This window comes from Balaenoptera musculus, chromosome 6, assembly GCF_009873245.2.
Source record: "Balaenoptera musculus isolate JJ_BM4_2016_0621 chromosome 6, mBalMus1.pri.v3, whole genome shotgun sequence".
Taxonomy (NCBI): Eukaryota; Metazoa; Chordata; class Mammalia; order Artiodactyla; family Balaenopteridae; genus Balaenoptera; species Balaenoptera musculus.
In genome coordinates this window covers 83,351,106-83,495,284 of record NC_045790.1, presented here as the reverse complement: position 1 = coordinate 83,495,284, position 144,179 = coordinate 83,351,106, and the positions used below count along the sequence as shown (strand labels likewise).

General features: G+C 47.7%; 1 protein-coding gene across 9 annotated transcripts; it reads right to left on the bottom strand.

Annotated features, from left to right (window-relative positions):
* Nucleotides 1–28,862: 28,862 nt before the first annotated feature.
* Nucleotides 28,863–128,029, bottom strand: COL15A1 (collagen type XV alpha 1 chain). Of its 9 annotated transcripts, none has more exons than XM_036856132.1 (42): nucleotides 127,916–128,016; nucleotides 127,438–127,517; nucleotides 127,270–127,355; nucleotides 93,852–94,399; nucleotides 92,619–92,693; nucleotides 91,076–91,156; nucleotides 85,986–86,133; nucleotides 82,374–82,483; nucleotides 79,774–79,929; nucleotides 78,434–78,586; nucleotides 76,280–76,429; nucleotides 75,623–75,763; nucleotides 73,079–73,129; nucleotides 71,819–71,905; nucleotides 70,526–70,651; nucleotides 69,580–69,642; nucleotides 64,422–64,457; nucleotides 63,864–64,004; nucleotides 63,614–63,682; nucleotides 62,759–62,794; nucleotides 62,570–62,653; nucleotides 61,178–61,243; nucleotides 58,705–58,740; nucleotides 56,766–56,828; nucleotides 54,298–54,366; nucleotides 54,155–54,190; nucleotides 51,066–51,119; nucleotides 50,906–50,965; nucleotides 49,349–49,417; nucleotides 49,190–49,231; nucleotides 46,658–46,703; nucleotides 44,769–44,849; nucleotides 44,300–44,349; nucleotides 44,101–44,202; nucleotides 43,048–43,192; nucleotides 39,182–39,246; nucleotides 37,711–37,839; nucleotides 37,514–37,573; nucleotides 36,718–36,777; nucleotides 32,299–32,484; nucleotides 30,960–31,075; nucleotides 29,484–29,949 (listed from the first exon to the last, which is right to left on the bottom strand). In XM_036856132.1, the coding sequence occupies exons 2-42, from the start codon at nucleotides 127,446–127,448 to the stop codon at nucleotides 29,736–29,738; spliced, it is 4,101 nt and encodes a 1,366-aa protein (XP_036712027.1). In that variant the 5' UTR covers nucleotides 127,449–127,517; nucleotides 127,916–128,016; the 3' UTR covers nucleotides 29,484–29,735. The 9 variants fall into 9 exon arrangements, with proteins under 9 accessions (XP_036712026.1, XP_036712027.1, XP_036712035.1 ...); XM_036856133.1 differs by lacking the exon at nucleotides 127,916–128,016 and adding an exon at nucleotides 127,731–127,866 and having other exon boundaries at nucleotides 29,736–29,949; XM_036856134.1 differs by lacking the exon at nucleotides 127,916–128,016 and adding an exon at nucleotides 127,656–127,674 and having other exon boundaries at nucleotides 29,736–29,949.
* Between the last annotated feature and the right edge of the window lie 16,150 nt (nucleotides 128,030–144,179).

Sequence of the window (144,179 nt, the reverse complement as noted above, 5' to 3'; positions counted from 1 at the left end):
GGATAATGACACTGACTCATATATTTGTTGTAAGGTCTAAGTGTGCTCTTGCACATGAAGAATCTATCATAAACGTTAATTCCCTTCACAGTCTCTATAGGCCCTCAAAAATGTATAGTTTACTCCAACGTCGTGATTTAAAGGGGAAGAAAATGAGGACCAGTCCCCCAGCAAGTCAGCTTCTGAGCCAGGACTAGGAGACTCTCACTCTAGCGCCCTGTCCCCTGCACAATGCTACCTCTCCATCTCCATGCTAAGTACATTGTTTGCTTTGCTTTTCATTTTGCATTATTCTCTCAAGGAAGATGTTTTCTCTTAAGTAGAGAGCAGAGACTGCTAGTTGCCTAATCTACATCCACTGCTACATTCACTTTATAACAGAATCCTCATTTTCTTTGGCAAAGCAGTTCACCTAACTAAAGTTTCCCAGGCTCTGGCACCTCGATATCGCCATGTGGCAGATTTCTGGCCAATGAAATATAATCAGAAGTCTACCAGGTAGAGCTTCTGGGAAAGATATTGTTTTCCTCATAAAGAAGAGACAGACGTATCACATTCTCACCCTCTTTCTGCCTGGAACACAGTTGCAATGACTGGAGGTGCAGCAGCCATCTTGTGAACATAAGGATGATGGCCATAGCTAGGAATAACAGAGAGAAAAATGGAGACAGTCTGGGTCCTTGATAAATTCCTTAAGCAACTGAACCAGCTCTGAAATGCTTATCGCTGGAGTTCTTATTATATGAGAAAAATAAACATCTTTTCTTTTAACCCTAGAACACTTCAACTCTAGTCATATGCTATCTATCTATTGCTGTATATTTTATTTCTATCTTATTTTTTAACCCACAAGACATTATTAATTTATACCATTATTATCTATTGCTAACTCTTAGTGCTCCTAACTGAATAACAAATCACCTCAAAACTTAGTGGCTTAGAATAGTAGCCATGTATTATTTCTCACAAGACTTTGGGTAAGCTGGGCAGTTTTTCTGGTCTAGGCAAATTTAAGCTGATCTCAGCTGAGCTCCCATATGAATCTGCTGTCGGGTGGCAGGTCAACTTGATGCTGAACAGATCTATAATAGTCTCGGTCAGCTTTTCTACGTGGTTTTTAATCCTAGCAAGCTAGTCTGAGCTTGTTAACATGACAGTTCAGGCGTCCAAAATAGTGAATGGAAGTTTACAACTGGCACAACATAATTTCTGCCACATCCCATTGGTTTGGCATGAATTGAGCTGAGCCCAGATTCAAAGGGTGGGGAAATAGACTCCATCTCTTGATAAAAGGATCTGCAAAATCACATTGCAAAAGGGCGTGGAGACCAAGAGGGGAATAAGTGTGGCCATTTTTGAAAACACTTTTTACCACTTTTTCTGATCTTCATTCATTTTACCTCTAGACTTTCCATCTCAAATCACCTTCATTCTGCCTGAAGTATATCCTTTTGAATTCCCTTTAGTGAGAGTTGACTAGTGGCAAACAATTTTAGTTTTTGTTTGACTGAAATGTTTATATTTAATCCTTATTATGGGACAGTGTTTTCACTGGATATAGAATTCTAGGGTGATAATTGTTTTCTCTCAACAATTGAAGACATCATCCCACTGTCTCTGGCTTCCACTGTTGCTTTTATGAAATCAGATATTAGTTGATTTCTCCTTTGTAGGTAATCTATCTTTTCTCTCTGCTTTTTTAATAGACTTTATATTTTATAAATAAAGTATAAATAATAAATAAGAATACTTATTTTCTAGGTTCACAGCAAAACTGAGCAAAAATTACATAGAGTTCCCATGTATTTTCTGCCCTCTCCATGCACAACCTTCTCCACTATCAATATCCCCCATCAGAGTGGTACATTAGTTACAATCAATGAACCTACATTAACACATCATTATCACCCAGAGTCCATAGTTTACATTAGAATTCACTCTTGGGATTGAACATTTTATAAGTTTTGACAAATGTATACTGACATGTATCCACCATTGTAGTATCATACAGAGTATTGCTATAGTGTCAATCCTCTGTGCTTGGCCTACTCCTCCCTCTCTCCCCCTATCACTTGGCAACTACTGATTTTTTACTGTCTCCATAGTTTTGCCTTTTCCAGAATGTCATATAGTCAGAATCATACAGTATGGAGTCTTTTAAGGTCTGCTTCCTCCACTTAGTAATATGCATTTAAGTTTCCCCAATATCTTTTCATAGCTTGATAGTTAATTTCTTTCTGGCACTGAATAATATTCCACTGTATAGGCTTACTACAGTTTATTTATGCATTCACCTACTGAAGGATGTCTTGGTTACTTCCAAGTTTTGGCAACTATGGATAAAACTGCTATAAACATCTGTGTGCAGGTTTTTGTGTGGACATAAGTTTTCAACTCATTTGGATAAATACCAAGGAGCATGATTGTTGGATCATATGATGAAAGTATGTTTAGTTTTGTAAGCAATTGCCAAACTATCTTCCAAAGTGGCTATACCATTCTTGAACTTTTTCTGACAGTGAGCTAGGTTACTTGCAGATTAATTTGATTCTTTTGAGGCTTATTTTAAAACCCCTTTAGGACAAGTCCAAAGTAGCCATTAATCTAAGACTAATTTTTCCTCACTTGTAATGTACGGTCTTTCTGGGATCTCTGTTAAATGCTCTATATATTCAACGAAGTGTCTCTACTCTGGCTGGAGAGAACTCAAATGATTCCTGACCTGGTCGGAGCTCAGAATTATCTGAGAACATTATAGCATCTCAGTAATTTTTCTTTCCTCTAAAGTTGTTATTGCTGGCTTTGTGGGGTTTCCTTCCCTGTGTGCGTAGATGAATATTCAACCAAAGACTCAAACAGATCCCCTATGCAGATTTCTAAACATTCTACATAGCTCCTTTCTCTCCTGAACTCTTGCCTTGCAAATTCTAGCAGCTGCAGGCTCGCTGAGCACTGGTCTCTATCTCCTCAATTCAGAAGAAATGTTGAGCAACTGTGTTTGTTACTCATTTGCATATCATCTTTTATGATGTGTCTGTCCAAGTCTTTCACCCAAGTCTTTTATTAATAATTTATAGGCGTTATCTATATAATCTGGATATGAGTCCTTTGTCAGATGTGTGTATGGTAAATAGTTTCACTCTGACTGTTATTTTATTGTTATCCTCAAAGAGCAGTAATTTTAAACTTTTTCTTTTATAGTTAGTTCTTTTTGTGTTCTGTCCAGAAAATATTTGCCTACATTCAATCACAAAGATATTCTCCTATACGTTCTTCTAGATGCTTTATAGTTTTAGCTTTTACATTTAAGTCCTTGAGCCATCTTGAATTAACTCTTGTGTAAGATGTGAGGTATGAATCAAGGTTCAATATTTTCCATACTGACATTCGGTTGATGCATGACTTGAAAAAAATGTTCTTTCCTCATAAAACTACACTGGTACCTTCGTTAAAAATCATTTGATTGTGGGTTTGTTTCTGGACCCTCTTTTCTTTTACATTGGTTTATTTGTCTATCTTAATGCCAATATCACTGTTTTGATTACTATACTTTAAGGTAAGTCTTAAAATCATGTAGAGTTAGCCCCCCAACTTTGTTCTTCTTCAATGTCATTTTGCCCATTCTAAGACCTTTACAGTTCCAGGTAAATTTTAATGATAGTTTGTCAATATCTACAAAAAAGCCTGCTAGAATTTTTATTGGAATTGCATTGAATCTATAAATCAATTTTGGGAGAATGTACATCTTTATAATATTGATTATTCTAATTTGTGAGCATGGTATATTTCTCCATCTATTCAAGTCTTTAATTTCTCTCAACAATGTTTTGTAGTTTTTATTGGTAGGAGCCTTTTGTAACATTTGTTAAATTTATTTCTAGGTAAATTTTTACATTATTGTAAGTGGAATTAATTAATTTTTTTTTTTTTTTGGGCCACAGCTTGTGGGATCTTATTTCCCGGACCAGGGATTGAACCCTGGCCTTAGGCAGTGAAAGCACAGAGCTCTAAACACCGGACCACTAGGGAATTCCCTGTAATTAATTTTTAAATTTCATTTTCTAATCGTTTGTCATTTCCATTAAGTTTTCACTTTAATTATTTTATTTTTCATTTGTAAAAGTCATATTTGGACCTTTTCCAACAATATAGCAATCATAGTTATTTCCTACTTTTGTTTGTGTATGATATTTCCAGTATTTGAATTCTTGTGGATCTATTTCTTCTGTCTGTTGTGTCTCATTTACAGTGCCTCTGTGTAAGGATAGTTCCTTTTTATTGAAAGCTGTGCATTTCCTTGAGATTTTATTTGTGGAAATTCTTTAAGGTCTGAGATAAAGGTAGGTTCCTCTATCGAGGATTTGCACTAGTTCTTGCCACCTGTACCGCTACCAGTCTCAGATTAAGCTAACAAATTATTGGCTTGAGTTTGGGGGGGCGGGGGTTGTTTGCTGTTTACTGTTTAGAACACACAGGTAATATGAACTTGGGCCTCAAACTACATGAGGGGCAGATTGTGGTCCCACGTGCTCTGTAATGACATTAATTTCCCTTTTTTTGCTTAGCACCTAGGGTCTTGCAACCCCCTGGTGGTTGATGGGGTTAGTAGCTATTTCCGGTTTACACAAACCGGGAGTGTAGACATTTGGGGGTCTCACCTTTACAGACGAGGTGTCTAGGGGCCTTGGATGGCCCTGGTCTCTGTACTTCATGATTCCCTGTCCTCTGTGAGGCCCGATAACAGAAGCTCAAGTCCACCAGGTTCAATCAATGTCCTCAGAGCCACAGCCAGCACAGTCCTTCTTTCACTTAGTACTCACTTAGGATTTTTGCCTGAGACTCTCTTACTTTCTTGCCAGCTCATAAATGCATTTAGGAAGATATATTGCCTCTGCATTTAAAATTTTTTCCTTGGAAGGGTCAATCCACCAGTTATCAGGAATGGAACTCCTACTACCTAACATCATGCAGACATCTTAAAAATCGCTATCCAGTTATCTGTTAGAGCAGAATACAGTCGTAACTGTTATAGGTCTCACAGGGGTTCAGACCAAAGCTGTTTTGCAATACAGTATGAGAAAAACCCTGCTTCTGGCAGCGTCTCTACCGCTTCTCAAACATTAAAAGCATGCTCACAGTCTGTCTCTCCCCACTCGCCTCTGTCAAGCTGGTTTCCCCAAATGCTTGGGTTACTTTTAAGAAAATGTTTTGTTTTCTGTTTTTTATTGTTTTGTTTTCACTTGGACTTTTGTTATGAAAGTCTAATTTTAAACACACTACCGACAAAGGATTGCCCTGTGGAAAGTTTCTCTGCTTTGAAGAATTTATTTATTTATTTAGATTAATTCAGTAAAAGTCCCACAGATACTGGAAAACAGAAGTGGACTCTTTTTGCTCACGTGAGTTTGTGAGTGTGTATGTGTGTGTGTATTTAATCCTGGTAGTTAACCTTTGCTCATTTTTGACTGCTTGATCTGCAAAGACAGATACAGGTATATTAAGCTCTCCTTCCTGCTTTCCTCTTTCCCCAGAGACACATCTTCTGGGCCTGACCACCCTCCTTACCCCATGAGAGAACCAAAAAGTAATGCCAATCTCCTGGCCCCTGTGAGTTAGGGCTGGGGGCTAGCAGGCTGGAGCCGTCTTCTCTCTGGCCCCGAGAAACAGTCCCAAGCTGCAGACTGTGGCTCTGTTTGCACCAGTCCTGCCCTCAGACAGCTGGACGTTAAGCAGTCCCGGCCTCCCTCTCCGGGGCTCGGCCTCCAGTGGGCTGATATCTAGGTTCTGCCTTGTTCCCAAGTCTAGGCTGCTGCACTGGTCACCTGTGTTGCCTACATCCTCCGTCTGGCCCAGACTCCTTTTTATCACCCCCCCTTCCAAGACTGGAATCTCTGGCCAAAACCGAGCTCAGTGGATGAGTGTTTGCTCCATGCAGACGGACCTCCTAATGTGGTTGCCTCCGCTTTTCAAGTACCCATTGCTGCTCTCGCTTCGTCTGTGGAAACATCTTGCTCCTTGTCAGCATCTCCAGAGCGGACTGTCTGCACATGGTCACGTGTCACTCTTCCCTTGGTTGCCGCCTGCCCTGACTAGACTCGGTGCCTCACTAAGGCCGCTTACCCTTCCTCTGGGTTGGTCTGCCCTATCCAGTTGCATTGTCTCAGGGAGAGCCCAGCTTTTCCCCCTGGTCAGCCAGGAAGATTCCCTGTGGGCAAGACAAATTGAGGGTTTTCAATAGGTTGCCCCTACCCCTTCCCCTTGGATCAAATTTCCCTTTAATCACACGTTCTTAAAAAGTACAAAGAGAAAAAAAAGCCAGACGATGTGGAGCACGTAGCCACGTGGCCTCTTTGTAGGAAATCTGCACAAGTTTAATTTTACACACACACATGCACACAGACACACACACAGACACACACACACAAATTCACTTGCACATTTAGAACTGTACATCCAAAAAACAGCACCCACATTTCATGAGAGAATTCAACAGAAACACAGCAGCACTGGGGAGAGCTTAATACAACTCTAAGTGGCAGATCAAGCAGTCAGAAAACAATCAAGGATAAATACCAAGGCTGAGTATGTGCTCACACTCCCCCGCCCCGCCACACACACGCACACACACACGGTCACTTGTGCAAAATGCGGAGTACTTCTGTTTTTCAGTATCGATGGGACATTTACAAAACTGATCATACATGAAGAAACCTCAACAAATTCCTCCACAGCAGCAACAGTAGAGGATAAATCCTTGTTTCTGGTGTGTTTAAAGTTGGGCATTTGTAACAAAAGTTCAAGTGAAAACAAATTCAAAAAACACTTACAAAAACTTCCTAAAGTAACCCAAGCATTTGGAGACATCAGCTTGAAAGAGGGAGGAGGAGCGACAGCCTGTGAGCATGTTCCTGCAGTTGGAGAAGGGGAGGTAACGCCAGAAGCTGAATTTCTCTTGTACTGTATTGCCAATAGCTTTTGTTTGAATTCCCTTCGATACCAATAGCAATGAAGACTATTTTAGTGCCAGAAAAAACTGACGGTGACTTTTAAGTTTGTGCAATGGGTGGGGAGGTGGGGAGTGGGAAGGTGGGGGGCAGAGTGGAGAGTGGACATTCCAACGGATCAGGTCTCCCAACAGGTCGGGATGGAAGTTTGCACTTACAGGCAAGCAGGTGGCCCACAGCCCCCAGAGCAGCCTCCACCCACCTAAGTCAGCAAGCACCAGCCCTACATAACTCCTTCCTACCTACAGGGCAAGGGCAAAGGATCCCATTCATCTAATTATAGTGTCTTGGCCACGAGCAACCTCTAAAAATTCTCTGGGCCCGAGAGGGATGCCGACTCTCTCCTGAAGGTCTTGTGCAAAGGAAATGGCAGAACCTACAGACCTGTTAAGTTACCTGAACTGGAAAAACTAGGATGAAGGAGGGTGAGCCTTAGTGGGCTTGAAATTCGCTGCCCTTTAGTTTGGGTGCCCTGTGTTTCCAGTTCCATCTGAATATGCCACTTTTTAAGCCAGACCAACTGGATCCAAGCAGCCACGCTGGCCCCAACCAGGTTGAAATTTCCTGGTGAATCTCCCCTTGGTGTCTCTCAGCATTCCCCTGAATGCCAAATGGAACGTTAAAGACATAATCGCACCCCCAACTCAATAGCCGGAGCTTAGATTTGATCTCATTAAACAAGAGTAGGCTGTTCTGTTCTTTTCCGAGCTCTGAGGCAGAAGACTTGACGTATTGCTTTTTGACCCTTCTCTGGATCTGTTTCCTTATCTGTGGAAAGTATGGAGGGGTGTCTGGGAAGACTAGAGAGAGAGTTAAAGCTGCTTTCTAAAATCTGGATCCCCTACACCTGTGGCCAGGGAGGAGCAACGTTGCCTCCTAAAGCCTCTGGTAGTGGAGATTCTTTGGGTTACAAGAGAAAGCCAACTCAAAAGCATTAAGCAAAAAACAAAAGAAGAAAAAACTGGCTGAAATACCAGAAAAGAGCAAGGGCAGATGATGTCATTAGCTCTCAAGCTCTCTTTTTCTCCATCTCTCATCTCAGCCTTTTCTCTGTCTAGTCCTCATTCTCTCCTCCAGACATACTCTTGCATGTATCAGGGTAGAGGGGATGACCACCATCTTCTCCTGCCAGACGTTCTGAAACAAAATCCCAGGGATAGACTCTGAATGGCCCAACTGGGGTCAGGTGCCCATCATTTGGGTCAGGGTTTCTCAACAGAGAGGCTACTAGCCTTTCGAGTACGACAATTCTTCGTTATGGAGCACTGTCCCGGGAGTTTCTGATGTTTAGGACCCCTGGTCACTAAATGCCAAAGTGCTCCCCAGTCACTGTGACAACAACAACCAAACTGCACGCCCCTCCCTTTCCAAGGCCAGGGCTGTGGGGTGCAATACTGCCTTATGTGGAGAACCACTGCCTTGTGCCAAACACTGAAGCCAGGGTCTCAGGGCATGGTGATTGGTGCCCTTACCACCTGCCCTTTCCTGTGGTGGAGATCAGGATGGATGGGCCATTGGGTTTGGCAACCCTGCCAGACACATAAGGCACCGGTGGTTGGGCAGGAGTCATTTCCCAAAGGAATTCTCACCGGGTTCCTATTACCAGAAGGGATGCTGTGCAGACAAGGCCCCACGGCTGTTGGTTGCAGGCCTCTGCCCCCATCTTTCGGGGGAAACGCGAGCGCTCCCAAGGTGAAGCATTACCATCCTCCTTCCACCAACCAGTCCCCAGGCCTCAGTCACTCCACATCCTAAATCTCAGGACTCCAGCTCAAAACCGATCCCCCTTCACCTGGCATGGAGGCCCTCCTGGTCCCTTGTGTTTTTGACTCCTCTACATGCTCCCTGGACTTTGTCCCCAAGAGGCTGAGGGTCCCTACGTCCCCAGTCAGCACCAACAGTCAGCTGGACCTAACTTGCTGGACCAAACAAGAGCCACGAGGGAGGTTCTGCGGACTAATCACACCAGGGCAAGTGCTGTTTCTCTTGTGTGAGCCCATCAGAACCGGACCATGTGGCGTTCCCAGGGCCCTGGCCACCTTCAGAGTTCTGAGAAAGAGGGAAGGAGGGGCTGTTTCTTGAGGAGCCCCAGTGTCTTCATGGCTCCACAGCTGAGCTGAGGGATGAGGCACATGGCTGCAGGAACCAGGTTCTGGGAAGCATCTCGTGTGAGTCAAAAGCAAAGGCTAGGACATATTTTTCGAAGAGATTTCAGAGAGCTGAGCATCGGATGAGCGCTGCTCAGGTGGGGACAGAGCATGCTGGCATGGCTAAGTCTGCCCCCGGGGCCTCACACCCAGCGCCCCAGAGGACCGCTCTTGACTCCTCCTTCAGACTCCTGAATGTAACTCAAACTCCTTCCTCATTTCCATTAAGATAGTTGAGACAGTGTGGTACTTTCCAAAGGAATTTAACTGTGAAGCTAAAGGAAATGAAAGAAGAAAATGCTGTAAATCCACCAAGCTTATAGAATCTTTGTCTCAGCTTCTGGAAGGTTCTATTCCACACTCTGAGAGTTCCTTTTAAATAGAGGTTTCTCTATTTAATTGGGAGGAGGTTTCTTCCTCCCATTTCCAACCAAAAGCCAGTATGGGGTCAGGTCTCCTGGACGCACTGCTTTCTCTCTCCTAGTCCTCATGGGTAGAGTTGAGTGGGGGAAGGGCAGGTATCCCTGAAGGGGTGAGACTTCAGCGTAAGATCTTTCCACTCAACTGTTCTTTCCTTCTCAAACATAGGTAGGTCACCTCCTCTTAGCCTAGCTCTTTTTTCCTTCTAGGAGCTCATAGTATAGGGAGGGAGATGGCTACACATGATTAATACCTATTGTAGTGTCATAACTCCAGCAGAGCTGGACCACCTCCTAGCCCCCTTATCATAATGTTTCATCAAAAGAAACAATGGTCTGACTTCCCCACACACGCAAAAAAGTCATATAAGTTTTTACTGAAAAGAAAAAATGTTAATGGTGCCAGAAGGATTACATTAAAATCTCACAGTGTATCCTGTGCCACCCCATGCTCTTCCTTCCTTCCGAGAGGCCCTCTATCCATTCTAACGTATATCCAGTAGCCTCCTCCTTCCACTTCTCCCACTACCCAGATCTCTATCCCAAAAGCCTTGGGAATCTGGCAGGCAAATGTGGACCAGGTCTTGGCAGTGCCAGAGATGGCAGGAGGGACAATTTGCTCCTGTTTGTGTCACCACGATGCAACAGTACAAGTGTGGTGGTGGCGGCCTTCTCTCTTACCACTCTTCTCTCTGTCCATCCCCAAGCATTATTGCTCTCCCTGGGGTCTGTCCCACATCTTCTCACTTTGACTCAACTTACAGTTCTTCCTGGACAACCTCAAATGCTCCCCTGCCTGCCACCCACCCCTGGCATGGACATGCAGCTGATTCCCAAACCCCTGTTTCCCTAGGAATTCAGCCTCCTAAGTGTCCAGGTTCTTCCAGTATGTAAACTACTCCTTAGGGTTACCTGGAGCTTGAGACGGACCTGTGGCTGCCTACAAAGCTCTCTTTAGGGCAGCAAAACCATGACTTTTATAAGTAGGTTATTGATGATGTAACTTGGAAATTACCCTGTGTCTTATTTGTTTGCTCTTGGTCTCTCCTCCCTCCCCAGCAAATTTTGACCTGGGATGGAGGTGGGGTGAACAGTGAATAGCCCTTTTGTGTTTCAGACCAGATTGGCATCTCCAAAGTATTTATCTGTGAAATTTCCAGGCCCGTCAAAGGATTTGGTTGGATTCCCTAAGAGACAGATCCTTGGATTAATTGGGACGTGTGTCCCCCCACTGTGGCCAGGGAGTGACACATCCTAATTGGCTGAGGCCAAGGATTACTGTCCATCCCTGAACCAATCATATGGCAACTGGCTGGGATTATGGTAATTGTTAAGGTCAGTCATGGACGCTCAAACACCTAGAGCCCATCCAAACCACAAGGTGATCCCTCTGTGAACTTTCACAAGATAATATTTACCCCTTGCTACCGGGATCACATGCTGATATTTTGTAATCCTAGCTTCTTGACCAGGTAATGCTCAATTCTATTTCAATTTTTAAAAATCCTGGTCTGAGCCCAGTAGATTGACTTCACAACTCGCTAATGGTTCATGGCCCACAGTTTGAAAAATGCCACTCTTAAGGTTTGCAGAAACTGCTTGCATTGTTTAAATGGTTGTTAAAATGTGTCATAAATTCTCCAGGAATTTAAGAGGGAAATGTGTAAGGAAGTGGAAGTTGGGTTAATAGAGGGTACAAGGTCATTAAGGGGTGGTACTTGCCCCTTGTGACTCAGAAAAAGCCTTGAGAGAAGACACTTTTGAGCTCCAAAGTGGGACTCCAGCTTCAAGTAATGAGACAGTCTACTGGGACTATCCCCCTGAATAGATCAGATTTGGGACCACAAGGCACTCCCCTGGAGTGGCAGTATGGGCATGCAACACAGCTGGATGCCCTGAGATGTTTTGTTCTACGATTTTTCTCAGCCAGAACCCAACTCCAACCCCTGACCAGACTTCTTCAATTCTTTGGAGAGCATGGTGAGCAGACAGATGCTGTTTTGGTCACGCTAGGGCCAGGCTAGTCCAAGCACCGACTGTGAGCAGGGCAGTGTCTGTGTATGTGGAGGACGTGCAGGAGGAGTGAGGATAAACAGGCCATGCACCCATTTATATAAAGTTAAATGACATACACAAGTAAATAATATATTTTTCAGGATACATTCATATGATAAAGACAAAATTCAGAATAGTGGTTGAGATTGAGAGAGAAAGATACAGGGAAGGGACATAGAGGGTCGTTCAACAGTTATGGCAACGTTTCATTTCCTAATCTGGTAGATACATGGCTGGTTGTTTTATTATTTATTAAACATTAACAATGCAATGTAGACACGTGTATATACATATACACACACCTATTAGGTATGTATGACAAAAAATATAATAAGCCATGAACCCTATGCTTAATGAGCTCACAGACTTAAGTGGAAGACAGCCATAATCACAATGAATATATTACACAATGAGATCATAAGAAATATAAAGAAGCAATTCATTCTGGCTAGACTTATGACTTTGGGTAAGTTATTTTATTTCTTGAAGCCTCAAGCTTTTCAGATACATTTTACAGATAGATAGATGTTAGATAGATAGATAGTAGAGAGATGATAGATAGATGACAGATATATACATATACACATATATAATAGGTTTATTGTGAGAATCAATTGATACGTGATGCATGAGATAATCTTTGACAAACTGTGAAACACTGTAAAAAATGTGAGGTAATATTATCACTTTGGGCATATTTTCAACTGTGTATTTCTTCTGTGAAAGCGCTACCCCGCACAGTTTTGGGCTCAAGTGGCAGTCTAAAGGAAACAGGTTGTAAGTAACTGTAAATTATTCTCAGTCTAACAAATTTTGTGTCTAGCACGATAAAGATGCAAATAAAGACGACATCGGCTACCACTGAATAGCTTGTGATTGTCAGAACAGGGACTTGGAGCTTAAGGGCTCCACTGGGACCCAGGACTTGGACTAGCGTGCTACTGGGGGTGGGGGGAGGGTGTCAGAGCTGAGAGGAGAGTGCTGTGCTTCACCTTCCCTGGGGGCTCTTTCGGTCACGTCAGCAGACCCCTGCTGCCGTGATCACACTGGGCCCTGGCAGGTGCTGCTTCTCCCCAGTGCTCTGGCCTGAACGTGGACACAAATGTCTCCCCCCAGCTCTTCTCAGCCTCTGAAAGCACAGGAACACTCTGGCTTCGGATGCTGCCAGAGTAGGCTCTCTTTCAGGATTGCTGGACCCCGTCCTCTATTACATGACACACCTAACATCAGCCAGATGCCCAGCCCAGCTCTGCAGCCTCCTCCTCCAGGTCCTGATTTCTGGCTCCTTGCCATCTCCTTTCCACCTTAAGGTCTCGGAGGCTTGTTCTCCAGAAGAAGGTTAGAATTTGTTGTTAAGACCTAAGAGTTCAGGCTCAAGGACCCTACAGACAAACTGACGCCTAAACTGAGGCTCCGAAGATTCTCTCTCCTGGGATAGAATGTGTCCCAAAGCTTGGGGGAGACTGAGACCCCAGGTTAGAATCAGGTAGTTTATCAGTCAGAGTCCCAGCTGCACAGGTGGCACACTCAAATGGGGTCATTGGCGGGGAGTTTAATAAAAGGATTATTTTCAAAGAGATGGCCAGGAATGGAGAAACCACAAGGGAGAGTGCAGAACCCCAAGGGCTCATGGAGGCACTGGTAACAGAAGGTGCTCTTACCAGCACAGGCCTGAAAAGGGGAGGAAGAGCTACTGGTGCCTGGAGACAGAGTCGTGTGCAGGGAGCTGCTTGATGGGAGCTGAGCTTTTCAGTGGGGGAATGCAGCCAGACCTAGAGATCCCATAGACAGGGAACCCGGCAAATAAGTACCCTGAGCTCACACTTCTCCCTCCCTCCCATCTCCAGCCAACTGGCCTAACCTAACTGGACACCAAGGGCAAGAGAACCCACTGCTGTATTCCAGATGGATCAGGTTGCAGGGCACAGAGCCAGGTGGGTCTGGAGGAGTAACTGGCTCACACAGCCTCACTGTGAAAGTGGGGGCAGCTCGACAGGCCTGCAGAGCCCAACAGTCAAGATGGGGAACCCAGAGGGTACCAGATAACAAAAACACAGTCAAACAGTAGATTTGGGAAGACTACCTTCAGACCACAGGAATTCAGAGACAAAAAGGCCATTGGGAGGTGAGGGCACATCCTTGATGGCTGAGTTCAAGTGTCCCGTGTTTAAACCAGGACAAAGTCACATCTTTGCAGAGATATTTTTGGCATGCAAGAATCGAATTCATTTAGCAATTTCACTTGAAGCAGCAGGCTGAAATTTTCCATCAACTGCTTTCAAGGACATTTAGAAGCAAATTTGTAGCAGACACTCCCTTATAAGCATCCTTGAGTGACTTAATGGAAAGATCTTTGTGCAATGATTCAGAAGACCTCAGTGATAGACTTCACTCTGCCTCTAACTCATTGGGTCCTTTAAATCACCCCCCTTCCCCTCTCTGGGCCTCAGTTTCCTTCTCTGTAATGTGAGAGGGTTGGCTATGATCTCTAAGATCGCTTCTGATTCTGGCATGCTAAGATTTTAATAGAAACTATACAATCAGGACAAGTCTTGACACGTTGGTCTTGGGAGCAATTTTTTTTTTGGATAGGAAACCAAAAGCTCAAGTAACAAGAACAAAAATAAACAAGTGGGGGCAACATCAAACTATCAATAAAAAGCTTCTGCACAGCAAAGGAAACAATCAACAAAATGAAAAGGCAACCTATGTAATAGAAGAAAATATTTGCAAACTATGTATCCGGTAAGGGGTTAATATCCACAATATATAAGGAACTCATACAACTCAATAGCAAAAAAAAAAATACAAACCCCAATTTTAAAAATGGGCAAAGAACATGAATAGAAATTTTTCCAAAGAAGATATACAAATGGCCAACAGGTACATGAAAAGATGTTCAACATCACTAATCATCAGGGAAATGCAAATCAAAACCACAGTGAGATACCACCTCACACCTGTTAGAATGGCAATTATCAAAAAGACAAGAGATAACTAGTATCAGAGAGGATGTAAAGAAAATGGAATCCTTGTACACCATTGGTAGGAATGTAAATTGGTGCAGTTGTGGAAAACAGTATGGAGATTCCTCAAAAAATTAAAAATAGAACTACCATATGATTTAGTGATCCCTCTTATGGGTATATATCCGAAGGAAATGAAATCAGTACCTTGAAGAGATGTCTACATTTCCATGTTCATTGCAGCATTATTCACAATAGCCAAGATATGGAAACAACGTCAGCATCTTCCAACAAATGAATGGATAAAGAAATTATATATATATATATAATTCAGTCTTTAAAAAGTAGGAGATCTGCCATGTACAACAACATAGATGGACTTGGATGACATTATGCTAAGTGAAATAAGCCAGACGCAGAAAGACAAATGCTGTATGGTCTCACTCATATGTGGAATCCAAAAATGTCAAATTCATAGAGGCAGAAAGTAGAATGTGGTTACCAGGGGTGGGAAGGTGGGGGAATGTTGGTCAAGGGGTACAAAGTTGCAGTTATATATAATGAATATGTTCTACAAATCTAATGTACAGCATGATGACTATAGTTAATAATACTGTATTGTATACTGGAAACTTGCTAAAAGAATAGATCTCGGGTGCTCTCATCTTACACACACACACACACACACACACACACACACACACACAAATGGTAACAATATGGAGAGATGGATATGTTAACTAGCCTGACTACAGTAATCATTTCACTATGTATATGTACATCAAAACATGTACTTTTTTTTTTTTTGGCCGCACCACTTGGCTTGTGGGATCTTAGTTGCCTGACCAGGGATTGAACCCGGGCCACAGCAGTGAAAGCGCTGAGTCCTAACCACTGGACCACCAGGGAACTCCCAAAACATGTACATTTTAAATACATACAATTTTTATTTTTATTTTTTGTGAAAAGGAGAACCAGTCATGATGTATCAGCAGAGCCAACTTGGCAGTTACTATGTGATTCCATTTTGCAAGTTACAAAATTGTTTCTTTGAATTTGTTTCTTTCAATTTCTTTAAAATTGCTCCATTTCTCTAACGCAGCAAAGAGGCAAGAGAAAATAATTGCTTTCCAGTGGACTCATGCCCATGAAAACAAACCCGAGTGTACTGCTGCTAAAAAGAATCCAGTCTACCACACTTCCTATTTATTTGGCTTTGGAGAATTGGGCAGAGCAGAACCGAGGGAGGCGTGATACACCGCACTGAGTCATCACCTGAAAAGGCTTCTACCTCCAAGAGCCTCCCGCAGGCCAGGCTGCAGGGTAGGCCTCCTCTCACAACTTCCCCCTTAGTGCTATTTCTCCACAGAAGAAGACCCCTGCGCTCACTTCCTCATTACAATTCCTGCCCACAAAGTTCATTTCTCTCGTCTCACCTAGAAAACAAAACCAGCGTCTGAATGTGTACTCTTTCTTTGGTTCCTGGCATTAAATCTGACTTCCTGTGAGAGGGATTTGTTGTGTTTCCCTGTCCACCTCCTCCTTTCTTAAGGGAGAGCACTCACCTTCTTCCTTTAAAGATTTGCTCCACCCCTGCAGCAGCCAGGCACTAGATTTTACTGAGGCTGCCAATCACTGATTCTTGACCCCTGGCCACAAAGATGATGATGCAACCTGAGCCTGACCAATCACAGAACCCCATCCCCCCCCCCCCCCCCCCCCCGCCTCCAGGACTGAATGAGGAGACTGATAAAAGCTGGGGCGATCAGCTGGGACTTATAGCCAGTAAAGCATGGGGAGGAAAGAGACACCTTCTCATTGCCTAGGCATAAATGAGCTAAATAATATAAGCCAGGAGCTTCCGGTGGTCGTGCCTTCTGTGCCCTGTCCTTGCCAGGATGAAGCCAACTCAAGTAAGAGAAAATGAGGCCCGAGCACAGAGAAAAGTCAAGACGAGTGATGGAGGCAAAAGGATGGGAGCAGGAGGGAGAGGACTTGACAATATTATTTGTTTATTAGACACAGTGATCTCAGTGCCAGGCCCACCTTTTACAGGAGCCAATAACTCTTCTTTTTTTAAATTAAGCTAGGTATAGCTTGATTTCTGTCCCATAACCAAAGAAGTCTGAATAATACAGAAATTGGTACCTGCAAAGGGGGACTTGTAAGTAATAATAGACTCTAAAAGGTGGAACTGGCCGAGGCAAGGTGGCGAGGAGCCAGGAGGATGGGGAGAGGCTGGCCTTCCAGGCCACGGGCTGGTAAGCAGCCTGGCAAATCTTTGCCAGCTGTCAGGAAAGGTCTAGGTCAAAAGATGTCAGGATGTCAGAGTGGGTTGGCTTTGCGCTACCCAAAAGGATGCTTCCGTCAAAGCTGGGCTGTTTGAAAGCAGCAGGGAACAGCAGGCAGATAAAAGAGAGGCCCTTCTCCTTACAGCAAGATTTCCAAGGTGCAGAGATTTTGATGATTTTTCCTTAAAGTATTTCAACAGCAGAAATCTGTGGTTGGGAAGAGGGATACCCTGGGGGAGCTGGAGTAAGAAGGAGAATCTCATCCTGAAATCCCACTGAGTGAAACACAGCCCAAGGCCTGTGGGGACCTTCATCACCTTGTGGAGCTTCAAGTCAGCTCAGGCGAGGAGGAAGAGTCCCCAGAAAATGGACCCTGTGGTGAAGAGCAAAGATCCCTCCACTCTGGGGTCCAGATTGCCACTGCTCAGTGGAATTCTCCCAAGTCCCCCAAGAGGTAGCACCAATAGAAGGACAGAAGGAATTTGCTCCTCTGCCAGAAAAATGAGTTTTTGCTGTCCCTGTGCAGAAGGATGGGATGTAGCTACTCGGCAAATGACAACTAACTGGAATTGTTTCCCCTTCCCCCTTTTAAATAGAATTTCACAAATATATATGGAGTGGTTCAATGTACCATTTAATCACAGGTGGCAAGAGCATGAGTATGGCCAATTGGCCTCTCAACTAGAACCTGATCAAACTATTGCTTTTTCAATTATTCAACACATAGTTACTGAGCACCTACTCAGATACTCTTCTAGACCCTGGAGATATGATAATAAAGAAAAACAGCCAACCGAAACCAAATCTTGCCCTTCTCTTCCTTCCCATACCAAGAATAGTACCACCATCCAGGCAATGGGCCAGGCTCAAATCCCAGGAATCATTCTCTCATAACTGAGACATTTCAGCAAGACTCCTCCTAAATTCATCCCAAATCTGCCCACTTCTCACCATCTCTACTGCTTCAGCCATAGCCCAGGACATCATCACCAATCAGCTAAATCATGGCAACAGTTTATTAACTGGTCCATCTGCCTCCACAGTCCACTCAGCACACATAAGTCACAGTGGTCTTTTCAAACAAAAATCAGTTCATATAGTTTTAAACCTAATAGATCTGGTGAAATCAAAAATCTAGATAGTTGTATCTATCTCAATAATAAAATGAATGCTAGCTTCAGGAGGTATGTGTTTGTGAGACTCTCTTTGTGTACTTAAGGAGTCCATGCTGGTTTTCTATTTTCTGATGGTGGATAATGTCAAGATGATACTACTGCCTCAAAAAATTAAAATAAAACCAGTTCATGTCCCTCTCTCGCTTAAAATCCTCCAGTAGCTTCTCAGAGCAACCAGACATAAAGTCCAAACCGTTTACCTTAGCCTACAAGAGCCTAGGTGATCTGCAGCTGCCTACCTAGACTCCCTTGTCTTGCTCTGTCTTCTCTCCCATTTACTCTCCCTCCAGCTCCTTCCAGCTTCTTTCTGTCCCTTAGACACACCAAGTGAGCTTGCATCTCAAGACCTTTACAAAATGTGCTGTTTCTCCTTCCTGGGACACTATTCCCCCAGGTCTCTGCCTTCCTTCCATTGTTCAAAGGTAACAGGATGGGGACTTCCCTGGTGGCGCAATGGTTGGGAGTCCGCCTGCCAATGTAGGGGACGCGGGTTCAGTCGCTGGTCCGGGAAGATCCCACGTGCCGCAGAGCAACTGAGCCTGCGCACCACAGCTGCTGAGCCTGCGCTCTAGAGCCCGTGAGCCACAACTGCTGAGCCCACGTGCCAGGACTGCTGAAGCCCGCGCACCTGGAGCCCAGGCTCTGCAATGGGAGAGGCCACCACAGTGAGAGGCCTGCGTGCAGCAACGAGGACCCAACGCAGCCAAAAATAAAAATAAATAAATTTATGAAAAAAAAAACAAAACAAAGGTAACAGGATGTTCACTGGGACTTTTCCTGTCGTCCGGGAATTCCAGCTAAAGCCCAGAGATGAGAACTGGAGCATGGCCCTTTCTCAAGACAGCGGCCCACCATGACACCAGGTTCCTTTCCCAGAGCTCATGGAAAGGTGTCAAACAGTCCCTACCACCCATCCCTCCTTTCTAATCTTCATGAGATGATGGGGAAGGACAGAAGGAGGGGAGTTAGAGTAAGAATCATCTGCCTTGTGGGGAGTGCAGTGTTTGTGATGAGAGGTGACCTCCCCCTAAGCCAAGTATTGGGGAGGCTCCAAAGAATCAGCAATAGAGAGGGGTCCCTGAGAGAAGGGGAAATTTGCATGCTGTTCCCAAGTCAGTTATCCTTTTCTAATTTGCCCTTGGACTTAGCTGAGTAAGGTAGAGGAAGATTGACTTTGTTTCAAGATGGGAATTGGGGCAAAAGGGGAGCTACCTATACTCTACAGTTGCCCTGGTGAGATTCCCAGTTGGGCTAAGTGGACATTACAGAAGGCAGTTGGTCCCACCTCCTGTAGGAAGGTGCTCCAGAGGATTCACCAGCTTTTGAGTGCCTGCCACAGAGAGGGTGTCAATGGCCTCTGTAAGCTAGGGAAGTAGGAGCAGCCAACCTGGAAAGGACGACAGCCCTGGCCAGGTAAGTCAAGAAACCCTTGTCCTGTTTCCTCTCCTCCCTCCCACCACAAACACGCCTGAAGGGCTGAGCCTTGAAGAAGGAAGGCGAGAATATACCTCAGAACTTGATCAGACTCCTTCCCCATCTTCATTCCTAGAGGTCAGGATCTCAGCTCAAGAATGCTCTGCGTGAGGGCAGGGGAAAGGGAAAAGAGATTGAAATAGAGTTTGTGACTGAAGTCTTTTTTTTTTTTTTTAATATATTTTTCTATTTATTTATTTATTTTTGGCTGCGTTGGGCCTTCAGTTGCTGCGCGTGGGCTTTCTCTAGTTGCGGCGAACAGGGGCTGCTCTTCGTTGTGGTGCACGGGCTTCTCATGGCGGTGGCTTCTCTTGCTGTGGAGCGTGGGCTCTAGGCACGCGGGCTCAGTAGTTGTGGCGCACGGGCTTAGTTGCTCCGCGGCATGTGGGATCTTCCTGGACCAGGGCTCGAACCCATGTTCCCTGCATTGGCAGGTGGATTCTAAACCACTGTGCCACCAGGGAAGTCCCGTGACTGAAGTCTTAAAGTAGACTTTTAATACCCAAGGAGTCATGGAATCTTCCTGTGTCTGTCCCGGGCCTGTTTGCCCTCAAGGTGCATTTCTCACTCCTTCCCAATTCTGCCCTGTGTTGGGGTGGGAGCCTGATCCCTGCAGGCCATGCTGCCCAAGCTACTGGCTCAGATGACTTCAGACCACCTTTGGTAGGTGAGGGATTGGAAAGCAGCAGGAAGGAATGAATCAAGCCATTTTTCTTCTACCCTGTCTGCCTCTAGTGCAGTTTCTGGCTGTGGGCTCTTCTTCCTTTATGACTCCAGGCTCAGCCCGGTCCAACTTCTGCTGCCTGATGCTCATTTCTAAGCTCTGGTAACACACTCTCCTCCCTTTGTTCCTCTTTTGATAATTTCTGGTTAGTCTTACTGTGTCCTATTCTGTTCCTCAGCTTTCCCAACACTCACGTAACTAATTGTCTGCATCAGATTCCCTCTGTTTCAAATACTGAGAGTGCTTTTCGTCTTTTGGATGGACCTTAACTCATATACTTCCCCAGAGTTCTATACTACAAAGGACTGTGCCCCAAATATAGCATGGCCAGGGATAGCATATGTAGGAAGTCAAATAGTTCTATGTTTATACCTTAATCAAGACATCTCAATACACCAGTTGCTAACATCTCAACTCAAATGTCATCTCTTCAGAAAGTTATCTCAGCATCCCCCTCCCCAAATCACACCTCATTATTTTGTCTTCTTTTAGATATTTTCAGTACCCGATTTCATCTTATCTATTTATTTGTTTGCATGCTTATGATCTATTTCCCCTCCCACTGGAATATAAGATCTTCAAGGGCAATTACTCTTCTTCTATACCCCAATTTGCTCAATAAATAATTAATAATTTAATGACCAGCATCAGGACCTGGTGGAATGGAATGTACATCATCCAGAGACCCTCAATTTGCAGCAGCTAGCTGAATGTCACTTTGGTTGTCAAATCTTAAGGAGGGGGTGAGTGCATTTTTATTGTATGTGAGTTAATTGTATTGTACATATGGGGGGGAGAGAGAGAGAGAGAGAGAGAGAGAGAGAGAGAGAGAGAGAGGGAGAGAGATGGAGAGAGAGAGAGAAACCCAAGAGGGCGAATGTAATAGGCATCTTTCATTTTCATTTGCCAGTTTACTTTTTGTCTGTAGCATCATCCTTTCTTTGAGGAATTGCTCCTATCCCGGCCATAAAACTATCTAAGAATACAGAATTTGGGGAGATGAGATTTTTTAAAATAATCTTTTACATTTCATTTGTGGTTAGAATATTCAGATTTTCTATGTATTTTTGCATCAGTTTTGATCATTACATTTTCATAGCACATCATTGATTATGATACATCCATAGATGGACTTATCCCCCTTCTCTGTCTCACTCTCCCCATTCCCTCTCTTCTGCTTCCTGGGATCCCCTGCATCAAGTCTTGTCTTAGGCTGTGCATCTGGGGACACCAAAACACTCATCATCACAGTCTGGGAAATATTTGATGTGGACACAGAGTAGGATTAATGGTGGAACTTCTAAGTCAGCCTCCCTCCTGCTTGTGGGGATGCCTTGAAGAAGACTGCAGTATGGATGAACACAAAATGCCATACTATTTAAGAGCTGTGACACTGGGGACACCCTAAATATGAGAATATTGTGAGAAGAAGCATCCTTGCCTGAGTTCTGAGAAAGCACCATGGCATGGATTGGCAGAGATCTGTATCGGTGGCAGTGGACGGGGGAGGTGGTCTAGGTGACAAGACACCAGAACAGGGTGGTCATGTCAGAGCCCATCTCTTCAAGACCAGCATGACTTCAGCACAGTTCTCAGCATCATAAGCTCCCTGCTAACTGCCGGTGGAGCACGGACACCGGGGAAGTGAGTCTGGCACAAGGGACATCTCTGAGTTCCCCTCTCCCAGCAGGTACCCACAGGTAAAAAATGAGTAGACCTGATTCCTGGGAAAAATATAAGCAAACCTGGACTATTTGAAGGGTAGAATTATTGAAGAATATTTGGGGAAGAAAAGGACTTTGTGTTAATTTCCCACCTAGGAGATCAGACTTATAATTTGGGTTTTAAAGGAAACATGAACCTATTTTATCATCACAAGTTGGTAAAGTCTGGAACATATTTTACAACCACACTATCAACAATTATTTAGTCCAACCTTTCCCCAAACTCACTCATTTGCCTACTGTCTTAACAATATACCGTTTGTACTGCTAGTTACCTAATATTTTTCTTTAAACCAACATATTTTTAAAAACTTAAATACCCACTTAAGCTTCATATTGAATAAAAACAAACATGAAATTATTGATTTGGTGCTCCCTATATATTTCTAACACATATGAAAATAAGTATATAACCATTAAAGGAAAAATCACCTCAATCTAGATGTGGTACACATATTACAAATTGGGAAACACTGATTAGACACAACTATAAATTACCCTGACTTTGTTTCTTATTAGATTTCTAGTGTATTACAATGCCCTCTACTTTGTGAGAGCCTAATTCTCTGTTCATTTATATTGGGTTATAATTGTTCCACTAAGTTTGTTTCTCACAAAGGGTACTTGGGTGTTATAATTTCGAGTCTTGACATTTCTGGAAGTCTCTCTCCTTTGTTCCCAGTTTGGCTGCAAAATTTTAATGTCATAATTCTTAATCCACAGGATTATTTACACATTGCTCCACTGTTTTCTAGTTTTTAATATTGCAAACGAGAACTCCAACGCCAGTCTGAATTTCCTTCTGTAATGAAAGTTTATAGGATTTTTACACTATACTTGAAATTCAGAAATTTTACGAGATGTGCCCTTGGGTGAATTTTTTTGCAACACTTCTGCCCAGGACTAGTGATTCACTTTAATCCATAGCTAAAACTCTTTCAGCTCAGGAAATCTCATTATTTTGTTAATTGATATTTCACTTCTTATCCATTCTTCTCTCTTATGCTATGACTCCTCCTGCTATATGAACACTGGGACATCATATCTATCACTCTCTTATTTTAATTAATTAATTTATTTTTGGCTGCATTGGGTCTTTGTTGCTGCGCGCGGGCTTTCTCTAATTGCGGCGAGCGGGGGCTACTCTTCATTGTGGTGCGCGGGCTTCTCGTTGCAGTGGCTTCTCTTGTTGCAGAGCACAGGCTCTAGGCGCATGGGCTTCAGTAGCTGTGGCACGCGGGCTTCAGTAGTTGTGGCACGTGGGCTCTAGAGTGCAGGCTCAGCAGCTGTGGCGCACAGGCTTAGCTGCTCCACGGCATGTGGGATCTTCCTGGACCAGGGCTCGAACCTGTGTCCCCTGCATTGGCAGGCGGATTCTTAAGCACTGTGCCACCAGGGAAGCCCTCTCTCTTATTTTTTTATCTCATGAATTTATCTTTTTGTCTGTGTTCTGAGAGGATTGTATTAATTCTTATGAGTTTACTGATAATTCACTAAATCAGTTTTCAATAGTATATATGCTGCAGTCCTATTTTATTTGGGGGCTCATACAATCATGTATTCTATTTTCAAGTAGTGTTCCTTGTTCTCCTAGTATCCCATCTGATGCTTCTTTTACCCTCTGACATTTCACTGAAACACAAATTTGAATTTTTCAAGTTGGCTCTTGTTTTCTGTAATAATTCTTTTTGATAAAAGCCATGGGCTCTGATAGATCTGCTGGTTCCCTTTCTGAGACTGTTTAATCTCCTCAGATGACTGAGGAGATTTGTCAAATTAAATATATGTTGCTATTTATAAATATGAAAGCCTGTATTGAAAAGGATTGATAGCTCTTCTGAGTGCTGGCAGCAATCGCCGCAGGTCCCCATAAGCTTTCCCTCACAGGTCCCAGAGTATCTTTGCCTCCAGTCCTGGCTGGCATAGTGCTGTGGGCACCAGCGTCTGGACAGACTCACAAGCAGGCCCTGCCTTTGTAAGATATCCAATCACACTAGGTTCACTTCTTCCAGAAATTCTCAAGACTCCTGCCTGGCTGATGTTTTTCTTCCTTTATGACAGTGGTGTTTCAGAGATTTCTCCTCCTCTTATTTTTATTACTTTCATCATTTCAATGAGATTTGGGGAAGTTACTGTAAGCTCAAATTATTATCTTGAAATAAAACCTGTGTGGCTTCCCATTAGACTGAGCCTGATGTAACTGGCTCTGTGGTGCCGGCCCGAAGACCTCCAACTTCCGATGGCCAGCGTGTACATCGCTTTGCCTGAGAACTTTCTCTGGCAGCCCGAGCCCACTGCGGCTGAGCATGGCAGGTCAGAGGTACTGGAATGTAACGCCCCTCTGCCTTTCAGTGACTGGTGGATGTTGGTGTATAAATACCACAGTTCCTTGTTCCTTAGGTGGGAAACTCTGAGGTGCCGCCTGTTCTACGCTGGATCCCAGAGTTCCTAAAAGGAGAGGATGATCTGGTCGCCCACAGTGGTGACTAGATGCCCCCTTTAAAGCCTGCCTTCCCTTCCTTATCTCACTTCCCCATTCCCCTACTGGTGTATCCCGGGATCACCTCCCACGTAAACTACTGGCAAATGAATCCTCATCTAAGGAGGACACCAAATCAAAACACTGACAATGTTTAAGTGTTTTTTAGAAAGTTTTCTCTCCTGGTGTAGAGAATGAACTGGAAGGGAGAAGCTGTGGGCCAGGAGATCAGCATGGAGATGTGAGATGCGGTCCTACAGAGGTAAGACAGGAGCCCGCTCTTTGTCTCAAAGGAGGACCAACACATGCAGCAAAGCAAGAGTGCCCCGAGATATTTTAAAATACACTTTGACATTTGGAAGAACAGAAGTAGCCACCATGGAAATATCCAGACTTTGCTGAACTTCCTCATACCTACTTTACATCTCATTATTATTGTTGCTGTTATTACTAAGAAAGCACTCAGAAAATAATTGTTGAATGAGTGAGTAAGTAAATGACTCCTAGGCTACTGGTTGGCTGGTGGCACCATTCCCTGAGAGAAGGATCGGAGCAGAAGGAGCAAGTCTGGAGGGAGGGGTGGGGTAGGCAATCTCCTCTACGAACATATTAGATAACAGGGCATTCTGGGTCCTGCTTGGAACGCAGGGTGCTGGGCAGGCTTAGGCAGGGGAATAATCAGATTATTTCACTGTCATTGTGGCACATGCTCCTGTCAATCAGAAGGAATATAGCCCCAGTGCCAGAGCGGAATCATGGAGCCCCTACTGGGCCAGATGATAACATTTTAGTTGTAGGGTTATGGGGAGGATGAGCAGACGGGCAGGGGAGCCAGGACACCCAGGGGCTTGGGACAGTGGATATTCACCAACAGGTACAGCTGCACTAGTGTGTACAGGTTGAGCCAGAGCTCTGGGCTTGAAGGCAGACAGAGAAACCAGGCAGATTGGAAGACGCCATCCAGCAAGACTAGAGAAAGGGCCCCCAGCTCATCTTGAGAGACATCTAGGGCAGGCCAAGGATAGTGAGCACTTACTCAGGATGCTTACTCAGGGTCACAACCCCACTCCCAGAGCTTCTAACAACTTAACTCAGTGGAGAGTAATTTCCTTTACTACCTCTATTTTACAGATGAAGAAACTGAGCTGCAGGGAAGTGTTGAGTGTAGGGTATGATTTTCAGTAACTTGCAGGTGTCTACACGGCTAGTGGGTGGCAGAGCCCAAATTCAAACCCAGACAAAGGCCTGTCTACACTCGACTGCTCTGTAAGTTGGAGTACAAGATGGAAGGCAAAGGGAAAATCAGCCAGTGGTGATCAAAGAAATTTGAGGTTGCTCAGCGGTATCTTGGTGACTCATGAGCTCAAGGAACAACCAGAGAGGTACTCCCCCAGCACTGGGTTAGGCAGGGATTGCACACATACACTTGCCCCAACTGGTAAGGTCTTTGAGGAGTTGGAGGAAGAGGAGATACACATGGGATTTGAAACAATCCGTGGCAGGAGAATAGGCTTGGTGGATTTGAAAAGTGGGGACACCATTTCTCCAAGTTCAAACATGGTGCTGGGTACAAAAGCATTATTGAAGAAGTATCTCTCAATGGATGAATGAATAAACAAAAGACCTGCTTGATCTTTCTCAAACACAGAACTGATCCCCATCCCATATCTCAGCTTCTTAAAATCTTCCCAAGCTGCTCCACCAGTAGCAGGATGAAGTCCACATACCTCATCTTAGAATTCAGGGCCAGCATCTACCATCACATCCCCTACACTCAGCCCTTCCCTGCTGCTAGGTGCTGGGATCGCTCTCTCTCTCTTTGGTCTTTTTCTCAACCTCTTGAGCCCTATTTTATGGTCATTGCAAACCTCCTCACATTATGGGTGGAGGAATTATTTCTTTTGCATAACTCATCTTGGATGGAGCTGCCACTCAAAGTCATAGACACACAACACAAGTGGGACCAACCAGAATCCTTTTCAGGAATTAATATAATCCCAGAGGGGAGAGGGAGTCTTCTCTTTCCTCTGAGGCCACCCTCTGGGGTCTGGAGTAACGTTAAGCCTGGAGCTATGAACAACCCCTGGCACACGAAGGAATCTTGTTCTCGCTGAAGGGAAGGAAGACACATACAGAGAAAAGCAGAAGCAAGACAGACAGATACACACACACACACAGAGAAAAAGAGAAACAGACTAAGTGACGATGTTGCTTGAATCTCTTGGATTCCCCTGTCCTTCTTCCTGGTTTCATGAGCTAATACATTCCTTTTTGTTGTAGGTTGTTTGTTTTTTGGCTTATGAATTTGCCTTGTGTTTCCCTCACTGATCGCTATTCAGCTGGACGGGACTGCTGCCACTCCCTGAGGTCCATGCGGTCTCCTACTTGCACTCCCTACAGGTTCAAGCAACATGGTCCAAGCCATCTAAATGCAGAGGGTACAGGAAATTTGAGACTGGCTCTTATGATTCATTCTCCTCGTTCCCTCGCTTCTTCTGAGGCACCACCACGCAGCCACGTTGACTTTGGCAGAGAGCTTGCCCTGGACTTCCCCCTTCATTCTGTGTCTCCCCCAACTCCCCTTCCTTCCCAGTTTCTAGGCTCCTTCGTGCCCTCCAGAGTCTGCCTCCCCCATGGAACCTGGCCCCTGATGTGGGTAGATATGGGACAGCCGCTTCTGTCTTTCTGCTTCTGGACAGGGGACCTTGGATGCTGCCGGCTCCAGACCTTGAGAGTCCACAGTATGGACTCAGCAAGTACCCCAAGACCTCTTGCACTGTAAGGACTACTGTGGCCTCTCTTCCCTCCCCTATTATGCCTGAGAGCGCTAGCCTGCTCCCCAGCCTTGAAGGACATTCAGGGATAAAGTGAAGGCTGGAGACCTTTCAATCATTGCATTTCACTTGTGTGACAAGATCTAGGTGTGAAATACACCAGGTGTTCAGAGGAGGAAGCATGACAAAAGGTAGGCAGGTTCAGAGCACTGGGGGATGTCACAGAGGAAGCAGAGTCTGCACTGGCTGTTGGCAAGAGGGCCAGGCTAGACCTAGAGTGGCTAAGGCTTTCCCAAGACGGGGCAGGGCCCGGACAGCAGCCTGGTAGAGGGGCCTATGTGGCTCACTTAAGTATTCACGAGGCCCTCAGGCTAGTGGCCTTTGGCAAATGACAGGAAAACTGATGTTCAGTGAAGGGCCTTGAATGCCAGGCCCAAGATTTTGACCGTCATTCTCAGAGTCTAACCAGGACTGGGGTTGATGCAAGGCCTCTTCTGGGAGGGCCGGTTGGTCATACCCTCCTTCGGTGCACAAAGAGGACGGAGAAGCCAGGGCATGAATGTCAACCGCCTTCCTGGGGTCAGCAAAAGGGGTCTCCCCTCCTTTTGGCTCCCCCAAACCCCGACACCACCCTGCGCCTTCTGTGGCCCAGGGCCGCAGCGGGCTCTGGCTAAAACGGAAGGTACCTTCTTTTCACGACCGCAGCACCTCCTGCCCCCCTCCCCCCTCAGTTCCTGTCCATGCCAGGCACCCCCCACCCCCCCAGCCACTGGGTGGGTGAGCGAGTCCTCAACAATCCCTTCTGGGGCTTTCCAACCTATAACTGTCTTCATCCCGTGACTCAGATTTTCACTGCTCTTCCATTTAGGAAGCCCCTAAGTGGAGGTTCTGGGCTGTCTGCCTTTTTTTGGTCCTCCATTTCCTTCCTACCTCAAGGACTATTAGGGTGGATTCACTTTGCTGAGTTTCTGGGCCAGCCCAGCTGAATGGGAGGAAATATCCCAGCATGCCACTTGCCTGGTGATTCTGTTTCTCCTGCAGCATCAAGCCAAGAGCCAGAGAGTCACAGCCTGGGAGCTGGGAGGGAGCGAATAGGCAGCCTTGTGCAGTTGCTCCTTGAAACGATCCTGGGCACTGGAGTGAGATGGACCCTGGGCCTGAAACCAGCCCCACCACTCAGCAGCCTTGTGACCTGGAACAAGTGACTTCCTGAGCCTCAACTTTTTTTTTTTTTTTTTCATTTGTAAAGTAAAGATAAAACTACTTACCTTGCAGGGTTATGAGGAAAGATAAATAGGACTTATGTTAAGTCTGATATTTAGGAACTGAGAGCTGATATTACTTATTTTATCCCAACCTCCTTGAGAGAAAAAGGCAGATTTGCCCAAAGTCATGTGTTGAGACACAGTTGATCCTGTTTGTCACACTGGGGCTCTTCTGCCCCCACTGAGTGGAAGACAACAGGCAGGAGCAGAGGAGCATGATGGGAAAATCTTCCTGTTCTCTGATCATCTCCCGAGGGGTAGCACAAGTGGCAGTGACAGGGTTAGCAAACCGCCCCCCAGGGCCGCTTCCACATCACTGGTGAAGAATAAAGGAACTGGGGGAAAAAAGTCAAACAGAAGAAAGCGCCTGGAAAAGATGTTTTTATGTTCACTTACATGGAAAAAAAAGAATCAAAGTGTACAGCATGAAGGTATATGTGTCTCAGAAAATTCATCCTCATGAACCTGTTTGTTGAATCGCAGTTATAATTCAAGCATTGCCAAATGGAAGTTATAAAATCAGGGTGGGGTGTGGGGAAAGGGCCACCACAGGAAAGGTAGTAATTATGTGCTATTTCTTCTCTAGTTTCAGATCATTGGGAGTTTAAACTTTTCCAGCAAGTCATTTATATAAACAGATGCCACACTAAAATATGTTGTGTCGAAATATAAAACTCCTAAAGCAAGATGGCGATAATATTTTAGGAAAAAACATTAAAGTCTGGTAATATCAGAAAATACAAATAGGATCATTTTGAGCAGTTCTGTTTCTCTGTATGAACAGCAGTTGCAAACAATGGATGTATATTAAAGAACAAAACATTTGGTCTGCACATAACTTAGAAAGGGGTACGTTTCTAAACACTGACTTTGTAAGAAAACATGAAGGACATCTTACACTCAACAACAGTTAAAAGAAGGAAATCACTTTCTGAAGGATGCAGTGGGCAGAGTGCCAAGGCCTTTGTTTTCAACTTGCTCTTAACCGTGTTGGGATGTGTTTACACTGCATGGGTTTCCTGCAGAATCTAGCACCAATAGATGGATCAGATTTTATCTTTGATCTGAGTCCTTTATGTCTTCAGTTTTGAGTGTATTGAGGTATGTTTTCTTTGGTTGCTGTTGTGATGAATGTGTAATAAAAAACTAATATTTACAACATTTAAACATTTTAGATTTCAGTGTCAACTCTTCACATAAAAAAAAATTGGAAAACTCTTAAGAATCATGGGAAGGTCATTACTTCCTCACATCTGTCATGAAACTGTTTTCGATACACAGAACAATTAGCCTATTAGCACAGCTGTATGCTTTCTGGTCCAGAATCTTCCCCGTGCTCAGCGGGGAGGCCAAGCCCATGACTGCCATGTCGGCGGTTCGCCATGCTTCACAGTACTGATCCACAAGACGGACTCCGTGGGTGCTGGAGCCGTGCCAAACGACCTTTTGGGGCCTGAAAGGGAATTTTGTTGTGTTACTTTTTGAAATGACCCTTCTTTGTGGCATATCTTGGTGAGCAAATTGGCATAAGTCTAGTGAGTCAAGTCAAACTCCTGAACCCTCCAGGGTCTGACTGCACATCACCTCTCTGTCTTTATCACTGTTTCCAACTTTCTGAACACACTGCATTCCAACCATATCCAGCTTGTACTTGCTCTGAAATCATACTCTCTGCTTTCGTGAATCTGAACCTTTGCTCATGAAGCCCCTTAGTCTGGAATGGCCTCGCTTTCATTTTCAGTGATTCCTTCTCATCTTTCCCAAGTCCATTAAACGCCCCCTCTTACAGGAAGGCTTCCTGATTCTTACCACCAAGGAATAATGATTCTTTCCTCTGTGCTCCTACCATCTTATCTGTTTCTCCATTTTCCAATGACAATATTACGTCTAGAATTGTAGCTAGTCTGTGTCTATCTTCCCACAGACTATGAGCTTTGAAAGGAGAGGGGCTGTGTAGGTTTATTACTGTGCCTTCCAGGCCTGGCATTAGGCCTGGCATAGAGTAGACACTGAGGAAAAGTTTACTGAGTTGTTCTATTCTTAAAAGCATACATAATTTTCAAAGAATTAGAGTGCAACTCACAGTATAGGGTTAAAGAATCACCAAGAATAGCATTACTTACCACTTATTAAGTGCCTACTGTATGCTAGATGTTCTCACACTTACCTTTTTATTCTCACAACAATCTTATCCGTATGGATATGATTATCCTGCCCATTTGACAGGTGAGGCAACTGAGGCTCAAAGAGTGGAAGTGCCTTGCTCAAGGTCCCATATTAAGTTACTGGACCCAGGTCTCCTGGTTCCATGGCCAGGCTCTCTCCATGGCCCCTGGCTGCCTCACTGAGGCTTTACGTTGGCAGCACCCCAGAGGAGCAGCTGATAAGGGCATCCCATTGTTAGACTGTCTCCTAAAACTGTCTATTATATGATATACTTCAAGGGCTTCAACCTCTACTTACCAAGAAGGATCTGTCATTACGTCTCGGCCATCAAAGGAATATATTGGAACATGTGTATTGAACTGACCTCCATGGCCAGAAAAAATTGAGTCCCAATTATTAAAAAGTACTTGGCCCTATGGAGACAAAATGCCATGTTAGAATCATTATACAAACAGCCTGCAAATATTTATCCATTCTTCAAGGCCCAGAAGTCCCTAACCCCAATCCCAGATCCTAGACAGAGTGAGAACTCAGGAAGTACTTGTGGTTTGATTTTATAATCTTTCCTTGAACCCTTTTGGCTTTATGGTCTTATTTCTTGAGGTAATTTCTTTTACTATATGTGTATAAAGTCTCCTCCCTATCAAAAGTGTGTTTTAGGTCTTTATCATTGCTATTTTAAACGTATACAAAGCTCAGCTTCAAATTTGTGCTAAGCCTTGTGCCAGCCTACAAGCGGATCATGTGGAGGTGAATTTCTTACTCCTTTTCCTTCGGTGATTTGTATTCCAAGAATACAATCTGAGTGGGTGAATGTGGTAGAACAGAACCTTGGAAGACGGGATGGGAAGTGCTGGGTGTGGGGGGTCAGGATGGACTTGCCAGCCTCAAGGTTCCAAACTGGAGTACTGGGGTCACAGGGACCAAAGGGTCTCGAAGCACCTTTGAGGTCTGGTTAGGGGTCAGGACCCAGGATGTGTGTGAGAAGCAACAGAGCTGCCCCTCTGTAGCCTTAAAGGAGTAGGCTATTTCCATGGTATAACTGAGGGATGATGCGAGGCCCTGCCTTGCCAGTGAATGAGGGCAGAGAAATATCTGAGGGTACCAAACCAGGGTGCAGGACAGAGTGGCTCTGCTTTGGGACCAGTGCTCCCCAGCTGTTCTCTGGTGCCACTCAGCCAGTGCTCTACAGAAGGCATCCTCAGGTGGAACCAAGAGGGGGTCAAGGAAACTAATTCCAGTTTGTAGTGACTTTGAGTAAACTGCTTTCTCCCTGTGAGCCTCAGTTTCCTCGCCTGACAAACTGAGAAAAGAATAACTCCCGTTTTTATTGGGAGTATCTATTAAGATAATGGCTATGAAGTGCATTGTAAACAAACACAAAAGCTATATAAATGAAAGAGGTCATTACTATCCCTCCTGTCTGCTCCAAGGGTCATAAACCCTCCAAACAGGAAGGGCCATTGTAAATATAAGGCAACTGAGGTCCAGAGAGGGAAAGTAACCATCCAAAGTCACGCAGCTAATCAGGGCCTTGAAACGGCATACTTCTGATGATGTCAGGAGTGGCAACTGCCTCTAGTCCCTGTGGAGAACAGTCCATCCAGGAGGCAATGGGAACGATATTTATTTTTACCTTAAGGTTCACTATTGGAAGGTTATATCTCTCTTCTTTCCTCACAACTGTAGAGAGATCTTGCAAGTGGGAGGATAAGAATGCTTCGTAGGTGGACAACAGTCCTGCTGCCCTGGCCTGCTGGAAGCACTGAAAATCAGCTCGAATGGCCCCAGAAAATGGCGTGTTCAGAGCGACCAAGTGTAGCTGAAAAAAGTGAGAGAAAAGACAGTGCAGTTGAAGAATTCAAGCAAACTCCAACCCCCATAGCCATCACATGTTCCTAATAAGATCCCACACTTGCTGTAATGGAAGGCACGCTAGAGGTCACCTTACTCAACCTCTACCTGACATTGGAATTCTAGCCCTTGCTGGACCATCTGCAGGGAGGGAGAGCTCAGGTCTCCCAAAGCAGCCTGTGTCAGCAATCTGAACAGCTCTAAATAGTAGAAATTTCTTCCATATATGAGAAAAACAAAACAAAATAAAGCATTTCAGAGATCTGAATCCAGCCTGCAGGCAGGCCATCTGTGGGTCTGCCCCTCATTGAGTTTCTAGGAGGTTTTTAAGCTGGCTTTGGTCCTAGATCTCAGAGCTACATCAAGCTATCTGCCTCCTGCCCTTTCTTCTACCTCCTGAGTAGGCCTGGGGCTGATCATGAGGGACCAGAGGGAAAAGGCATTGAAACGAGAAGGTCATGACATTTATTACTAAGACTTCTGGAATAGACCCTTTTGGAAACTAGGGGTCATACAGGTCATACATACTGACCTGCCACCTTGGTAAGTTGCCCAAATAAAAGGCATTCCATAATCTGCTTTCTCCCACTCTTTCTCTCCCCAAACCCAGCCTTCTTTTGCGGCCCTCTCTCCCAGCCCTTTCTGCTGTACCCTCTGAATTATACTCCATAATGAAGGAGTAGTAATCTCCCTCCTCAATCTCATGTCAGGAATAACTTTTATCTCATTAGCATAGAGCTGGTGCAGGACCCGGGCCCAAGTCGCCAGAAAAGGAAAATATTGTTAAATATCTTAAACCCATCTTCCTCCCTCTTATGTGTCTGAAGACCGTGGCACCCGAGGGAAGAGGCCTTATGGTCTCATCACCTTTCTGCTGCTGTATTTCTCGGGGCTACACCCAGGGGTGGTCGCAAGAGGCCCTGATGGACTGCGCTTCCCTGATACCAGGGGACACCTAGGAAAGGGGCAGCGGTGAGTGCAGGTCTCCCTGCCACACCTCCAACCCCACCACCTCCACCTCTCCTTCTTTAAGGAGATGCACAGAGAAATGTCTGCAACGATGGCTGCTTCTGAATGGTGAGATTGGGGACTTTTATGTTCTCATGTTTCTATACCTTTAACCGCTGGAACATTTCTATCATGAATAGATATCATTTTTATGAAGACAGAGACATTTCCACAATCAAACGTTAAAATGGCTTTTTGAAGATGGTTGTAGTTGTGTAAAATTATAAGTGATTTACTATTTTCTTTCCCATTCTTTTTTTTTTTTTTTTTTTTTTTGGCTACGTTGGGTCTTCGTTGCTGCACACGGGCTTTCTCTAGTTGCGGCGAGCTGGGGCTGCTCTTCATTGCGGTGCGTGGGCTTCTCTTTGTGGTGGCTTCTCTTGTTGTGGAGCGTGGGCTCTAGGTGCATAGGCTTCAGTAGTTGCAGCACATGGGCTCCGTAGTTGCAGCACGTGGGCTTAGTTGCTCTGCGACATGTGGGATCTTCCTGGACCAGGGATCCAACCCGGGTCCCCTGCATTAGGTGGATTCTTAACCACTGCACCACCAGGAAAGTCCCCTTTCCCATTCTTTTTATTCATTGTCCAAATTTTCTACAATGAATATGTATTACCTTAGAATTTATAAAAAAATTTTGTAGCTACTGCCCTAATGTCTCCCCTCATAACTAAGCTTTTTGAAGGGTTACCTATACTTGCTTCTCTATTTCCTCACCTCCCATCTACTCTGCAACCAACTAGAATCTTGTTGGCGTCCCTCCATGCTACAGAAATGCTTTTCTCTAGTTTCTCAATTTGAACAACACCTTTTAGTTCTTTCAATGGGCCTCTTGGCAGCATTTGACACTGTTGGCTTCTATCTTGTTTGGCATTCTTTCTTCCTCTCTGGCGATGGCTTCTCAGTTTCCTTCTCGTATGTCTTCCATCAGTTCCTTTTTGTTTTTGCTCGTCACAATCCAATCTCTTCTCACCATATAGATTCTCTTTTGGGAATCCTACCATCACCAAGACAATTTCCATAGCTCTGCTGAAAACTCCCAGGTCTGTATCTCCAGACCAGACCCACTGCAGGGTTGCAGACTTTCTGATCCTGCTTCCTCCTGGCGGTCTCCACTCAGATATCCTACAGGTACCGCAGACTCACCATGCCCTACGTTAGTTCCTGCTCGGTGAATGGCAGCACTAAACGAAACGTGTTTCTGGTGTCCGCCAAGTCCATGCCTTCTTCTTTGAAAGTGTCCCCACAATACTTGCTAAAAAGAGTGGCCTCAGGCCATTCAATTTCATTCTCTTGGCTGCTCTTTTTTTTTTACATTAAAAAAAAATTGGGGTACAGTTGCTCCACAGTGCTGTGCTAGCCTCTGCTGCACAACGAAGTGAACCAGCCATGTATACACATATCCCCTCCCTCCTGTACCCCACTCCCACCCGCCTCCCATCCCACCTATCTAGGTCACCACAGAGCACTGAGCCGAGCTCCCCTCACTACACAGCAGGCTCCTGCCAGCCATCTATTTTACACATGGTAGTGCACATACATCAATCCCAATCTCCCAATTCATCCCCTCCACCCCTCGTGTCTACACATCCACTCTCCACATCTGCATCTCCATTCCTCTCTTGGCTACTCTTTTTTTTTTAAAATAAATTTATTTATTTTTGGCTGCGTTGGGTCTTTGCTGCTACGCGAGGGCTTTCTCTAGTTGTGGCGAGCAGGGGCTACTCTTCGTTGTGGTGTGCGGGCTTCTCATTGTGGTGGCTCCTCTTGTTGCAGAGCATGGGCTCTAGGCATGTGGCTTCAGTAGTTGCAGCACACGGGCTCAGTAGTTGTGGCACGCAGGCTCTAGAGCGCAGGCTCAGTAGTTGTGACGCACGGGCTTAGTTGCTCCGCGGCATGTGGGATCTTCCCGGACCAGGGCTCAAACCCGTGTCTCCTGCATTGGCAGGCGGATTCTTAACCACTGCGCCCCAGGGAAGTCCCTTGGCTACTCTTGATTTGACTGGGAGTAGGCAACTGACCCATGTAGACTACCTCTCCCAAGACTCTGAATTGAGTCAGGTAGTATTGAGCTCTGCAGCTGTAAGATCACATAGAGTTGAGGCCAGGATCAGTGCCATGGCAACCCAAGGCTGTGCACAAGCTTTGCAGATGTAACCTATGTCTGTGTGCTGGGGTGGGGGTGGAGGGGAAGCAGGAGGAAAGACTTTTGCAGAGGCTGGTCTGTAGAGATACTAATAGCAGGAACAAGAGTCCACAGGCCCTGTTGTACTTCCTGCAATTGAGTTCCATGAGGTTCCTGCAATTATCTGAATAAAATCTTCATTTAAGCTAGTGAAGAAATGGAGTGAGAGTTTCAGGTCTAAGCAACAAAATGATCCCTGGGAAAAAAAAATCTATCACCACTCAGTTACCCAAGCAGAAACCTGGGCATCATTCCTGATCACCCTCATCCTCACTGCCCCATACCCAACCAATGACCAAATTGTCACTCCTGCCTCCTTAATTTCTCTCCCATCTGCCCACTTTTCTACATGTTCACTGCTGTGATCCTAGTTCAGATAATACAGTAACTACTTAACTGTCTTTGGGTCCCCGGTCCTGTGCCCTCTAATCCATTTGTACATTATAAGCAAGGTAATTTCTCTGATGCCAATCTTATTTACCCTTGTCTTCCTTAAAATCCTTCATTGTTCCCCCACTGCCCAGTGGAAAAGGCCAAAGCCCTTGGCTTGGCTTTCAGGTCCTTGATGACTGACCTTGCCCTATGCAGACTATACTTTTCCCTTCCCTGCCTTGAACTCTACTCCTTCAGCAAGACTGAAATACTTGGAATTAGAGAAATGTACAGCGCTTGCCCTTGCCTCCCTCTGTTCCATACTCCCTCTGCCTGGAACTCCCATTCCCCTCCCCTTACCTGGCTCTCCCCTGTTCTCAACTGTCCTTCAGGTCGTGATTTAAAGGTCACCTCCTCCAAAGAAGGCAGACTTCTTTGACCTTCCTAACACTCCCAGTACCCTGCGTTTGCCTCGCCCAAACGACTTCTCACACTGTATTGGAATTACCTATTTTTTATTTGCCTCTCTGGCTAGTCTATACGCATCTTGAGGGTAGGAACTGTGTGCCAAGCATGGGGCCTGGCACATGACAGACACACTTTCGGCATCTGTACAGTAAATGCATGAATTGTACTTACTGCAGGGCTGTCATAATTAACACTTGAAACAGACGTCAGTGGAAGCTGAAGCTGATGAGACTGTCAGGTAAAAAAGGAAAAAAAAAACCAGTCCTGAATATGCATTCAATCTGTTCTTTACCGTACATTAAGGTACAAGTGCAATGTTTCTTGAAAAGCTGCTTCAAACAGTTTGTCATGGTCTTTGGACCACTCTTAACTGTGAAGAGTTTCACACATGAACGAAAAATTATCCTCGGAAAGGGAGTGGATATTCTCAAGACATTTAGAAAGAGCGCTGAATCAAGGAAGAAGTCCATGTTTTACAACCAACTCATTCACTTAATAGAGCAAGGCACCTCTTCAGAGCCTCAGCTTCCTCACCTGCAAAGTGGGAATGCTATCACCTGCCTCAAAGGGTAGCCGTAAGGTTAAAATAGTGGACAACGCAAGCTGCTGTTGTTCTTATCAGGCAAGCAAGTCTCAGTGTCAAATATTAAAGGGCTCTTCTAGATTGCTTATGCCAACCGTGTTTTCACAGATCAGTAAACTGAGGCCAAGAGAAGGGAAGTCCCTTGCCCAAGAGGATTCAGCTACGACATGGGAATGGCCTGTCTCCAGAGTCTGGGTCCAGCTCTCCCTCCAGCTGTTGTGAGAACGTTCTGTTGGCACTTGGTAATTTTTGGGCTTCTGCCAGATAGTGAACCATGCAGAGCTGGCTGTCCAGAGTCTGGAGAGCTTGATACTGGATGCCAAGGGGATTCAGCCAAGTGCTGATGAATGAAGGAGCTAGAGGTAAGGCAGGGAAACGACTCACATTGCTGGAAAGCGCAGGGGGTGGTGGGCTGTCATCCGGAATGGGGATCAGTTCTCCCAGCTTTAAGGAAAAGAGTACGTTGAAAATGAAACATCAACTAGGAACTGTTCGCCTATTTTCAAATCAGAAAAATGGCATTTACAGGAGTAGATTGTTATTTTTAGAGGGTACTTGGAGGCAGTTTGTCAAAGAATTACCTGCAATTTTTTCCAACCATCTCTGACACGAATGAAAAACTCGGTGCTGTCCCTCAGGTAGATGAATGTCCCTTCTATGACCAAATGGGCTTTCTGCAACATGTCAGCCATGCTGCTAAATGCTGTAACCTGTCAGATAATTTTAAATTCCAAACATCGCGGTTATCATCACAGCGATGGCACAATTTGAAAAGCTGGCCTCTGCGTAAAGTCAAATATGAGCCATCCCCTCACAGTCAGTGAAAAGGCTTATTGTGCCATAGAGAGATATATAACTTCATTAATAGCCAAAGGACTTTCTTTCCGATAAAACAAAGACACGCATTACCTTGAAACACGAATCTCAATTACAATAAACAAATTAAAACAAAGAAGATAGTATCCTGAGAGTTCAAAGACATTTAAAAACTGTTAACAGAGTTGGCTCTGTTGGATGTTGGTATTGGCAAAATCATTGGTAAGTTTTGCCACTTCCATTTGTGTGAGCTGCACAGTGGCACCAACATTGTTACACGTGTTTTGTTAGTTCATGCTGCTCCTTACAGGGTTTCAAATTTCTTTTCATTTGGAGAAAGAAATGTAAGCAAGTGAGTTACTCTACCTACGTCTTGAATCTTTTTTGCCTGGCTGGGTAGTTCCAGTATTAAATACACAGCAGAAAATGGGGGTCTGTAATTTCTCTGTCTAGAAAATTGCCAAAGATCAGACAGCCATCTTGGCCTATCCAGGCACAGGCATAAAAGCTGGAAAAATCTATTGAGAAGTATCAAGCCTCAAAGAAAATATCAACCAAGGAAGCTGTTATTTTTCTTTTCAACTGAGAAAGATTATAAAAACTTAATTTTCACCTAGCTTTGAAGATGACTTTGTGATTAAAATGACTTAGGCATCCCCCAAAGGTACCAAATATCGAAATTCCATCTACTGTTGGACAGTTCTTCATCTGGCAGCCCAAATTTCCAAATAAAATCTATCAAAGACCAAAGAGCATTCCTAAGACTCCTGACATCCTATGAGGTATTTGTCCCTCTTTCTGTGCATCACAATAGTCTCTGTGTGCCATATCCTGCTCCAGTGATCTGCAGGGTAACAAGGTACAAGAGACATCCTTTGGTAGAATGGAGAAGGCTGCATTACCCAGGGGAAATGTAACCAGCACAGGGACTCCTGTGATGTTGTTTAGTCTTGTGCCTGTGTTTTTTGATGTAATATGATTGGCTCTTGTTAGTTTAGTCAATTAAGGATTGGAAAGGTGGAACTTAAATCATAAATGATTTTGTAGTCTGTATCTTTTTACTTAATAAGTCATCCAAAGAGATAATAAATACCCTGTTTGTGAAATTATACCATTTCTATTGTCATGGAGGCCTAACTCCAACAGAGAAGGTGTGCCAGTCCCTAAACACTGCAGCCAAAGTTCTAAGGAAACCCATCCAAAGCAGGATGAAGACACACTGATGATAATACTGACCAGGTTCCTGGATCCGGGAAGCCCTGGCTGTCCTGGAGGGCCGGGTGGGCCTGGAATGGCCACAGCTAAGACAAAGCAGAGAAGAGAAGTTACAAAAAAGCATACTCTCTGCAAAATGCCTCCGAGGTTCAGCTGGTCACTGAGAGGAGCGTTCACCACCCCACTCACGGTGCTTCAAAGTATTGCACCTCGTAACCGAATCTTAGGAACTCTGTGCCCAGCATATGACTCAGCCACATTGACTGGTTTGGGGGAGAACTGAGATTCTCGACTGTAGCCCTGGATGAAGTCATGCCTAAGACTTTCCAGTTTTATAAGTGAATAAATTCCTGTTGTTTCAATTGTTTGTATAAGTCAGTCTGAGTTGAATTTTCTGTCACTTGCATCCAAAAATGCTCTGACTCATACAACTTATTTCTCCCAAGAGACAAACAGGTAATTACTGAACAGAGGAAGCAGGCTCAGAAAGAAGAAGAGAAGGTGCTAGGCTACAGGGGGGCAGGGTAGGGCAGTGACAGGGGCCCTGGCCGTCCAGCCAGGAGACTCAAGTTCCTGATTTGTCAGTTCTCAGCTGTGTGATCTTGGGGAAACAAGCTCTCTGAACCCCAGCTTCTTCATCGGTGAAATGTAAACAGATATTTCTTCACTAGCCTGTGTTGAGAACTGAGAAGAACACAAACTAGGAATATGCTTTGCAAATTGTACAGCATCCAACCAGAGATTCTTACCTTTTGAAGAATCAAAATGAAATGCCCTTAAAAATCAAATCAAGGCTATTGCCCTCTCCCCTAGAAAAATGCATATATGCATATCTGCAAGTGCACACACACACACACACACACACACACACACACACTTCTACTTAGAATGTTAGTGGGATGATAGCTCCCTGAGGCACATCTTTGAATTTTCTAGGAGTTTATGGTTCCCAAATGAAGAGTCCTTACTTTAGGCAAACATAAAGAAACGTTATTATAGCAATTCCGCTGCTCTCCTTCTACCTCTCTAATCTCCAGTTCCCCCAAGAATCTGCAAAACTCTTGGCAGAGTTAAGGATGTTTGTACAAGTCCCAGTAAAATTACTGTATGAGATTTTTGAGGTCACTGCAAATAAGCCTGCAGTCTGACACAGGACCTGAAAATTCTTACACAGGTGGTGAATGTCTAGTGGAGACAAGGTCTGAGGACTTGGATTTGGACCCCAGCCATGCCTCTTCCTAGGATTTGTGACCTTGAGTCAGACTCTTAACCTCTCTGAGCTTTGGTGCCTTCATCCATAAAATGAGTTTTATAATCTTACGCATTTCATCTTCCTCCTGGGGTTGCTGTTAAGATGAAATGGGATAATGGATATGGGAGTGTTTTGTAAACTGTGAATTGCTATATATTATGTGAAAGGTAATCCTTTTCAATGGAGCAAGGAGTCCTAGGGCCCCCTAGTTTAGGGCTACTATGGACAACAGAGTCTCTGAATCCTGTACTCACCCTGCAATGCCCCTCCACCTCTTGCAATTCCTATGTATCCCTCAAGGTTGTATGGGCACCTATGGTTTTATCCACCCAGCACCTTCTCTCTTTACAGGACCAGCATCCTCACTTGCTCCTGAGATCTTCCCCTTCACCTCTATGACCATTCAGGTCCAGAAGGAGCTGTCATGGTCTCATGTGATCCCACCTCCTGGCCACAGATGACTGGTCCAAGGTTGGGCATCTGGCCCAAGACAGGTCAGTCAGAGTCCTTCCCCAGAACATCCCCACCCCAGGGCTTTTCAAACTAAAACTGAGAAACAAGGCCAAGATTTCTAGATGACGGTGGAAGCTGTAGGTTGTCGGTATTTCTCGCCATGCAGAGGATATGGTCTATGGCGAAGAAGCGTGATGCTGCAGTCGGAGAGCAGCTGAGCAAGACATGGCCAGAGAATCCTCGCAGGGACTGAATCCCTGGTTCCGGCTGCACCTGAAGTCTCACTGCATGCCTGCCCCTCTTACAAATTGATTGTTCACACCCTCCTGCACATCCAGTAAGTTTCCCTATGCACTTGAGCTAGTTTGAGTTCCATTTCTGTCACTTGCCCCAAAGTCACCTCCTGTGTAAAGTTCTCCCGGATGCCCCAGACATTGTAGGTCTCCTCCCAGGTGTGCTTCCACCACACCTGGCTCATGCCAACCCAAAGAACAAAAATGATGCATTCATGCTATTATCGCTGCTGCTGTTATTTTCCACCATGGGCACAGTGGAAAGAACACAGGCTTTGGGGCTACTCTGATCTGGGTCCTAATCCCATTCATGCCACTTATTAGCTGTGTGACCTTGGAAAGGTTCCTAAACATCTCTGGGTCTCACTTTCCTCCTCTGTAAATTGGGGATGCTAATACTTTCCTTGAAAGGCTTTCTGAGAATCCAGTAAGATAATGTAGTAGAGTGACCAGCAGAGTGCCTGGCACTTGGTAAGTACTTGATAAATGGAGATTTTCTTCTATTTCACCTATTTTTCATTTGAGGAAGTGAGGTACCAAGGGGTAAAGAGATTTTTACATAAAAGGTTAGAATCAGTGCTGGTCCCCAAGTCCCTTAAGGCCCAGGCATTGACAAAGCAGCCAGGAAGTTTCCACCCACACATGAAAAGATGTTCATCATTATTAGTCTTTAGGGAAATGCAAACCAAAACCACAATGAGATATCACTTCACATGAATGAATGATGACTAGAATAAAAAAGATATGATAGGGCTTCCCTGGTGGTGCAGTGGTTGAGAGTCTGCCTGCCAATGCAGGGGACACGGGTTCGAGCCCTGGTCTGGGAAGATCCCACATGCCGTGGAGCAGCTGAGCCCGGGAGCCACAACTACTGAGCCTGCGCGTCTGGAGCCTGTGCTCCGCAACAAGAGAGGCCGCGACAGTGAGAGGCCCGCGCACCGCGATGAAGAGTGGCCCCCACTTGCCGCAACTAGAGAAAGCCCTTGCACAGAAACGAAGACCCAACACAGCCAAATAAATAAATAAAATAAAAAGAACTGTCTAAAAAAAAAAAAAATAGTAAGGATGTAAAATGATTAATTAAAAAAAAAAAAGATATGATAATAACAAATGTTGTTGACAATGAGGGGAAATTGGAACCTTTGTACACTGCTAGTGGGAATGCAAAATGTTGCAGTCACTTTGGAAAACAGTCTGGCGGTTCCTCCAAAAGTAGAGCAACCATGTATATGACTCAGCGATTCCACTCCTAGACATTATACCCAAGAGAACTGAAAACATATGTTCACACAAAAACTTGTACACAAATGTTCACAGCAGCACTATTCATAGTAGCCAAAAAGTGGGAACTCAAATGTTCATCAGCTGATGAATAAACAAAATGTAGTATATCCATACAATGGAATATTATTCAGCCATAAGAAGGAATGAAGTACTGATACATGCTACAACATGGGGGAACTTTGAAAACATTATGCTAAGGGAAAGAAACCAGTCACAAAAGGTCACATATTTTGTGATTCCATTGATATGAAATGTCCAGAATAGGCAAATCCATAGAGACAGAAAGTAGATTCATGGTTTCCAAGATCAGGGAAAGATCAGGAAAAAGAGGAGTGACTGCTAATTGATACAGGGTTCCTATTTAAGGTGATGATAATGTTCTGGAATTAGAGCGAGGTGATGGCTGCCCAACCTTGTGAATATATTAAAAACCATTAAATTGTGCACTTTAAATGGGTGAATTTTATGGCACGCAAATTATATCTCAATTTAAAAAAAAAAAAGAAAAGAAGAGGCTCCATCCAGGAAACAGCCTTCTGTCGGACAGTGTGGCTCTGACGTGCCACCCAGATGTGGTGACGCTGGGCACCACTCACAGTACTGACCTGCTCCTAGGATAGCCGGAGGTCCTGGTGGCCCTGGGGGTCCCGGTGGCCCAGGGGAACCAGGTCTCCCAAAGCCAGGTGGCCCAGGCATGCCAGGAGCACCTGGGGGTCCCTGGGGCCCGACGATGGTCTCCCCTTTCTGGCCCTGTCAAGTGCACAGTAACAGAAGAGAGAAAGCACCATTAGTCACTAGAAGTCCCATCTGTTCTTTTTGTCAGGACATTGATAAGAAGTCAGTAGACACCCTCTATTGTTATCGTCATCCTCAACCCTGGCGCAAGCCAGGAGGTGGGAGACCTGAAGAGCGGTGGCCCAGTCGTTATGCTGAAAGACAGCAGAGAAGCCTAGGGAGCCCTGGACTCAGAAGGGCCCCTGGAGCTCATCTAGTCCAGCCTCAGCATTTCACAGATGGAGAAACAGAGGCCTAGAGAGAGGCAGGGCTTGCCCGAGGTCCCAAAGCAAATCAGCAGCAGAGCTGGAAGGAGAGCCCTGGTCTCCTGGCTTTGCTCGGTCTATGCTCATGGCGAGTTCCAGGGCCAGAATTTGCTCCTGGTCCCTGAGGGTCAATGATCTGGTCATAATCTCAGTGGAGGCATAATCTGAACTTCTCTTTTGTGACCTGGAGAAACTTCTCATCCTAAGAAGACCAAGCCCATCTACGGGCTCCTCCTTTGATGAAATTTCAGAAGAATCAAATAGCCCCCGAAAAACATCTCCCTCACCTTCCCTTCTGCCTCTGTTATCTGATGTGTTTACCATTAACAACTCTTTGTGTTGAGTGAGTTTTCCACCGCTGATGTGAATAAGGCACGGTGGTGGGTTACCTGGAAGCTACCTGCGTGCATGTGGCCTTGGCTAGCTCCCTTTCCTCTGTGGCCTCTGCCAGGCTCCCCACCCGTTAGCAAGTATGGGGGAGAGAGGCCAATGCCCAAGGCCTGCCTGCAGCCTGTGGTGCTGTGACTGGCCCTTGCTCCCAGCTGCCTCGTCACACTGGGGGGCTTCAGGGAGCGCCGTGACTCCCCGAGGAAGGGGTGTGGAGGGGTCACTACTCACCGCCAGGCCTGGACTTCCCGGCAGGCCCGGGGGCCCTGACTCAGAGAAGCCGCTGTCAGAGTCTCCTTTTTCTCCTTTGATCCCCCTGTCTCTGTTCTCCCCCTGGAAGCAGAGAACATCCAGTAAGAGTCAGATGAACCAGTCTCTGACATAAGCCTGAGAACTTGGAAACACAGGCCAGATGTTGAGAAATGCTCACCTTCAAGCTGTTCAGAAAATGTCTCAGGTAAGTTGGATCCACAGGAGGGCCTGAAAAAGAAACGCTTTTTAAAAATCCACACTCAAACTCAGAAATTCAAATACCAAAGCCTCCAAGTTGGCAACCATGATGAGTTCCTAGCAGAAGTGACCCCACATTGGTTTAGCTGACAGAGGGGGCACTGGGCTAGGAAACAAGCACTAGTCCAGATCCCGTGACCCTGTGGCATCCTAGGCTTGTCCCTGGTCCTCTCCAGGCCTCGTTCTGCAGATGAAGCTGGAAGGATCAGAACTTCTGGTCTCTCTTGACAATGTTCTATCTTGTACATGTGTTGCCCATGACTGGGTCTCTCAGGAATTCCACGGAGCTTGTGGACAGGGTGCTAATGTAATTAGCCTTACTTACTGGCTCAATTGGATTTCTCAGAAACAAAAACCAAGGGCAAGATCCAGAACAAGAGTTGGGATACCTGGTGGTCCCTGGGCCCCCTGGTCGCCTTTTTCTCCTTTTGAGCCGGGAAGACCCCAGGATCCTTTCTCTCCTTTAACACCTGCCACCAAATACACACATATTAAAAAAAAAAAAAAAAAAGATAGTGGAAAATCACCTTCATTCTATATAAAACATTTTTGAGACAAGTTTTGAAACTGAGCCCCTTGAGCTAAGTCTACTCAACAACAAAGGCCTATTGAGGGTATAAAATCCTTTGCTATAGGATGGAGAGGCAGAGGTAGATGCAGCAGACACAATTCCTGACCTCGGAAAGCTCTCAAGGAGACAGACACAGTGAGGGTAGCGTGAGGCAGGATGGAATAAGTACCATCCTCAAGGTGCCAGCAGTGCATTATGGGAGCCCAGCAGAGGCTACAATTAACTCCCTTGGACGGCTTCATGCACGTGGCCTGAGACTCAACACCAAGTCAAGCTCCTGGTCCCATCTCACCTAAGCCTGGGCAGCACGGTGGTGTAAGGGGAAGGGAGGACTCTCCGGGAGTGCCGCAGAGGACAGCTAACGGCGCTAAGTATTCCACTCGCAAAGTTGGAAGAGTGCCAACAATATGGTACGCCACTCCCCACAGGACTTGTGAGAAGCACTGCTTCTGCAGAACCGGCCTTACAGCCTTCCCTCCTCCCCCAACTCTTTATCTGGGAGAGGGGCTCAGAGAAAGCCTCCTGGGAGTACAGAGTTTGGGAAGGGAAGCAGTCCCATTTCCCCACCTAGATGGGTGGGTGGACACTAGATCTTTGAGTTCCTGGTTCCCGAGAGAGATCAACTGACCAATGTGTGCCTACACACTGGGGATCCAGGAAAGCAAATCCAGCTCCACCCCCTCCTCCCCAAGGTCCACCTTGCACCAGGGGAAGGGAGAGCCTTGAATTGGGTCTGAACAAGCAGTTTGAGAACAGCCTGGACTTTGTAACCAAAAGTGATCAAAAACCCATGAAGCCAGATACCAGCAGGGACACCACCACCCAAGCAGGCCAGGAGTGACAGAGCCGAGCCAGAGGTCAGTAGTGGGGAAAAAAAAAAAAAAAAAAGGCCTTTCCGTGTTTAAACTGCAAGTGTTCAGACTTCTCAATCAAAAGGGGCACACATGGTGTGACAGTGTGTGTGGGGACAGGGAACCAGAGTCACTGCTTGCCTGCAGGCTCCCACCTCCTGGCCTATCCCCCCTCTAATGTGTGGTAGGTAAGCTCCTACAGGCCACGAACATGCTGATGTTTACTAATCACTAAGAGGCAGTGCGTCTCACACTGCACTGTGTATACACCTCAGAGGGAGCTTGTGCAAATGCAGCTCCTGATCTAGCAGGTCTGCGATGAGGCCTGAGACTCTGCATTTCTAACAAGCTTCCAGGAGGTGCTGACGCTGCTGGTCCAGGAACACTCTGAAGCAAAGGCCTTCTGAGCTCCCACGGCCTCCGCTGCATTAGCTCTTGGCATATTGCATCGTAACGACTTTTTAAATAGTTTCACCCAGCAGAGTCTAAGGGCCTGGGCGACAGCAGGAGCATGGGATCCATCTGTCTCAGCCCAGTGCATAGGATAGCACCAGGCAAGGAGAAGCTATCAGTGGATGTGTTATGAACAAACTAACACATGAATGGAAAAATGGAGTGCAGTCTGCTAGCTAGGAGGCACAGCCAAGATGCACAGAATAGGCAGATGGGTGACACAAGCAAACAGAGGTGCCCAGTCCCACAGCTTTTGTCCAGCTATCACCCTTCCCATGACACCCAGACAGATCTTCCTGACCACCAAGTCTACGCCCAGCACTGGGCAATTGGAAACACCTCTGCAGAGATAGGAGGGCCAGGAAATGTCCCAGAAAAACAAGGTGAAGACAGGAGTGTGTACCATGAAAAGTGATGAGTTCTGAATTTCCAGGATACGTGGTACCAACCTAGAGAGAGAGAGAAAGCCAAGATCATACACTGCAACCCTGTTCTGGTGTTTGCATGCACAGGGAGCCACAGTCCCCTGTCCTGGGGGCGAGGGGTGAGGTCATGGAGTCAGGCCTGCCTTGGGTGCTGTAACCCCCAAAGGCCCTGAGTTTCCTGGCATCCCTCAATGCAAGGCATCCCAGGTCTTCAACTGGGGCAGGTCGGGGGGTGGGGGCAGGGAGGGCATCATGTAGCTGAGCTGGGCTGAGACCTACTGGCCGAACAACTCTGCAGAGGGAAAGCCCAAAGCTTTAAGACAAAAAGTCATGGCAATTTTGGTCTGGTCAACTGTGAGTGTTCTTGCCCTCCCTTCTGATCTATCAGGATGGATTCATGTGAGAGGTCAAGCACTCGGGCAAGTGATGTACTCAAACCATGAAGCTGGGCCAGCCATTGGCTTTGCTGCCATGTGTAATCAAAGATGAGTACACTGAACAGGAGTTGATGGTGGTGATAATTAATAAAGGGGAGTTATCATTAGATTGGGGGTCCAAGCTATTCAAGATAATATTCCTTTACAGTTCATCCCCAGATTCCTGCATTTCTTTGTCTATTAAAACAGAGCCACCTGCCACCCTGCTTTTAATAGTCCACCTTCACCTTTTTCCCAGTTAATATGCAGAATCAAAATGATCCCTCTCACACCAGATCCTCCCATGCTTTTGGGTGCAGGGTCACAAGATGCTCAGGGGTCACCAAGAGAAGATGAGGGGAGGGGACAGGAATCTTCCAGGAAGAATATTTCTAAGTTAACGATAAAGGCAGCAGTACCCAGCTGATATCTTACAGCTATGCTGATAAAGTTGCTCCACTCCAGGGGTGGATAGTTAAGGGTAAATTGTTAAGGTATTAGAAAGGGCTGAAATGAGAAGGGGCTTGTGAAATGCTGGATGTGAGAGGAAGCACTTCTTTTTCAAATGTCCATTTTGAGAGCTGGTCAAGAAACATCCATGCCCCAGCCTGCGTGGAGTCCAGCCAGGCAACATGAAATCAAAACCCAAAATGCTCTGAGTTCATCTTTGGCTTATTTTAAGGAACGTCATGACCCCCAAAGGCCATGGTCACAGCAAAGGGTCCTAGCACAGGTCACGGTAATTGCAGTAGCATTTTTACAACGCTCTTGAGTTTTTCAAGTACTGTCCCGTGGCCGGTTCATTTGAAGCCTGATATCGTGTTTGCTGGGAGGGGCTTCGGGCACTAACTCACGGTGGGACCTTGCCTCTCTGGGCTGAGGTCTCCCCTTCTCTATGGCTGGGAGGCCGCCATCTCTCAGGAGGGTCTCTCCAGCCCTGACGTTTTAGGATTCCTTTCAGGCCACTGATATAAACGTGACCTGGGTAGCTGTTGTCCTCACGTAGTTCTGGGAGCCAGCAGGCCCCTTGGTCACCTTACACAGGTGGGTCCTATCCTCTGCCTTCCATGCCAGAGTTCCCAGGCCCTGGGCTCCAGACTTGGGTGTCTCAAAGTTTAGACATGGACAGATGTCTGGGCAAACACTCAGCCAAACTGCGTCATTTTAAAGCCTCTGATCCAAGTCTCATCACCACCTCCAACAGGCATCAATTAAGAACCCGCTTCAAGGAATCTTCTAAACTGTAATTTGCAAGCTCCCGAGAACAGAGGCCACGCCTGTCTAGTTCACCCCTGTGGTCCCAGGGCCTCACTTGTACTTGACACTTGGTAAGTCCTTGATAAATATTTGGTGAATGAATGAGAGAATAGTTATGCACAGTTCCATGACTAATGCCTGTGCATGGGGAGAGGCCCACCCTCTCTGGGTTTCCCCACACCTAATACAGGTGACACCCCGGGGACACTGCACTGACCAGCTGGGCGACCAGGCACGTGTCTGACCCCTTGGGGTGCCTGTACCTGCTGCCTGGTGGTCAGGGGACCTGCATGATAGCCCCAGCTCTGTCCGTCCTGTGACCTTAGACAAGTCAGTGAGCTTGTCTGAGTCACAGTTTGTTTCCTCATTACAAAGGGGGAGAGAAAGTCCCTCCTCTCAGGGTTGTGTGCTGTGCAGTAATATGACAGTTGAGAAAGGACAGTTATAGATTTTAGCCCAAAGCTCCCAATGCAAAGAGCACTGGTTAGAATTGCCTTTTTATTCTCATCTGTATTTTAAGGGGTCTATTTCCCCCTTTCTTATACTGCTCCAAGCATGAAGCTAACATTCTAACATGAAGCTAACAAAAGACACTGCTTTTTGACTGCATTAAAAGACACACTCTGTCCACATGTGTGCCCTTAGAAGACCCAGTACGTTTCAGTGTCACAATCTATTATTTACAAACCTCAAGTCACTCAAGGGTCTATATGCAGGTGATAGAAGACATCAAAGAGGACTGACAGACAGAAGGGGCTCAAGACAAAAACTTATCTTCTCTGAGTTGCTTTCTATGCCAAAGCCTGCTCTATAAGGCAGCGACTATACGCTACTTACTGGCGTTTTGCAGTGTGGCCGGACTGGAACTGGGAAGACGGCCTGTGGGAAGTGAGAATGAGAGGAGGGAATCAGGACACCCGACTCCAGCTTAGGCTGGTCTGGGGCCGTTCCCTGCTCCTCCTTCAGGTCTCCCCCACCTCCCCACTGCCAACTTACTCCTTTGATGTTAATCACAGCTCCAGGTGGTCCTGGGGGGCCTGGAGGACCAGGTAGGCCAGGTGGGCCCTAAAGGGAGGAAAGAAAGGTCATTCCTGAGTTCAGGTTGTTATGAATTCAGAGGCAGCTGCAGGACACTTCCCCAGGGTTTGGAGACACAATGAGGAAAGGAGGGTCCTCTAAAGCCAACTAACTCTTCCCATGGGTAGGCCAGTCTCTTCCCAGAGCACACCTGTATCCGTGGCCTCGCTGCATCTTCACAACAGCAGAGCAAGTATCATCGCTGGTTTACAATTGGACATAATGAGGGCCAGAGAGGGGAAGTGACCTGCTCAAGGCCACACAGCAATGCATGGCGGAATGGAGACTGGAAGCCAGATTCTGGCCCCAAGAGCAGTGCTCAGAGGATACTGAGCCCACCACCTCTATCGACGCATCCCTCATATGGAGGGGCGGGTGGAGTGAGGCCTTCCCAGGATACAGTGCCTGGGAGAGCCCCTCATAAATGTAACAATAAACGCCAACTCCTGTTAGATGGCAGAGTCACTTTCAGAGCCAGGTCAGCCTGGCCTTGACACCATTCAATGTTTTCTCCGCCAAGCCTGGAGCCCAAGCTGGACCTGCAGCAGAAGCTGCAGGAGGGGAGGGGGAGGGGGAGGCTATGACCACAGGTGAGAGGCCTCCGGCCCACGAGAAGCTCCACGTGATCACTCAAGTGCAGGCACCGGTGTCTGCTGTACCTGGAGCCCCGGTAGGCTTGGTGAGTGAGTCAGTGCCCAGTGATTCAATACGACTGCATTTCTGCATTTCTAGGCATACAAAGCAGCGACCATGGGGTGCAAACAGAAGAAGCAACACAGTTTGAGCTGCATTTGCATGCAGCAAATGGGGGACCTTCAGTGGGTCACTAACTTGTCCAGGCCCTAGTTTCCTCCTGTGTAAAACAAGAACGCCACTGAGTTTCTCTTAGGAGAGTTACTATCAAGACTGAGATCCTGTCCTCAAAAGCACTTTGTAGAGTGTCTGGCACACAGTAGGTACTCAATAAATGCTGGCTTCCTTATTGCAGACGTGGGACCCTGCTGATGCTCCGGTGTCCGTCATCTCGTTTGGCCCTGCCTACACAGCTGATCGACCTTCCACGTTCTCTCCAGAGCACTCACCGAGCACCCCCAGCAACACGCGAAACCCCCAGGACTGCGTAACCCAGGAAGGACGGGATATTACCCGAGTCAAAAGACCTGGGATTCGAAACCAGACTTCTTGAGAAAGCCCAGATCGTGTTCTCCCACCCTCCCTCTGGGGTCTGGACGAGGAAGCTTATGCCCCACTAATGTGGATTTGGTGGCAGGGACCTCCTGAGAGCAAGCCGGAGGACAGGGTTGGGCTGGAGGATCTTTGGAAGTGGCAGCAGAGGAAGAAGAATAACGTTCCTGAGCATTCTGTCCACGAGCCCTGCTCACTGGACCTGGCACTCGTCCGCCCCTCCTCTGGACACTGGCCCTGGGGCCGTGTCCCTGGGGTGGCATGGGGCTGGGTCCCTGGTGTGGCACTCACCGGCATCATGATCCCTCGATCTCCTTTGGTGCCTTTGAGGCCATTCAGTCCTGGGCGACCCTGAAACCCACGGGAGAGGCCTTAGTAAACCCACTGCCCGCAGGCCAGCCTGGCCCGCGTGTCCTCCCTCACATGCAATATGAGAAACCCCAACACCTACGGGTCGTCCAGGGAGGCCAAATTCTCCTTTGTGTCCTGGTGGTCCTCTGGGCCCCTGGAGGCAAAGTAAATACCAGATTAGAAAGAGAAAAATACTGTATGATGTCACTTATATGTGGAATCTAAAAAAGCCAAAGTTGTAAAAACAGAGTAAGATGGTGGTTAGCAGGGGTAGGAGGGTGGGGGAATAGGAGAGGTGAGGTTTAAGGTACAAACTTGCAACTAGTAGACAGCTAGGTCCTGGAGATCTCATGCACGGTACAGTGAATATGGACAGCAACACTGTATTAATATTACAATCCTCAAACTGCTAAGAGTCTAGATCTTATTTATTCCAACCACAAAGAAGAAATGATAATTATGTGATGTGAGAGAGCTGCTATCTCCACAACAGCAATCATATTACAATATATAAATATATCAAATCAACATGTACACCTTAAATGTACACAATGCTGTATGTAAAATATATTTCAATTAAAAAAGAAAGAACAGAAACGCAAGGGCTAGGGAGATGGGGGGCATCCAGCCTACCTTTGTGGGCAGTGGTGACAATGCACCACTAATAGGAGGATGGAGGGCAAGGAGAAGTTATGAAATGTCCACCTGCCTGGCTGCTTGTCCCCTGGCCTCTCTGTCCTCCGCTGGACCCACTTGCTCAGTCCCTCCTGCGGGGCTCTACCCCAGTCCAGACGCTGGACCCAACCCTCTCAGCCAGTCAGAGCTAACAAAGAAGCAAGAGGTCAGTAGCTCCGGGCCTCAGCTCCCAGGTAGCCGTGTGCTGGGCCAGCTCAGAACGTGGACCTTTGCCTTAGGTCTTATGTCCCAGGGTTCTCCATGTCCCCCGCTGGAATAATGCAGCCCTGCTTCACTCCTCATGTCAGCCAAGCCCAATAACCTGCTTCAGGATTTGGTTCCTGCCTTGCTCCCACCCGTCCCTAAGGACCAGAATCTTGGCCTGGCACCCCACTTCTCCAGATGAGCCCCTGCCCGTGGACCGCATTCCAGTGCTTGCTTTCTGTGTCCCCATGCTCCCAGAGCCGCTGCCCTGTTCCAACCTCCTGCCGGAACCCTCATGCCTTCCAGTGTCCGGGATGCATACAATGTACCACCTCTTCCCAGAACAAGCTCTACTTCCAGTTGACGCTTTTCCTGTTTTGTAACTGGGTCTGTCCTGTCTCCCAGGGGACTGACTGGTTTAAGCCTGGGGCCTATCAAGCCCCTTCTTCCTGCTCTATTTATGTATTCAGACTTACCCTGAAAAATGGCAAATAGACTGTGTTGAGACAGGCTCTGTATGTAAAGTACCCAGACCAGGTTACTCTCAGGAAAAAAAAAGCAAGGAGTTAACAGGCCACGGCCACGTGGTGGTACGTTCTAGTGCAGGGCTTCTCAAACATCAGTGTGCGCAAGTCACCAGGATCTCATCAAAATGCAGATCCACTAGATCTGGGGTGGGGCATAAGGCTTTGCTTTTCCAACGAGCTCCCAGGTGATGCTGCTGAGGCTGGTCCATGGGCCACACTGCGAGTAACAAGGCTCTAGTGTTGTAAGCTATACTAGTCATGAGGGCCATAGACAGCCCATATGACACCTTATGCAAATTAGAAGAAGGTGCCCCCTTACTGTCGGTGCAAGCTATGCACAGCTGGGCTTCAGTGGCAACAACTACCCTGGCCATCTGCAGCAGCTTGCCGGCCACCATTGCTAACAATTAGTATTTCCCACCATACTGGGTATTAGTAAGTGTTACCCAGTGGTTGACACAAGACTCTCCCAGTCTGCCTTAGCCTGCAGCTAGGGCCAAGGACACCTCTTCAGGGCATCCATTCTGCCTGACTTAAGGGACCAAAGGCTTTAGAAGGTCCTTTGAAGGATGCACCTTGGAGGTTATGGGCCATTCATCAAGGACAAGTGCCTGTTAGAGAAATGTGAGGTCCTTTCTCCCCAGGCCTGAGATCCAGCTTCAAACAAACCCTGCATTCAAACCCCAATGTGCAGTTCTCCAGCTCAAAATGTTTCAGAAGAATGAAGGTGTCAACTGGAGGCAGTGAGGTGTGCTGGGAAAAACCTGGACACAGAGTTTGACAGGCTGGGTTCAAATCCCTGCTGTGTCACTAACAAGCTGTATGGCAGTGGGCTAGTTACTTAACCTCTTTAACCTCAGTTTCCCGGTCTATAAAATGGGGCTTCTGACATTAGCCTCTTAGGGTGGTGAAAATGAAATGAGGTGATCTGTGTTGAAGCATCACTGTCTGACCCATGGTGGATATTCTATGAGTTTTCTTTGTTCTTTGGGAAGAAATATATGAGGGGCAAGTTTAGGGTTCATCTGGAGAGAACTGGTAGCTTAAAAATTGTTCAGCAGCCCCCCAAAATTATAGATTCCTGGAGGTAAGGCAAGAAAGACCCTATCATGTCATCTAGTACTCATTCAATACCCTCACTTATAGATGGGAAGACAAAAGCCCAGAGAGAGAAGAGGACTTGTTTGAGGTCATACAGCAAATGGGCAGCAGATCCAAGACCAGAAGCCAAAAGGCCCAGGTTCCCTGGGTAATGACAATCTTTAGCTGGCAAGACCTGTACAACTATGGGTCTCACCACCATCCGCTTCCCCTCTCCTTCTGGACACAGAGCTAAACCACATTTCTGAGACCTATCCCCACCCCCACTCCCACCCCCACCTCCTGCATCAGAGGTCTGGCCAGAAGTGGAGTTCATCATCTTCCATGGTCTCTTCCCCCTCCCCAACCTCAGCCTATCAGCTGGAAGATGCCACTGTGGCCTTGAATCCACCAGAGGGCAGAGTCACAGGATGCAAGCATCCTGGATCCCTGAGTCACTGCTTGGAGGGGAGATGTCCAACTGGGAACCACCACAGTGGACTCTGCATAAGTGAGAACCAAGCTGCTACTGTGCTGAACCACTGAGATTTTATTTAATTGCAGTTAGCCTACCCTTGACACAGATACATTTTGCCACATCCTTTTTATTTTCACAGCTGGGACAACTCAATCTAGTTGAGTCAAAGTACGATAAATGCTTCAAACCCCAGTCCAGATTCAGGGGCGAGATGCTCTGGCTTACCATTGGTCCCGGGGCTCCACGCTCTCCAGATTCACCCTAAAACAGGGAGACACAGACTTGTCACTCAGATGAACACGGTTTGCGACAGAAACAAAGATAGGATGTAGAAGATGTGTGCCTTCAGGGTCTGGTGACATAATTACCTTTTGGCTCCTCAGCCTTTCCAGAGGAATATCCCCCGTCAGGATGGCACCTGGCTCTCCCTTCTCACCCTGCAATTCAGAGAACCTTTTGATGAAGCCAGGCCTCCGCCTCACCGCCTTATCCGGAGGCTCATTGCCATGATTTCTCTGGCCTTCACGCCGCCTCTCCAACCCCACTGCCCGACATGACCTCTTGCTAGAATATTGCGCAGCCTCCTAAGTCATTAAATGTTCTCTGGACTGTTCCCTCCGTGTACCATCAGTTACTGTCTGAAAGCACAGGTTGGGGTCCTGCAAGCCCCTCTGGGGCTCCCGCTGCTGCCAGATCAGCGTCCCCACTCTCAACCCTCCAGGAATCAGTCCCAACAAGGTCCGTCCCACCTCTGGCTGTGTGGCTCCCCCCTTAGAACCTCTGGCTCCTAATATATTTGGTGGCTTGCTTTCCTAACAACTCGACTTGAGATCTGTTCCCACCTAGAATCCTTAGTCTTGTTAAAACATCTAAAATTGGGAAAGTGATGACAGCATGAACAGTGGAGGCCTCTCCAACACAGGGGCCCTGAGTCTCCATGTGGAACTTTGCCTCCAAACTCCAGGCTCCTGTGCAAATGCTCACTTGATCAGGCAAAGTTATCTCAGTTGCTGGGAAATAGGGGTGATGGGTAGACTGGTGGCAGGGACACAGGATCCCGCCCCCAATCCTGTGCTCAGCAGGGCCATCTACTATCCCAGGAGGCTTCCAAGAAGATATATGTCCAGAGAAAAGGCCAGGGAGAGGAACCATTCAAGGCTCTGGCCCCAAACTTCAATGCTAGCCCCTGGGGAACTGGGCTGGACCACACAAAAGTCTCCCTTCAACAGGGCTGGAAGCAGCCAAGGCAGTGGTGCCAAAGCAAGCCAAGCAGCCTCTCCTCTCCGTCCCCCAAGCCCACACCTGCTATTTGGATCTTACCACTTCGCTGGTGAGGAAAAGCAGTCCTGAGCACGCCAGCAGCAAGAAGAAGCAAGCACAAAAGCATTAGAGGCAGAGCGAGAGAAAGCGCGTTGGCTGCGAGGATCAGAGCAGACCTGCCTCGGCGCTCTTCCCAGTTTTCAAAGTGGCAGGGGATTAGGGAAGAGATGGCACGTAGGTCCCTCTAGATCCACCCGACCTTGCCACATAGAAAACAGAGCGTTTAAAGCAAGAGCCAATCCTGCTTGACCAGGCCTCCTCCCAAGCCAGAACTGCCCTGACCCCACGCCATCTCTGTAGGCCCGTGGCAGCAAAAGGCATCCCAAGACATGGTCCCACGTAACGCTAAACTCAGACCCAGCACACTGAACCCTCCATCCCCTGGAACTGTGGCCCAACAGACACTGGAGACTCTCTCCCCCTCTGTGGGGCTAGTGGGAAATGGTGGGGGGAGGAAGGAAAGAGAGTAGCCTAATGCTCCCTCCTCTTAGAGACACACACACCCTCCTTGACTCCCCAGGGCAGGCTCAGGGCTGCTCCCACTGGCTTTGTACAGACCCCCGTTACAGCAGTGACCACGCACTCTGCTGGCTGTCTGCATGTCTGTTCCTCACATCTTATTTCTCTATCCCTAGTGTCTAGTATAGGAAACCGGCTGGCACACCTTAGGGAATGGATGTAATCTGGATGAGTATATAAATGGATGGATGAATAAATGAATCCAATCCAGAATAACTGCAATCCATTTATGGACGTCACTCTCCCCTTATCTATAAAAACCAACTGGGAAATTAATTCTAAGAGGCAAATGTGGAAGGGTACAAAGGTCATTTCAATGCCCTTGGAATTTTCAGGAAGTGCTCTGCACGCTAAATGTTCCAAAACTTCTGGACCAAGACTGCCATCCAAGTGCGGAATGCCCCCGCTTATACTAATAATAGTTTAATAAAATAATGATTTCTAAATATTAGCATCACTGTATTCATTATTTATATTCATTCATCTTTTCATCCAACAAATGTTTTAAGTGCCATTTGTGTACCAGGCGCAGTGCTAAGTACTGGAGCTACAGAAAAGAAAGTGGATGTGCCTGCCCTCGGGGAGTGCATACTCTAATGCAGGTGCCCGCGGGCAGTTAGACAAAGCACAGCGTTCAAGGGAGCGTTGGGTTGAGTTCTCTTTCCAAACTATGATGAAAATCTGTTTCTCCCCCCACCTCACCTTCACCCTGGAGGAACCTTGAGATCATGAAAGTTAACAGCCGGGGAGTGACTGCTACTAGATACAGTGTTTCTGTTGGTATGATGAAAATGTTCTAGAATTAGGTAGTGGTGATGGCTGCACAACCTTGTGAATATACCAAAAATCACTGAATTTCACAATTGAAAGGGGTGGATTTTATGGTGTGTGAGTTATATCTCAAAATTTTAAAAAGTTAACAGCTACTTTCAGCCCATTTGAAATATTTACCAAATTCTAGAGCACAATCCCACCCAGATAGCTGGGCCCTTCTTACCTGTTCTCCTTTTAGTCCTGGAAATCCAGGCACACCAGTGTCACCTTTTGGTCCTCTGGGTCCCTAGAAGGAATCATTGGAGGGTATTCAGTTGTTTGTTAAGATTAAAATGCTTTAACTAAACAAAGTTGTTGTTGTTCCAAAAAGTAAAAGAACACAGAGTGCCAGTGGAAGTCACAATTAGTCACGATGTTTTCCTAATATTAAGTGGTCTAGAAATTGTGGTCTGGTGGAAAGAAGACAGCACTGAGTGTTAGGGGGCCTGGAGGCCCCACTCCTCTTTGAACTGTGGTTTCCTCCAATGGGCATCATTGAAACTGCCTGCTGCCTCTGCTCACGCATGGGTCCTCGGGGCCGTCCTGCAGCCCACCGCCCCCATCATTCACCCTCCATGGCTCCTGCCCCTTCTCTGGCTCCCCACTACCTACGGGATGGGATCCAAACACCCTAGCCTGACACCCAAACTGATCCCGGCCGGCCTCAGCGCCTCATCTTCCACTCCCGTCACTCCACCAGGGGCGAGCCTATCCCCTTAGTCTCTCTGCACCCCTCACCCGCCCGCCACCGCCATTCCCTCTGCAGAACCAAAATTCTGCACACCCGGTCAGAGGTGACCTCGTTTCAACTCCAACATACACTTAATATCTGTGACAATGACTCACACAGCCAGACGTCTGCCCCCAAAAAAGAGTTGCAACGCTTTATTGCAATTTACCTTTTCACAAGTCCCTACCTTCTGGGTTAACGCAGTGGCCTTCAAATATTTGTTATTATTATTTTTTAGCAGTGAAACTCTTTTCATTCTCCTTTTTCAAGTAAAATCAAACAAAAGCCCAATGTATAAAACACGTCAAATGGAGCCTCGGCAGTGGCCTGGATCCTGCCTACTTGGCCCCCTCCTTACTCCTGAAGTGGTCCCAAAGGCTCTTCTGAGGAGCCTAGGGCTCCCTCGGGAACACAGAACCAGTCATTTAGAGAAAAATGTGTCTGGAACACGCTCTGGCTTTGGAGCAGCCAAGCTGGGGCTGGAGATCAAGCTCAGAGTTCTGGCCTCTTCTCTTCCTAACTAAGAGGTCTTCTCCACGGCTGCCACCCTCTCCTGTTTTTCAATGTCTAGTTCCCATGTATTTTTAGTGTCAACATAGCACATGCTCCTTTTAAAAAATGTAGAAGTGCAGAAAAGTATAAAAAAAAGAAAAAGAGATCATTATAATTCTACCATCAACAACACATTTCTATTACATTTTTTGATAAATTTCCTTCATTTATCCTGGAAGCAGCGCATGTCACCATTGGCATTAGGCCTTTCAGAGCTGCAATGTATGGAGAAATTGTGCAGATTTCACTCTGGAGCCTTGGGCTTCAGTGCAGACTCAAACTTTTAGACTAAACTGATCACTTTCTACACAGAAACGCATTTTCACCTTCCATGGTGGAAGCCCCATAGCGTGGTGCACACAGACTATTAATTTTGGACTTCCAGGCTATGATTCCCCTCTCTCCATCCTCCATCACCACCATCCTCTCTCTCTAGGGATTTTATCTACTCGGACTCTATTTGAAATGCTTGATTCATCCACTCATTTATAGGTAGCCAACCACAGACTCCAGCTCTGGCTCTGGCTGCCCTGGGCTAGAAAGAGATGAACAAGACCTGACCCCCTGCAAGCTGGTCACAGTACAGGTGAGGAAAAAATGATAAGGGTACAAATAACTGTTATTCAAGGCAGAAAAGAACGACAGCAGAGGTGAAAATAAAGCCCTATGGGATTCAAAGGAGGGAAGGATCACTCCAGATGGGGGCAACGAGGAAAGGCTACATGAACAAGACGGCGCTAGAGGTCAGTTGTGCAGATGGAGAGGAACAGCATTCCAGGTGGAAGGAACAGAATGCACACAGCCTCGGGGCACAAAGGAAGATGGCTACTGTGCTACTCACTGGAAATCCTGGCAGCCCAGGCATGCCCTCGGGGCCCTGTGACACAGACAGACAAAGCAGGCAGGTTAGGAGCAGCATTTCCAGGCCAGCAGGAACCTGTACCTCAGGGGCCCACTCCCTCCAGCACCTTCCAAAGGCCCAAGCATGTTCCCACACAGTGGGGCTCAGGATCCATTTTGCAGAGGATGCTGAGGCCCGGGAGGGGAAGGAACCGTGCAGTCACACACTAGTTAGCACAGAGCCAGGAACTGCTCAGGAGTCTGGAGCCTCTGCTCCCCCGAGCCAGGACTCTCGGCACTTAAAGTCCCAGCCTCCTCTTCCGTGAAATCACTCAGTGTCAGAAACCTCTGGGGCAATGAATGCAGTGCTCAACCTCCACAAATATTCTCAGAAAACAAGTTCCTAAACTCTGAGGAGTGGGCCCAAAGGGTGTGCTGGGGAATTTGGGGGTGGAAGTGGGGGCAGTTGGTGAGACTCAGTTCTTTTCCCTCAGTAAGAGGGAGAATTTTAAAGGACCAGCCATTTTAAAGGCTCTAGGCAACAGAAAATTTGTGGTTCACTCCACATGGGGCCAGGACTCTTTTTCCTCCAAGCCCAGATACCCACATACCTATTAAAGACATAAGAGTTTGGCAGAATACATATATAAAGAGAGATATAACCGAATGGCAACAACTTTCTCAATATACTGTACAGTCATCCCTGGGTATCCGAGGGGTATTGGTTTCAGGATCCCCTGTGGATACCAAAATCCGCAGATGCTCAAGGCCCTTATATAAAATGGTGTAGTGTTGGCATATAACCTACATACATACTCCATATACCCATACACTTTAAATCATCTCTAGATTACTTATAACACTTAATACAATGTAAATGCTATGTAAATAGCTGTAAAACCAATGTAAAAGCTATGTAAATAATTGCCAGCATGCAGCAAATTCAAGTTTTGCTTTTTGAAGCTTTCTGGAATTTTTTTTTTTCAGTACTTTTTATCCAAGGTTGGTTGAATCTGAGGATGCAGAAGCAACAAAGGACTAATATATATATATATATAAAATATAATATAATATATACATATATCTATATGGTGTACATATAGTAGAGTGGAAAAGTATAAAGGTACAGCTGGGAGGGAACTGCCTCTGAGTAGGAAAATCTTGATCTTCTGTTAGGGACGAAGGGGACCCTTGAGGGCCTGGATTTGCCAAACAGGAGGACAGGGATTGGGACAGAAGGAGGATTCTCGGGTGGGGAAAAGAGAGAAGGGGTGGGGGAAGACAAGGCCCAAGGACTCTTAGAACAGAGATGTTGATTCTTAGATCTGAGGCTGTCTGTGTTTTGCTTTAGAATTAAGCCACCTAACACTCTCAACCCCCAATAGTTTGGGAAAAACTTTTGTGAAATGACTTGCTTGTTTGCTTTAGGGTTTGCTTACTGGGGTGTTTTGGATGATTTTAGTAGAAATCAAGGAAAGGGAGACCCACTGGATGTAGTATAGAAGAGACAGTGAAATGACCCACCAACAGAGGCCACTCAGCAGAAGGAGATACTGGCTCTAAAGGAATCGTGCAGATATTTGCAGAAGCCTTGGGGAGAGCACTGAATTCTCCCCAGGATATGGATGGCAGAGGTTCAGGCCAACCTCACTGGGGACTGCAGGGCGGGTGGCCCCGGCAGACATCTGGACTGCGCAGCTGTGGAAGTATAAGCCTCAATCTCCGTGTCGGCTTCCACAGAGTGCCACAGTTTGCAAAGCAGTTTTGCATCCATCACCTCTTATAAGCTGCCCCAAAGGCTGGTGAGGTGTTATCAGAGAGACGATGAGAGTCTCAGAGCATTATGCAGAGGAGATGGGGCTGGAACCCAAGGCTCCTAAGGCCAGAGCTCTTTCCTCTCTCCCCAGCTGTCACCAGCAGATATGGAAGATGCAGTGTGGATTCATTGCACAGACTGCAGGAGGAAGCTTCCTTCCTCTTAGGTCCTGTTGTGTCATGGACTGACGCTGTGGACTTGCAGAAATAAGGTAGCTTCTCTGTGTGTTCCTGATCTCTAAATGGGGCCAGAAAGACTGAAGCCAGTCACGTTCCCTCCTCATGCGCCAGTTTCCCCATCAGCACAAGGATAGGTCTCTCTAGGCTCCTCCCATTCTGGGAAATGAGATCATGTAAATAAAAGCATGCCCAAAGCACTGCTCAGACATCAATCAATTTGTTACTTATGATTCTCTGATTTCAATTACACATATTTCTGATGCAAGGGACTGGAAGCTTCCACTGCATTGGACAAAACTCCCTGCACAAATCAATGTGACAGCAACTTCTCAGAAATGCAAAGCTCTCTTTCTATTCTACACTTCGAGACACTCTAGCTCTATGCTTCAGGAGCTCAAAGGATTCCAAACCAACCCAACTTAGTTTCAGCTGGGGTGTCTGGGTAGGACCCTCACTCTAGGGCAGCTGTGGATACACACCGGAGGCCCGACGAGCTCAGGAATGTCCGAGAGATTCATGAATCCATGGGTGATGTTGATCAAAGGCTGAAAAGAGAAAAATCAGACAAAGAGACAGAGGGTGGCACGTGTCCCACCTTGCTCCCGGCAGTGAGGCTTTAACTGAAGTCACCCCGCATGGCAGACACAAGCAGACACTGACAACACCCACCCACTGCCAACACACCCATCCCTCCCACTTACAACACAGCCCTGAGCCGCCTAACAACTTTCCTCTTCGATTAATCTTAAAATTGCACCGTACATAAATGCCTTTTTTCTTTTATAATTTTAAATATATAAATTTAAATATTATATTTATGTTATATAATTATAAATTAATAATAATATTAATACCCACAGAAAACAGTGTTGTTGGGTGTGTGTGTGTGTGTGTGTGTGTGTTTGTCCATGTGGTTATTTTATATAAATGGCATCAGGTTGTAGGTATTATTCCTCAACTTGCTTTTTTCACTCAATCATACAGCATGGAGGTCTTTCCATATGGAAGTTTTCGGTATAAACATTTTTAGTTTTAACAGATTGCCAAAGAGCTGTCTAAAGGGGCCGTACAACTTACACTTCCAACAAAGTATGTGAGATTATCTATTTCACTCCACCCTTACTTATACTTGATATTTTTTAATCATACTTAAAAAAACAAAAACAAAAAAAACAAAAAAAACTCTAGTCATTCTTTTTTCCACTTATTTGGGACTTTTTGTCTTTCTGTCATGTACCAGTATGACATTATTTCTCTTGGAAGGGCCACAGTTTCTCACAAATGTGATGTTCTAATATTCAGTGGAGTGTGATCGTGTCCCAGCCCACATCCCAGTCTTCTCTCCAAATTTCCATCGCTCTCCACCCACCCCCATGCCCATCAGCTCCCTGTGCCTTGGACACACCCATGTTTTTCTCTTCTGTGCTTCGGCTCAGAGTGCCTTGACCACCTGAGTTCTGGAAGTCCTGTCCTCCATACTTACCTGGTGAATCCTTCTTAGCTTTCAAGTCCCTGCTCAAGGAGACTTCTTCCAGAAAGTCTTCCTTGATTTGTCATACCCTAAACCATCTTTCCTCCCTCGTTCCCCCACTTATGTTCCTTGCCTCTCGGTTACAGCTCTGTTACACTCAGTCTCCTGACTGCAAATGCTGCCAACCAGAAGAGAGGGTTCTGGACACACTATGTGTGACAATAGTGGTACCAGGGTAGGAACAGACAGGCGGGCCATGCTGGCAGGTAGGAACTCCAACACCAGATGCCAGCTATGTGCCCCCTGCATAAAGAGCAGCCCTGAAGGCCCTGAAGTTGTGGACAACCTTCCCTCCCCTTTAGCAAAAGCAGCCATGCTGGTGATACCTGGTGATACTCACACTAGATAAGACCTCGATGCGCCCTGGTAGCCCCCTGGGCCCAGGGGGTCCCACAACGCTGGCTCCATCCATCCCTCTTTCACCCTGGATATAGCAGTGAGAGTGGAAAAAAATTCACTGTATGTGGATAATGCTCCTAGAACCAGGCAGAAAATTTCTCTCACCCCCACTTCAGATCTGTGACCTCACCTTGGGTCCCTGGTCTCCTTTTTCTCCTTTGGGACCCTGGCAAAACAGACAAACAAATATTCTTTGGGTTTTTTTCTATTCACTTTGCCCACTCTCCATCTATCCTCCCATCTTGCCATTCTCCCTAAGCTCTTACAAGGATTTTGTCCCAGATAATGGGAGCAAAAGATGAGGGGCAAATTCCCCTTACAGAGTCAGAAGGAAGGAATATCTCACAGACAGTAAGAGGACCAGAGGCCCTCTCCCAGCACGGAGTGAGTGTCCTTTTGACTCTGAACCCAGAGCCCTCTGCATCTGGGGTGTCGGGGAGGTCTTCCTATTCAATCACGGAGGGGGCTGTGCTGCTCCCCTTTGCGAGGCTCAGCTCCTCCCGCACTGGTGTGCTCAGCTCTGGGTACCGCTTGGATCTCAAATATAATGAGATCCTGGGGATTGGTCCTCTTGAGAGCAGGTATCATAGCAGAAGATGGACAACACCTCCCTGGGGGGTAGATGTAGTGGGGAAGGGTACTTGTTAAGAGCATGGGATTCTGAAACGGGGCAAAGTGTGAGTCTCGAATGGGCAGCAGCAAGGAGGCAATGAAGCAGAGATGCTTGATGGTAAGGGACTGCAGAGAGAGAGAAAGATAATTTTCAAGTTTTCCCACAAGATGTTTTGTGCAAAACCTCTGTGCTACTCCTCAAAGAAACAAGCTATAAAGAGCACCTGGTCTCCCCACCACACAGCTGGAAGCTGGAGGCACAGAGAGGGTGAATTAGTGAAAGTAGCAGAGCCAGGATGGCACCCCACAGCTTCTCCACTCCAGTGTGACAGCATGACAGTCCTCAAAATGAAGGTGTAAAAAGTCAACCTACACTTGAAGCCGTTGGTCCAGAGATTCCGGGCTCAGGCAACAGCCTGATGCCCCCAGAGCCTTCAGTATCCTAGGGAAGGAAGAAGAATGAGAATTTCAGTACTGATTCCCGAGCACCTCCCTGTGCCAGGTGTGGTGCTGGGAGCTGGGGCTCAGTGGGGAATCAGCACCACCTTGGCGTTCAGTTAGCTGGCCTTTCCAGTAGTCCTTAGCGCACGTTGTTCTTTAACCACAGAAAGGAGGAAAAGTACCTCAAATCCAAGTCCCATTGCACATCCAGGGCCTTGGGGCCCAGGGGGTCCAGGGGGCCCTGGGGGTCCCATGACCCCAGGAGCGCCAACTTGTCCATTTTTCCCTGGGGGTCCTGGTAAGCCTCTGTTGCCGGGATCACCCTGTAAGGAAGGGGACAGGCTGATTATCTAGCCTTGGAGTCACTCATGGAAGGAACAACATCCGCAACTGAGTCAAAAAATTGTTCTTTGAACTTAATTAGATTGTTGGATTCTCTGATCAGCGCTACTTAATTGTACAGAAACAGCTATCTTGCCAATTGACATTTCACTTGGAGATAAGCTAATGGCGCTCATTGAATGAATTAGGGTGGAGGGGGTGAGAAAGGAGAAAACCTGGTGGGTTATTCACTCTGCTCCAGCTGTTCTGCCTTCCCCAAGCAGTTCCTTCCAGATGTTTCTCTCTGATCCATGACATTTATATATTCAATACTCTAGCCCAACAGTTCAATTATACTAAACCCAGAGAGAGGGGAGGAAGGAGGAGAAAGCTTTTTCTTTTTCGTTTTCATTTTTTACCTTTTCACCAACTGAGCCATTAGGTCCTCTTGCTCCCTGAAAAAAAAAAATGGGGGCCAATTAATATATATTTCATTAGGTATGTTTAAAAGAAAATGCAGGATTACAGACTCTTAAGTAACAGGACATTAAAGTGGGACTCTTCCTGCTCAGTTCTGACTGATGTCTCAAACCTGAGCCCATTACAGTAGTTGTGAGTTTGCTAAGCAGGTCATGCTGAAAGCTTGTGAAACCCATCTTCCAACTATTATCTCATTACCTACCTCAAGAGTGAAAAGGAGAAGTTGAAGATTAACCAGGAAGAGATTGTAGAGGAAGAATTCCCTTGGAGAGCTGTCAGTGTACTGGGTGGGCCCGATTCCCCTCCTCGAAGCCAAGGGAAGGGACTTCAAGAATTTGATATGTATTCCCTAGGCTTTTGGAGATATGTGGATGATGGCTGGCTCTCTTCTGGAAAAATCTAAAGACCGAAAGCTGGCTGGAATAGCCCCAGAATGGGGGTCGGGGTTGGGGGGGGGGTCTCTAAAGCAGGCTGCGTGTCCACCGCCAGTGGGAGACACAGTACAGGTTTCCTGGGGGGTTAGATGTGGATCCCAAGGAAAGGAGCGAGCTGCAAGCTCAGATAGAGGGGAGCACCAATGGGGGCTGATGGTCAGAAGTGGTCAGCCACAGGAGACACTGCACTACAGCAGAGGACTGCAGTCGGGGGCCCCCAGCTAGAGAACCTCCAAGGAAACCACAGAGGCACCCGCAAGAGAAGAAGCCAGCAATTGCATGGCCACACACAAGGCCCTGACACCATGATACACCCGCCATCTAAGGCTGTGCCTTCTCCCAAACCCCTCTTTCCCTGGGCCAGATTCGCCTTCCTATAGCAAATCCATAGAGATGACAGAGTGGATAGTTCCAAAATAGTCATGCTCAAAAATAAGATGGTGAGTGCTACTGAATCTGAAACAGTGAGGAATGGCAAAGAGAAAACATGGGAAGCTGAAGCCAGAGGCTTCAGTGGTGGAGAGAAACCACAGGTAGAAAAATATCAGGCAAGGGAGGAGTGGAAGCCAGGAGCAGGGTGTGGCTCTGACAGGGAGATAGGTTGAAATTCTGGAGCTACATAGCCATGGAGCCCTGCCCATCTCCCCTCACCTCCCACTTCCACTCCTGCTACAAGGATAATAAGAGTCGTTTACTGGAGCAAAGGGATAGGGCAGAGCCCCAGGTGGCTAGTGGACCCTGGGAGGTCCAGGGGTACCCCAAACATCTAAGATCAGCTGTTGAGGTGCCCTGCCTGCTGGCACATCCTACTCCTCCCGTCACCTTCCTGAAACCTGCAGAAGTAGCTACCATCCAACTCCCTAGTAATTTGTACAAACAGAGGCAGGAAACAGACTAAAGAGGGATTCCAATTTCTAAAGCAAACACACAAACAAGAAACACTACACATTTCAGGAAAGGCAACACTCTGAAAGAGAAACAACAACATCAACCATGGAAGGTTTCCTGAGGAAACAGCTAAGAACACGATCCAATCAGGAGTCTAAGTAAATACTATATATTCTCAGGGAGAAAAGGGAGGATATTACAGCCAAGAAACAAGGACAAACTATTATGAAATAAGAACAGTGGTTATAGAAAAGAATCAGGGCTTCCCTGGTGGTGCAGTGGTTAGGAGCCTGCCTGCCAATGCAGGGGACCCAGGTTCGAGCCCTGGTCCGGGAAGATCCCACATGCTGCGGAGCAGCTAAGCCTGTGTGCCACAACTACTGAGCCTGCGCTCTAGAGCCCGTGCGCCTAGGGCCTGTATTCCGCAACAAGAGAAGCCACCACAATGATAAGCCTGTGCACCACAATGAAGAGTAGCACCTGCTCACCGCAGCTAGAGAAAGCCCGCACGCAGCAACAAAGACTCAACACAGCCAAAAATAAATAAATAAATAAATATTTAAAAAAAGAAAAAATCAATTAGAGACCTTAGAGACAAAAATATATAACTGCTGAGAGAAAGTACTCTACAGAAGGGTTGAATAACAGAAGAGACACACCTGAAGAGAGAATCACAGAAAGAATCCCGTTACTCTATGGGATGGTGGGAGGAGAGGGGTGCTTGCAGAAGGAAGCAAGCCTGGCTGGCTAGACTCTGTCACTTCCCTGCCTGCTGGCCTGACCTGGGAAAAATTAAGTGTGACATTTTATCCTGGGCAGAAACAGAAAGAATCAGGTTCCAGTTTTGTTGCCCAATCTGCAGGCTACAGTTTCTGTGTCTGCTTTTCTTGGGTGTGACCAGCCACACCATCTTCTGCTGCCTGACGCAATCTGTCCTTGAAGGAAGTACCAACCTTATGCATTTTTCAAGTAACAAGTCAAATCACAGTCAGGGATATTGTGAAATAGAAGTTAACTTAGTCCCAGCTCTTGACTTTTGGACTCTACCCTCTGAAAACATTATTATTGTGTTGCCAGTTGACCCCGTTCAAGAAAAAGATGTTCATAAGGTAAAAAGCTATACTTTTTCAATTGCCTTCCTGACTCTTTTCAAATCAAGAGTACATCTTGTAGCAGTTTCAAAGGAAGTTCTAGAAGATATGTGGGACCTTGATTTATCTTTCTCAGAAACAGATGATTTTATCCAGCTTGTACATATGAAGGCAGGAAATGAGTCCCCTGTCACTGGAGGTGTGTAAGCTGAGCAGAGATTGTGGAGGGGCATCAGGGATCAAATGTATCATTGGATCTTATGTGGTGTTACATCCCTGAGATTATTCATTTTCTTTAGCAATTTTTGTTATTTCACATTCAGACTATTCTCCTTGGTTTACTTTTTTGGGGGGCGTGGGGGTGGGGGGTAAATGTCATGTGCGAGGCTTTCCTCCAGCTCTCCAGGTGCAAATTTCCAAGTCCTTCTAGAGTCTACTTTTCCTTGACCAGAAAACATCATATACACACAGGGCAACAAGTTAGGCCTCACAGCAAATTCCAGGAAGAAAAATGTGATTTATCTGCCACAATTAGTCTGGGCAAGCCTGCCACTTTGCGCACAACCGAGTGTCTGAGCAGCTGCAGAGTGCGCCTGTGAGGGTGTTTGTGTGCGGATGTGGGCATGGGCGTGGGTATTTTTAAGCCCGAGACCAGCCAGGGAGGGGTGTGCGGGGGAGGGGTGTGCGGGGGAGGGGTGTGTGGGGAGGGTGTGTGGGGAGGGGTGTGTGGGGAGGGTGTGTGGGGAGGGGTGTGTGGGGAGGGGTGTGGGGAGGGGTGTGTGGGGAGGGTGTGTGGGGAGGGTGTGTGGGGAGGGTGTGTGGGGAGGGGTGTGTGGGAGGGGTGTGTGGGAGGGGTGTGTGGGGAGGGTGTGTGGGAGGGTGTGTGGGAGGGGTGTGTGGGAGGGGTGTGTGGGGAGGGGGGTGTGGGGAGGGGTGTGTGGGGAGGGTGTGTGGGGAGGGGTGTGTGGGGAGGGTGTGTGGGGAGGGGTGTGTGGGGAGGGGTGTGTGGGGAGGGTGTGTGGGGAGGGGTGTGGGGGGAGGGTGTGTGGGGGGGGGGAGGGGTGTGTGGGGAGGGGTGTGTGGGGAGGGGTGTGTGGGGAGGGTGTGTGGGAGGGGTGTGTGGGAGGGGTGTGTGGGAGGGGTGTGTGGGGGAGGGGCGGGGCAGGGAAGCTGGTAAGAAGAACAAGGAAGATGAGAGTAAGTCTTGTGATGTTTCCTGCAAAATTTAATTTCTTATAAAACAGTACGTGTAAAATGAGTTCTATAAAGCTCGACAATTGTTTCTTTCTTCTTTTTCTGAGAAATGAGCTTTCCACGAAAATCGAGTTACTGTTTCAATAAAAATACTCCTGAGAGCTGACGGAAACTGGAAATTCAGTGACAAGCATGGTGTCTAGGGAGTCAGCACTTTCCACAACTCCGTCCAGGTGGGGTACACAGAAGGCCTCCACTCCCCACCCCAGCGGGGAGGCTCCTCCCTCCTCTGAACCCCAGTGAAGCTCATGCCTACATCTCTGGAAGGAAGCTCACCTCATCTTTATTGCCCCCCTTTGCGGAACATGGGAATGCAGTAGGGGCAGGAACCCCTCCCCCCCCCACAGCACCATGTAGCTTAACAGAAGACTACAGGGGCTTACAGAGAAGGGAGAGACTGAGGGCGTGCGAGACTCAGGAACGGAGGGTGAAAAGGGCACCTGAAGAAGTTTCATTCATGCATCAAACTGCTCACAGAAGCCTGGGCTAGGTTCTAAGGATACACAGACAGTGCTCACGCCCTGCTTGTAAGGCTGGGGTTGGGAGCCGACTGGTAAGCGAACAGCGTCAGTTACCCTGGCTGGAGGGGTCCCGCAGAATCAGTACTGTGCTAACGGGACGCAGAGGAAGGAGGGGTGCTTTCTGCTCAGAGAGTCCAGGAGAGCTTCCCAGAGGGTATATCTGAACTGGGCTTCTGAGAATGAGGAAAGGGAAAGGACAGCCCAGAGAGGAAACCACAGGCCAGGGCCAGGAGGCTGTGCAAGCCCAGAGCCTTTCAGTAGGGCTGGCTGGCTGGCCTGGAGGCCGGGTGTGTAAGGGGGCAGCGGGAGGTGGAGCTGGAAAGGTAGGTCGGGAAGGGCCTTGAAGGTCTGCACATAGTGAGGGCTCTGTCCTGCAGGCAACGGGGAGCCGCTGGCGCTTTCTCAGCGGAGAGGGCAGTGAGTGCTGACAGCCTGCTCTAGGAAGATGGACTGGGCACGTAGCTGGAGGCTGGATTGTGGGTGGGGAGAAGGGGGCACCAGCGAGGAGCCTGATGCCACACTGCAGGCGAGGAGCCTGATGCCACACTGCAGGCGAGGAGAGATGAACGTCAGGTCAGGGCGGAGAGAGGGGTGGACATCAGATTGGCCAGCCTTGGCAACAGATGGTTCACGGTAGGAAAGGGAGAGGAGGGAGGAGTTAGAGAAGACTCTGCTTTTGAGTCCAGGGGACTGGGTAGATGGCAGTGCCATTCACGGAAGCTGGGGACATGCAGGAGTGGGCAGGGGAAGGCGATGAGTGCAGGTTTGGGCATAAAGAGCTCCGGAAGGGGGAGACATCCAGCATGCGGACCAGGATGGGATCAGAGGCAAGGTCAGGCTTAGAGGTCAGAGAGGTAGGGTGGGCCTGGTGATTCCCCGTGTTGGAACCCGCCCCCCTCTTCTCCGTACCTTCTCCCCTTTCATTCCAGGAAGGCCGGAGGCTCCGTCAAGTCCAGGCTTTCCCTCAGGGCCCTGAGGGACATCAAGGATAATCAGCCCACAACATCTCTGAGAAGAATCAAATATGAACCCTCTTTGGAAAAGGAGGCCAGGGCTGGGAAGACCCAGCGGGTGAGGCCAGTGGGTCCAAAGCCTTGTGTCAGCCCGTAGCAGAACACCTGTCCTGGCCCCAGTTCAGCCACGGCCGGCTGTGCATCTGTGGACGGAGGGTCCTTCACTCTCTGGGTTGCATTTTCTCTTCTGTGGGGAGTCGGGGGCAGGGCTGGACTAGGTGATTTGTGGGGGCCTCCCACCCCGGGCCCAGCGCTGGTGCTCTATGATTCCAAGATTCTGCATGAGCCTGCATTTCCTATACTAAGATAAAGCAGCAAAACAATGTGTAGGATGATGTTTTTCTTGGCTGCTGCTGCTTTTTTTTTTTGAAATAAATTTATTTATTTTATTTATTTATTTTTGGCTGTGCTGGGTCTTCATTGCTGCACGTGGGCTTTCTCTAGTTGCGACAAGCAGGGGCTACCCTTCGTTGCGGTGTGTGGGCTTCTCACTGCGGTGGCTTCTCTTGCTGTGGAGCACGGGCTCTACGCACTCAGGCTCAGTAGTTGTGGTGCATGGGCTTAGTTGCTCTGCCGCATGTGGGATGTTCCCGGACCAGGGCTCGAACCCGTGTCTCCTGCATTGGCAGGCGGATTCTTAACCACTGAGCCACCAGAGAAGCCCGGCTGCCACTTCTTATGAGTCTTAGTAATGTCTCAGCTGAGGAGGAATTTGTTTACAAACGCTAGCTAGCTCCTCACTCCCTGTTGTAAGCCTTAGCACTGGGGTCTGCAGTCTGTACCCCCTCCCTGGCTAAAGGAAGCCCCATAGGCACAGAGGGGCAATGGCTTTGGCAGCTCACCGGGGGACCAGGTTCACCAGCAGGTCCATCTTCTCCAGGGGATCCAGGGGGTCCCGTGAAAACATCAGTTCCTGGTTTTCCTGGAATCCCAGGTAAGCCAGGTGGGCCTGGGGGACCTGGAGGACCCTAAAAATAGATACCTTGTTAAGAAACAGTGCAGGAGGGGACAAATGTATATGTTCCATTCACTCCATTTCTGAAAACAACTCTACAAGTAGAGACTGGTATTCCTACTTAGAAGATGGGGAAACTGAGGCTTAGTGACATGATGTGGCTTGCTCAAGAGCTCACACACACAGCTAATTAGGAGAAGAGCTGGGATATGAATCCAGGTCTTTTTAAGCGCATTATATCATGTTTTCTCCCTAGATGTATGTACATAATAAAAATATAATTTGTTGGAATTCTCAGAGATGCTCTAATTTAGTTTTCTGATTACCTGAGAGGTTAGTCCAAAACTGCCTATTGTTAACCCTTATTAAAAACATCCCTGCAATGTACTAGTCTCTTTAGCCTCGGGCTGGGTTGGCTGATGCCACCAGCTTGGAAGTCCCAGCTGGGTCCCGCTCCACTCATCCAGTGAGTCCTGAACCCTTCCAGCCCTGCCATGATGAGTGAGTAGAAGGGCAGCCGAGTGGAGCCTTCTAGGTGGGGATTCAGCACCAGGGCTCAGAGGAAGGGATGGAGATGAGGTTGGGGCCCTGGGGACAGAGGCACGAGATGCAGCTGAGAAGAGAGGTGCTCCCGGGGGAAACCTAGAGGGACCAGTGGGGGCTCAGCCTTGGGCAAGAGGCTGGGGGAGCAAGAGGTGCCAAAGAGGCAGAAAGAGTGGTCTGGAGAGGTAGGGAGGGGGCCGCCTCAGGGTAGGAAGGATTTTGAGAAGGGTCTGGAAGCCAAAGTGTGAAATGCTACCTAGAGAAGAGGCCAGCAGGTCTCTGTAATGGGTAAGGGGGTGGGGGACAGAGCTAGGTGGTAGAGGTGAAGGTCATGGGCATACCTGCTGTGGAAGAGCCTGCTGGAGAAGGCTACCGGGGGAAGGAGGCAAGTGGCAAAGTGGGGCACCTGACTATAAACTAAGGCTCAGACTCACTTAAAACTGATGGAAGACGGAAATGCCAAACATATACAAATGTGGAGGGGAAAGTAGAGCGAGTCCCAGGAGCCCACCATCAGCCGCAAGAGTTATCAACGGTGGCAATCTGCTTTCATCTGTTATCGGCCCCTGTGTCCCTCCCTCCTGGATCCTCGTGAAGGCTGCCCCCGACACTAGGCTGTTTAACCCTTCACACTTACTCTTAACAGTTCCTCGCTGCGCACTGGGTCACCAGAGCCGACGTCCAAGCCCCAGCCCAGGCTGGAGCCCTCAGCCTCCACTCCCACCTGTACAGAGAAAAAGTTCCCACGGCTTGGTTTCACCTGCTACTCTCCAAGGACAGCTGTGTCACTGAAAGTCTTCCCATATTCTGTGGCCCTATAACTGCTGCTGCCAACTATCCTTCTGGCTTTTTCTCCCGGTCCCCTCTACAGTTGCCCTCCTCCCTCTCCCCCTCCCAGCTGTGCGGCCAACACACAGCCAGTCCTCAAACACAGGACACTCTTTCACAGCCTCTTTTGCTGCCTTTCAAATCCCTACTCATCCTTCAAGGCCCAGTTCCATGGTCACCTCCTCCATGGAGCCCTACCCAACCCCATTTTCAGAGAGAATTCACCTCTCCTACTCTGTGTTCCCACCAGCCACTGTGGGGGTCTGGATTTAGCAGTAGGACGACCTGACTTGAAGCTCAGTTGTGCGTGTGTTGGTCCCACTATGCTAGGACTCCTCCAGGGTCAGCCCAATCCTGAGATACCTCTGGGTGCCCAGTGTCCAGCATGAGATCTGACACTGAGAAGGCACTCATTATGTACTTGTTGAATGCCATCAAATTCCTCCAAGGAACAAAAGGAAACTTCCAAAACACCTTTCTGGTACTTAGTTCCTGAAGATGGGAACCAGGCAAGGCCTAATTCAATCATCGAATAAGGAAGAGCTGGGTTAGGGGTTAGAGCTGAGCTTAGGCAGATTGTGGCAGTGTGGGCGTGTAGGTGGGAGAAGGGAGGTGATGATATAAAGGCGAGGAGACAGGAGGCTGTTGCCAGCATCCAAGGGATGAGGAGGTGCTGCACAGCTAGACTAGGGGGCTTCGGGACTGACTGGATTGAGGGGAGGCACTCGAGGATGTTTCCTGGCTTCTCTCTTCATGATCAGGAAGATGGAGTACCATTCCCAGAGCAGGGGAACCCTGAGGGGAGAGCAGGCCTGGAAGCATGGTGACAAGCTCAGTTTGGGATGTGCTTAGTTTGAGGGACCTAGGGGTCTTTCAGGGCACAGGATATAAACGGGATGTAAATAGTTTCTGCTCCTGGACTCTCTGAGAGAGTCCTGGTACAGGAAGGAGAACTGAGCTCTGACTGGACGGCACTTGGGGGCAGACGGGAAGGATCTGCCTGTGGCTGTTTCGTGCATCCCCGGCCCCTGCACACTGTGCATGTGACAACCCTGGGTGGGAATCTCACCGTGGGTCCAGCAGGTCCAAGGGGGCCAGGAAGCCCCTCCCCAGCTTCACCCTAAAGAGAACAAGATGTCAGTGGAACACTGGGCACCCCTCCCACTCTCCCCTCCTCTCTCCCGAAACTGTGCTTATTTCAAGAGGAGGCTTATGCAGGAGTTCTATATACCTCATTTGTTGAGCGTGTACTACGTGCCAGGTAAAGTTTTCCATGTATTAATTCATTTAATCCTCACCACATCCCAGAGAGAAAGTTCTACAATCCCCATTTTATACATGAATAAACAGAAAGAGGGGTGTGGCAGAGCCAGACATGAATGCCCCTCTCACCCACTGCCTTGGGTGACTCTGAGTTTCAAAATGAGCCAAAAGATATTCCAGAGTGGGTACTCCCAAGACTGTCCCTATTGTGTTATTAAACTGTCTGCTCAGGAATTGGGGCACCCATTTCAATTCATCACAAATTCCTGACACAGGCACTTAGGGTGATCTATCGTCATTACTTATGCGCCATGATGAAATCCTGCATGTTCGTCTCTCTCTTTCACCTTTCTCCCCACACCTCTCTCCCCCTCTCTCTCTTCTTGGAGCTTTTTAAAAATCTCATTGGATGGGAATTCCCTGGCAGTACAGTGGTTGGGACTCTGTGCTTCCGCTGCTGTGGCCCGGGTTCAATCCCTGGTCGGGGAACTAAGACCCCCTCAAACATGGAGAGGCCAAAAAAGAAAAATTAAAAAAAAAATTGTTTTAAACATCTCATTGGAAAAGTCAGAAGCCCCCTTGACAGAAAAACCACCATGTATTAGGAACCTACCAACCCTCACAGTTCTACTACCTTAAGGCCACAACTGCCGACATTTAGGGAGGGTATTTCCTTCCAGGGTTTTTGCATGTGTCTATTTTTAAATAGTTAAGACCACAGTAGGACCACCTGACTTGAAGCTCAGTTGTGCGTGTGTTGGTCCCACTAGGCTAGGACTCCTCCAGGGTTGGCCCAGTCAGTATACTGAAGTTCATAACCAGCTTTTTTTCCACTTAGCATTATATGGTAAGTATTTTCCTGCATCATTAAATACTCCTAATAAGTATAATTTTAATAGCTGCATAATATTCCATTATTTGACCATCCTTTAATTCAGTTAACTTCCCTATTGTTGGCTAGTTAAACTGTGTCTAGTTTTTTTCCATTATGGACAATACTGAGATTAACATCCATGTACACAAAGCCTTTTTACATATCAGACTATCTCTCCTTTAGGATTGATTCCTAGAACAAAAGTGTCTGGGTCAACCATACGCAGCTTTATGGTGTTGATATGTGTTGACCAAGAACTTCTCAGCAGTAGTAAACCACTGACACTGTCACCAGCATAGCTGGTCTCACCGGGCCCTCACCAAGTGCCAGCTTCTCAAAGCACAAAATATAAAGGATCTAAGGACAACTGAACCAGGTTTCCCAATAAATCAATGGCAAAAAGAACAAAGTAGGTGGGAGACAATCATAGACTAAAAGAGACTTAAGAGACACATCAACCAAACACAAAGTAGACCTTGTTTGGATTCAGATTCAAACTAAGTGCAAAAAGGCATTTTTAAATAACTAGGGTATTAGATAATATTAGATAATATGAAGGAACCACTGTCAATTTTGTTAGATGGATAATGCCATCCATTATTACCACTGATGGATGACACTGTGGCTAAGGGGAAAAAAAGGTCCCAGATCAACCTATTAACAATACACATTAACATGTTTATGAGTTAAATGATACAATGTTTGGGATTTGCTTTAAAATACTCCAGTTTTCCCCTTCCCTCCACTCCAAAAAGATGGCCGTGGGAGGCGGAACAGATAAAGCACGACTCGCGTAATGTTGCTGAGTGATGTGTATGTGGGGGGGTTTCCCACTTCTAAAAGACAAAGTCACAGCCCTTAAGTGGTGACAATCTCGCACCTGTGCATAGAACTTTCCGAACATTCCCTGACCTGCATTCTGACCTGACCTCACAGCCACCCTCTTCTACAGATGAGAAAACTGAAGCCCAAAGAAAGGGATTTGTGTGAGATCGTACAGTTGCAACCCAAAAACTCGTGTTGGAAGAGACCTGAAGGTGACCCTCTCCCCCTTCCCCACACACACACACAAACACACCTCCGATGCTTCTATTTCCTCTACAGTCCCTGCCACGTCTTACAAGTTTCCCCACCTCCAGGATGGAATCTAATGACATTTGAGATGGGCCTTTGTATCTTTAGGCAGCTCTGCCTGTTAGAAAGCTCTCATTCCAATTAAAGAAGTGGGCAATTTGGGACACAAAGCCAGGTGCCCTAGGTTTTTACCTCTTGCATCTTCTCCACAAACTGCAGCTTCCTTGTGTGTTCCTAGGTTGGAGGACCCTCAAAAGTCCAAATTCCACATTTTGCGAACCAAAATGAAAACCTCCCTCTAGGAAAGCCAGGAGCAGGCCCCTCTGGCCTTCCTTTCTCTCCTCTGTAAGACCGGCCAAGTCAAATCTTCATGCCTCTACGCAAAGTGAAATCTTCACTTACCGGAGGGACCCCTCTTTCAGGAGCTACTGTGGGTATGGGAAGCGGGGGCGCCTCAGGGAGAGCGCCACCCAACTCTTCTGCCCCAGCCGCGGGAAGGGGCTGCTCTGTCGTGGCTGCTGCTAAGTCTTCATCACCAGGACCCTGAGAAGCCAAACCAACACGATGAATCAAGCCACCTCACCCATGATGCAATGTGCACACTGCTGCTGAGGAGTTTTGTTGACTTTCCTTTCGGTGGCACTAGCCCAGTTTCAAAGCACTTTCCTACCTACAACTGTCATTACACCCGACACACTCACAGAAGCACAGACTCATAATCCCCTTCTGCAACATGCATCTCCTCTAAACCCCCTCCCCAGTCATGGTGCTTACTGCCTCTCACCCCAGCAATGCTGTCTAACTTTGGACCACATTCCGAGAAAGTTCTCCTTGGACAAAGATAGGGGTAGAGGGTCAGGACAAAGCCTGCTCCCCTGACCCCCTCTGCTATGCTCCTTCAGTTACATCATGCCTCCCTCTGGTTGGTGCCGACCCAGATAAATGCTCTAACGAAGCTGCCTGTGCATTTGGCTCTGGGAAGGCCGGCAACTGCTCCTGTCTCGTGACCCTGACCTCTCTTCCCGCTGTGAGGCAGAGAGGATGCTAGGAGATACTTACAGAAGTGACTACTTGCTTGGGGGCCGCTGTGGGTGTGAGGGGAACCAGGCCATCAGTCGGGAACCCGCTGGCCTCCTCTTCCTCAAAAGTGCTGAGGGGCACTTTTGCTGCAGCCGCTGCTATTGTTAAGCTTTCTTCACTGATTGGACCCTGAAATGAAATTGGCATAAGGGATCGTGACACTTCATCCACACCCCTGGTTGGTGGGTGTGTGATTGTGGGGAGGAACCTCCTGAGGCCGTCAGATAAAAGCATGGTCACAGCTCATCTAGGACCAGCCTTAGTCCCCAGACCCCCAGAGCTCCAGGCTAGAACGCACCTCTCAGGTCGTCCCCTCCCTGCCCCGGAGTACCCTCCAGCACACCTCTGCCGCGTGCTTTGGCCCAAACCTGCGCATCCTCAGGAACTGGCACTCCCTACCTCCACAGGAAGCCCTTCTATCTCCAGACAGCTTTGCTACTTAAGTTCTAGTTTCTGTTGAGTAAAGACTTGGTAGAACTGGGACCTGATCCCTAGTTTTCTCACCCTGTGACAAGGGATTTGCCTTTAAAGAAGAAGGAAAGGTAAGGAGGGAGGGAAGAAAGATAAAGGAGAAGAAAGAGAAGAGGAAGAAGAAGCAGGAGACGGTGGTGGTGACGATTTGTTAATTACAATAATCCAGTAACTGCCAAGTGGCCTTGGGAGCTCCGTCACCTGGCCAGGGCATACCTTCCCCACTGTAAAGTTTCCTTGTCTGGACATTAGACCAGAGGTGAAAGGCTGGGAGTGAATGTGTGGAATGATCTCAAAGGCCAGTGTTGACATGTGATGGCCTGACAACCCCCTCTTTTCACTCACTCAGCAAACATCTACTGAGTCCCCAACGTCTGCCGGGATGAAGACAGCTCAATGAGCAAGAGCTATGTGATCCCTGGCCTCACAGAGCCTCCGGCCTGGTAGGGAGCCAGTTGTGATGAGGCTTTCCGAGGAGACGTTTGGGGTACTGGGAATGTGTCTGACGGGGAGACTTCACAGCCTGGGAGGCACCTCCCTGATGAAGCAGTGTCTGAGCTGAACTCTAAAGGATAAGCAGGAATTAACGGAGGGAAGAAGGAGGAGGAAAAGGTTCCAGGCAGAGAGGAGAGGATGTGGGAAGATTCTAAGGCAAGAAGGAAATAGGCATGTTCAAGAAACTGAAAGAAGGCCAGTGAGGCTGGAGCTCCAAGAGCAGGGACAGTGGCCCAAGATGTGGCCCTGGAGGCTGGCGAGGCCGGACCGTACAAGCCTTGGAGGCCAGGTGCGGGACTGGGGTCTGCAGCGAGGACAATGGGAAGCCCTCTGCAGAGGGCTGCCCCCACCAGAAGGAGCCGGGGGCAGAGAGGATGGAGGAGGCCAGGAAGGGCCTTAACCATTGCCCGGGCTGGGGATGCGGTATCTCGGTACAGGGGGCTGGCGCTGGAGAAGGGTAGAAGGAGGGAGATCTGTGAAGTGTTGAGGTAGAAAAATCAACAAGACTTGACACGTGACAGAACGTGGGAAGTAAGGAAGAGGGAAGAGAATTCTGGATTAGGCAGCTGGGGGATGATGGTTCCATCATCTGAGATGGGAACACAAAAGGAGTGGAGACAGGAGTCTAGGGTTGAATCTGTTGAGTCTGAGTGTCCTAGGATACTTGCATCCTGTCTTCAGGAGTTGGGAGCAGTGTCTCCGTGAGGCCTGAGGAGAGGGCTGAGAAGGCCTGGCCATGCCCTTGGACCCTGCCAGGGCCTGCCTGCACCTGGACCCTCCACTGAGCTCTGACAGCCTGTGCTTGCGCCCAGAAACGGGCATGGCTGTGCCTGCCATCACCTCCTCCACTCACACCCAGCACTCCTCCACCCCGGCTCCCGACCCCTGCATCAGCCCTGGAACTCACTCCCACCTCACTGACTCACCCATTTCCCCACGGGCCCGCTGGGGCTGTCAGCCTGCGCTGTCCCCACACCTCTAGGGCCCACAGTACTCTCACCAGGCACCGGCAGACTCCACCTCTGAGGGAGTATTTGGTCGGAGAGGTGTCCCCTCCCCATTCAGGTTCTTCTGGATTTGCTGAACAGAATGGAGACCGGCCCCCTGAGAAGGCCAGGATCCACTCCCAGCTGTGACCTCAACCTTCCAGCACTTTATACTCCTTACCAAAGTGACCCCTTCCCCAGGGTCCTGAGTGGGCATGGAGAGGGTCAGTCCCCCAGTGGGCACACTGCTGGCCTCTGCTTCCCCGGCACCGCTGACGGGCACCTCGGCCTCCCGTGCTGCTGTCCCTGCTGAACCTTCTTCGTTATCTGGACCCTGAATAGGAAGACATTACAAAGGGGCCCCATCACTGATCCGCGGCGCTGTGGCCAGGGGAAGCTAAAACTGCCCTCCCCAAGGTTACTGATCATTGTGGGGACAGATCCAATGGATGCTTTCCAGGCCTTTACTCACTGGGACTCTTGGCAGGAGGTGACATCGTTGGCCACTCCCAGAGCAAGAAAACACCACCCCTGACCCAGACCTAGACACAGCCTCCAAACCCACCCCCCTCCCCCCGCCTCCAGGCTTGCTTCCCCCAATCTTTCTAAGATCCTACTGTGACTACATCACTTCCTGCTTTAATACCCTTCATTCTACATATTGCGTTGATATACGATATTTGCTTTTCTCTTTCTGACTTACTTCACTCTGTATGACATCTGTATGTACAGCAGAAACTGACGCAACATTGTAAAGCAACTATACTCCAATAAAAAAAATTTTTAAATAAATAAATAAAAAGGAGAGCAAAAATAAATAAAAGTTATATATCATTTAAAGGAAAATGAGCTAAGATCAAATAATTGAGTTTGAGGTCACTCATGCTTTACTGAAAGCTGAAATTAAATAGCGTGTATAAAAGCTGGAAAAAAAAAATACCCTTCAGTGACTTCCCATTTCTGCTGGACACTCAGCTCCTTCTCACGGTGTCCACGGTCTCAGAGGCTTCTCTAGCCACACTTCCCCTCCCCGTTGCTCACACCGGGCCCCACAGGCATGCTGCGCTTGTTTAGGTCTTTGTGTGCTCCTGTTGATGCCTCCAGGCCTTTGCTCCCGCTGGCCCACCTCCCGAACACGTCTCACTCCCATCACTTCTACGCATCCCCCTGGTCTCGCCTTCAGCCTCCTTTCCCCAGGAAGGCTTCCTGGCCCCCCGAGTCTGGGCTCTGGGCCCCTTTTGATGCTCCCCTGTGCTTCTCCTATTGTCCCTCTTCCCTCTCTGTTCCCAGGAGCTGGGTCTATCCTAGTCACCTGGAGCCCAGCACAGCACTCCACAAACACCTGCTGAATGAGTCAACAGAGGCCTCGGCCTCCAAATCAGTGTCTGCTGGGACTCGGCCCCACAAGGCTGTCACTCTGTCCTTTGCAAACAGGTGAGGAAGGCCAGTGACTGCTCCCACCTGAGACGCCACCGAACTCCAGAAGCAAGTGAAGCGGAGCATGTACTCTGAGCTAATTACCAGAGTGACCCCTTCCCCAGGGTGCTCGGTGGACATGGAGAGGGTCAGTCCCTCGGTGGGCACACTGCCGGCCTCTGCTTCCCTGGCAGTGCTGATGGACACCTCGGCCTCCCCAGCTGCTGCTGTTGCTGCCAAACCTTCTTCCATATGTGGACCCTGGGAACAAAGGCATCACTAGGGACCACGTCACTTGCCCATGCCCCCGATCAAGGTGGCTGTGGCTGGAGAAGACTGACTGCTTGTGCCCTCCGGCAGCTTGCATTTCTGTAGCTTCTTTCCTCAAGGCACTTTGTTATCTGTGATGTTACCCCAGCTCCACAACAGTCCCAGAATCCCTGTGGCAGGAGAGACTGCAAGGCACGTGTGTCTCCCGTGTGATTCCAAGCGTCTGTGTGCCACACCAGTGACTGGGAGATCAGTGCCTCCTGCTATAGCGCTAGACACTTCAATCTAGACCTGTCTTCCTCCCTGTGACCTCCCCTACGTGCGCATCCAGGAGCCATAAGAACAGGGCGAGTGTCTTCGTCCATGATGGTGCTTCAGAGATACGCAGGCGGCAGCCCCGTCCTCCTCAGCCTTCTCCAGACTGGACACCCCTCTCTTTCCCTGTGACTCAATTTCCGCGGGAAATTCACAGGCAGATTCTCTGAAGGTTACACAGCAGATGCAGGAAATGGCAACAGAGAGCAGCTTTGGCTGTTGGTGTCACCAAACCGACTATGCTTTATCTCAGCTTCACAAAGATTTGTTTTTTAAAAAAATTTGGGTGGGGTTTTGCTTCGTTTTGCTGCAAAAAGTAGTTCTTTTGGGTTTTTTTTTTGTTTTTCAGCCATACCTCATGGCTTGCGGGATCGACCAGGGATTGAACCCTGGCCCCGGCAGTGAAAGCCTGGAATCCCAACCACTAGGCTACCAGGGAACCCCCCAAAAATGTAGTTCTTTTGGATACTAAAAACACTAGGCTGATCAGAGTTAGACATATTTCTTTGCTGAAGGACTTCTCAGAGCCTTCTCTGTAAGAAGAATACAGAGTGGATCATTCCCCAAACTTATTGGCCTATAGAACCATTTTTCCATATAACATCAGATCCTTACAGAATTATCGTCCCCCCAAAACAGAGAAAAGCTGATGTCATAGGATTTTAAAATGAGATTTTTTTTCTGACTCAATGTCAGCTAAAGCCCCAAAGTACAAGTACAATTCCATAAGCCTCAGATAACCTCCGTGTTCTAAAAAAAGGAGCCAGACGACTGACATGGGACAGGCAAAGAGACAATGAAATGGAATCAGTTCTATCAGCATGCGCCCACCACCTGCCTTCGGCTATGTAAGAAAAGGTAAAGAATTCATTTAGGGGGTGAGTGATTAGAGACTTTTGTAAGAATTCCTTTGGAGACAATTTTCTGTGTGCTGTGGCTCCCCCCTGGCCCCCACCACAAACCATTTGGTGAGCTGGGTATGTAGTGTTTGGACTTTGGGAGGCAAAGGGACTGGTGTTTGATTCCCTCTAGGGAAATACCAAAGGCAAAAGCAGGGAGCCATCCAGACTGAGTCAAGAGAGAGAGACAGAGATATCTGCCCTGCAGTTGTTTTCCTGGTGATTGACTGATATGACCCTTCCAAAGGGAGCCAGCTAAAGCCATCTGGAGATGGACTCCCACCCAAAGGGCCCCCTAGAGGATCAGGGTGACCAGCACGGGGTGAAAGCCCAGGCGGAAGTTAAAAGGCCCAAAATGGACTTGGGTCCTAGATTCCCTGCAGGAGGACCTCTAAGGAATCACAAAAGCCCCTGTGAGAGAATGTTCCAGCAACCAGATATCTTCCCCACAAAAGGCCCAGATCACTGTCTGATAAAACTGTGTCGTTTTCTCCAGGTGGGCCAGACTTTCTGGGGGGCGGGGGGGAGTGATGAGAGGGAGGAGAAAGAAGAAGACAGAGAGGAAATATCCCTAACCATGCTTCCTTCCCTGCCTGGCTCCTGGTTATATTTGTATTTTTATTGAATTTTTTATATTATGCTGCAGGGATTTTGGAAATACCTGTGAAAATAGGATGTTACCAGATAGTAACTGGGAGATGAGAGAAGTGTCTTGAGTTTTCATGCCAGGATAGGGGAAAGAATGAGCTGACATAAGGTTTTTAGCAGAGGCCAGAGGTGAGAAACATAATTTGCTTTAATTTGGCACCCTCTCGTGTCCAGCATTTAAACAACTGGCTTTGCAAGTGTAAAAGCCAATTACCAAACAATAGAGCAAACACACCTGCAGTTAATCTCATTCTCTCTTGAAGGGGCTCAAAGGGCAGAAGACGCTGTGCATCTTCACAACAAGAGGGAGGCGGGTACCGTGTTGAGAACCCAGCATTCATCTCCGGGCAGGTTTGAGGACCTGGCTCTCCTCCCCTGTCCTGGTGCATCCCTAGGGAGACTCTGGGGCCCTGGGACTCCTGCCTTCTCTGTACCAGCAGGAGGGAGGCAGTCTCCCTGATATTCAACTAAAACACTTGTGACTCTCTATGGTGCCCAAGACAAGTCACCATCAAGTCTGAAATAAGCAAGCAAATGTACTACTGACTCAGATGAAATTTACCATTCACTCACCTCTTCAATGACATGAAGGAAGGCCCCATCCGCCGAGCCAGTGTCAGTAATGGGGGAAGCGTCCACAGTATCAACTGTCTCCAGTGTGTCATTCAGGATCTCACCAGACCCTACAGGAAGCAGGCATTCTGCACTTAATAACTGCATTTTGCAAATGAAAAAGAATGTGGTCTCTCTTCACCTATGACTTGAAAAGATGTCCATAATACAGGATTAAGAGGGAAAAAATGTTGCAGAAAACCGGACAACGAAAGGCAGTATTACATGGTGGTTTCGATCACAGGCTCTGGCACCAGCTATAGGGTGAGAACCCTGCTTTGCCGCTTACTAGGAATGTGACCTGCGGCAAGGCATTTACCCTGTGGCTCAGGTTCCTTGCCTATAAAGAGGGGATCATAATTCCTGTCTCCTAGGGTCATTTTGAAGATTATGTGTTACAAGGATTAATTAAACTAACGCAAGAAAGGCACTGAGGACCTGACATATAGTTAGCAAGGGATAAATGTTCATTGTCAGTGTGGTTCTACATTTGTAAAAGGAGGAAAAACTATATATGAGAATACATGTTTTATCATCATTATATATATTATTATATAATTAATACATTAATTATTATATATAACATATAAAATATATAGATAATTATGTATATATGTGTGTGCAGATAAACCACACATACTAGGCTAAACCACAGTACTTAACAGTATTGGTTTCTTCCAGAGGACAGCAGAGGAAACTATTTTTTTGGTTCATACAACTCGGCATTGATTGAACTGTTACCACAAGCACGTATTTCTTTTGCAATTTAAAAAAACAAATGGAGTCCTAAAGCAAAGAAAAAGACATTATACTAACATGAATGCCTGACTGTTACAGGCTGGGCTGCAGGCTAAGCACATCCCACGCACTCCCTCCTGGAAGCCTCCGGCTGGCCCATCTGTCCTACCCACAAGCACCTCCACACCACCTCGCAGCGGGTGGGCAGAACCAAAGCAGGAATCCTACGTTTTCAGTATACCCAATATCACCCCACGGTGTGTGTCCTGCTCTGATCTGCACACTAACACCTTGTGATTATTAACCCCGTTTTGCAGAGGAGGAACAAGGTCCCACATAAGAGGCTGCGAAGGGGCCCTGAAGCCAGCCCTTTCCACACACACTGTGCTCATGCACGCCCCATGGTAAGGACACTGTCGAGGGGGAGATGCTGAACTATTCAAGGGACCCTGTGCCCCCATGCACTTAAAAGACTGAATGCCCAGGAGTGGTCAGTCTCTCACTGCTCTCTCGTCCTCCCTGCTCTGACCACCAGGGGGCGCTGTGCTAGCAGCCAGAGGGACCCCAGGCCTCTGAGTCCCCACCCCTTGGAGGACGGAGGGGGGGGGTGACAAAGGTCCTACACCAAGATGGTGTCAGGGACCCTTGGGATAAAACTCTTGGGAGGCTTTCGCTAGCCAGGGACAGGGCTCAGGGTTCAGCCCCTTCCTCCTCACTGAGCTGTCTGCTCAACAAGAATGAGGATCTCTAGCCAGCTCTGCTGCTTCTGCTTGGCCTTCTGTGCCACAGAAGTAATCTGACAGATGCCGGGGAACAGGCGAGCTGTGCTTAGGCTGGGTCCCGCCTCCTATGCACTCACCCCTCAGTCTAGGGGAGGCCCTCGCCTCCTGGCCCTGCAGCCTCTGCCCACTCCTAGCCCCTCGCTCTGAGATCCTAATTCCCCCCAGGAGAGCAGCATGTGCAATTCACAAACCACGTCCACACCCGCAGCCACAGCATTCAGTCCTCTCATCCACCCAGGAGGCAGGGGTTGTGAACCCTCGCAGTGGACGGCGGAGGAATCCAAAGCTTGGAAATGTTGAGCAACTTGCCCACGCCCGACAGCAAGGAGGTGGCTGAGCAGGGTTTCCGTCCAAAGGGTCTCACCCAGCAGTCTTGCCACAGCTACACCCTGACTCCTTGATGGTATTGTAACTTTATTAAATTATTATATAATTTTTTTTCTATTCAGTACTGTATACCTTCTCTCACAAACAGACTTCCCTAGTTGTTAAAATAATATTCATTTACTGAGGGCAGAAGTAAAAGGAATAATGATACATAGGATTTTAGAAGACATAAAATACCGAAGTACAAAAGAAAATAAAAACTACCTACGGGGCTTCCCTGGTGGCGCAGTGGTTGAGAATCTGCCTGCCAATGCAGGGGACACGGGTTCGAGCCCTGGTCTGGGAAGATCCCACATGCCACGGAGCAGCTGGGCCCGTGAGCCACAATTACTGAGCCTGCGGGTCTGGAGCCTGTGCTCCGCAGCAGGAGAGGCCGCAATGGTGAGAGGCCCGCGCACCGCGATGAAGAGTGGTCCCCACTTGCCACAACTAGAGAAAGCCCTCGCACAGAAACGAAGACCCAACACAGTCATAAATAAATAAATAAAAATAAAATAAAAGACCGTGAATTTCTTAAAAAAAAAAAAAAAAAAAACTACCTACAATCCCGCCACCCAGAGATAACCACTCACAGCATTTTGTTGTATATTATTCTAACACACACACACACACACACACACACACACACACAGTGCTCTACGTGGTTATATATAGATATAAATAACATATATTCAAATTTAGGGTCACAGCACACATATAGTTTTGAAAGCTGCTTTTCTTGTGGAGTACACCATGATCACGTCTCTGGGTCATTAAATTTTCTGTGTCACCAGTTCCAGGGCTGTACATGTGAATGTGGGCAGTCTGGGTTGTTTTTGACCTTGTACCTAAATCTCAGTGCTCTGGTGTTGGCTGTAACTTCAGTTTGAATGGTTACCCCTCTGATAAAGGGCAGAAAAGGCAGGCCGATCTCCGGCCATGCTGCTGCCTGGGGGATCCCGTCAGACCCTGGGCTTCTGCCAGGGCTCCCCTGTATGGCTGGGCAGGGGCGAGAGCCCTGGATGGGTAGTCAGGAGGCCAGCACTGCCCCCAGGGCCTGCCAATGACCTCCTGGGTGTCTGCCCTTCTTTGGCCATCAGTTTGTTTCCCACATGTGCCAACAGGAGTTGAGATGGCCTGATCCTCAGAGAGTCGGCGAGTTTGTGGCCAAGGCCGGGAAGAGTAGGGATTCTGGAGTCAGGCCTGGGCGCTGGCTCAGTCCCACCACTCACTAGCTGTGTGACTGTGGGCACATCACTCACCTTTCCAAGCATCGGTTATTCCATCTGTAAAATACTAGCTAATACTAGCGACTAGTAGACATGTTGTCAGGATTGGAGGAGAAGTATGTAAACACTCGGCACACAGTAGGTATTTAATAAGCAGCCACAATTATCACAAGCTTTTCACACCCCAGGCCCTTCTGGAGGGGTGGAGTCTGGAGGTTAAAAGTTCTGGCATCCAAGATTAAACACCGGCTTTGCCGTTTAGGAGCCGTGGAGGCTCAGCTGGGTGACATGACCTCCCTGTGACTCGATTTCTCCATCTTGTTTGGGAAATGAGGATGATTATAGTCCCTTCCTCAGGGGGTTGAGGGGAAGCTCAAGTGAGATGCTCTCTATCACATACATCACCCAGTCGTCACTCAACAAAACCCACTGCGTATGAAGGTGCATTGGGGACTTGCCTTGCTTGGGGCTGCTGTGCGGGACGGCGCTCATGTTGGTGGTTTCCTGGGCCCGCTCAGGTACAGGTTCACCGGAAAGCTCTGCATCCTCAGAGGGAGAAGACAGGGTTGGAGGTGTGTTTATGGGGCCAACTCTTGCTTCTCTAGACTGCAGGGGAAATGAGACCCAAAGGATTTACTTGGCAGGAGAGCAGAAAAGACGGCAGTGAATATCACTGGAGAAAACAGTATCTCCACAAAAGCTGAATAAACCCAGAAGAAAGCCTAGACCTGCCTATTGTGCACCTGGGCGATCACTGAGCCGCCCAGGCCCTAAAAAAAGGTGTATGCTAGGGTAATTAAATTTTGTTCAGTTTACAGCAAGACTCTGATACTCTTGGCTGAAGCTCTTTGAGCACAGAGACCATATCCCTGTGATCCCTGCATCCCAGGCCAGCACAGAGGAGGTGCTCAGTAAAGACGCATTAAAGGGAGGGAGGGCAGGAGGGAGGAAGGAAGGGGGCTGTGCTCAATAAAAGCTGTATAAATCCAATCCCAGAGGTACACTGGTCCTGTATACCTATGAAAAAAAAGATGGGTATGGTTTCCTTTCTAGGAAACTTCAGCTTCTGTGTAACTTTTCCAAAGCCAGTCAATGTCTTCACCACCTTTACCAACTAGGAAAAAGCAAACAAACCAAAAACCCCAACAGTTGGAAACAGAGCAGTTCAGAGAGCTAGGCAGAAATCCTGATAAAGGGCAGCAAAGGTCATCCCCAGACCCAGGATCGGGGAGCAGCTCCTGTGACCCAGGGCTCGTTAGTGGTCAGATAGTCTCATCACTTTCTTAGCTCAAGGGGCTAGGGTGAATGGAAGGATCCTGCCGACCAGTGTGGTACCTGTGGTATGAACAAGAAACAACTAAGACACTAAGATTTCAGGGTAAATTTCTTACCACACCTATCACTTACCTATCCTGACTAATAACAGAAGGTTATTTCCTTAATGTCAGAAACTAGTATATAAATGATGAATCTCTGGTCCATCAGAACAAAGAAGATTCTTATGCGCCCCGTAACTTAGGATTTAATGGTTCAGTTCTTATAACCAAACTCGAGTCAAATCCCAGCTCTCCACTTATTAGCTATATTATATTGAGCAACTCATATAACCTCACTGAGCCTCAGCTTCCTCCTCTGTAAAATGGGTCCAATAATAACTACTTAAAAGTTATAAAATGCATGGATGTGCTTGGCACGGGGCCAGGCCCATAGTATCAGCCCATAAATGGTAGCTATCATCAACATCCCTAGATGTGATTTCTCTGGGTGTTAATATTAAAGGTGATTATCATTTTGCTCAACTGTACTTGTAGTTTTTTCCATAATGAATACGGAATACTTGTGTACTAAAAAAAGATATAGTTTACTGTACCTTAAAATCTCCAGGGTGAGGGCAGAGATGGAAGGCTTCAAGAAGTTGAGCCTTGAAGAATGAACAGTTTCAGAGAACAGGGATGGAAGGAGGCATTGAGGTGAGAAAGGACACAGCACTGCCAGGGCCTGACAACCTGTGCTTGGCCAGGGTTTGAGGATGGAAGCAGGGGGATAAAGCCTGGGGAGGCAGAGAGAGGGAGGGGGCTGGTTCTTAGAAGTCTGGCCTTAAACCAGAGGCAACAAACTGTGTCCCTTTGGGTAGCAGGATGGGGGAGATGTGGGCAGGTGTGTACTTTAGGGCGTTCACCCTGGTGTCAATGAGAACATGGATTTGGGGTGTTGAAGTTTAGGCCAGGAGACCAGGAGGGTGCACTAAAGAAGTCCAGTGAGGGAGGAACCAGTGAGGTATAGCAGGAGCAGCAAGCAGTCACCGCCCCCCAACCAAGGAGAGGCTGGGAAGAAGACCAAGTAAGAACTCCCCATTCCCCAGCTGCATGGTGATCTAGCAAGGCGGTAAGGACCCCTGCCCCAGGCAGGTTCCTCTCCTCTCTCTGCCAAGGGTTGGGGGAAGCTACTTCACCATGGTTCCCTAGCCTGGAGCAAGACTGCGGGTGGCTGGAAGCCAAGTGGCTTTATAAGGATTTAAGATGGGATTTGAGATGAGGCAGGTAGGGCAGGTGAGCGTACGGGAAACACAGGACAGTCAGGTAAGTGTGGGCTGAGCTCAGTAACTCAAGGTGGCAAAGTTTGAGTTATATGAAATCACCAACTCCAGCCTCTCAGCTAAAAACCTCTTCTGGCAAAATCCCAACAAGGCAGCCATGAAGCCTGGGTTCAAGGCAGAGCTGGTGAGCTGACCCTCGGCAGTCAGGGTCAGGTGTCCTGTCTCCAACAGGCTGCTGCTGGTTTTCAGGCGTTAGTGTGGATGGAGAACCAGTGTGGCCTGTGACAAAATGGGAATGTTGAGCCTTAAGACTTTTTAATTAAAATGTGGTAATTTGCTGGCCCACATTCAACACATATTTCCTGAGGCCCTACTGTGTGCCATGTCTTGACTGTTCCCCGGGATATAGAAAGGAGTAAATAAGAAGGGCATCTGCCCTTAAACTGTTGGACTACTGGGGAGATACAGACCCAGACCCAACTAACTGTGATGAATGTGACACTCGGGATTGCCGGAGTGAGAGTCACGCCTGAGGAGGGCAGCGTGGCCGTGGCCGCCAGTCATGGGCTATGGACTGGATCCTGAAGGAGCGGGAACTGGCCAGGCAGAGATAGGGGTGGGCAAGGGCCCTCCGGGCAAACAGAACCTGCAGGAGCCAAGGCACAGGCAAGGAGTGAAAGGGTGTGGCGTGTTGGGAACCTGTGAGCACTTGGGTGTGGGTGGAAGAGAGGTCCTGGCTGTGGAGCAGAATCACCTGCAGAGCTTTGTGTAAGTACAGACTATCAGATCTTACTCCAGACCTACTGAATCTGAATGTCCGGGTGTGCAGCCCAGGCAAGAGGCTTTTTTTAAGACCCTCCCCCAGCACGCACCCCCCTACACGCACACATACAAACAACATGTACAAGCACACATACATACACACACAGACATATACACACAGACACATGGACACATACACATAAACACACACACACACACACACACACACTCAGGACTTTGATGCACAGCCAGGGCTGAGAACCATAGGGTATTAATTCTAACTCGGCAAAGATAGAACTTTCCAGAAATGGAAAGGTGTGTCAGCAGATGCTGACTTAGCAGGGGGAAGAACTGGGGAGCAGAGACTCCTACCCTAAATGGGGAAGGAGTCGAGGAAGGCGCAGCTTTTTAAGGCCCTGAGTGCTCAGGCAGTCCATGATTCAGTTCGCTAGTCATGGCTTGTGTCTTGGAGGGTGGCAGGGTTGGAAAGGCTGAGGACAGGGAAGTGAGATTCATTCCAAGAGAGAAGCCAGACAGAGAGGGGAGGGGAATGTCTGGGCCGAAGAGGGTAATTCCCCCGCCCTGGAGGGGGTGGGGGGAGGCGGGTGGCCAGGGAGGGGGAGAGCCTTCCAGGAGAGGGTGAAAGGGAGAAGTCCCTAGCTGGGGGTGACATGACTGATAGCGGCCTGGGCCCAGGCTGGAGACCTGGCTCTGCCACCTCCAGGCTGGGCAGCCCCAGGGCAAAGCGCTTCACTCACGTGTACCTCAGTGCCTCCTCTGGGGAATGAGTGGAAACCACCACCCTGCAAAGAAGGTTACAGCCCTCCCTGACCAGCACCCCCCTCCATGACATCTCATGCTCCTAAGCCCGACTCCCCTTTCCTGTCCGTCCCTCAGGGCCACCTCGGGTTATTAGCCTCTCTGCTCAAGTCAGCCTCACTCCTAGCTGTGAACTGGTACCCTGGGGGGCAGCGTCAGGCTAGAAAGCCCAGGGGACCACGGCTCTGTGCCCTGCTGCCCTATGCCCTGGACATGCCAGTGGGGTGGCCAAGGGCTGATGGGCACACAGGATTGCAACACTGCCCAGAGCAGCCACCCGCTAGTCACCACCTAGGCGGGCACCTTGGACCCTTGACTTTCTCCATCTCAGCTACCCCCAAATCGGCTGTGGTCCTGAGGATGCACCCCTGCAACACCGCCCAGGCCGGCAGCACAGGATCATGGCCTGAACCCTTGATGGGGCATGAGGGGACCTGTGCTCTAGCCTCAGCTCAGCCACACACCCTAGGGCCAGTCTCCTTCCCTCTCTGGGCCTCAGTTTGCTCATCTGTACAAAGGGCAGTTTTCTGTACACATCTGAACAGAAGGAGGTGACCTTTAAGTCCCTCCCATATTAACAGACTCTGGTCCTATTCTGCACCACCCACCCCTCTGTCACTGGAGGTCTATAATTTATTGCCCCCACCTTATTTCTAGCTCCCTGCTTTCTTCTGTCAGAGATGAGTCTATAGACTGAGCCAGACGAGTCGAGGAGATGGCTGGGGCTTCTGTGCTCAGTGACTCAGACACTGCTGGCTGTTTTCATTAAAACAGGCTCCTTGGTGTCTCCACAGTCTGATTCAGTGCTTTTAAAACCACTTCCTTGTCTCGGCCACGGGGCACATTCCCAGGAGGGAGGAGGCCCACACCACTGGGAGGATGGCTGCCTTTCCTATGGGGCCAGAAACGAGCTCCTGGGAGGACTGTGCATCTCACAGGAGTGGGGGCCCCAACTTCCTTCTCACAGCCAGAGCCCTGAGCAAACGTGACAACAGCCACCGTTCAGGGCCACCTCCCTTGTGCCAGGCACTGGGCCGAGACCTGCCCCTGCATGGCCTCATCTAACCTCACAAGGACCCCACGAGACAGCGCGCTGATTATTGTTTTATGGGAGAGGGACTGAGGCTCAGAGAGGCTGAGTAAGTCACCTAAGCTCACACAGCTGGGAGGTGATAGAACACAAAGTTCACCTTTGGACAGCCCTCTCGTGGCCACAGCACAGGGTGGCACCCAGGTAACGGTGTTCCCCTGCACTTGGGATTTTGCAAAATGCCCATTGGCCAGTGCTTTCCTGACCTCCCCAGGTGAACTGTCTAATGAAGTCACAGTTCTGAGAACACAGACGTCAGACTGGGACTCTGGGTACTCTCTGATAACGCCCAGCCCCCTAAAAGCCGACCAAGAGGACATGGCACAGCACCCAGTACTCACCGGGGCTTGAGTGTAGGTGATGGCTTCCAAGATCTCAGCTACTCTCTCTGTCTCCTGAAGCCCGCTGGCCTCTCCTGATGCCTGTGTGGAGACAAATCATGCTGGGCAGAGGGGGGGCAGTTTACAACTGCGGAGTCACAGAAATGAACTCCTGTGGAGGAACGGTGCATGTGTGAAAGAGAAAGAGAGAGATGGAGATGGATGGAGACAGAGGGAGTGGGATGGAGAAGACAGCATATGTCTTGGCTATTCTTTTTGTTTCCTTCCACGTTTTATTGCGCAAACAAAAAACTACAATCAGTGTAGTCTCTCTAACATACCTACCTGCATTTTGCCCAGGTGCCCTTCAATCTCGATCAAAAGGCCCTCCCACTTTGCATGGCTGTCACCAGAATTTCTCACTGGGAGTCGTTACATTTGAAATACATCCTCCCTTTGCTACCTATTCTTCACAGTTAGCCCCCTAATGGCAGCCAAGACACCCGTATGCCATGATTTTGTAACTTATTTGTGGACCCTTGGGTTGTTTCTATTTGTTCAATAGCAACACGGAGATGAAGGAATAAATACACACAAAGCTTCCCTTCTTTCAGCGTCACGGGAACGCCAGGCTGGGATCACAGCCTCAAGGAGAGCAAACATTCTCACAGATCCAAGTTCCACCTTGGAGGGGCTTTCCAACTACACTGGCAGCATTTTTTACTAAATGAATAAAATCAGCTTATTTTAGCTTTGGGGCTGACACCACCCAAAGAGGAGCAGAAGCTCTAGGAATACGCCACGCTCTGCTTGACTCTCCCTTTCCTGCATTATGCCATGGCTTCTGCCGGGAACACCTTTTCTTCTTCATCTGGATGACACTTGCTTGTCACCGGTCAGGCATCAGCTCCCATTCCTCCTCCTCCACCTTCCTGCCCCGACCTGACCTGTAGAATTTGGGACTGAGGGCCAATCACACTCAGCTCTGTCACTGCAGTTTGGGTGTGTGTGAGCATCTGGAGGATAGAGACAGTTCCCAGTTCATCCCTTTATCTCCAGCATCTCCCCAGGTCTGTCACCTTGCAGGTGCTCAGTCAATTCTGGCGGGAGGGAGGGAGGAAGGGAGGGAAGGAGTGGGGAAAGGACCCATCTTTTGTCCCCTGCCCACCACCACTGCCCCCCAACTGAGGAACTGATTCATTTGCCAAGCATAAAAGCTAAATTTAGTTTTGTTTTTATAAGAATTTACACCCAGAATGTCTTAGAGTTTTCACTTTGATTTTAGAATCCTGACACCCTTTCTTGGCAGGAAGTCTGGAAACCAGGCCATTGACGGGCACAGCCACGGAAGAACCTAATACCTTAGAAGAAACACAACTCCTCCCCACCACACACCAAAGACATGGCTGAAGTTCTTAAAAATAATAATAAAGCCAAAAAGCCCAAAATAGGACTTGACGCAGTGCTTGCCAAGATGAGAGATTTCAGAGACTCCATGACGTTGGGAATGAAAAATTGCCTGGGCGCCAGCTTCTCTGGCTGCTGGGGGGAGGTAGGGGCTCACCGAGGATTCTTCAGCTTCACACAGCTCCTCGGGAGTCCTGGGGTCAGGGTGGATGGTGAGCTGCTGTATAGACCCCTAGGGAAAAGCACAGGGGTCAGAGGCCAAGTCTACAGCACAAGCAGCCGTGGGAAACATGACTTTTTTGTAACAGAGAAGAAGCCGTGAAAGGACAGGTGTGAGGAGTGCTGCCCATAGCCGTGACAAGGAAACCAAGCCACCTCCAGGCCTGCTCTCATTCAGGGGGACTCTCCTTGGGCCAATGTAATATGAGCCCCACTAACTAGAGAGGTCCTTGGAGAGCATGGTGTTCAAAGCGCAGACTAACAGCAGCCTCCTAACTGGTCCCCAGGTCCCCGGCTTGTCAACAACGAGCCCTAAAATGCACGCCTCCCCCAACAGAAAGTGTCTCTCCCCCATGGCTCAAAGCTTCCCAGCTGGAAGGACCTGTTCCCCAGGGTAGGTGTCCACCAAACTTCCTGCTTCCACTCCACCTCCCCTCTCCACACCTGACAGCCCGTTCTCCATGACTATCCCCAAGTGAGCGTTTCAAAATTATTCATCGGATTTTAACTTCTTAAAATCCATCTTCCACTGTACTACAGATAAACCCAAACCCCACCCCACAGGCCTGTCCTGAATCAGTTGGGAAGGTATCAGTAAGAATAGTGCTGACTAAATGAATAACTACAGTAACTTAGGGATTTGCTTTAGAATGGCTTATTCATAAAAACCCATTTTGACAGCAAAATCAGTTTTCCGGTATTTTTTTCAAGGCACATTATCCAAAAGGAGAGAGAGAAACTACCTCACACTCTGGCATCCCAGCTATTCCACCTGTGTAGAAATTACATGCAACTGCCACCCTTTTCCAAAGATAAAATCACTGAAGGATATAACAAACCTTACCCTTTCTATAATGCCTTAAAACATACAAAGTGCTTTCACACAGGCTAGCTCACGGGACTCCACAACCCTGTGGCCTAGGTTTTCTTATCCCTACTTGTAGATAAGAAAACACAGAGCAGGTCAGAGAATCCAGATACTGTCTAAAATCCCCAAGCTACACTGAAAACTCAGCGCTGGCATCTAGGTTTTGTGTTCTGGGCCTAGCTTTCTTCCCACCAGCATACATGCCTCTTTGAGGACATAAGAATAAAATAATAACAAGAATAGCTGCTTGCGTTTGTCGCACGGTGTCCAGCGGCCCCCCTGATCTGCAGGACTTGGACTCACAGTGAATCTCTCCAGCCCCGTGGCTCCTGCGTTGCCGACGAAGATTCCCGCGCTGGGCTCGAAGGCCAAGGCCCGGGAGGACCTCGGGAAGGGGACGTGGCTGTGCTCCTCGCAGTCCACAAGGAGGGTCACTTCCTCGCCCTGGACAACCATGGCAAAGCGGTTCCACCTGTGGGTCATCACGGGCACCGGGAAGGCGGCCGCCTCACGGGACACCTTGGAGCCGGGCTCCGTATAGTAGAGGATGACCCGCTGGTTGCCGTCCTCCACTCCTGAGAGCCGCAGGCCCAGGTAGATGACCTTCTGGAAGGCATCTGTGATAGCAAAGAGCACGCCGCCTCGGGCACTGCTGGGCTTCGCCATCACGCTGATGGCAAAGTCCCTGAAGAAGGTGGGTGGGATGAGGGTCCTGGCCGGGCGGCCGACGTTGGCACCAGGCCCGAAGCTGTAGGCCGGGAAGCCACCATAGCCAGTGACAAAGGACACGGACGAGGGCAGCGGGACACCGATGAGCTCTGTGAGGTCCAGGTGGCCCTGGGAAGCCAATTCTGCAGGGAGGGAGAGAGGAGGCCATGCTTCACATATATATTCTGCTACGCTTGGAAATGAGGAAGAAATAAATTCAGGAATGAAATGGGACCCTTCAGGAACCCCACTGTTGTGTCTTAATTACTGCTTTTCAAACTTTTTTGACAACGACTGACAATAAAAAATGCATTTACATGGCCACCCAATATGCACGTTTAGACAAATATATATCTGTAACAGTGAAACAGATGTTTCATAAAACATTATTTACTTTTAATACTTACCAGGCACTATGATATTTTCCTTTCTGTTTAACAATTCTTTTTCTCTTTTGTTTTATTAAAAACATGTTGGAAACAACCTACTGAATTGATATCGTTACCCATGAACAAGTCATGATGAGCAGTTTGGAAAACATTTAAAAATATTCCTAGAATATCCCTACAGTGTTCCCCCATCAACTTAAGGATTTTTCTCCCCATTTCTTTCTTTAAAAGAGGATAGGTTTGGGACTTCCCTGGTGGCACAGTGGTTAAGAATCTGCCTGCCAATGCAGGGGACACAGGTTCGAGCCCTGGTTCGGGAAGATCCCACATGCCGCGGAGCAACTAAGCCCACAAACCACAACTACTGAGCCCGCGTGCCTAGAGCCCGTGCTCTGCAGCAAGAGAAGCCACCGCAATGAGAAGCCCACACACCACAACGACACTCGCCGCAACTAGAGAAAAGCCCATGCACAGCAACGAGGACCCAACGCAGCCAAATAAATAAATAAATAAATTTATTAAAAAAAAAAAGTGGACAGGTTTATTTTGTTATGTTTTATTTTGAATGAGGTCTACTGTTTAAGTGCCTCAGGGTGTGGGGAAAAAAGCAGGGACAAAACGAAGTGTTCCCAGACCTTAGGACAACTGAAATACGTATCATCGTCATCGCCCTTTGTCACTGTCGTCATCATGATCAGCATCATCCACATTCCCCGGGCTCTCACTCTTACCAGGCTCTAATCTCTTCACATTCATTAGCTAGCTCACTTACTCCTCACAACAACTCCATGAGGGTAGGTACTATTATCCCCATTCTACCCCAGAGAAAACTTAGAGAAGGTAAGAAATTTGCCCAAGGTAAGCCCCTCAGGAGAGCATCCCACTAAAGAGGTGTGCTCTTAACCATTACCCCTTGGGGGGAGAAATAATGGGCCTCCATTGTGGTGGCCTGGAAAGGACCCCAGGTTCATGAGCCTTGGTCCACCCAACCACCGTCCCCTGGGAGAAGGCTGCAGGCTGGCTTGCAGTGACGTGCACCCCTGTGCACCTGAGGTGATGAGATAGGAAGGCAGGTCCCAGAGAGAGGTGGGCAGGAGCTCTGCAGGCGGGACAACAGATACAAACTGGATTTTGAAAAAGGAATGTTTGAAAAAAGGAATGTGAGATATTCATTTTGTTTAACATGTTTAGATTGATTTCTTGTTGAGATGATAATTTGGGGAAATTCTGGGCTAAATAAAATATATTATTAACATTTTTAGAACAAGAATAACATGAGGAACAGGCATGGGCCCACCACTCCACTTAAGAAAGAAAATATCAACTCAGCTGAGGCTCTCATGAACTCTCTGATCCTCTTCTCCCTGCCTATGCCCCAGAGGCAGCCACTCTGGGGGTCTGGTGTTTATTATCCCCATGCATGCCTTTGTGTGTTTACTACATGACTATATGTCTCTAACAGAATGCAGCACTGCTGTGCCTGTCTCCTAACCTCATATAAATGTTGGCATGCTGCATGTATTCTGGGACTTTTTTTTTTCCACTCAACACTGTATTTTTGAGATTTATCCCTGTTGAGACATGTGGTTCCAGGTCTCATAGTTTCACAGCAGTACTCTAGGTATACATAAGCCACTATGGATTAGTTCACATTTCTGCTGATGGAAAGTGAGGTTTCCATCACTACTGCAACCACTACTGCTATGGACCTTCTTATACACATCTCCTTGTGCTTACCTGTGCAGGTAATTCCACCACTTAGGGTAGAATTATTGGATGATATGGGTATATGCATCTGCAACTTCACTGAGTGTGGCTAAATTGTTCTCTTAAGCAACTGTGCCATTTTAAAAAAATTGAGATATAACTGACATGTAATATTGTGTAAGTTTAAGGTGAACAAAGTGTTGATCTGATACACTTATATTATGTATTGCAATATGATTACTTCCCCAGCATTAGCTAACACCTACATTACATCCCGTAATTATCATTTCTTTTTGGATGCAATTATTATCTTAATTATCATCAAGATGCAACTGTGCCATTTTACATGTCCACCAGAAGCATGTTCTTGCCAACATTTCGGGGAGGTAGAGAGATGAGATTTGGGGAGTGGTCCATGGGGCTTCTCAACTACAGTGATGATGTTTATTTCTTAAACTAGGTGATATTCAAAAGTATTCCTTGTAGTATTCTTTATAAAAAATGCCATGGAAAATATTTCACAAAACTCTAATGAAAACGATTGTCCCATCCTCAACAAAAGGGCAAATCTGATCATGTTGAGGCCCTGATGAGAAGGCTTCTCTGGCCATCTGTGCCCTCAGGGTCCGCGGCAGCCTGGGCGCCTGGCTGGAGAGGCCTTCGTGGTCTAGACCCAGCCGCACTCCGACTCCCCAGCGTGCCCGACGCCCTCCCTCCAGGGCCCCAGGCCATCACAGGTCCTCTGCCCTCCTTGTCAAATGCTCTTCCCTCTGCCACCACCCCACCTCGCCCCACCAGTTATTTTTACCAGAATAACTAACTCCTCATTCTCCAAGACTCCCTCCCATGAAATCCCTTGTTTCACCTCCTGACCTACATCTCCTTCCAGGCCCGCATCAGATGCCCCCTCAATATACACTGAGGTCTTCCACTTCCACTCCCAGCACACTGCAGGTCCCTGTTGGGTCACTTGTCTCTCTCCCCATTGTACCACAAGAACATGGACCACACCATTTATCTCTGTGTTCCCAGTATCCAGCTCAGTGCTGATGAATGAACGCATGAGAAGATGAACAAATAAATGAATGAAGTCCAACCCCTTCAGTTTACAGAAAGAAAACAAAACTGAGGTTAAAGGAGGGAAGGGATTTGGCGGCTAAAAGCAGATCTGATTCTCAATCCAATTCTTTTTCTGTCCAGTTTGCAACTTGCATTAAAACAGAAACTAAAGTATGACAAACCCCAGAAGGCAAAAATAAAAAGGTTTATAAATTTCGTTAAATTTAACAACACATAAAATTTTAAAGTTCTGCATAGCAAAAATAAATCCCCACAGTGTCAAATAAAATCCCAACCTGGACAAAAATATTTGCCACATATATCACAGACAACAGATGATTTACGCTAATACACAAAACAAACGAATAAGCAGGAGGCCAAAAATCCAATAGAAAAATGGGCGAAGAACAGGAAATTCTTTCCACAGTAAAAGAAAAAAAATGGCTCTTAAACATATGAAAAGATACTCAACCTCATTCAGAACAAGAGAGATACAAGGTAAGATCATGAAGAGATACCATTTTCCCTATCAGATTGGCAAAGATCAGAATGTTGGATAATATTCTGTTTAGCAAGAGTCTGAGGAAACAGGCCATCGCATGCACTGCTGGTGGGACTGTAAACTGGCACAACATCTGTGGGAGGGGCACTTTGATGATATTTATCAAAAGTAAAAGTGCATATGTACTCTTTGACCCAGCAGTTATACGTCTATGAATTTTTAGAACAGATACAGTTACAAATGTGACATATAAAGCACTTACAAGAATATCCATTGCAGTATTGTTTAAAATGTATCTAAATGTATCTAAACCATTCTGTCTTGGAATTCTTGGGGAATGGTTAAATAAATAATAACTTTTGGGACTTCCCTGGTGGCGCAGTGGTTAAGGATCCACCTGCCAATTCAGGGGACACGGGTTCGAGCCCTGGTCCGGTAAGACCCCACATGCCATGGAGCAACTAAGCCCATGCGCCACAACTACTGAGCCTGCGCTCTAGAGCCTGCGCTCTAGAGCCTGCGAGCCACAACTACTGAAGCCCGCGCGCCTAGATCCCATGCTCCGCAACAAGAGAAGCCACCGCAATGAGAAGCCCGCGCACCGCAACAAAGAGTAGCCCCCGCTCGCCGCAACTAGAGAAAGCCCGTGTGCAGCAATGAAGACCCAATGCAGCCAAAAATAAATAAATAAATATATATATTTCTAAAAAAATAAAAAGTAACTTTTGATATATCCATACAACGAAATACAATGCATCCTTTAAAAAGGTATGGTTCCTTAGGTTTTAATATGAAACAAGATGTATTAACTAGAAACAAACATATAAGAAAAACAAGTTGCAGAACAGAATTGCTATCAGTTGGAAATACATATATTAATACATAAATATATAAAATATATTTTAAAATATATATTAAATACATCTAGAAAGAGACACCAGAAACTGGGACCAGAGATTGTCTCCAAGGAAGGGTGCTGGTGGCTGGGAGACGACAGGAGACTTTCTTTTCACTGGATACTGTTTTCTACTTTTTGAATTTTACCCCAAGTACATGATGTGAAAAATAAAGACATTTACATATTTTTAAAGATGTTAACACCCTACATCCCCTTTTAGAAAGTATAAAACCTTTTCTTCATGTTTCTCCTCACTCAAATACAGCCCATCTCTATAGAAAGAAGAAAAAGTGAAAAGAAAAGAAATAGAAAGAAAAGCAAGCAACCCACTGAGATTTCTTTTCTCCCCTCCACAGTTTAAAGATAAAAACAAAACAAAACCATGAGTACCCTGCTGATAGCTTCGCTTTCTTCTCCACTTAATCCAGTGAAAGCTTTTCCTCTAGCTCTTCTCTGTCTCCTACTGAGAACAGGAGGAGAAGTCCCTCTCTGGTGGGATACTCCAGGTTTGTAGAATGTGTGGTTCCACGGGGAGTGAATGACCTGGGCCTCTCATCCAGCGGCTTGTTTCTAAGTGGTGTCCTGAGGGTTCAAGGGACAGCTGGGGGTTCAGGGTACCCAAGGACAGGGGCTGAGAGGTTCCCACCCAGAAGCCTGCTTAAACCAGCCCAGTGCTGCCATGGCCAGTAAAGCCCAGGCTTCCATGCGGCCATTCTGGGAATTCTTAATTCCAGGAGGATTCTGGTTTGGAAAAAAAAAAAAAAAAAAATCACCAATCTATCCAATCTCCTTATTTTATAGATAGGGAAATGGATGGTCAAGGAGAGAGTTCCAGGACCAGGAGGCACAGCCAGAAAGCAGTAGATGGAGCAGTGAAGCAAGGATAGACAGAGGGGAGGTGTGATTCTGCCTTAGGGGTGACTTGGAATGACAGGTGACCCAGAACTGGTGTCCTGGTCGTGGACACGTGGTCCCTCCCACGACCTCTAAGCTGCCCCAGCCCTGCCAGGCACAGACCACTGGTTGGCCAGCTGGACGGTGGGAAAAAGAGGCAGCCTGCAGAGGAGAACTACCTTGGTGTTGGATTCAGATCCAGCCTTTGCCAATTACGAAGTGGGCAGCTTTTGGGCAGATAACTTACTGGTGACGAGGGGACATCCCACCCATCTCACACATGGGGACCAAATGAGATGATGGAGGAAAAGTGCAAGTGCTCAACAAATGGTAGAAATGGGTCTTCTGTTTGATTCAAAGGTATAAGGTTAGCAAAAACCAAAGTCTGCAAAGAGATCATTTCCTAATCCTACCCGCCCCCTGCTGCCCAGACCTCAGCCACGAGAGAGGACCAGAGTGCAGGCATCAGGCAACAGGCCTTGCTTCCACTGGGTCGGCCACAGGGGGAGCCAAGCCACAATCTAGAGGAAGTCCAAGTCAGCCCAGCCGTGCTCTCAGCAGCCACCCCTCCCTCCACACACGCGGTCCCACAGCGTGGCGTGGCAGGGAGCGACCCCTGGCCTGGAGTGACCCATGCTCAGGGCTGTGCCTGGGCCTGCTAGCTCATTTCTCCTTGGCCTCCAGCAGGAAGGCCACCTGCTCAGGCGGCCACCAGGGAGGGGAGAGAAGCCAGGGAGCCAAGATAAACAGGCCCAGCAACTTGGTCCATAGGCTTGTCCTAGGATGGCTCTGTGCTGGGCGGGAATCTAGGGGTGGAGATCACAGCTGGTGGGAAGACATCTCGCCATCCTTGAGGGGCAACACTGGAGGGGGCAGTGCTAATGGGGGACTGACTGCAGAATTCTCTGGCCTCAGGAACCTTGGGGCCCTTTGTGGGAGGTGGCCACTCTTCGCCACAGATAACTACTTATCTCATAGGACATCTGACCTCAGTCTTAATCTCTCACTTCATTAATGCATAGGGATAGCTTCATTTCCAATGGAAGTTCTTCAACCCACTTTTCCAATTCATGAATTTGATAACATTCATAAAGCCTCTACCTCACACCTTGTGTGCAGCTGGGGATATGGAGCTGAACCTAGAATGTAGGCTCTCAAGAAGCTCATGATCTAGGTGTCTCAGTTAGCAGTCATCCGCTCATGCTACTCACAAGATCCAGAGCCTTCAATGGCTCCCCAGCGCCCTCAGGATCAAGCTGAAATTCCACTCAAGACACCTTTTGCTTCACCTCTTCATTCTCCCCCTTTTCCTGTTCCTGTCTTTGCTCATGCTGTTCCTTCTATTGGAACATCCTCCCCTATGTTCTCACAGCCAAATCTTTCTAAGCTCACTCAGCTGCACCCCAAGACACTGGAGCTCCACTCCCACCCTATACACAGAGCCATAGGCATGACTCCCTCCTTCAAATACCCACATCAGGGCTTGGCAGAGAGCAGGCACTTGGCGTTGTGGCCTGAGGAAAGGGAACAGAGAGATGCCACTGGGCCTCACTCTCCTCAAGTCTTTGGTTTGGGCTCCTGAGCACAACTTTGGTGCAGCCCCTCCCGAGGGCACAGGGAAGAGGAACCAGACGACTTTAGAGATGGACTGGGCAGAGGAAAATCTGAACAGTCACCACATGGTGCAACTTTCCTCCCAGGGGTCCAAAGCCAGTTTCCATGGAAACCAGGGCAGAATCCTAGTGCTGAAGAAACAAACAGGGCAGGGTTCAGGTTTTCCTTCCACAGAGATGACAGTGACCTGGCCAGAGGAGGTGAAGAACTGCAACCCTTCCCTCTCCTCCTCTCCAGGACAGCTGACATCTCTCCTCCCCAGGCAGGTCTCAGTTTCTCCTTCTATGTAATGGGCTGGTTCAGCCCTTCCATCTGTGGGGTCCTGAGGCAGTGCCTGGGGCTAGCCTGGGCTCTGGAGCTTTGCCTCCTCAGGGAACTGTATCTGGCTGGCTTTGCAAAGCTCCATCTCACAGATGATTATCTGGGACCTGAGCCCAGTGCTCGAGCTTGTTAGCATTTAAAGCCCCAAGGGACTAAGGAGCATTCCTCTGGCTCTAGGTCAAAGAGGGTTGCAGAGAAGCCAGACAGGGTGGCTGAGGACACTCCAGGAACGTGCACAGCAGCGGCCCCTGGCGGCCACACGGAGAACTGCACCCATGAAACCCAAGGAAGGCTTCCTGGGCTGCAGCTGTGAGGGACACCGCCTGTGCCAGAATCACAGTCAGGTCTGGAAGTGACCCAAGAGAGCAGGGCTGAGGTCAGTGGGGAGCTGTGAACAAGCCAGGCCTAGAACCCTGGTGCCTCCCTCCCATCCTCTGCCCCTTTCCTACACCGGCTGCCTGGGAAAGCAAAAGGTGTCCCTTCCCCACATCCCATTTCCACTTGCAGCTGTGAAGACTACAGAACACTTCAGTCAGCTTAAACGGGGACTCACTGACTCTCCCTGCTCCCACTGGGGGCAGGGCTCAGGGGGTCCAGGTGAACCAACCTTGATGGAGCCAGCAGGCTAAGCGTGTATAGGTAAAGTGGGGGTGACTGCCCTTGGGACCCCAGCAGGGCCCCTCTCCCCTGGATTTCCCTGCACTCACCCTTTGGGAGAGAGGAGGTCCCCAGCGCCTCCTTTGCTGCCTGCTGGGAGTTCACCAAGCCACAGACTCTATGCAGAAAGACTGCAGCTCACCCTTTGGAGAAGGAGTTTCCTCTGCCGCATCCCTCCACGCCAAAGCCTATCTGGTTTCTGCTTGCACATCTACACTGTCCAGGAGCTCAACGCCCCCAGGACAACTCTGGCCACTGCTGGGCAATTCTAAGTCTTCTTTCTCCCAGTATGCTAAGGCATGTCCTCCCGTAGCTCCCACCGGCCTGGCTGGGCCTAACTCTGCCCTCTGGACTTCCACACCGTGGCCTCTCAGACACTGCATGGAGTGGTGGACAGGGCCCGGCCTGGGAGGCAGATTCTGCCACCAACGCAGTGTATGCTCTCGAGCAGTCCCTTCTCTCTGAGCCTCAGTTTCCTCGTCTATGAAATGAGAGGCCTGCATCAGATGGTTTCCAAAGGCCCTTGCCAGGTCTGAAGGTCTTCAGTTCTGCATCCTCATCTCCCATCTGTTTTCCAGTTTCTCTAACCACCCTTAACTGCCGGTTCCTTCAGCCCACAGCCTTCAGGCCTGGAAGGAATGACTCCAATGGGGACCAGCACAAATCCAGCTCTCCCCCTACAGACGTCCTCGTCTTTGGACAGTGTGGCCTGGCCAGAGGTGGGGAGCACTGTGCCCAGAAAAATGTCATAGCTCTGCCTGTGAGGAAACATCACCGCACCCAGCCTGGAGCCCCCGGAGGCGCCCAGCTCTACCTGACTCCCTTCCCGAGGAAAATGAACGAAGCAGAATTCCTGCTGCAGGGGCTCCATCCACACCCAGCAAAGATGCAAGAGGTTCTTAGAAAAACCTACCACCCAATGCATTTCTTAGAAAAAAGAACTGTTTCCCTGCCAGGGAAAAAATCCTGGATCAACTTAGAAGGAAGACCTGGGCTTGCCAACAATCAAAGACCTCATTTTTCTGAATTACAGAAGAGCATTTTTCTACATGTAAACTTAGAACGCCTCTTTCCCTTTTCCGGTTTTCATATATAGCGCAGGAATTTTCCTGCTCAATGAAGTTACTGTATGAGCTCTCCTCTCTCTCTCTTTCTTTCGGGCCTCTGACCTCAAGTGAGAAAACGATGGTTTTGAAGGGGCCTGGCGGTGGTCAGAGTCCTGGCAAGGTGTGGGCCCTGCAGCTTGGTTGCCCTGCCTAGCAGCTGGAAGGAGCTGGGCCCAGCTGGGTGCCCCAGCAGGAAGAAGTCTGCACCCACCAGCACCCTCTCTGGTTTCGAAGCATCCTCTCACCTGTTCCCTCGCCAGGGGGGAGGGAGGCAAGGGAATCAAGCCTCAGAGAGGGGAAGTAACTCACCTGAAGCCCCAGTGTGGAAGCCAACCTATTACAGCCCACTGCCTCCTGGGCTTCCCTCTCGGCTCTCCCTCTGCGTTTCCACAGTCCCCATCCATCCCTCCACCGCTACACCCTCATCTCTGCATTCTGGTGGTTAGTGCCCTTCCTTCCCTCATATGCCTAGACATGGGCTCCTGGGCATGGAGCATGCAGACTCATCTCGCGGTCCCTGGCACCAGCACGGAGTCTGGCAAGGGTGACCTATGAATGGATGACAAGAAACAATAACATCTGTGGCTAAGATTTACTGTAGGCTTGCTGCGTGAGAGGCACTATTTGAAGAGCTTTCCACCAATCATTTCATCTTCACCCTTGATTCTTTATGAAGTAGATAATATTATTATCCCCATTTTACAAGATAGAAAACTGAGGCTTGGAAAAGTTAATTACTGCCCCAAGGCCATGAAGATAATAAGCAATTGCAGTCAGGATTCAAATCTGACTGGGTAGTATAATGTGGTATGAAGGTTGCAGTCCTAGCCACACGTCAGAGTCACCCAGGGAGCTTTTAAAAAGACAGAGGTCTGCCCCTCCTGCCTGGCCCTATGGAATCAGAGTCTTCCAGAGTCTGGCCTGGGTGAGGCTGATGCCCTCTCCTGGTTGGCAGCCACAGGTAAGGGTTAACCTCCTGGGGTTTGGTAGCAGAACGATCCGGGCTTGAGCCCTGGGTCTACCACTAACTGGGGTGTGACCTTGGGCAAGCCAATTCGCTTCTCTGAGCTGTAAACTAATCTGTACAGCGGGCAGCAATAAAAGCTGGCTCCCAGAGTCACCATGAGAATGGACAACACGATGGGCCAGGAGCACTCAGGACCCAGAGACTAGGCCGACTCTGGGCCGGGTACCTTCATGGTCTCTGCAGTTCCCTTCACAGTCACCCTCCAACTGTGAGCCTTTACAGAATTAATAACAGAATCAGATAAGTAGGCCCAGAGACTAGGGAACTGAGGACCTGAGCCTGGAGAGAGTGGTATGACTCTCTCATTCTGTGACCGGGGCCTGCAACACCCGCCTACACGCCTACACACGCCTACACACGCCTACACACGCCTACACACGCACACACACACACACACACACACACACACACACACACACACACACACACACACACACCAGCTAGGCAGAATTGGCTCCAGTGCAAGAGCCATACGCAAGCCCCAGGAAGCAAGCAAGCAGTGGGTCTTGCTGTGCTGCTGCTGTGAGGGCCTTCAGACCCCTTCCTCACTGCCTTCCCCAAACCTGGGTTCAGAGCCACTGCAGGGACCCCGTGCACCAGGTGGTACAGTAAAGGCTAGCAGGTGTGGGCAGGCATGAGGGCCACGGGCATCTGGGAAGGGTTCTGTAGTAACTCCTCTCAGTTTATGGCCCTTCCTTTTCCGTTTGGGGAACAAAGACTCTTTGAGTGTGATGGAGGCCTTGACTCCTGAGGGTGACATCAACTGCGGTGAGTCACCACTCCCGGCAGCAGCTCCGGAGGACTCAGCCCGGGGCTCTGCAAGGAAAACTCACAAACTCACTGAAGCGGGCCTGGAGGAAAAGGGGCCTGCCCCGGGCACGTGAGGGGCACCAGAGAGGAACAGGTGGCAACCTGCTGGAAGTGGGCAATTTCAGGAGCTCCTGAATGTGCCGGGCTCCGCACTGCAAGGGGACACAGAACCAATGCTGGCAGGGCAGCAGGGTCAGGGTAGATGACCAGACGGTTCCCAACTGTACCCCGGGGCCAGGGATGGCAGGAGGGCAGGGAGGGGCATGGAGGAGGCCACCAGCAGGAGAGGGGAGGCTAAAGGAGGCCTGCCCCTCAGCTCCCTAACACACGCAGATACAGTCACACATGCACACACACACACATCCAGATTCACGCTCATAAAACCACACTCATACACACACTCTCACCTATTCACAACACTCCCACGAACACTCACACACACATTCACAGATACAGATGTCCATACACACACATTCACACACTCACGCGTGTATGCACACATATCCATACACACACCTTCACCCAGTCTCATCCCATACTAACACACCCTGACACCGTCACACACTCACACACACATCACACACAAATCATTCGTGGAGACTCTCTCACACATTCACACACCCACACTCATCTACCCTGATCCATACACTCACACCAAAGCAACTCAGACTGAATTTGCTTGATATTTTGGGTTCCAATTACAGCCTCATTTGAAAAGGATTCTGCAGCTAAAAACTAACCCCCCAACACAAAGCCACCCATTAGAAACCCTTCCACGTTATAGATGTTGAAGTGCGGGCACTGCAGGGGCAGATGTTTGCCTGGGGACCCACAGAGAGTCTGCAGCCCACTCTTTCTTCTCTAGCTTCCTCTTTAAAGGTCTGGAGATCTTCAGCTGCACTTCCTACACACAGGGTTTCAGTTTCTCTGATGTGGGCACATTTTCTGGATTCTGCCCTTATCAGTAAAACCTTCTTCTCAGGATATTAGATTTGGGTCATGTCTTCGCACAGCATTGAGCCCAATTAACTCATTCTCTTGGAAGCAATGCTAGAAATGGCTGAGCAAGAAGTATGAACCGCAGGTGATATGGGCATCTGGCAGAGCCTGGCACAGGTAGGTGCCCAATGAATGTTAATTTCATGAATGTATGAGGAAAGTGTAACAATAGCTTGTGTGTAGTGAGCCCTTATTATGTCCTGCGCGCCATGTACTTTACCTGCCGAGCAGTGGTTCTCAACCCTGGCTACACAGAATTACCGGGGAGATTTTTAAAAAATATTTATGCCAGGGGCCCACCCCTAGATATGTTGATTCAGGTTGTCCAGGCATGGCCTGGGCACCAGCCTCCCAGGTGATCCTGATTCACAGCCCTGGAGCTCTCCACAACCACCCCACTCTTACTGTTCCCAGTCGACAGATGAGAGAACAGAGGCACAGAGAAGTTAAATAACTTGCCCGAGGGCACACAGCTATCAGGTCCTAGAACTGGCGATTTTAAGATATGAACCTTAAAGGTCTGAGGCAAGGAGTTGAGTCTCCCTCTGCTCCTCTGCTCTCCAGGAATGTCACTTCAACCCAAGGCTGCCCCACTCCAGGGAGCACACCTTGACTGTCCCGGCCCTCGGTGACCTTGGGCCCGTCTGCCTCCCTATTCCCATTGCCCCGCTGCCGATCCCCACTGCTCTGAGCACCAACACTCAGCACCTGCCTCTCAGGAAGGAGCTTTGCCCCCAGCGAGAGACAGTCTCTCACGGGCTGCATCTTCTGAGCAGATCTGGGAGGGAACTGGACTGCCACTGCTCTCATTTTGGCCAGCCTGACATATGTTCCAAACTAGAGAAGGATCTCCAAGCAGCACACTATTAGGGAGAAAGATTCAGCCAGGTCTGGCTTCAAATCCCAGTTCAGCATTTAAAAGCTGTGCAACTTTGCACAAGACACTTCAGCTCTCTGAGCCTTGGTGTCTACATCCATAACACAGGAATAATGCCACCTACTTCAGGAGAGACTTTCGAGAATGACTTGAGATAATAGACGTAAAATACTAGGCAGAGGGCCTAGCAAAGCACACATTCAATAGAGCACAGTGGTTGTTGTTACTGCAATTATCGTCAATGATATTAGCCTTCTTTTCTTTCCCCTGAATAATTGCCAGGAAAGATAGGTTTGTGCAATTTTCCCTCTGGGTCTCAGTTTTCTCACCTGCAAAATGGGGTGAAATGACCTCCTTCAGCTTAGTTGCAGTGAAGGTCAAATGTGGTTCTGCATGTGAAAATGCTTTGTTAAGCATAGCCTGCTCAGGTGTAAGGAGCAACTAACATGGACAGAGAGCTCCAAACAGGTGCAGGGGCCTGAGAGAGCTGTTTTTCTCAGATTAGTGAAATTTGAACATGCTGAAATGCTATAATATGGCCAGTGGAACTTCATAAGCAGAATTTCCTGCCCCAGCCTGGGAATGGCTTGAATAAAATGGGGTTGACCAAGAGGAGCTGGAACCTGGAAATTGGTTTAGCATTCCCACTCCATCCCCTCCTGACCCCAGGGCAGGACGCTACGGTCAGGCTAACTGCAGCTGCTGGAAGAAACAACAACTAAACGATAATAATAATGGCCCATGTTCACTGTAGTGGGTTGAATGATGGCCTCTAAAATGATAGGTCCATATCTTAATCCCTGGAGCCTGTGAACGTGACCTTATTTGGAAGAAGGGTCTTTTGAAGATATAATTAAGGATCCTGAGATGAAGTGACGATCCTGGATTATACAGGTGGGCCTTAAGTCCAATGACAAGTGTCCTTATAAGACACAAGGGAGATTTGACAGAAGAGAAGGCGACATGATCATGAGGCAGAGATTGGAGTGATGCAGTCATGAATCAAGGAATACTGAAAGCCCCCAGAGCTGGAAGAGGCAAAGAAAGATTCTCTCCTAGAGCCTCCACCGGGAGTGCAGCCCTGCCAACACCTTGACATTGGACTTCTGGTCTCCAGAACTTTACCAGTTTGTGGTAATTTGTTAGAGCAGGCAAAAAACCTAATACGTTCACTGAACACGTACTGTATGCCAAGTCCTATTATAAGTGTGGTGCCTGGACTGAGTCATTTAATACTCACAATAACCCAGTGAGGAAGGTATTAGTACCTGTATTTTATACATGAAGAGATTGAGATGCAGAGGGATGAGGTCATACAGGTAGTAAGTGGCAGAGACAAGATGTGGACCCAGCCTGGGTCCATTCTCTATGGACACAGGGTTAGGCAGGGCCCTAGCTGCGATGGGGCTTCCCTCGGATCACAGCACAGCCACAGCAAATGAGCTGCCTCCCAGACAGGCTGATGGGAGGCCGAGTGCCCTGAGTGACTAGATCCCACTGATTGACAACAGGGAGAGTCAGCCACGTGGCCCCAGCTGGGGGGAAGGAGGTTGGTGATCTGTGGGATGCAGAGAGGCTTGGGAGGTCCAGCCCAGGGGGCCTGGGCATGTCAGCGAGGGTTCTACAGCCAGGAGGAAGCTTGTGGCCTCCAAGGGAGCTGCTCCCCAGAGAAAGCCTGTCCCAAGCCGGAGGAGGCCACGCTTCCAGGAGGGGCAACAATAGCTACTTCCCTTGCCTCCCCACCTTCCCCTTGCCCTTCCCTGAGGGAAGTCCTCTCCAGCCACACTGGGAAGCTGGGCCTCAGGGTTGATTTTTTCCTAAATGCCTGCAAATGGATCACCCCACCTTGCCAAGAAACCCTCCTTTGGTAAGTTTCCCAGGAAGCTCCAGTTCCTCACTTCTATGTTATTATCTGTTTATTTGCCTATGTCTCCCACCAGCCTGTGAGCCCTTCGGGGGTCAGGCATCATCTGTTTCATGTTTATATCTCCCAACTTCATCTTCACCCCTCTAGCACAGGGCCTTCCTGAGTTAGGCAAAAATTGAGCATTGATGGAGGAATGAATGAACGAATAACGCACACATGAGTGAATGAATGAGCTTAATGGGTTCTGGAGAAGAGTGACCGTATGCCTGTCTTACCATATTACATTTATTGTCATCAATACATACAATCAATACAGTCTTTTTAAGCAATTACAAAGAACTCTAATGAATGCCAGCTGTTTGTCACAGTGATCCCACCAGCACCATTTAGCTCAATATGCACTTAACAGCCTAGCTCTCATCTGATCCAACTGTTGAAGTATAATATAATATTAATAGCCAAACAGAGGCCTGATGTTAACTTTTCTGAGGGCTGCAATCTTCCATCGTTTTGGCTGACCCTTAAGCAAGAGGGTGCAGAATGACCAGCCTTCTGAAAAATGCCTGCCTTGGCTCTCACCCACCAAACTGAGCTGGGAGTGCCGCTCTAAAACACACTGGCCTCTTAGATTTCAGAGTGCATTCCAGCTGCCTCCCTGGAACAAGGGTCCGGGTAGGGATTATGGACAATGTACGCTTCCCCTTCTCGTGATATACTATTAGGTTCTTGAGGTTTGGCTGGAGACCTCAGAGAGGCTGCTCGTCGCCTATCTGGGGGCTAGAGCATGAGCTAGGGCCACTGGGCAAGATGGGGAGGGACAGGCCAGCCCTCGAGGTCCTGGGAGAAGAAGGGTAAGATTCCTGCTCCTTCCTGCATCCTCACCCCAACCTCCAGCCCCATGTTGTAAGGCATGGGGGTAGGAGGGGCATCGATGGTGGGAGGAGCTTGAAAGAGTAATTCTGGAGCTTTCTAAGTCTCTAAGTAAGGCATGTCCTTGGGTATTTCTTGAGTTCTTTTGCATGATTGACACCACGTGGTCCATAAAATCTCTTACAGAGTTAGAGGTGCTAACCATATGCAATTCAGTCATAATTTACATTGTGCCAGCCTCGAGAGAAATGCAGCCACAAGGGGAGGATGGATCTCGGAAGGGGAGGCAGGAGTGGACCTCCCTGTCTTTCACTCTATCCTGGTCCCAGTCCAGGGTTCTGGCATTGCCCACAACCAGCATCCAGTGGCCACACTTGTCTGGACTTGGGCCTGGGGTGGACTCTGGAAGATCAAGAAGACTCGGACTCTGGTCCCCGAGTAGCTCTCAGCCTAGTAGAGAGGGCAAGACACCAACACACAGAGCCCTGGTACAGGTGCCTGAACTGAAGGACAGGGCAATGGAGATGGGCCTGGAAGGCTCTGCACAGGTGAAGATGGGGGAGCAAGCAGAGCATAAGCAAACCTATGGAGTTAGGAAACTGAGGGGTATGTGGGTAGTCCCGGGAGATGGGAGCAATGGGACTCTTAGGCAACCTCCAACATTAGCACAGAAAGGAGAGAATTATGACGCCAGGTTAGAAGTGTGAAGCCAACATCAGCTCATTTACTCTCAGGACAATTTGATAAGGTGGGGACAATTGCACTCCCATTTTGCAGATGGATAGACCAAGGCTGAAGGAGATCAAGGCCACAGAGCTGGACTGGTGTGGTTGGGACTCACACATGGGTCATCTGAGGTCCTTCCCAGCTCCTTCTACTCTTAATCACTTTTTCACTCGGGAGACTGGAAACAGTTTAGGGAGAGCCTTGAATGTCAAGCCAAGGAGACTAAAATTTATGCAACAGGCGATGGGGTGCCTTGAAAGGTTTCTGAGGAAGGCTGCCACTGACCATTTTAGGAGGCATCACCACTTCACCTCGAGCTGCTGCCCCGGCAGTCAGGCCCCTTCCTTTCCCTTGCCAAGCAGAGGGTGGAATTGGGTGATTTGGAATGTGGAGCGAAGGCGGTCGTTTGGCAACAGCAGGAGACATATTTTCCTGCAGCCTCTCAGCACTTGGCATGTGATGCCGTGGGCACGGCCCAGGGCGTCGCAGCAGATGAGCTTGTATGAATTCAGCCAGGACAGGGAAGCAGCCGGCAGAATGAGTTCACAGCTTCAGCAGGAGCTGTGAAATCTCGCCTACACTGAACAGGCTGATAGAGGCCTGGAGACTCGGGGTGACCTTCAGAGCTGGGAAGGACTTCACTCCAGTGTCCCCACGATGAGAAAACTAAGGCCCAGACTGACGATGTGACTTGCCCAGCATATCGTGTTCCCACAGTTATCGACTATCCAGGCCACTCTCACCCACTGCCCTAAGAAGGTGAGGCACAGGGAAGTGCTTGGTACACAGTAGGCACCCAATACGGGAATGGATGCATAGTGGGGCCTGTGGTCCTCACATATAACAACTCGATGCCATTGAGTAGGGGGAAACAAACGACGTAAGAAATTTGTCCTACAGCTGTTATCAAACACACTGCTTCTTCCTACAGATTTTCCTGCTCCACTGTGCAGAGACCTGCTCTCTGTGGGATGCTGGAGCCCCGTTTGGCTCTGAAATGGGATTTGAGTTTAAGGGAACAGCCAGAACAGATGGTGACCCTGAAGTCATATTTTGAAACAGGCTGACTCTTGTTTAATCTAGATGAAAGTGTAGCTTGGTGGCCTCCAAATGTTAGCTGGAGGAAGAGCCCGTGCACCTCCAGAGTAATGGGAGAGGGAACCAGACCCTCCAAGGTGCGTACCCAGGAGATGCCCCTAACTGGAGGCCTGAAACTGAGGGTGACCTCGGGGGCACCCGAGGAGGATGACCCTCGAGCCTCGCCCAGCAGATGCAGGGGAAGGACGTGGAATTCTGTGCCAGAGAGACCTGCACGCAAGGCCTCATCCGCTTACTAGCCTTGTGCCAGTTCCTTAACTCCTCTGAGCCTTAGTTTCATAATCTGGACAGAGAGATGACAATACCCAGCCCTCAGGGTGGTGGTACAGGGTAATGTCAGGTGCTGAGCACATCTTATTTATCTGTCCGTTCATTCATTCATTAATTTACAAATATTCTCAAGCACCAGCCACCAGGTGCCTGGCACTGCTACTGTGGGAGATTCACGGGTGAACAGGACAGATGTGTCCCCTGCCCTCATGGCGTGTATGCTCTAGCACTGTGTTCCTGGATGGGGAGAAAAACCACCTGAGGGCTTTAGAAGACTGATTCTCGGCTCCATACCAATCAGGACCTCTGGGGGAAAGGCCTAGGCCTCCACATGTTTTAAAAGCTCCCCAGTGACGCTGCTGTGCACAGGGTGCGGTTCATGGTTTCAGGGAGAGCTCTCACCCACCAAGGGCTTGTCGTCTCAGGCTCTACCCTGAGTGCCTCACACAGCCTGGGAGGTGGGACCTCCACTACCCCTTGTCCAGATAGGGAACCAACCCTCCACCTGAGCAATTTGCCCAGGTCACACAGCTGATAAATGGAAGAATTGGGATTTGAAATCCAGCTGATGTTTCCAAAGCTCAGCTCTAACCATACGCTGCTAGGCATAGAAGAGACCCTCAGTGTATGTGAATTCCTGTCCCCCGTCTTTCCTCCCACATCCCTGAGGATGGGACAGACGGACAACATGTCTACAGTCAAGCAGCAGCAAAACTGGGGAATTTGAGGGTGGTGTGATGCCACCCACCTGGACATCAGAAAACCGTTCTAAATCCAGTTCTTCTACATTCTGGCTGTGTGACTCTCATCATGTCCCTTGTTCCCTCTGAGCCTCCACCTTCCCCTCTGTAATTTAGGAGAGCCAGAATAGAGGATCCTGAAAGTCCAACATTTTCTGGGTCCTCAAGGTCCCCGGTGGGTTTTGATGGGAGCGAGGTATTTGGGGGACCCACGGACCCTAAGAAGGGAGCTTAGGAGCCCCAGCTACCCAAGGTGCATGAATGGTGAACTGTGCTTCTCCCTCAAGGAGCCTGGACCACACAGGGTAGGAGGCTGCCTCCAAAGAGATTCTTAGAAACCTTGAACTTGAGTGGGACTGGCCAGTCTCCCGCATAAATATGCATGAACAGCATTTTTCACATTCCATCCAACCTTCCCATGCTCATGCACCCACACACTTATTCCTGGAAAGGTAAATTCAGATTGAGGAGGGAAGTTTTTTACAGCCACCAACACACACACATCTATTCATTCAACTAGCATTTATTCAGCACATGCTGTATGGCACCACTGTTCTAGGTGCTGGGGATCCAGCAGTGACAGATAAGTTCCTTCCCTCGTGGAGCTGAAAGTTCTAGTACAAGAGCTATGGAGAGCAGTGACCTCCATCTTGTCAATAGCAAAAAAAACAAACAAAAAAAAAAAAACATGTCAGTAGCCCCTTCCACACACAAGTGCGTTAGGTAACTATTGATGGAGGAAACGTTTATACAAGAATGGGTTCTTGTACCCGCTACCATAATTCCAAGCCTCCCCCACCAATTGGGGATCTCAAATCTATATATAACATCATCTCCACTAAAGCATCACCATTAGAGAGAGGGGACCCTATACCTGAGGGCCTGGGTCTAGCCACAGCCCCACAGAGCTTGGAAATTTAATTAAAGCCTCCTGCCCTATCTTTAAAAGCACTTAAGTTTTGCACTCCATAATAATTGTGGGCTGTTTAATATAAAAATATTCTAAATTATTTTCCAGTTGCTACTGGACTCCCTGAGTTATCAACCGCTGAGTAAAATGGATGCAGGAAATAAACAATGTGGCTTTGCACACTGCTGTCACACAGCCAAGGACCACGAGCACACCCAGTTTGAGAAGCAGGTTTCTAAAGCAACGGCCTGGACAGGAGTGGGTAATGAATCACCATCTCCCACCATCTCTAAAGGAATTGCTTCCCATGTGAAAACATCTAAGAACTTCCCACCCAAGTTATTCCCCCGCAAGACCTCTCTGTTCCCTGGCAAGAGAATTCTGCATGTGCTTGTGGATACACATTCTGAATACAGAGACCCAGACAGAGAAATCAGAAGACATAATATAAGATCTGGATGAGCCTCAGAGCTGGTCCAACCCCTTCATTTCACAGACAGGAAGAAGCTTTTCAAAGCCAAGACTAACTGGAGACTAACTGCAGAGGGCAATTCTTAGAATCCTTTTCTCGTGTGACCTTCACAAACTCTCAGCCAGGCAGCCGTGATGGCCTGGGAGGCTCTGGGTGGCCAAGGTAAGACCAGAGACTCTGCTCCAGGCTCTCAGTCAGCCCTGCTTCCCTATCATTCTACTGCAAGTCTCTCATATACACTTCTCTTGGGCAACACAGAGGTGGAGACCCTGTGCCCCTCCCTGAAGCCATAAACTCTCGGGTAAGTAGAGGCAAGAGCAGGGCAGGAAAGAGCACCCAGAGGCTCTCAGCCCATGGACCCTGGGCTATGAGCACTGGGCAGGACCCAGGGGGCAGTGGAAGCCCAGATGCTCACCCAGGGCCAGGCTCGGGAAAGCAGCTACTGGACGGAGGTTCTGCTTTCATGCTGGAGACCCCCCACTTCAGCCCCGTCCCATCCTGTCCTGTCCCATCCCAGCCTCCCCTCCCTTACCGGGCTCAGAGAATTGACTGCTCAGGCCACACCAGCGGCTGCTTCCATCCTATCCTCATCCTGTTGCCTCTATCTGGAACATTCCACTCCTCTTTTAACCCACCAGCCCCACCCCCTTTCCTGGCTAAATCTATTCACACCTCAGATCTCATCTTAAATGTCACAACTTGGGGAGACTTTCCTGACACCACAGTATTAGAGTGGCCAGGCATGTGCTTTCATAGCTCCCTGCACTTCTTCATAACACTTTTTACTGTTTATAGACATTTAGGGTTTTTTCTACAACCCTTTATTTAGTGTCTATGTCCCCCATTAGATTCTAGGCTCCATGAGGAAGGGAACCATGCTTATCTTGTTCATCATTTTATAGCCAGCATGTACCACACTGCCTTGCACACAGTAAGCAGTTAATAAATATTTATTAAATAAAAGTGAGGGAATAAATGAGTGAATGAAAAAGCTACCAGGCTATGACAGGCAGGATGACCATTTATACCTAGAAATTTTGGCATTAATTCTATCCAACTCACCCACCCATACTTGCAAAGTCCTTGCTTATCTCCCTGCACTGGAAGGTCAATGATTCTGAACCCTGAAAATGAATGGCACTGTCCCGGCTCTCCCCATCCTTAGGTAGATGGGCTTGCAAGTGACTCTGATGGAAGAAACCAGGAACAAGCAATGCTGAGGGAGGCCATAGGAGGGTTTAGGAACCATGTCAGTTAGCACCGAGGTTGAACACCGTCACCGTGGCCATTACCCTTCATTGAGGGATCATGGTGTGCCAGGCGCTGTGCTAAGAGCTTTGGGGACATGACTCCATGTACTCAACCAAAGAACTCCGAGATAAGTACTATTATCATCTCCACTCTACAGATAAGGAAACTGAGGCTAGAAGAGGACTGGTAAATTGTCCAAGGTCACCAGCTAGTACGTGCAAAGCCTAGAACCAAACCAGCCCTGCCTGACCCCTAGCCCCAGCACTTGACCACCACGCTACAAGGCGCGCCCCTCACTTCCGTTTCACTCCCATCAGCCAGGGGCCGGGGTAAGGTGTAGATTCTGATGCAGCAGGTCTGGGGCTGGACCGGGGAACCCTGCATTTCTAACAAGCTCCCCAGTGGTGTTGATGCTGCTGGCACAGGGACCACACTTTGAATACCAAGTCTATAAAGGAGAAAGAGGATCTCAACAGGGCAGGGAGAGTATTCCAGACTGTGGGGCAGCGCTAGCAAAGGTAGGAGGAGGGAACATACTTGTAAATTCAGAGACAAGTGGAGTTCAGCGTAGTTGGAACCAGGGCCCCGTAGCTGGAGCCAGGGCACCGGGAGCACTGGGAGGGGAGAAGAAGCCTTGAGCTCCAGCCCGAGGAGAGTGGAATTTAAGGTGCTGTAAGGGAAAGCAGGGAAGGGTTTTAAGGGGATGTGACATAATGGGACCTGCCACTCGGGTTGCTGTGAGAAGATGCACTAGAGGACAGAGAGATGGGAGGACCTATTGGCCAGGACAGGGAGCTGCTGTGACAGTCCCTTAGTGAGCACGACACAGGCCTGAACCCAGTGGGGCAAAGGGATGAAAGGAAGAGATTGGATGCAACAGACCTTGCAGGAGCAGAATCAGTTTCTTCGAAACAAAGCTACAACACTCTTTCCAGGTGCTAAAAATACCTCAACCAATCCATGCACTGCAGCAACAGTGCGGAGATGACAAAGCTGATGGCAGATATAAATTTAGGTGCACACAATTCCAGCAAAGTCTCAAACAAAACTACTCTTAGAAATGGGGCCCACCAACCAGTTCTTCCAATCGGCCGTACAGTCTCCGTGGTGACCCAATCTTTTCCTTTCTTTGCAGATTAAGTATCTGAGTCCAAGAACAGAAGTGACTTCGTCAAGCTTCCCAGGGAGGGTCCAGACCCCAGGAATCCTACCACTAGCTTAGTGCTGTACACCTGAGAGCACTTCCTTCAGCAGAGAAAATGAGGACATTCAGCCGTAGTTTGATAGCAGCCCACACTTGCAAATATTAAACAAGAAAAACCATTCCACTTCTTCAACTGGAAGCTCATATTCTAATAAAAGGGGAGGGGGGAGACGCTGAAATGAAGCCATCTACTCTAGACAGTTAAGCCTGAAATAAAATTAGAAAATGTGTCACGTGGAAAAACTGCAGTGAGAAATGATTTCATTTTTCCCTCCCTTTTTCTTTCTGTGGGAGAGTGAGCAATTTGGCATTTCAACTAGACAGGGAAGGAGAGCAGCTGTGGTCTCTATTTCGTACCAAATACACACAGCCGTTGGGCACAGTTCTGTATCCTGACCCATGGAACAGGATGTCAGTGAAGGATGGGAACTGGACTGAGCGCTGCTGAGTTGAATCACCTCCCCCAACCGCCGCAAAGTTTGGGCGAAGTGAATTCAGATATCCTAGAATGTTCCCGCTAACAGTGCTTTTAGGATTCACCTGGTCCAACCCCCTCGTTTCCCAGATAAGGAAACTGAGGCCCAAAGAGAGCCAGTGATTTGCCCAAGACAGAAGAGCAGGGGAACAGCAAAGTAGAGCCCCTCCAGTGCCTCCAGGGTACTGGGGCCCCACCGTGGCTGGAGGTGACCTGAATGAATATAGCAGGCTTCCACTGGGTTATGCGTTTAACAAGCATTGACTGAGTACCTGCCAGAGCCAGGCATGGGGCTAGGTGCTGCGAGTACAGGGAGAATAACCTTAGCTTGGACTCTCAGGGTGCCCCACCCCTGGCATTCCAGCCACCCTGGGGGCTGTGAGCTTTGAGATCAGGCTAAGAGGAAGGATATTCTTGGAGATGAGGCCAAAACAGCACACTGGTAGGACTTCAGAGGGTCTCAAATGCCATGCTAAGGAGTGTTAAAATCATTTCCTAGGGCTGCTGTAATAAATTATTGCAAATTAAGTGACTTAAAGCAACACAAATGTATTACCTTACTGTTCTGTAGGTCAGAAGTCCAACACAGATCTTGGATAAAAATTAAGCAGATCATGCTCCTTTCTGGAAGTTTTGAGGAAAAATTCCTTTTTTTTTCTTTTTCTTTTTCCAGGTTCTAAAGGCTGCATGTACTCCTTGCCTTGTGGCGCCTTCCTCCATCTTCAACACCAGCAAACACTACTCAAGTCCTTCTCACTTCACCTCCCTCTTCCACTTTTAAGGACGCTTGTGATTACACTGGGCCCACCTGGGTAACCCAGGATCCACTCCCTTTTTGAAGGTTAGATGATTATCAATACTGATTCCACCTGCAACCCTAATTCCCCTTTGGTAACCTAACATATTCATAGGTTCTGGGGATTAGGATGTGGACACAGTTGGAGGGCCAGTACTCTGCCTACCACAGTTGGTTAGCATAGGAAGATGACAAAAGGTTCTAAGGCAGGGGGTGACATAATAAGAGCTGGTTTTACACTGCTGCTCAAACTTTAACATGCATGTGAATCACCAGAGAGCTTGTTAACAGGCAGATTCTGATAAATTGGGTCTGTGAGTGGGACTGGAGATTCTGCATCGCTACTAAGTTCCCAGGTGATACTGATAATGCTGGTTGGTGGACCACACCTGAGTGGCAAGAAGCTAGAAGACTCCTGTGGCTGCAATATAGGGGGTGGGTGGAGAGAATGGAGGCCAGGAGACAGACCTGTTTGCTGAAAACAAAGACAGAACAAGCCAGGCACTAAGACTGTGCAGCTGGAAGGGGAGAAGCAGCTGGCTCACCTAACTTCAGATGGTTCTTTGTGTGACGCTGTTGAAACTGCATGGATTTAGGTGTAGTTTGTCATCGGCTTTTGGACTCTCTGTTCTACAGGATGCAATGGTTATAACTTTCCAGCACTGGAAAGGCATACCTTCACTTTTCTTTCATGAAATGTATTCCACCCCTGACGTATCTGTTACACCCAGCCCCTGCTCCCACCCGCTTTGGCCCCTCCACCATTACCACCACCGTTATCACCATCACCATCACCATCATCACAGTGCATGGCTGGGGGTGGTCTTCCAGCAGAGCTGGAGGCTCACACAGACTCTGCTATGGTCTGGGGTTCCTAATGCTAGGTTTTCACTAAGATCTCCACAGTCCCAGGCTTTGAATATTCATTCATGAATGTATTCAAACACTCACTGTGTCCATTTGGTGCCACGTCAGATGCTGAGGAAACATGGATAAATAACACAGGGTTTCTGCCCTCAAGGAACTCACAGAGATGTGGGAGCAGGAAGGAAAGAGGTACAGAACTGGTCACCAATTACAGGCCCCATGTTTCCCTTCTTACTCCTCATAGTAGGAATTATTGTCCCAACTTACAGATAAGGAGAACATGGATAAGAGAAGTCACTGGCCCCGGGTCACTCAACAGAGCTGAGATCTGAACCCAGGATGTTGGTTCTGGGGTCCAGTGGCAGCTCTGCCTCTCACCTGTGTTGCGACCACGGACAGGGCCTTTCCTTTCTGGGACTCAGGATTGTCACTTTTGAAAGGAAGCCACTGGACTGCATTGCTTGTTCTCAACCCTGGCTGCACTTTAGAATCACACCAAGAGCTTCTGAAACCTGCCCAAGACTGGACCCCAGGCACATTAAGAATCCTGGACGCGGGGAGGACTGGGCTTCAGATTCCTCTTGAATCCCCGAGGTGATTCTAAGGTGCAGCCAGGGTTGAGAACCACCAAGGTCCTTGTGACCTGAGCTCTTGCATTCTAATTTCCTGAAGAAGCCTCTTCTCCTCTAGCCCTACCACAAGGCCCGTGCCAAATAGATGAATGAATGGTAGGGGCGAGGGAGGAATCCCCAACTCCATTTAACTAAGGGCAATTTGGAGCCGTAATGCTGGCACTGTCCCTTGCGCTGTTGTCATTTTCTCCTTTCAGTTAGAAAAATAGCATCAGTGGACAAAGGTGCGGTAAGTTAGGTAGGTATTCTCTTATGCTCTTGCAGGGAGTACAAATTACTATGCCTTTCCAAAAAATGCAATGAAAGCCTTAAAAAAAAAAAAACGGGCAAGCACTAGACCCAACAGTTTGTTTTACGAATTTGTGCTAGGAAATAGTCGCAGGAATGGTCAAGTAAAAAGCTACAAGAATAGGGTCATCACAATAGTGTTTATGGACGTAAACAATTGGAAACAGCCTAAAGGCCTAAAAGAGGCCTAGTTTAATTATGGGACATCCACATAATGAAATACTATTTCGATTACAAAGGATTTAGGGAAGAATATTCAATGTTCCAGAGGAAGTATCTAGATAATTGTTAAGGAAAAAAATGCCAAGCAACAAAATACAATGTACAGAAGGATCTATTCGCATTATAACATATGTGCATATTTAGGCACAGAAGATAAACTTGAAAAACAGTCCACCAAATGTTAGCAGGATTTATCTCTGAGTCATGTGAAAATATGCGACTTTTTTAAACTCCTTTTTTTTTTCCAACCTAGATTTTTACAATGACTATTATTTTTATTATCAAAATATTTTAATGTTACTGAAAAATATAAATCTCTTTTTTCAAAGCTTGCTTACCTCCCTCCACCTCCTCCATCTTCTGGTGGACATGGACATCCCTACTTCAGTGTTGAAGAGGCTTGCTTGCACCCTCATTAGGACACTCAGGACAAGGGCCACAGCGTTCAAGCCAGCTGCTGCACACTGGTCTCTACTACTAGATTGTGAGTCCTTCCAGGATGGGCACTGGGTCCAGTGTGGCTCTTTAGTCACCCTGCCACCTTCCCAGTGGTCCTCAGAGAGGGCAGGCAGCCAGAAGATATGCGAGGAAGACAGAAATCTATAGTAGTAGCCAAAACACAGAACAGGGCAGACAGTTTTGAGGACTTCAGCAGACGTTTGCTTTGGGAGGAGACTAGTTACAAAGACCTCCTGGTGGTGGAGGGGACTTTTAAGCTGGGCCTCATTTGAGTCCCTCAGTGACAGGAGGGGTGACTCCCAGACAGACCTAAGGCAGGGCTGCTCTCTGCAAGCCAGGCTCTAGCCAAGCTCCCCAAACCAAAAATGGGGCTGCCCTAACACCTGAAGTCAAGGGTCCTGCTCACTTAAGAGAGATATGAGGGCCCTCAGAACTGTTTTCTGCCGTGTCCAGTTCTTTAAGTCATCCATGGCATGCAACAAGTGTGAAATGAATTGGACTGGATAAAGTTGGGTTGGGATGGATTACACTGGGTTAGGTTGGGTTGGGTTGGGTTGAGTTGATTCTGATTGGAGATAAGGGGTGGGTTGCACTCAATAGGTGACCTAGGCCTCATTCTTGCCTCATTGGATCTTGCCCAGGAAGAGGTCTGGGGCTTCTCCAGGTTCTGCTCTAACCCTAGACTTTTTTCTCTTGAATTGGGGTAGCGGAGGAAGGTGGTCAGTCAGCAAACTGGGCCGCTCCAACTCCTCTGACCCACCGCAGCTCCCTGGGCTCTGTGTCGACAGCAATAGCTCAGGCCCCACAGTCAGCCGCTCCTCTGACTTTGAAGCCTTAGTTGCTCATCTGTTCTCCTTACTGCATATTAATGTCTTAAATTGAATCTTATTGTTAAGATTGCCTTGCCTTTTATAACCCTCACCTGCCCACCACCACTATGACACTCCAAGTATCCAATCATATCATGAGAAAATTATGTGATAAATCAGTCTATGCTAAGGAATTTACAGCTTAATGGAGGAAGCAGGAGTAACTTCCCTTACCAGATTTTAAAACACGTTACAAAGCAACAATTATCAAGACCATGTGGGATTTTTTTAAAACAACACGTACGCACAAGAAAGCAACCAATAGTATGTATAAAGATTCCACAAAAAAATTCTATTATTAAAAGAAAAATTTTATATGATAACCAGAAGCAGTACTAGGATGGAGGAATAGTTTACATTTTAGTTAGTATTTCAGGGAATCCTGGGTACCACTTTGGAAAAGAACTGACCTCAGAATACACTTTATGTAATGTATTTAATCGAGGGTTCATTTTAAATGGATCAAGCTGTAGACATTCAAAGAAAACTTGAAAATAAGCTCATATATTTAGCTAGCACAGAAAGATAAATGTGCAGCTTTTGACAAAATAGAGGCTTTCAGGAATAAGATGAGTGGGATAAGCTAGAAAATAAATTGTTTACACAAATAGATGTAATGAAAAAAAAAGATAAAGAGCAAAGTAACATTAGTGTAAATTCCAGCCTAACCAGTTATTAAAGTCATTAAAGAAAAGAAAACTAAAAGCCCTATAACGTGCCCTGATTACTCAGCCATGGCCACTCCACAGCTGGCAGAGCCATGGAAGACTCAGGATGACTTAGACACTGCAGAGGACATGGTAAATCGGCACATTCTCTCTAGACCACAGCCTGGACCTGCCCATTCATTCCCTCTTTGATTCATTGAAAGAGTTTGGGGAGCATCCACTCTGTGCCAGGCCCTGTAGGTTCTGGGGTTCAGAGTCGGGCAAGGCCCAGTCCCCACCTCACAGAACTTCCTGTGTAGTGGTGGGGGCAGACAAGTAATCAATGATCATGGTCCATTCTGGGAAGCCCTGTGACTGAGAGGTGGTGATATACAGTGTTAGCCCAGAGGAGAGACACTCAACATGCCTGGTAGAACAGGAGGACTTCCCAGAGAGGAATCTTAAAGGATGAATGAGAGGGTGCCAGGTGAAAAAGGGGAAAGGCATTCTCAAGAAGGGACTGGCCCATGCAAAGTCACAGAGGTGGGACAGTGAATATCTCACCCAGAAACCTGCCAGGGAGCGGCTGCTGTGAGCCCAAGTCAAGAGGGACATCGTGTGAGTGGAGAACGGGAGGTAGGCAGAGGCCAGACCACAAGGGGTACTTGGGGGCAAGGAGCATGACTCCATCCTAGGTACGTGGAGAACTCAGAGAGAGCAGTTAAACTAAGGAGCGGCATGATTCAATTTGTATCTCAGAAAGATCCATCTAAATAGATAATAAGAACTATCCAACTAGTTCTGTTATTTGATGGGCAAATCTGTTTGAGGGGATCTAGTCAAAGGAAATAATCCCAAAAGAAAACAAAGGCCATTTGTCTGAAGATGTTCCCAGCAGCACTGTTTATCATAATGACAAAATGGCCAAAGTCCACGTGGTCAACTCTGGATGAATGAGGCATGATCCACACCCTCAAGGTGCTCTCATAGGAAGGAGAGAGAAATAAACATACTGTCGGTACAGGGGGGACAGTGGCTGGTGCCTGGAGAGACAGGTGAAGGGCTGTGGCGGTTTAGTGATGAGAAAGCTTAGGTGGGGAGATCCAGAGAAGGCACCCTGGAAGAGGTGCCGTTTAAGCTGGGAGGTAGAATTAGGCCCTAAAGAGAAACAAGGCGAGGGAGTGTATTTTAGACACGGAGATTCATCAAACCTTGTGCAAAGTCAAGGAGACTGCAAAATCCCAAATATACATGGGGAGCTGTGTGTGGTTCAGTGTGCCAGGGGTTTTCAGCCTTAACTCTGCTGTAAAACACATAATGGCAGGACATTATGCCACCACAGGCATTCCTAACTTTAGAGAAAACCAGAAATTTAGCCAGTAATTAAAACATGACAATCATTCATATTCATCACAACTTCTAATGGTATGTGAGCAACATGAGCTCATTTCAGGTTGGGGCACAGGTAAGGCGGGAGGCCAGTGATGTAAAATCTTAGGTGTGACTCTTACCCCCTTCTCTCTCACTCAGGAAAGCACATCAGCTGGCCACCAGCAAGAATGAGATGCTTAGAGGGAAAATCTGAACCTGCCCTGACTGGTATTCAGAGTTTCCGCCAAATGGCCAAGAAGCGCATGAAGAGATGCTCAACATCATTGGTCATTCAGGAAATACAAATCAAAACCACAGTGAGATACCACTTCATACCCACTAAGATGGCTGTAATCTGAAAAGTAGAAAATAACAAGTGTTGGCAAGGACATGAAAAAATTGGAACCCTTGTACATTGCTGGTGGGAATGTGAAATGGTTCAGCCACTGTGGGGAATAGTTTAGGAGTTCCCCACAATTTAAGCACGGAATTATGATATAATCCCGCAATTCCACTGCTAGGTATACAGCTGAAATAATTGAAAACAAGTACTCAAATCCATATACCCAAATGTCATGAAAGCACTAATCATAATAGCCAAAAGGAGGAAACAGCCCAAAAGTCTCCATCAATGGAAGAATGGATAAACAAATTGCGGTAAACAACGGACTATTATTTGGCCATAAAAAAGTGAAGTCCTAATACATGCTCCAACATGGATGAACCTCAAAAACATTATGCTAAGTGAAAGAAATCAGATGCAAAAGGTCACATATTGTATGATTCCATTTATATGAAATATCCAAGACAGGCAAATCCATAGAGACAGAAAGCAGTTTCATGGTTGCCCCGGGCTGGTGGAGTGGGGATGGGGGGAATGGGGAGGGACTGCTTGATGGGAATGAGGTTTTCTTTGGAGTGATGAAAAGGTTTTGGAACTAGAGATGATGGCTGCACAACATTGAAAATGTACTAAATGCCACTGAATTGTCATTATGAAAATGGCTAGTTTTATGTTATGTGAATTTCACCTCGATTTAAAAAAGTAAATCAAGATATCCAAATGTCCAATACATATACGAAAAGGTAATCGACTTAATAATCAGGAAAACATACATTAAGACGACAGTAAGATTCTAACGTGCACCCATTAGAACTGCAGGAGTTAAGCTCACTGACAACACCAAGTGCTGGTGAGGATGCGAAGAAACAGAGGCTCTCCTACCAGCTTGACGGCCGTGAGCCCTGGCACAACCATAGTGGAAGCCGCGCTGCCATTGTTCATTTGGAGGGCTTGCCTACCCTGTCAGCCAGCACTGAACTTCCATGTGTACAACCAACGGAAATGTGTGCACATGTGCACAAAGAGACGTGGACAAACAGCATGTCAGAGACACGCTACCATATTAGCCCCAAATGGAAACCACCCAAATGTCATTGGAAAAAAAATGGATAAATAATGGACAGTAAATTAATACAGTGGGATACTGCACAGAAAGGAACATGAATTAACTACAGTGAAATGCAACAGCATAAATGAATCTCAAAACTTAATATTTAAGGAAAGAAGCCAGACACCAAAGGAGACACCCCACATGTATAAAGCTCAAAAAAAAAGAAAAACTGAACTTCAGAATTTGGGGATCCATGCTTAGGTACTAACGTTATTTTCTAAAAGGAAGGAAGGAATCACCATAAAAGTCAAGGGGATGGTTACCTCTGAGGGGAGGGAGGGAATAATCACAGCCAAAGGGCACAGGAGAGCTTCTGGGGGCTATTCCATTTCTTGACCCACTTACATGAAAGTTTGCTTTGTGAGAAATCATGGGACTGTATTTTTGTGCGCACTTTTCTGAATAGATGTTATATTTCACAATAAAACAGTTTAAAGAAAAGTAGATCATTTGCACATATTAACATTTTGTTATCAGGAACAAATTAGTTATGACACCACTGCCCCTGTCTCACAACAACTTCCTTATCTTCTAAAAGAGCAGGCATTCCAGTGACACTGTAACTTTACCAGCTCAGCCCTCACCCACTAGGGGCACAAGGATTGATGCGAGGGACAAGGGGTCAACTGACACGGGTCTCTTTAAACAGGGTGAGCCAGGAAACCCTCAGGAGCTGAGAAGCCTGGGGTCTCTGGACCTCGTTTCCTCATCTGAAGCACAGTCCCAGTACCCAGCTCCTGGAGCGATTGTGATGCTTGGGTGAATGAAGTATGAACATATCACACATATGAAGTGGTTTACAAGTGTTAGCCTTATTAAACTTCATGCCAGATTTAGTTTGCAGGAGGATATTTCAGGCGTAGGAAGATTCTCCCCTCGAGGGACACTGAATATCCATCAATCACCCATCAGTAATGGGTATTCCTAACTTTAGAGAAAACCAAAAATTTAGCCAGTAATTAAAACACTACAATCATTCATTCTTCTCCTGAGGGTTTCCTGGCACTCCCCTTTTACATTAAGGATAGGGACAGGACTTCCTCTGTGTTAGAAAAACAGCCCTGACCTGGCATCCAGAGAGCCAGCCTACAAACGCAGGAGGAGAAAGAAACACCAAATTTTCTTTCCCCAGAACCTTCTTCATTTTGGGGGTGGGGTTGCAGCAGAGTTCACAAAAGACCACAGAACCTGAAGCTGCCCTCTGCCGCCGAGTTGGCAGTACCTTATATCACATGCAAAACTGCAACGTTCTGACACGGGCCACGGTGCTGAGAAGCCAAAACTGTGCTCCAGCTGCCCTTTGGTCTGCAAGAAATGCCAGGCTGGACGCTCTGGCAGGAAAAGTTGTCATTGTGTTTGAGTCTTGCTCCCAAGGAGGCAAGGATCTGGGCTGTCCCGGGCTTCCTTCAGCACACAAAGAGTTAACCATGGCCACCCAACAGTCCTCAGTTTCCTTCACAGAGACAGAGGTTGTGTCCATTCCCCCCCACCACCAGACCCCATCTCCCAGCACACTTATTCTATGGAGACTGTGTACTAATCTCCTAAATCCAAAAGCAGTCCGAGGTTACTATTTGGAGAGTGGTAGCTCTCTTGCAAAACTGCATGGAGAAAGGGCTGAGCAGGGAAGGACCAGAGTCTAGAGACCTTGGCACCCAAGCCCTGCCTTTTGCACAGGTCAGTTCTTAAGCCTCTCTCACCCTGAGTGTCCTCTTCTGTAAAAATGCCTGCATTGCTTTCCAACACAGCTATTGCAAGGATCAACCTGTAGTTTCAATCACTTATTTTGTGCCCAGTATGTGCCATGGTGTGGAAAGCATATTATTTCTAATATCTCTTTTAATCTTCACAGCATTCCTAGGAGGAAAGGTCGTCTAAGTATTCCCCTTTTTCGGATGGGGAAACTGAGGCACAGAGTGGTGAAATTCATTGTCCAATGGCACCTAACACAGCCACAATTCAAGCCCAGGAAGCCTGAACACACTTTAACTCAAAACTATTTTAACTTAGACTCCACTAGTCATACAGCCGCCTCTGGGTGCTGGTGGCGAAAGTGAGGCCTGGGAACAGAAGGTACCAGATCCCCTGGTCCCCAGTCCATAGCTCTTCCCATCGCGCATGGAGCTACTGCCCACGATGGATGGGACTCTCCAGGTAACTCAGGGCTAAGTTAGGCATCAGGGCAATTCAGTCCCGTTATTTCTTGCGCGGCAAAGCGCCAGGTGTCTCAGCTGGCGGTCGTGCTTCCGCACCTGTGTACAGAGAGGGCACCAGATCTGCCCTTACAATGAGCCAGCCTGCACGCGCGACCTGAGCGCGGGCCCTGGGTGAGCTGGAGCTAACTGTCCCCGCGGAGCCGCTGGCGCTGTCACTGGGCTTCCAAAGTCCCCCTCTGCCCAAGATTGGAAGGGCCGCACCTAGCTCAGACACCTCGGGTACCCGGACAGCACTCCACCCGCTCCGGCGGCCCAGAGACTCCCATTCGCCCCTCGAACCTCCGGCAGCGCCCGGGGAAGCCGTGGCAGAACCACCAGTGCGCACCGAGAGGCGAGGACTCCCTTTTATGTCCAGGAATGAGGCGCGCACCGCAGCCGCGCCCGCAGCCAAAACCAACTTCCCCCGGGTGCGGAGGCAGCCGGTGCCATCCTCTGGCCGGGCCGCTTACCTGTCGCGGAGCGGGTCCGGGTGACAGCGGGGAGAAGCGCGGAGATGGAAAGCAGCCACAGCAGGCGCCAACACTGCGTGTCCCTCCTGCGAGAAGTGGCGGAGGGAGAGAAGGTGAGGCGGCCGGGAGGGGCCGGGGGGAGCCGGGGCGCGGGGCAGCGAGTCCTACCTTTGTGCCATCCCGCAGTTCCGCGGGCCGCCGAGCTTCGCGGACGGCTACGGGCTCTGCGCCTGGGCCGCTCGCCTTTCCTGCCGGGAACAAAGGCGGCGCTGGGCAGGGGCAGCGGCAGCGGCGGGCAGGATCCGGCCCGCGCCCTGAGTCACCCGCGCTCTGAAACCCGACTCTGCCGCGCCCTGCGGTCCCCCGTGCGCCGCGCCGCGCCCCACCTCGGGCAGTGCCGCAGCGGCGCACTCACGTCCCGTGGCTCCTGGCCGCGCTGACCGCCTCCCCACGCCCCTTACCCCCTCGACAGATGCGCGCCCCCCAGCCGCGGCTTCCACCCGGGCGGCCTTGTGTAACCGAGAAAAGCCCCGCTCCCGCGCTCTTGTGGGTCAGCGGGCAGCTCCCTCCGGCCCTCACGTCTGTCCCTGTCCGGGCTGCCCCGCAAACAAAGCACTCTCTTTACGGGCCAATGAAATCCTCTCACCAGCCCAGGAAGGCTGGAATCGCTCTGATTTCCCTAAATGACAACGAAGAAACTGAGGCTCAGAGAGACGCAGTGAATGTCCCAAGTTCACACAGCTGGACTGGGCTCCTGACTGCTGTGCCCCGCCCTGCACGCCTGACACACAACCCCCTTGAATGCCCAGGAATGGCCCCTTTGGGGCGGTATAAGTGATTCATGTAAATAAACGCAGCAAAGAGAACCCTAATAAAAATTTTAATTTTATCTACTATTGCAAGGTTTTCCTCTTTATACCTTGCCGGCACCACCATCCTCCACCACCAGAATGTAAGCTACAGAAGGGCAAGAATTTATATTTGTTTTGTTCTCTGTCTGAAACAGTACCTGGCAGTAGGAGATGCCAATAAACAGGGGACGAATGAAGGAACACAATTCTTAGGTGAGATACTCCTCCAGGCACTGTGATGACCGGGAACAGATGACCCAGTCTCAGCCTCCAGAAGCACACATGGGTAGTGCGCATGGTTGGGGGGGGAGGGAGCAGAGGGCAGACTATTCCACCTCTACAGATCTTAGCACAGGGCCTGGCACTGGCTAAACCCTCAAATGGTGGCTTTTTATTATTATGATTACCACCAGGCCCAGTAGTGTAAGATATCTGGGGGAGACGAGGCACCACTGAGATCAGCTGAGACCTGGAGAGTTCTGAAGCCAGGCAGGCCCAGGGGCCTCTCTTCCTGGTGCACCAAGTAGCCACAGTGGGCTGTCGCTCTGTGGTCAGTTCCTGGTTTTCCTTTCTAGGTGGCAAGTCACCACCTGCCAAGTGAAAAGGTGATCTGAGTTAGCCCTGCAGAGATGGGATGGGGATGGACATCGTACCTAACACTTATTGAGTGCTGATTGTGTCCTGGCCCTGTGCTAAATGCTTTACTCATAACAATCGATCCCCGCAACAGCCCTGGATAGGTGATACCTCAATGATCCTTATTTCATAGATGAGGAAGCTGAGGTTTAAGATGTGCCCAAGCTAGTGCATGACAGGTACCAACACCCATGCTCTTCACCACTCCATCACACTACCTGTCTGTGAACAAGAGGATTACACCCATTTCCCCACCCTTGAAAGCAAAATTGCACTGGAGATATGGAGCACTCATGCATGAAGGGGTTAATGCCAGCATGGGCAGTGAGGGCTCCAAAGGGAGCTCTGGCCTGGGGTCAGGAGCCTGGATTCCAGTCCAGTTCTGGCCCTAGTTGCAGAGTGAAGTTGGGCAAATCCCTGTGTGACTTTTTATTTCTTCATCTATAAAATGGACGTAATGATCCTGCTGTGGGGAATGGCTGGAATGTCGATGAAATCACTTGGATGCCACAGTGCTCTGTCCACTGTAAAGTGCTGTACAGATGTGAGGGGTCAGCTCTGGGGTTAATGCACACAGTCTTCAAAAAAGAAAGAAAAATCAGCATGGTCTGGAGAAGGCAGGAGAGGCTTCAGCCTGGTAGTGAAGTTAACCCAGACTCTGGGGTCTGAGGGTTTGCAGGGGGCAGGGGTGGGGGTGCAAATAAGAGGGAAGGGAAAAGCAGCCAAAGCAGCTCTAGAGCTAGGATGGCCCCACACGAAGCTAAGACAAAAGGCAAAGTGCATTCTAACAAAACGGTCAGGCTTCTTTCTTATTCTGTTCATATTCTCTGTGAATATGAATTCTTCTCCCACTTGCAGCCACGCTGTGCTGGACATACCTTATTTTATTATGAATTACTAACCATAAGGAATTTGCCTTATTAGTTCTATATCTTTTATTGCTTATAAAGTACCACATCAACTGGGAATGTAATTGATTTTCTTAGAACTATAGGAGATATGTATATGTATAGCTGATTCACTTTGTTATACAGCAGAAACTAACACACAATTATAAAGCATTTATACTCCAATAAAGATGTTAAAAAAAAAAAGAACTATAATTCTATATTGCTTCGGAAGAGCCACATCAACTATGATTATATAATAGTTCTATTGTTCTATTTGACGCTTAAAACCACAGGTTGTGAACTGGTGGCCATGGGCTCAATTTGTCCCACAGATATGTTTTGTTCAGCCTGCCTGGTGTCAACCTCCAAATTAAATTAGTTAGCAATATATTTGATAATTAGTTGATTTTACATTAAAATCCAGAATTCTGGCTTCTTTTTAAATTTTTGGAAAACCTGGCAACATGGGGCTTGCATTTCCTGTGCCAGTGATTGATTTGCATGAAAAGCGGGTGGCTGCCTTCAGTCAAGGCCATGTTCTCCAGTTTGCCATGATCCCTACCATCCCTATTGCTCCCCAACACCAAGCCTAAGAATCATGTGCCATTTATCATCACATATGCACTCTGCCTTTTCTTATAAGAAAGAGAAAAGTGGAATAGATTGAGCATTCATATCTCAGTTAAAAATGGGGGGAAAACATATATAGATAGAGAAGGGGAGCATGTTTCAAGAAAGACGTGGAAGAACATATTTCTACATGTTTAATATACAAATTAAGTATACCTACATTGAAAAAATGAAAACTAAAATGCCGTGATGAAAAAACCTGGTCCCCCTCAGTTATGCATGTTACCTGATGGATGAAAGGATAGCTGTATTTTGATTGGTGGGCTGGATTGTGGTCCAATTTATCAGTCCAAGATACATATGCATAAAGCAGCAGTTTCCTTTATTATTCTGGCAGGGAAGTCGTATGTGCACATTTCATATTTTGTTGGTTCTGTGTAAGTATCTGAGAATATCTAATTCACTAGAATCTAAAGATATAAGTCCCCAAAGCACATTTCTTTCCTACAAATGACTGGAAATGGATGCATGTTAATATTGTTAATTTTGTACCTATTTCACCCAGGAAGCCAGACCATGTTCCTAAGCAATCAGGGCTCTCACTTTAAAGTTGGGCCTGGAGGTGGGAACTGTGAACTCAGACTGATGGAGGACAGGGAGGGCATCCGGCCTGGGAGCTGAAGGGGGACCAAATGGTCCCAGCTGCCGGTGTGGGAGGGATGGGGGCAGGATGCCAAGCAAGACATTTCGCCTCCTGCCAGACTGTGTTTTGAGGGTTTAAGCGATTTCCTTCTATTCAATATGAAGTTGTAGAAATAGCCAAGAGGAAGCTTTGTGTCATATTGGAGCTGGTCTAAATTGTTTACCACGGCTTCAGTACAATCTGCGAGATCGGGACGTGTGGAGATGGGGAGATCTATGCCCCAGCTCTTGAAGGACTCAACTAAATTAACGGGCTGTTCCATTTTCCTATAAACCACCCAAGTGTCCCAGTAAACTCAGTCTCCAAAAGCATTCTCCAGACTGTCTCAAGCAGCTAGAAGGGGCACAAAAATCAGTGAGAAGCATCCCAGGTTGTGGTTTAGGAAAAAGTTACGAAGAACATAGCGCATGTCTTTCTGAACCTGTTTCCTCGAGACGTGGGGATAACACCTCCCTTGAGGGGCTGCGGTGAGAAAGTTCACAGGAGACACTCAGAGCTTGCATCTTCCTCTGGCTTCAGGAGCAGAAAAAGCAGAATAGACCTAACTAGCTGACTAGAAAAGAGTTCACTGGAATATCCAGAGAAAAGGGCTGCCCTTTGGGTAAACAAGAGAAAACAATGACAGTGTAATCCCACAAGTGCCTTGCACGGAGGATGCTTTTGTTCTGATGAGCACCTTGATGCGTCTGGCTATGCCAAGGGAGACCATGGGCTGCTAAGAGCTGATTTGTTCTGCATGAGAGATGAATTCGAAAATCTGACAATCCTAGTGGGAAGAGGACAAGAAAAAAAAAGGAGGGAGGGTGTGTCAAACACCTCTTAGGTGCCACTGCCAGTGCCCGACCCTACCCTCTGCCTCCATCATTTATGTGCACCATAGGCGAGGTCATCCAGCTGCCAGCAACTGCTTCCCTTCACCTGAGCACTTTCTCTGGCTGCTGGAGCCTGCTCTGCCCACAGCATAGCAGACTGGAAGTGCTAGGGAATCAGTGCTGACCCCCCAGCTGCTCTCAACCAGTGGCTGACAGGATAAAAACCTGGGCTCCCTTTCCCATTTGGTGGGAACTTCTAGACACCCAGAGTCCCCGTCCCCATCACAGCCCCTTGCCCCTTACCCACACTGAGCACCTCTCCCTTCCTGCCCAGGGCCTCCCTGCGGATGCTGACCTCTGACACACTGCCTAATCCACTCAGCCCGAGCAACCTGGAAGTGCAGGAGAAATAACACCACACAAAGCAAATATTTAGCCAATGGAAGCCAGCAAATATATTTCTCTCCCTTCTTCAACCAGATGCACCGTCCTGAGAAAGTCATTTATAAGCCATCTGAGAGATGCTCTCACAAGACTGAGTGATCAATCATCTAATGCCTCTCATTGGCTCTTCCTCCTTCCCTGCCTCATTTCCCTTTTCTTCACTTCTGCTCCCTAGGATTTTACTCCCTAATACCAAAGAGGCACCTAAGACTAACACCTGAGTGACCCAGGATAAGCTAGGTGGTGGAGTTTATCTCTCACACTCATGATCTTAACAGGGTTTCTAGAGTGGTTGTCACTTCCATCTCACCAGGTCCCATTAGCATGATGTTACCAAATAGGGGACCAGCATTATGATCTGTGTCATATTAGGATGACAAGGTCCCTATGGACTATAGTATAACAGAGAACAGGAGAGTTAACATAACTCTGGAGCCAAAAAGTGAACCTGGACTACTCTCCTTGCCATATGAAAGCAAATTGCTTTTGATTTCCCCCTGTATACAGACTGTGACTGCATTTGCCAGATCATGGTGCATCCCAAGTGTCAAAGGTTGTATTGATATATTCCAGTAGCTACCACATCTGACATGGCAGCTTCAATTGAGGCTACCATCTGGCCAAGTTTATAGCAATCCACTATTATCCACCACAGTCCATTTGGTTTTTTCAAAGGCCATATAGGAGAATTCGTGGAAATACAATGGGACTCACTACCCCTACACCATTTAACTGTTAATAGTAGCTCTAAACTCTGCAATACTTGCTGGGATGTGGTATTGCTTCTGATTTACTCTAGGAGGTAGAAAAAGGAAGGTAGTTTCAAGGACTTCCACTAGACCTTTTCATAAGTCAGATAGCTAATACAAAGGTTCTGCCAGAAGCTAAGTATCATGTGATTACATAGAGGAATGGGCACAAAATGTGTTGGTCCTTGTATCTCACAATGCTCACCAGAGAGCATCCATCACAGAGGAGACATGCAACAACCAGATGGACAGAGTGACTCATCCTGTGGATGTTAGCTAGCCTCTCGCCCTGGCTACCCCAGGGCTGACATGGTGGAGCCTTAAGAAGAGTGACAGTGATGGCCAGGGTAAATGTTAGGCAAAGGCTCAAGAACATGGGCCCCATCCTTCTGAAGCAGATCTACCTCCTGACATTGTGGAATGGCCAACCTGCCAGCTGCAGAGACTGACACAGAGCTCTCAAAATAGTACCATTCCTCAAAGAGACCACCTAGCCACTTGATGGCAAGTTGATTTCTTCAGACCCCTTCCTGAGCAATTCTTCCTTACCAGGATCGATACCTATCTGAATATGAGTTTGCCTTCCCTGACCAAGTACCTTTGCCGGCACCATCATTCAGTGAGTAGCAGAATGCTTGATATATCAGTGTGGTGTCCCATACAACATTATCTCAAATGAAGGGACTCATTTTATGGCAAAAGAGGTGTGAAAATTGGTGAATGACCAAGGAAACCACTGGTTTTAGCATTACCACATCACCCAGAAGCCGCTAGCTTAATACAATGGCGGAATAGCCTGTTAAAGGCTCAGCTAAGGCATCAGCTTAGGAGCAATACAGTGCAGGGTTGTGGCACTGTCCTCCAGAACATGGAACCCATGGTCACTGTATGGTCCTGTGTCCCCAGTAGCTAGAATACTTGGGTCTGGGAATCAAGGGATAGTACTAGGATTGAGCCCTTTCTCTCTCTCTTCCAGTGATCCACTGAAACCCTAGGCTCTTTTGGGGTAGAGGTGCTGATTTGCAGGGGAAGAATTCTTCCAAGGGATATAGTAAGGCCACTAAACTTGAAGCTGAGAGTACCACCTGGTTACTTTGAGTTCTTCATGCCAGAGAGCCAGCAGACAAAGAAAACAGTGGCTGTATTAGTGGGGATAAGAACTCTGATTACCATGAGAAGTGTTAACAGTGACTACCTTATGGGGTCAGAGAGGAACTCAGGTAATTTCTTGGGGATTTCTTGGTGGCTCCATATTCCATAATGATGGTAAATGAGCAAATGAAATAGTCAAGGCAGCTAAGAGAGCAGACCCTTAAAGGATAAAAGTCTCTGTCACTCTGCCAATCAGCATTAGTCAGCCACAGTCCAGACCAGTGTTTCCTAACCTGTGGCCCACGTGCATCAGAATAATTTCATGGGGAAAATGTTAAAAGCATAGCTTCCAAGTCTCTACTCAACACTACCAAATCAGGACGTCTGCAGGCAGAATCAGGGAATTGGAATTTTAAGAAGCTCCTCTGGTCCATCTTATGTGCACTGAAGTTTCATTGCCACTGGCCTAGAGTTTCACACCTATATTTCTCACAGCACCTGGTTCTTGACCTCTATCTTGGCATTTCTTGCCTTAGGACACTTTCCTGTTCAAATATAATCCCCCACAGTGATGCATTTGCAGTTTCTAGCTCAGACAGGCTGCCAAGACCTCTCTTGGATGGATTTTCCTATTTGCCACACCCTTGAAAGAGCAAGAGATCATGCATTCTGTTCAGTTAAGGCCTTTAGAATCCAAGATTTTGGAAACAAAGCAGCCCAGAAATGGAAGGGACCTTGCACATGATCCCAAATCCAATCTAATCCATCTCTGCTGTGCAAATTCAAAGAAATAAGATAACCAGGGGATCCCCTGCCTGCCCTTTGGCTAGAGAAGGGGGCCTGTTGAAGAGGATGTGGGCAAACCTCTCCCCTGGGGGCTGTCTGCCTTCCATCCTACCCCAAACCCTTCATCAATACACCTGATAATAACTGTCCTTTCCCCAATATCTGTAAAGAAGGGTGTGGCGAATATGGAAGTATTCAAGTTAACTGCTATTTTTGTCTCAAGGAGGATGAGGGTTGATAAATGTGTCTTTGTGATAAGCCAGAGAGGGCAGGACGTGAAATCTGTCCAAAGTGATAGGAGCTTTATCACTGACTAAGGACCGATGTCCCCAGAGGCGAGGGCCACACCTTGTTTTTGAGAGTGGTCAGTAAGTGGTACAGCTTCCAAAAAATACAGCCCCTCTCCCTCCCCCCTTATGTGCCTCACTGCCTCCTGTTCTGGCTCTGCTGTCCTTGACTGCAAATCTGCAGGAGAGGTCTTGGATCAGCAATAGATTGCATCTTCCTCTTTACTCAACCCTATAGGTTCAAGGGTTTGGTCAATGGCACCCCTAGAGGGTGTCCAAGTAAGGAAGTTTCTTTTGTGACAATGAATGGGGATGCTACTGGCATTTGGCAGGCAGGGACCAGGGATGCTGAATTCCACAATGCAAGAGGCAGTCTACACAACAAAGAAATAGCCCAGCAAAAGTACCAACCGTGCCCACACTGAGAAATACTAGCAGATTGTGACTTTCAAACTTTTTTTGACCAAGACGCTTGGTTTCACAATCCCATAAACACACACTTCTGAAACAAAAGTTTCATGCAACAGTATTTGCCCTTATTACATGTAATGAGCTCAGGTATTTTCTACTCTATTCTGTGCTATTCCACTGAATTAAAAAAAAAAAAAGAGGCTGGTCAAAACCTACTAAATAGATTTCATGACCTACAAATGGGCCAAAACCCATATTAGGATGTAATCATTACAAAACTCTTAAATCAGCACCAGCGGTGGGAATATAGAGGGACCCTTACTGTAAGAATCATTTGTCTGCTCTCACCCACACTACTTGACTTAGTAAATTTCAGGATAAAGTGAAAGCCCCAGCGACTTCTGATGAGCTAAACTTGTCTTGCTCTGTCTCCCGAAGAGATGCCCAAAGAGAGACAAACAATTGTCCATCGTTGAAGCGTGCGGTTTTCACAGGACCCTGCTCTGAGCCAGGCGGCCCATGTGTTTTGCATTTCCCCATAGTGGGAACAGATGGATCAGACCATTCAAAGGCTTTTGCAGGGTAGGGCTGAAGACCCTGAACTCGGCTGAAAGGCTTTAAGAGAATACTTCTCACCTTCTCTGAACTACAGCGTGACACCTATGGCAGAGGGCAGCCTGGTTCTCCAAATCAACCCCAAACTTCCCTGCCACTGTGTGCAAGCAGACCAGGTTCTAATATGGAGGAAGAAGTGCAAGAGTAGATGCCACCCTGGAGGCTGAGGGCAGGGCCAGGCTCAATGGGTGGGGCTGTGACACTGGCTGGTGGGATACCCAGCCACCATTTGACACCTCCTGACCACTAAAGTCAGTCGCAAACTGATCCCTTCTTCAGCTGCTTCCTCTAATATTTTTACCACACTCTTAACAGCCATCATATCAACATATTACTTTAAATGGTCTAAATGCTACCACTTTCAGAAAAATGTGGCCCTCCCCCTGCCTCTCCATGGACAGTCCCTCCCTATATAGTCCCTTCCTATATGGACAGGAAAAGCATATATATATCCTGGATTTTGCGACTTGTTCTTCTCACATGTAGAGCTCTTGAGAAAAGCATCTCATTCTCTCTCCAGCACCCCAGTGCCACCGAGGATTCAGACAACCCCTCGAACACTCCCCACACCTGCTCCATGCTCCGGGAATCCCAGCCCTGCCAGGCCTCTCATTCTTAATGACGCATGAAACATCATACATTTTACCACCTGAAAGCTGACAAAATAAAATGTTGGCTTGCTCTGGCCTGAGCAGGTCTGTATTCTTACAGTCTAAACAAGATTATGATGACCCGCGTAGGTAGGGGCTTTCATAGCTTCCTTACCACTTATCTCATGTCATTATCACAACAACCCTGGAGGCGGCAGGGCACGTCTTATTATCCCTTTCAGAGATGAGAAAACTGAAACTTAGAAGGGTTAAGTAGCTGACTTTCTCAAGGCCAGTAGGTAATGAAGGGCAGAGCTGGAACTTGAACTTGGGTCTTCTGGCCACCCATGCATATTCCACTCACACTTCACTGTCTCCACCACCACCTGGGTTAGGCACCCAGGCTTTATTCAGAACTCCATTCACCTACCTCGTTATCCAGGGGATACACGAAAAGACAACTGAGAGTTTTTCACCTTCACGTGGGAAGTTGCAGGAGTCTCACAGGACTTCAGTGGGAGATGCAAGTTTCCAACAGCAAGTCCAAGGAAATCCCAACATGCAATTTTCACCACCTCAACATCTGTGCTCCACAAATAATATTTGCCAAGAAGGATGATTGCTGATGTGGGTGCCTTGCTGTTTGGTGGGAGCTGGTCCTTCAGGCCCCCAATTCAAATAGCTGCCTGTGGCCTGTGAACAAAGAGGAAAGATCAGAGCTGGCATTGGTGTCTTTGGCCAGACAAGTCTGTGTCTGAGAAGGCAACAGCTCACTACAGGTAGCCAGCAACTCAGTGCAGAGCCGTGAAACTAGAGACTGGGGTAGATCTCTAGAAGAGCTCCTTGTCTGTGGCTGTTTTGTGAAGGAGCAAGTAGCCTCTCCACCTGAGAAATTCCTAAAAGTCCTCGGGTATTCAGCCCAGGGAAACGGCTGATGGTTATACTGATCACATGAGTCATCAAGAAAAGGTTAAATTATGCTCTGTGGGTTCTTTTCAGAAAAGCTCAGAAGTGTAAAACATCTCAGCAAAGACTCTCATCAAAAACAAATAGAGGGCTTCCCTGGTGGCGCAGTGGTTGACAACCTGCCTGCCAATGCAGGGGACACGGGTTCGAGCCCTGGTCTGGGAAGATCCCACATGCCGCGGAGCAACCAGGCCCGTGAGCCACAACTACTGAGCCTGCGCATCTGGAGCCTGTGCTCCGCAACAAGAGAGGCCGCGACAGTGAGAGGCCCGCGCATCGCGATGAAGAGTGGCCCCCACTCACCGCAACTTAGAGAAAGCCCTCGCACAGAAACGAAGACCCAACACACCCAAAAATAAATTAATTAATAAATAAATTTATAAAAAAAAAAATAGAATCAAAAGTAACTTTTTTAAATTAAGAAGGGCAAGCTTTAATAACTTAGAAAACTATTAGAACCTCTCTTTGCCCAAATTTTTACATAGATGTGTTACACGGGATTTTTTTGAAGCCAAATTTCCTCTTTTATGTTTGTGAACCTCATGAAATGGAACACCTACCTTCTTCAAAAGATACTTTGAAGCCATAAAAATGTTCATACACTATGACTCCATAATCCCCTTCTGGGAAGCTAGCCTAAGAAAATACCCTGAAATATGGAAAAACCATATGCAGAAAAATACTCATCAAAGACTTGCTTAGTGAAAAACTGGAAGCACCCCAAATATTCAAAAAGGGGAGGGAGGATGATAAAATAAATTAGGGTATAAGCCTTGAAGAAATATTTTATAACCATTAAAAATGATGGTATGAAGTTTATGAAGGATCGGAGAAAATACTTATGATAAAGTATTAAGTAAAAAAAAGTCTGGAAAAATATTTGCACACACATGATTTATAAAAACAAGCAGGGAACATAAAAATGTACTTGTCACTGTGTCAATGTGGTAGGATTACGGATTTTTACCTTGTTTTCAAATTTCTCTAACAGTATTATATCTCTTCTTTTTTAAAAAAAAGTCCAATCCCTAAAAAAAAAAAAAAATAGGAAGGCAATAGATGCTATTAATGCTTTAAGTAGGAAGAAACACCATGAGTAGAGGTTGGGGGGTAAGTTAAGATGAGAAACTGCCCATCTTATTGCCCAAATATTGTGTCTTTAGAATGGTTTCATGTTTTATGAAATAAATATAAAATATATGCAAAAAGAATATATAAAAATATAGTTTTGTTTAAGGCACAGAAAAGTCCAAATTATATTACTGCAGAAACAATTCAGCGTTTAAAGCTTCTCTTATTTCTACGTTTTCAGGTTACTATGCATCTACTTACAAGGGGCTTCTTGTCAAGGAGCATTGATGCTTAGTGTCTCTTTACAGTTTTTATTTCATCTGCAGCACTTGATATGCCATGATCAGGTGGATATGGGTGCTGGGTTTAGAAAACAAATCTCATTTTCTCCCTCCACCATCCAGGACACTTAGAATCATGGAAGAAATGGAAGGAAACTCCAGGTCATTCAGGTAGAAATCTCCTTAGCAGGATCACATGTCCCAGTGAGGTTGGGGGGAGGGGGGACATGCAGGGTCCCTGACTCACTATGTAAGTGTGACTCCAGAGTCAAAATTCTGCTCGGGGGCAAAACAAGGTCAATTTACAAAGGTGAAAAAAAAAACACACAAATCCAAATCCAAATCCCTGGGAAAATGCAAACTGGAAATGTAAATCAAAGGAACATAGTTCTTGACACAAGAAAAATAAGGGGGAAGGCATAAAGACACCTGTTGGTACCTATTACTGCATAACAAACTACCCTAAAATTTAGCAACTTAAAACAAGAACCACTTTACTGTATTTCATGATTTTATGGGTCAGGAATTCAGGCAGGGCTCAGCAGAGAAATGCTTTTGCTTTTCATGGCATCTGAGGGCACTCAGTGGTACTCAGCTGGCAAATGAGTCTAGAGGATTCAAAGATTCCCTCATGTGTCCGATGCCTGGGGAGGCTGGCAGCCTGGGCTGGGCTGGATCTGTTGACCACAGCTCCTACACCAGGCCTCTCTAGCACAGCAGTCTCCTCGGTATATTGGAGCTCTTACATGGTAGCTGCCATGGCCCAGAGCAAGCATTTAGAGGCCTAGACTTCTTGCAAACTGGCTGGAAATTCCGGAACATCACTTCTGTCATATACTATTGGTCAAACAATCAGTAAGGCTAGGCCAGGTTCAAGGTGGGCAGGAGGCAGTGCAAAGGGATGGAGGTGGAGTTCGTGTGTACATCGCTGGTGATGATGGAAATTGGTACAACGTTTTGAGAAGGCACCCTGTCAATATGTACAGAATACATAAAGCCATTCATCCGTTTTGGACCCCTGTCTCAGTCCTGGGCATCCATCTACCCTAAAGAAATAATTATACTAGTCACATGAAAGATTTACTATTATCTATCAGAGTGACAAAAATAAACAAAACCTAAAAGTTCAGCAGTAGGAAAATGATTAAGGCTTAACACCACTCTGGAATAGTAAGTAGCTATTAAGAATGTTAATTATGAAAGTTTTACATAGAAACATGGAAAATATTTACAGTGTGGTGTTAAACAGAAAAAAACACCAAAGGTTATATGCATGTAAACAGGGATCAAAGGAGAACAGACAGGAATAAAAATAGTTTTATTAGGGTAATAACATTAGATCATTATTTTTCCTATTAGATTTTTTTCTTTAAAGTACAAGGAACAGAGAATCATGTTAAACACCACCACGGGGGATGCAAACAGCAAAATCCAATTAGTGTGGGACACTAACTCTACAGGATAAATGATCAGTTTTTTTCAACAAATAAATTACAAGGAAAAAAACAAAAGGAAGGGGAATCTAGAGGTTTAAAGAAACTTGTCAACCCATTGGAATAATTGGGCATTATTTCGATCCTGATCCAAACAAATGAATTGCAGTGACAATATTTAAGAGACTTAGGGAAAATTTGAACTCTGGGCTTTTGTTTATCTTAAGGAATTATTGTTTATCTTGTTAAAGATGATAATGGTATTGTGGATACTTTTTAAAGTCCTTATCTTTTAGAGATAACTACAGAAATGTTTACAGGTTAAATGATACGATATCTGGGATTTGCTCCCAAAAATATGGAGTGGTGGGAGAAGTGGATGGGGTGAAGATGAAAGGAGATAAGGAGTTGGTAGTTGGGGGGAAGGGTGGTATTATACTGTTCTCTTCTGCATTTCTTTGAAAGTTTCCGTAGTAAAAAAAGGCATTCATTTTCAATGTCATTTAAGGTTGCTGAATGAAGGGACAAGCCAGGCTGTGCCTTGGAGGGATGCATCGGACATTGGTGTGGAAAGGATGCCACAGGAGCCTGGGGGTGAGGAAGGCCTGAACCTGAACAGTGGGGGACTTAGAAACCCAAACAGGTTCTTACAGGCAGGAGACCTGGCCCTGGTCCCAGGTGGCTGCTTCAAGCCTTGGGCCCAATCAAAGTCTCAGTTTCCTCAGCCATTAACCAAGGATAAAGATCTTACCTTGAGATGCACCAGTGAAGCTGTTTGATGCCTTAAAGATTCTGGTACCAGTTTCCAAAGGTGGATGTGTGCTGGGAGGGGTGGGTTCCCCCACACCATCAAGCAATTCTCTGCACCTGGGTGTCCTAAACTTCAACTCAATTCTGACACAGCTAGCAGCAGATCACACAGTGAAGGGTTTAGTCCTACAGGATGGCTCCCCTACCCCCACTTCAAACGCCATTGCAAGTCGATGTCATCACCCGTGCTTCCGACCAACTGGCTATAGATTGAAGGTTCCAACGACCTCCTTCTTGGGTTCGGTTAATTTGCTAGAGCAGTTCATGTAACTCATGAAACATTTTACTTACTAGATCAGTGGTTTATTATAAAAGGATATAACTCAGGAAGAGCCAGATGGAAGAGAGGCATAGCGCAAGGTCAGGGGAAAGGGTGTGGAGCTCGGAGCATCCAAGCCCTCTGGGAGTGCACCATTCTCCCCAGAGCGCCACGTGTCCACCAACCCTGAAGCTCTCTGAACCCCATCCTTCTGGGTTTTTATAGAGGCTTCAATCATAGGCCATTGGCAATAGAACTCAACCTCCATCCCCTCTCCCCTCCCCAGGGGTCTGGAGGTGGGACTGAAAGTTCCAACTGGCAACCAGCCCCCATTCTTAGGTGCTGGTCTAAAAGTCACTTCATTAACACAACAAAAGACACCTTTATCCCTCTCAGCACAGGAAACTCCAAGGGTTTTAGGAACTCTGTGCCAGAAATGGGGATGTAGATCAAATATATATTTCATATTACAAATACCATAGCCCATTTTGGGCAGAAAAGCTGTTGGGTGCTGTGCATACATTAGGAGCAGCATAAGGCACAAGCTCCAGCCATGCTTGGCCAGGTCACCCAGGGCCCTGGCCTGTCCTGGTCTGTGAGAGGACACATGGTGACCTCAGCTGCTGATTACTCGTCAGATTACAGGAAAGGAGGGGATGCCAGAAGCCAGAGTCCCAGAGAGGAGCCAGCAGGGCCCCTGTCATCCACCACCTAACAGCAAGTCCTGCGGGGGCAGGGATGGGAGAACAGTCCTGTCCTTGACCTTTAGCTACATAGGTCTCAGAACTGGAGAAGATCATGAACTGTTTCCAAGCGGACACAGGGGTCCAGGTAGGAGGGACAAAGAGGAGCTGCCTTGAGCAGGCGGGAGCAAGCAGTGGCTGATATGGGCACTCTCGTCTCCTTCCTCTTTCCCGAGGAGGAAGGATCGAAGCCTGGCTCTAAATTCCAGCTGTGCCACCTTGGGCAAGTTACTCCACCTCCTTGACCGGCAGTGTGTCCTCTACAAAGTAGAGACAGTAATAATACCTGTCTCAGAGGGTCGTTAAGTGGCATCAGAAGACCTTTAACAAATAGCAGTTCTCTCCCCGTTCATCACGCCTCCAATCAGAGCCCTGGGCAGTAGCTGTCTCCATATTCTAAGCAAGGGTCTCACTTCAAGGGAGATATTTAAGATTCAGAAGCCTCATTAGAGATCTGATGTGCTTTGTCTGGGATGTGGCTAGGAGCAAAGAGATTTTTAGAAGCTCCCCAAGTGACTCCAGTGGGCCGCAGGGCTGAGAATTCCTTGTGATACTCCTGATAAAGATCAAGTGAATGAATAAAATCAGCTTTTTTTCTTATTGCACTTTAGGGCCAAGTGCAGCTGAATGGGGGTCTTGGGGTCCAAAGATTTGGGAAATTAAAGAAAAATTTAACCCCTCAGAAACTAGGGTCAACTCTGGAATGTTGTCACGTGTTTAAAGCTTGGAGATTTGGCCAAGCCTCATTTAAGTTTTCTTTTCTTATAACATGATGAATAGTTCTGTGTTGGTTTTTCCCCCCTCCCTGTTATTTTGCAATGGCCCTTATTCAAAGGCTTGAAAAATTTGATGAACCATGTCTCTCTGATACACATGTCTAAGAATAAATTAGAAAATATTTGAAATATATTTAGGAAAAAAATGCCATTTGGTACCACAAGAATTGAGGGTTTATAGAAAGACGCTGTTCAGAATAAATGTCAGGCATTCTTTTTGGATGAATAAGGCCCTGCAGAGGTCCCATCACGACTGGTCAGTTCATCCCTCAGTTTGACTTGTAAGTGCTCATTGATTCTGTGGAAGGCGCTCTGGAATGGGGTTGGAACTCCAACACACCCACAGAAATGACATGGAAACTCTTGGTCCAGTCCTGGGAAATGGATGCTTTCTTTCCTTTCTCAAAGCCGGAGGGATCTGGCAGTGTTTTCTCAGACTTCTCTCTTTTACTCTTGGAATTTTCATGCTCCCGGAGATTTAATGAGTGGTTCTCAAAATGTGGTCCCTGGACCAGCCGCAGCATCACCTGGGAACTTGTTAGAAATGCAAATTCCCCTGCCCACACAGCAGACCTACCGAAACAGAAATTCTGGGACGGGGCCCAGCCATCAGTGTTTTCACCAGCCTTCCAGGAGATTCTGATCCACTGGAGTCGAGAACTACTGATTACGAGCACAGACGGATCATGAACAGACTTTGCTTCAAAGTCAGCTCTGCCACTAATCACTCAGGTAAGTCACTTCACCTCTCTGATCCTCTGTTTCCTCTGCGAAAAATAAGAATAATAGCCTACCGCTGTAGGCTCGTTTGAGGATTAAGGGAAGGGATGCAAGTAGAGTGTTTAGCACTGTTCTTTGCAGGGCTGGGATTAGGGTGAAGCGAATGAGGTGCCTACAGTCCTGTGGATACCTCCTTAAATTCTGCATCCAGAGATGGCTCACTTACCTCACCCTCGTCCCAGCCCTTGTTCTTGATATTCCAAAAGTGCTCTGTAAATGGCTGCTACTATTTTATATTACTGAGGGGTCATCCATCTTCGGGGCCTTGACCATGCAAAGTTCCGGAGTCAAAGTCTTTAGACAGTTTGGTGTAGAGGAAAGAGCACTGGTTCTGGAGTTCGCAGGCCAGGATCTG

Bases quoted from the DNA above. Each gene is read 5' to 3' on its own strand.
- COL15A1 (XM_036856132.1), bottom strand. The intron at 78,587-79,773 runs GTAATTAGCTCA...CTTCCTATTCAG, and splicing joins CTGGGGAAGGGGTCACTCTG to GGTCCAGATAACGAAGAAGG. The intron at 54,191-54,297 runs GTAATTATGTCA...TCCCTGTTTTAG, and splicing joins AAAGGCTGAGGAGCCAAAAG to GGTGAATCTGGAGAGCGTGG.